Source organism: Biomphalaria glabrata, chromosome 11 (assembly GCF_947242115.1).
Source record: "Biomphalaria glabrata chromosome 11, xgBioGlab47.1, whole genome shotgun sequence".
Classification (NCBI taxonomy): domain Eukaryota; kingdom Metazoa; phylum Mollusca; class Gastropoda; family Planorbidae; genus Biomphalaria; species Biomphalaria glabrata.
In genome coordinates, this window is record NC_074721.1 from 40493552 (window position 1) to 40637730 (window position 144179).

At 36.1% G+C, this 144179-nt stretch overlaps 2 protein-coding genes and 3 long non-coding RNA genes across 14 annotated transcripts in view; 3 read left to right on the top strand and 2 right to left on the bottom strand.

Moving 5' to 3' along the window:
• LOC106065252 (uncharacterized) overlaps window positions 1-432 on the top strand; it is a 5394-nt gene extending 4962 nt beyond the window's left edge. For all 3 annotated transcript variants that reach the window (XR_008780426.1, XR_008780424.1, XR_008780425.1), the window contains exon 4: window positions 199-432. This is a non-coding gene — a long non-coding RNA (uncharacterized LOC106065252). The remainder of the gene's footprint in view (window positions 1-198) is intronic.
• Window positions 433-3884: 3452 nt separating this feature from the next.
• On the top strand, window positions 3885-20664 carry LOC106065253 (uncharacterized). 4 transcript variants are annotated; one of them, XM_056004899.1, is made up of 8 exons: window positions 3885-4107; window positions 6709-6942; window positions 9779-10598; window positions 11541-11729; window positions 15075-15189; window positions 16583-16695; window positions 18080-18184; window positions 20075-20664. In XM_056004899.1, the coding sequence occupies exons 3-8, from the start codon at window positions 10098-10100 to the stop codon at window positions 20120-20122; spliced, it is 1071 nt and encodes a 356-aa protein (XP_055860874.1). In that variant the 5' UTR covers window positions 3885-4107; window positions 6709-6942; window positions 9779-10097; the 3' UTR covers window positions 20123-20664. The 4 variants fall into 4 exon arrangements, with proteins under 4 accessions (XP_055860874.1, XP_055860876.1, XP_055860875.1 ...); XM_056004901.1 differs by having other exon boundaries at window positions 10048-10598; XM_056004900.1 differs by having other exon boundaries at window positions 10056-10598.
• A 7323-nt stretch (window positions 20665-27987) lies between these two features.
• On the top strand, window positions 27988-35031 carry LOC129921845 (uncharacterized). Its single transcript, XR_008773830.1, has 2 exons — window positions 27988-29155; window positions 32347-35031. It is a non-coding gene; the product is annotated as an uncharacterized LOC129921845 (long non-coding RNA).
• Window positions 35032-37229: 2198 nt separating this feature from the next.
• Window positions 37230-82936, bottom strand: LOC106075222 (uncharacterized). Of its 5 annotated transcripts, none has more exons than XR_008773746.1 (12): window positions 82833-82936; window positions 82395-82711; window positions 82155-82232; window positions 81810-81942; window positions 81606-81700; window positions 81296-81437; window positions 81116-81200; window positions 80696-80893; window positions 79710-79885; window positions 40757-41055; window positions 39221-39698; window positions 37230-39095 (listed from the first exon to the last, which is right to left on the bottom strand). It is a non-coding gene; the product is annotated as an uncharacterized LOC106075222 (long non-coding RNA). The 5 variants fall into 5 exon arrangements; XR_008773748.1 differs by having other exon boundaries at window positions 80717-80893; window positions 81047-81200; XR_008773747.1 differs by having other exon boundaries at window positions 40757-41022; window positions 81047-81200.
• A 28979-nt stretch (window positions 82937-111915) lies between these two features.
• The window catches only part of LOC106054924 (uncharacterized), a 49416-nt gene continuing 17152 nt past the window's right edge, over window positions 111916-144179 (bottom strand). Inside the window, exons 12-40 of the mRNA XM_056003558.1 lie at window positions 143617-143859; window positions 143284-143491; window positions 141227-141390; window positions 139340-139501; window positions 137927-138052; window positions 137422-137568; window positions 135976-136095; window positions 134457-134570; window positions 133282-133533; window positions 132933-133052; window positions 131233-131358; window positions 129577-129699; window positions 129234-129362; window positions 126934-127188; window positions 125795-125908; window positions 124796-124924; window positions 123468-123596; window positions 121710-121835; window positions 120308-120568; window positions 119434-119697; window positions 118330-118461; window positions 117730-117851; window positions 117217-117278; window positions 116419-116585; window positions 116176-116277; window positions 115796-115949; window positions 115165-115355; window positions 113944-114014; window positions 111916-113823 (exon numbers count right to left, since the gene is read on the bottom strand). Coding sequence (XP_055859533.1) covers window positions 113773-113823; window positions 113944-114014; window positions 115165-115355; window positions 115796-115949; window positions 116176-116277; window positions 116419-116585; window positions 117217-117278; window positions 117730-117851; window positions 118330-118461; window positions 119434-119697; window positions 120308-120568; window positions 121710-121835; window positions 123468-123596; window positions 124796-124924; window positions 125795-125908; window positions 126934-127188; window positions 129234-129362; window positions 129577-129699; window positions 131233-131358; window positions 132933-133052; window positions 133282-133533; window positions 134457-134570; window positions 135976-136095; window positions 137422-137568; window positions 137927-138052; window positions 139340-139501; window positions 141227-141390; window positions 143284-143491; window positions 143617-143859 — 4364 coding nt within the window. The 3' untranslated portion in view covers window positions 111916-113772. The remainder of the gene's footprint in view (window positions 113824-113943; window positions 114015-115164; window positions 115356-115795; window positions 115950-116175; window positions 116278-116418; window positions 116586-117216; window positions 117279-117729; window positions 117852-118329; window positions 118462-119433; window positions 119698-120307; window positions 120569-121709; window positions 121836-123467; window positions 123597-124795; window positions 124925-125794; window positions 125909-126933; window positions 127189-129233; window positions 129363-129576; window positions 129700-131232; window positions 131359-132932; window positions 133053-133281; window positions 133534-134456; window positions 134571-135975; window positions 136096-137421; window positions 137569-137926; window positions 138053-139339; window positions 139502-141226; window positions 141391-143283; window positions 143492-143616; window positions 143860-144179) is intronic.

The following is a 144179-nucleotide window of genomic DNA, read 5'->3' on the forward strand; positions in this document are numbered from 1 at the left end:
TCTTGTCACGAAACTCCTCGATTCAAGCATGGCGAGTTGGTCACGTGACTAAAAAAGTGTTTCTAAAATTCTGATACGAGAGAATTATTTTAATTAGACCAGTACACTTATGAGTATAAGTTACTATTAATGTTGATATTATTATTATTACTTTTATTATACTTTTAATATTGTAATATTTTTTAATTCTATTCTAAGACATATTGCTGTCAGAGCGGCTATAAAACCATAGTGACCAAGCTTCACTCTGTGGACGGATTTATCACTGTAGAGTGTACATGTCATGTATAGCACAGTTATAAAGAAGACAACTTATAAAATGGATTCTTATTGGAAAGCACTTGGATCAACGGGGTTTAAACGCTATAGCAATGTCACGCATGCGCAGTTATTGAAATAAATTTGAAACTTAAAAGCGTTGCCAGATTAGAATTAAGTATTTTTTTTATTTTTTTAAATATTGATCGTATACTCTCCCCCCCCCCCTTTTCTCTCTCTCTCTCTCTCTTTCTCTCTACACACCTCTCTCTCTCTCTCTCTTCACCGTCTTTCTCTCTCTTTCTCTCTCATTCTCTCTTTCTCGTGTGTTAGGCGCTCTTGCTATTAGTAACGATATATAATAACTAAGAAAAGACAACTTGAGCGTTACATGTTAACCATATATTATATGCTAGGACAAATTTGTACAAATACTCCTTCTTCTCCAGTGCTATTAGAGCATGGAATGGGTTGCCTGAGCCAGCCAGAAAAAAACAGTGACTTGGCAGAATTTAAGTCGTTTGTTAACATGCATGGCTAGATGCATGACGCTTACGACGTAATTATGTTCTTTTTTGAATTAACGTCTGTATTATATAAGATAAGATAAGATCAAGGGAGGCTATCTAGTTTTACTGAAAAGTAAACTTGAATTAAATGTTTTGTCTACCCTTAAAAATAAATGTTATCAAGACGCTATGCTTTATTTATATTTAAAAAAATGATAATAACAGTATTGCAGCTAAACTACTTTTATTATTTTACGTGACACTGCTATAGAATGCCTGCCTTGGTTAAGAAATGATTCAAAATCCAACAGAAATTCAAGGCGTTGCCCCAATACCGGAAGCACGTAGAGAAATGAGGAAAGTAAAGCACTGATTGCGCAAGCCGGAAGCACATATGTTTATCGTCACTTCCTTGTGTCGGTACACCGAATACACCGAAAATGTTGCTATTTATGGATTAGTCGCCATGTATGAAAGTCTGCTATTTAACAAGGAGACTAGAATATATGGAAAGGAAGAACATAACTCGTGAGGTATACGCTAGCCTCGAATTGTTGTCTCGTTTGTCCCGGGTTCAAATCCTGCCAGCCGCCATCATTATTATTATAGCTTTTATATAGCGCTACTTTTTATGCTTATAGCATGCTCAGAGCGCTTTGGTCCAATAACATTTGTGGACCAGTGGGGGGAGGGGTATCTAGGTGGGTATCAGTGGGGTGGTGGGGTATCTAGGAGTTGGTTTTCCGTGCTGCCTTTAGGCGCTCAGTAAACACTGACTCTGCCCTCTTCTAGGTAACCAAGTTCAAGCGCACTTAGCCTCTCGACCACGCTTCCCACCATCATTGCTATATAATCAAACTCTACTTCGAAACAAAACAAAAGCTTAATTTGATATATATTGTTTTTAGCTTTCAAAAACAAAACGATAAAAGGGGGGTGGGGGTGAACAGATTTTGGAGGAGGGTGCAAGATTGTAAAATGTAGGTTAAAATGTCAACCATTTTATTCTGTTCGGTCATGCGAGCAGTGTCATTGAGACGCAACGTTACACTTGTCCATGAGAACTTTTTGACTAACAAGTAAAAGAACTTTTCAACTGTATAGAGATACTCGGCCTAATAAATGAAGTACGGGTCTGGTCATAGCTGGTAGTGGCTTAAATATATTCATAGGTGTGGACGAGGCGATTTACACAGGGTAGGATTTTTTTTTAAGTTATTAAATAATTACTATCTTAATAGAAGTGATTGAGTCTCTGATTACCAGTGTGGCCGCTGTGAAAATGTAAAAAAAGAATACACATGTTAGCTGGTGGTTAAACATTGACAAGGCTTTTCCTACTTTATAATAATAATATCAATAATAATTATAATAATCATAAACAAAAATAGAAATACAAAGAAAATCTGGGAAAAATAGGCTTAGAGATTAAGCGTTTATGGAAATTATATAAAATAACTATATCCCATTAATATATCAACGGAGGGGATAATGACAACTGACCTAACAGATACCTTCAAGGGCCTTCACATTCTTCAAGATTCTCGTTGCCTGTCAGAGGGCGATACTGCTGCAGACCTACCACATCACCAGAAAATTCCTCAGTGGAAACTGATAAAGGAACTACGATGAATTTTTATTCGCTTTAACGAAACTTGACCCTGGCAGCGCCAGAGAATGACTACTCGTTCGTTTCCAACATAATAATAATAATAATAATAATAATAATCTTTATTGTCCATATGTAAATTTGTCCTACAATTTGTGCATTACACCAAACAAAAAACATTATAACTATAAGAAACCAAAGTGTACATTCACACCAGACTCACTCATAATTTACATGTGACAAAGTTTATATAATAATAATAATAATACATACATACAATCATTTGATTAATAAGATACTCCTCCGTATTTCACATACTCGCCACTTGAGGTTCTCGAGTCAACCGATCACCTATTATACTTGGATTGTGGGTTTGACCTATTTTGACTGACAAAGCGGTGGATTTTAATCGCCCTGATCTGCTGTTAATTAGCAAGAAAGAAAAAAAAAAAAAGCTACAATTATTGACTTCGCCGTACCACTATCTCATAATATATTTTTAAAAAAAGAAAATATGGGATCTAAGCTTGGAGATTAAGCAGTCATGGAAGTTGCCTAAAATAACAATATATCCTGTTGTTATATCGATTTAGGGGATAAAAACAACTGATCTCGCAAGTATCATCAAGCCCCTTAAACATCGCAAAGAATGTTGCAATGATAAAATGTTGCAATGATGAAATGTTGCAATGATGAAAAGTTGCAATGATGAAATGTTGCAATGATGAAATGTTGCAATGATGAAATGTTGCAATGATGAAATGTTGCAATGATGAAATGTTGCAATGATGAAATGTTGCAATGATGAAATGTTGCAATGATGAAATGTTGCAATGATGAAATGTTGCAATAATGAAATGTTGCAATGATGAAATGTTGCAATGATGAAATGTTGCAATAATGAAATGTTGCAACAATGAAATGTTGCAATGATGAAATGTTGCAATGATGAAATGTTGCAATGATGAAATGGTGCAACGATGAAATGTTGCAATGATGAAATGTTGCAATGATGAAATGTTGCAATGATGAAATGTTGCAATGATGAAATGTTGCAATGATGAAATGTTGCAATGATGAAATGTTGCAATGATGAAATGTTGCAATAATGAAATGTTGCAATAATGAAATGTTGCAATAATGAAATGTTGCAATAATGAAATGTTGCAATGATGAAATGTTGCAATGATGAAATGTTGCAATAATGGAATGTTGCAATAATGAAATGTTGCAATGATGAAATGTTGCAATGATGAAATGTTGCAATGATGAAATGTTGCAATGATGAAATGTCTCGTATGATGAAGTGTCTGGTCATTGTCTGGACTGTAGTCCCGCCTGCATTCCCTTAGACCCGGCCCTGTCGACAATGTTTGTGCAGCTCTCCGAGAACAAATGCTCTAGATGCGCCTATGTAATGTAGACCTTTATTAACCCCTGTCTATATAGCACACGCACTTTGATGTGACCTATCCGTTAATACTTTTTCCTTCAGGTGTAGCCCAAGCAGGCCATTAACTGTCACCGTGGTCTAGCTAATCTAGACCTACTTTTCCGTAATTGCGACCGTGACGTTGTCACCTGGCTTGATGACTGTATGCGCTATTTAGATGAAAGAAAGCTACAAAGTTAAATACATTGGTCCGACTTCTTCAGGATGCATTCTTTTCTAGTTGGCATCTAGGAAAATGTCGTCACCAAATTCTCCAGGGTCAGGATGGATGCTCACTGGTAAGTCTCTTTTTCATACTCTTACTGGAGAGTGTCACAGACCTTTATACACTTTTAACTTTTAAAACAAAGAGTTCGATCTAGCAAGAAAAAAAGCTATATTTTAAACCAAAAAAAAAGCAGACGGTGCGTAAAATTCTTATTTAATTTATTATTAAACTCTTGTATCAATAAAGACTTACATTCGAATATAATAGTTCTTTCAAGAACGCGATATCCCTTTCAAAACCTATGTTGAATCTAGATCTAGACCTACTTCTCTACCCAAATTTAAATCTTTCTCTCTTTTTTTTTTCCTTTGAAAAATTATCACGGTCAAACCAGAGTTTTCCCAATGTGGCCTACTAGCTAGTAATCAATTTCTCAGACTGCTTTATTGAACCTTATGGAAATGTGTTGTGATTACAGGGACTCTTTTCTCATATAAAGGCAACACAACAGAAACATACACATACATACAACAGACATAACATAGAAAGTTCATTCAGCGACTACACACAGGCATCTTGGTCCTGATCATGTTTCCTGATCAACGAGTGGTGTTGATATAGTCTGACAGAGTGAGGTAGGCCTACTGTCAATTTTCTAGGAGAATCGTTAGAGACGTTTTTTTTTTATATCTGTGTCTATGTTTCACTCAGGTTTCTCTATGAAGTTATGACGTGAATAGAGGTATTGTTTAAAAAATTCAATTTCTACTTTATAGTAAAAAAAAAACTTTGGTATGCTAAACTATTTTGTCATTTAAAAATTGCCCCACCCCAGGACCTCATTCACCAATCGTTAACAAACTGCATTTAGTCACGTGATAATATTGATAAAACAACGGGAAAAAAACTATCACGTCATAGACATTGTGTATTAAAATTAGATCGTAATCTGTATAGAAGAGATAGAGAATCACGTGGCTAAATGTTGTTTGTTTACGATTGGTGAATGGGGTCCATTTAGCTAACCAGCCATATAACAAAGCGGGCATTGGACTTTACAGTTATCTTCGAGTCCATAGGAAATGAGAAATGTGCTCATCTTCGTCAACGAAGGAGGATATATATATATACAGAGAGAGATAGAGAGAGAGAGAGAGAGAGGGTCAAATATATAAATCTAATATAGAAATATACAAATATAAATCTCTACATTTATAAATAAGATTGTTACGAAAGCATGACAATCTCAAACTCGTACTTCTATTAGAAGTGTAATCTTGATGCATAGACTATGTCTATGTCTTGATGTCATTAATACACAATGTCAACCACAGTTAATATTATTCCATTTTTTTGTCTTTTCTTACTTGTACAACACGCGTTTGCACCATTCGACTTTCGCACCATTAGACTTTCGCACCATTCGACTTTCGCACCATTCGACTTTCGCACCATTCGACTTTCGCACCATTCGACTTTCGCACCATTCGACTTTCGCACCACGCTGCGCACGTAAACAGCTAAATGAAACGAAAAGTTAAATGGCCGCCATTTTAATGTTTCCACCCACCACATAACGTAAGACAAAGCAGTTTTAATTCATTTAAAACGTTAGCGAAATCAGAAAGAGACAGCTGGAGAGCTCTCACAAAGGCAAAAATCTCCTTGTGAATAATAATAATAATAATCTTTATTACCCATACGGAAATTTGTCTTACAATTTGTGAATTACATCAAACAAAACATTATAATTATAGAAAGCCAAAATATACATTCACACCAGACTCACTCATAATTTGCATGTGAAAACTTTATATAAGAATGCTACTATTTAATGATTCAATCGCCAGAGGTACAACAGAGTTTCTTGTCTGTTTATCTTTGCTATCGATGTCTTTTATCTCTTGTGATGATAAAATCACAAAATCCTGACACAAAGGGTGATTTTTTATTTCTAGAATCTGTTTAGCTTTTTTTATGGATGTTTGTCTCAAACAGCTGCCCAAATGGGGTTTGTTTTTTTTTGCCAATGATTTTTACCAGCAGTATTTAGGATTCTATGAAGTTTATTTTTAAAGTTCCGATTGCCATACCAGGCAGAGGTATTAAAAATTAAAATTTTGCAGATGTGAACGTCAAGGCCTTTTCGCTAACATTAAACGAGGACAGTTTTCTTAGTAGTCCTAATCTTTGCTGACCTTTTGTGCTGATATAATCAGTATTTTTCAGTAAAATTTGGTTTCTTGTCTAAGATAGTACCAAGGTATTTAAAAGTTTGCACTATTTCAATAGTCTCTCCTGCGACAGAAACAATAACATTTTCCTTCTTTTCCCTACGAAAATCGATAATAATAAGGATTGTCTTCGAGTCCGAGGATCAATGAGGAATGGCTACGCAGCCCCAACTGTGACCTACATATTTTTCCACAACTAGCGCAGATATAGCCATTGTCCGCCGGTGGTCGATTTAGATTTTCTCCCCGCTGTCTACGTCTGTCTTCGGCCTTTGTGAGTGACCTCCAGCTGTCTCGTTCTGAAGCCGGAAACAACCAGGTGCTCTCTTCTGTGTCATACGAATTGATTTACCGCCCTTGTAAATATTGCTACAGCATACAATTTGTTATTGCTGTTTTTTTTTTTAAGTTTTAAATTGGTATCTTGATATTCACAGATGGCATCTAATGGACTTCACTTCACGTCTTCGCCTCGTAGCTGCTGAGCGGGTTCACCAGTATGTTACGTCATCTTGCATTAAATAGTTGCCTGCGTCAATGAACTTAAAACAAACAAGCAAAAAAATTGAAAAAAAAAAGTATTTGAAATTATCAGAGTGCGACGTCGTCAACTTTTAATCGAGCTTAAATGGATTAAAACTTCAAAGTCATGACTGTTCTACTGTGGTAAGGTAAGTAGGCTACTGTATACGTCTGCCCCGCTTGAATAAAAATGTACTATATACAATGCTCTGTTTGACTTCTGCTAACGTGTGGTATGTGTGACCCAGAAGCTTTAACCCCGAATCTCGCCTCGATCTGAGTTGTGTTTGCTGAGAGCCGAAAGGCGATACTAGTTTTTTAAAGAATCAACTTGATCGGAGAATGCGTGAGGGAGAAATAGCGTATGCAATTATTTAAGGGGAATAAACCCAACACATTTAGCCATATTTGCGAATACTGAAGGAATAGTTTCACTTGTTGGTATCAAACAAAATAATTAATTACCAGTAATAAATTAATTTATTGGCCACTCTTTTTTTATTGATTCATGTCTTGTCTATGTCAATGAATAATTGTGTGAAGTTTCAACTTGATACGAAAATGGGTGTGGAAGAAATAACGTGTACGCACTTTTTACCAGACAGACAGACACACAGCCAGACAAGTGATCTGATATAAGCTTTGTAAAAAAAATCGCACTTAGCATGCTTTAAGCATGAAAGATGCGCTATATAAGAGAAATATAACAATAAAATAATAAGAGTAAATTTTCATTGCGAGGTGCCCGAACAAATCTCACACAAAATTAAAACTACGATTAGGGAAAATCACTTTGACCCGTAGGTCTCTTAAGTACATGCACCACATTTTTAGACCTCGCTTCGAATCGAGCTCGCATTCACTTCTTTAAAGAATATTTTTTAAACTTACCTGTTCCAGTCTGATTTGGATCAGTGTGACTTTTTACTTTGTGTAGTGTACCATATGTATCTGAGTGGCCAAGTGGTAAAGCCATTGTCTTCTGAACCAAGAGGTCTCGTGTTGGATTCCTTGTGAAGACTGGGATTTGTTTAATTTCGGGATCTTTAGGGCGCCTCTGAGTCTAATAGGTACCTAACATTAGTTGCGGAAAAGTAAAGGCGATTGGTCGTTGTGCTGGTTACAAGACACCCTCGTTAACCGTGGTCCACAGAATCAGATATATTAATATATATATATATATATATATATATATATATATATATATTATATATAATAAGGCTTGTCTTCGAGTCCGAAGGTACTGCCCTGCCCAGCGTAGCTGTCGGACCATAAGAAGTTCCTTTATACTGTCCATACCTGCGTTCGCAAGGACATCGCTGTTTGTAGTGCGGTCCTGCCACCATATGTCCATGATATATATATATTAGAAGTACAACAGACCTCTATCGGGTATTTTTAGAAGCATTAGAAGTACAGCGGACTTCTGTTTATTGAAATATACTTCTACCTTTTACTCTGCTTATTAGAAACATATCGAAAAATGCTTCCACCAGAATGTGGTAAATAATTACGGAGAGAAAGAGTTAAGCTTTATTCACTTTCATTCTTTTGTGACACTAAATTTTCTTTACTACATCAGCCTCGTTTTGAAGTCTCACATTTCACGGACATTGTTTATTTTTCTTGCATTAGATGTTAAAGTACGGTTGTTTTTGGAGATCTAAAACAGAGTGCACATAACACATCTGCAGATTCCGGTTTTAAATTTACCTTGTAACCCAGGACGCACACCCCACCCTCCTTTCAACCAGATTCCCCTTCTTATAGGTCTTAAATCTAAAATGGTGTTTCCCAATGAAGCTTAAGTGGCATTTTACGTCTCGAGAGACGATCTTTTCCTTTTACAACTTCTTGTGTGACTAAAGAGGCCAATCCTTGATACACAACTGCGATTGCAGGTTGGGCATATATTCTTCTTATTATGTTGTTATTATGTTATTGTTGTTATTATGTTGTTTTGTTATGTTATTATTGTAGTAACTCCAGTGGCGGACTGAAAGGGTTAATGTGTGTGCGGCCTACTGATTCACACGACTCATGCCAATCACACAGGTCAAGGGCTGTTGAATTAGGGGACAGTACTGCTAGTGCACGCACGTATGACCTGTGCTGAGGTCATGTGACAGATAGCCTTTACGGTAGAGAGACACAGTGTGAAAAGAAAGGAGTCAGAAGAGTCCAGGACAGCAAGCAGTAAGGACTGTGTGCTGCAAAGCGAGTCCTCGCGAATGTAGCTGTACGAGCTACAGAGACTTGTAGTGATTAGTTAGGCAGTTCTGTTTTGTAGCAAAGCATTTGAAATTACTGTAGCCAATGGACCTCATTCACCAATCGTAAACAAACAACATTTTGCCACTTGGTTCTCTATCTCTTCTATACAAATTACGATCTAATTTTAATACACAGTGGCTGTCACGTGACCGTTTATTTCGTTGTTTTATCAATATGATCACGTGACTAAATATTGTTTGTTGTTTACGATTGGTGAATGAGGTCCATTGTGTTTATTGGCTGTTGTTGATGTAATTTGTCTTAAAACCGCCACATTGTTTATTGAAGCTCTTGTTGTCGAGTTAATGTATTTGATGTGCTGCTTTGTGTTTAGCAGAGTTTACAGAAGGCCTGGTTGAGAAGATCGTAACATTATTACATTGTTGCTATGTTGTTGTTGTGTAGTTATTGTTATATTAGTGTTGGTCAGGGCATGATTAGATACACTAAGTTTATAGTTGATAAACAGTAGGTCCTAATATAAACATTCTCTCACTCCCCATTGATCTCAGACAGACAACATGCTACACCACTTTTAAGAAGAACATTAAGACCTATCTGTTTAAAACTTTTTTAGATTAACTGTCATTTTAGCTGAAGTGTTTGTGTTTGTTATGTTGTTACAGCGCCTTGAGCCTACATTTTGTTTGTTAACAGCGCTTTATAAATAAAATTATTATTATTATTATTATTATTATTATTATTTGGCAGATACTTGGCCTGACTTCCAGCTGCATTTCCCCTGATAGCAATTTATCGTCTTATCGATTAAAAAATAATAACTAAATTGCTATGCAGGTTTCTAGATACCAATCTCCAAACAAACAAACAAATTGTAAAAACAGCACTAATAATGACGCAAATGATGCACATAACAAATACCTATACATTGCTACAAAGTAAAGTTCCATCTATTTATAAGCTATGAAGCATAGTTTATATATATATTAGCCACTTAGCAGAGTTCACCAATTTATAAGCTTTGCAGCTACCAAAAGATTTCAACACTCCAAACTCTTGTAATGAAAAGATGACAGACTCCTGTGCTCCTACTCTACTAGATAGGCTGCTCAACTTTACATTGGCGTATCTCTGGGTGGGGCCACTGGTGACAGTGTACTGGTACAACTCCTGGAGCCTACCTGATAATTATCTCTTCCCCTCCCACCCTGTGACATCATCTTGGATCTCTGGGGCCATTGGCTACACCATTTTCTTCCTGGGATACCTTCTGCAGGACCCGATGTCGGCGTTCACAGTCCGACAGAACAAACTGGTCCAGGGCGTCATCCTCGAGGTGTACACCTATGTCATGTGTTGGGGCAACGTCAACCAGTGGCGTTGTGTCTGGGTGCTGTTGGACGAGTACACGGGAGTGTTCTTGCTCAACGCCGCCCTAACGACCGTCTTCGCCTCACTTCTGCTGCTGCTCTTGCGTGCTCACCGCACCATTGCGTCAACGCCATCGACAGTCCGAATGGACATTCCAGTCAAAGACCATTTTAAAATGAATACTCTGTTTGACATTTCGGTAAGTGTGCAGACCGTTTTGACATGAGAATATCTTTTGACATTTCGTCAATACAATGACCAAATTGACATGAATATATCTTTTGACATTTCGTGAGGTACAATGACCACTTTGACATGAATATATCTTTTGACATTTCGTCAATACAATGACCAAATTGACATGAATATATCTTTTGACATTTCGTCAATACAATGACCAAATTGACATGAATATATCTTTTGACATTTCGTCAATACAATGACCAAATTGACATGAATATATCTTTTGACATTTCGTCAATACAATGACCACTTTTATATGAATATTTTTTTTACATTTTTAATAAGTAGACTGATCTTTAAAAAAAATATTATGCACATTTTGATAAATACACTGACCTTTTAAAAATAATTACAGTTTGACGTTTCGGTAAATAGACTTCTTAATTTGGTATATCAGATATGCAAGTGCTTATTTAAGCAATTCTGTTAACCTGTAAACTACTTTAAGAAAGAGATCCATAATGGACTCGAGGAGCGTGCTAGTCTGTCCCACGAAACTTCTGCACAGAGTGAATAGGGTTAGAGTCCATTGAACCAAGACAAATTGTCATTGAAGGCCTGAACACTGACCTGCAACGTCACAACCTGTGGGCAGTGGAGACTAATAGCTCACTAATTTATAAATATTATATGTCCAGTTACTTTCTGAGAGTAACGCCATACTCCCCAGTGCTGTTGATTCCCTGGGAGTTACACCGCACCGGATAGGCCTACTCGTATGTGTAATTACATTAACATTAATTCATTTCTCTTTCATTAAATTCTCAAAAAGATAGTAAGGATCTCCACTAAATTTCTACTTAAGCCTTCCGTTTGCTTAAATCCGGCCCTGTGAGAGTATGTATAAGGTGTCTTCTTACTACCTCATATAAATATCTAGATGTTTCTATATCTCCAGGGAGGTTACTGGTTTAAAGCGGCAGACGCCATCTTTACCGCCATTTTCGTGGATTCCGTGGGTATAGCTGTATGGCGAGGAGTCTGGGAAGTGATGGACCTGGCTTTGACGCCTGACGACAAAACTATGAGCGGCGTTTGGAGCCTGGTGATCAGTTATAGCCTCGCCATTTTATTATGTTTAACACAGGTAGGAATAATGAAAAGAATTCTTGTTAGATGTAAATACATCTGTCCAAAGCTTATATCAACTCACTCTGTCTGTCTGTCTCCCTGTCTGTCTGATAAAAAGTTTGCCCACGCTATTTCTCCTATACCCATTCTCGAATCAAGTTAATGTCATGTAATTACTGGTAATTGATTAGTTTGTTTGATACCAACAAAGGGAATTAATCTTTGAGTATTTACAGACACAGACTAAATATGTAGGGTTTGGTCAGCTGAGATAATTGAACACGTAATTCTCCTAACACCCATTGTCCGATCAAATAAACTATGTATTATTAATCCTAACAAAACATGAATCAACTAAAAAATTAACCAAATAGTAATTGGTAATTAATTATTCTGTTTGATATCAAATTGGGGAAACAACTTCTACATTATTAATATATATATAGTTGTAGGTGCGGAGTTCTTTCTCTTACATAAGCTTTGTTGATTGTTTATTTTTTTTTTTTTTTTTTTGCCTGTTACTATTTACATGTTGTATTAGTTCATTAACCCTTTCTCTCCTAACTGACGATACCAGCGTTGATTCCACCAGAATGTGGTCAATAATTACGGAGAGAAAGAGTTAAATGACTACCATAGATGTTGAAAAACAGCAGAAGTGAATGCTAGGAAATTAATATGATTTGAGGAATAACTGCATCAAAATTGGACAGAGGACATTAAATCATAGAGTTAATTAACTCTTTCTCTCCTAATTGACGATACCATCGTTGATTTGACCTTATTAAATTAATGTTTAATTTAATAAACTTGACTTTGTGTTCTATAAAAAGAGCATGCATTCCCCTTTAACTCTAGACCAACTAAAACACTTTCTGATAACAAACGGAAAAGTTATTGAAGCTTAATCATGAAAGGGGAGTTAAATAGTAAAGAGCAAAATGAAAAAATTTCATCGAAACGTGAAAAAATAATTACGGAGAGAAAGAGTTAATAAACATTGCGGTGACTATGACATTGGGAAATGGTTGGCAAGGGAAAAACAGGTGTATTAATTGCTAATGACATTATAAGTGCTGGGGAGCGTGACGACCAGACGATAAGACCTAATGTGTCATGACATTGTACCAGGACAGTGCGTACAATGCGCCCGGAAGAGAGTCACAAACAAACAGCCAAAAATAAACATGTTGTCGCTTTCAGGTTAGGGTTTCTTTTCTTTTTCTTTTAACTCTCTCTCTCTCCGTAATTATTTACCACATTCTGGTGGAATCAACGCTGGTATCGTCAGTTAGGAGAGAAAGAGTTAAAGCTGCGCCGCCACAGTCCTAGGCGTATTAAAAGACCAAAAGAAATGTATTTTCTTCAACCTGTAGGCAGAGTTTAATGAAGGAGACAAGGGGGGCCCCCCGGGCGCCACCCTTAGTGGGGGGGGGCGCCATACCCAGACTATATTTCTATGTGATGTTCATGGAAAATGTGTGTGTGGGGCGCCAATATATTGCCTTGCCCCGGGCGCACGTTTTGCCTCTGCCTGTAGCGTTAAGATGGGATTTAGAGCTTTGCTTTCTATTATTGTTAAACTGCATGAGGCTCAAGGTTTCCATTAGCTGAAGTTCATTAACAATGCGAATATAAATAGGAAATACACAAATTAGTTTCAAATAAAAAATGAGCAATTTTAGTGACTAATCATTGAACAGGGAAGTTATTGAAAGTTTTAAAAATAATATATTATTTAATAACAATGAGAAAAAATAATTGTTATGCTTAATCTTTAAAGTTGTTTTTTTACATAGTTTTTTTAAATAATACTTTTAAAATTTACGACGTGTTAGTAGGCAGGTAGCATGGCCCTGCGTGAAGGAAAAACCATCATAGAAAGAAAGTTCATTTGGACCTCTTAGCCTGTATTCAATGTCGTGAGACTTCATGACTGAGTGATGTACATTTTTTTTTGCGTTGATTAGCCAACTTTGTGTTACATAAAAAGAGTTACAATAGGAATTAAAGTTTGTGGGTAAAGGCGCCACCAATAACATGTAATATTTAATACGTAATATTGTTTATTGTTAAAAAACTAATTGTCGCCCCTACTGCCTTACATTACATCAATGTTTTCTAATTTTAACCTCTCTCATTCCTCTTTGTCGATAACATTGTCAATGGACCCATTAAATGACGGGGAGGGAAAGGAGCAAAAACAAATGGGAATGCCATCAAACGTCCATGCTAACCGGTAGAATGATTAAAGAGGTATTGAAGTCTATACCATTGGTACGTAGTATGAAATAAAAAATTAGTTCTAGTGTTTTGCAGATGGTATTTAGTACAGTGTATAGTGTAAAGTTTTGATATTCTTGTTGAATCTAAAAAAAAAAAAAAAGTAATTTAAAAAAAAAAGAGGTATTCGGGCATCTGTATCAAGCTTTTGTCACTTTATTTTTTAACGTTGTCTGTATTTTTTTTAAAATTCTTATGTCGCGGCCCGGCCGTCCATTTGGTACCGGCCCACTGGGAATTTGCCCAGTTGTCCGTATAGCCAGTCCGCCCCAGGTGGAAGTCAATCAATAAATGCTCTATTGACTTAACTCGTCCATCGCACGTTTCTCCACTACTAGCGATGTCCGGGAAGAGAGGCGCTGGGGAAATATTCAGAAAATAGACTCCCGTAGGGGTGCCTAAGGGGTTGCGAGAGCATCCTCATTGCACTGCGCGGAGTTGTAAAAAAGCTCCCACAACCTTGTCGCTATCCAGGCGCTGTTCCTCAAGTGGCCGTTACATAAATGGCGTGTCCCGCACGATTAGCCTGGTAATGAAATCTAAATCATAGAATTATAGAAAAGGAAAGTGGCGGGGGTCTTAGTGTATGCGGTCTCTTGCCGCGAGTCTGACCCACCCGTCAGACAGAACAGTGCACACTGTTCTCATTCAAGCCGGTGAGAGGGAGCTCTTGTTCACTTTTGCTGGTCTAGAGTTCCAAGAGCCGAGGGCTCAACTCTACCTGATAGTTGAAGAAGAAGAAGAAAGAAGAAAGTCTGACTACAATAAAGATCTACAGTCTAAAGCTGCATTTTATTATTTGCTGTGTCTCACAGCACGCTTGCTAAATGTAAAACTTCCAAAAAAAAAAGGCTTATTTGGCAGTATCAATTAATCATTTTATGTGCATGAAAAAAACAAAGGAAGGTAATTACTCCTTAGCTCAGATCGAGGCCAAAGATGACGCAGGTGTTCAGGGAAAAAGTTCAGTTTGTTAAGACGGTGTTCATTTTCAACGATGACTTTTTTCCTCTTTCTCTTTTTTCCTCTTTCTCTTTCTCTTTTTTCCTCTTTCTCTTTCTCTTTTTTCCTATTTCAGGACTTAGTGAAGAAGATCTCAATTCGCCTAGAAACTAGACACTGGCTTGTTGCTTTGGCTTTTGAAGATTGTGTAACACTGCTTCACTCCACTGTGACAGTCTGTCACTGGCGAGGTATGATTGACAGATTGCTAGTGTGAGAGGTTATCCCCCCTCCTCCCCGTTAACCTAATTATAGACCCCAGGTGATTTAGATTTCCTAACACAAACACTGTGGTCTAGGTCATGCAAACCCAATTAATGTTATCACTAGTATGATAAAAAGATATAGCTTCATTCTCAAAGTGTATGTTGTAATGTAGTTCTAGAGCAGGTGTTCTCAACCTGTGGGTCGCGACCCCTTTTGGGGTCGATTGACGATTTGCCAGGGGTCGTCTATACCATCGTCTATACCATCGAAAATAGGGATTGTTATTGTCTACTCTTCTATTGCTGTGTGTGTGTGTAAGGGGGGGGGGTCGCGGCAAAGTGAGGAATTGTAAAAAGGGGTCGCCGAGCTTAAAAGGCTGAGAACCGCAGTTCTAGAGGCTAACAGCAGAACTGCAGAATAGGATCCTAGCCTATAAAAGGATTATACATATCACTCACAAATACCTCACCACATATGAGGAGATTCGGAACTGGATCACAATGGCAGGTGGGCCCAGTGATGGCCAAATGTCCTCAAGACTTGCAAAGACCTTCCTTCAGGGAACAGTACCAGGACAAAAAAAGGAAAAGGCCGACAAAGAAAGTGATGAGAAGACGTCAAAAAGTGGACAGGCCTGTCACTGGAAGGCTAAAACAGAGAGGAATGGAGGAAGACGGTCGACGGATCATGTGTGATGCCCCAAAGGTTCAACAAACTAAGGAAAGCGTAAAGATAATGGTTAATTAATATAAAAATGTTAATTGCCAAGCTTATAAATCAAGGAACTGTGAAAGAAAAAAAGAGAAACATAAGCTCTGTGTTTAGACCAAGACAAGTGTTAATCTAACAACGATAAAATCTGAGAGCTAAAAAACCCAAAGAAGAAAAAAAAACCAGACCATTCTGAACAGTAAATCCACCACGAGTAGCTCAGCATTAGGCTGGGGGGGGGGAGGTTTGAGGATGTTAATACTAACTGTGTTGGTCAGAACCTTTGTCTCCATTGATAGTTAGCAGATGAGCAGATTTGTTAGGTTCATGTGTCTTGGTGACCAACTGTTCCATAATGTCATGTGACCAACACGGACGTCATGTAAGTCATGTGACTGACACAACAATGTCGTGTGACGTTAGGCAAAGTCACTAGAAACCTTCATAGATCAGGAATAAAAAACATATCTCGGCCTAAGTGTGGACTCAAACTCTAAACCTCAACTAGGCGAAAATATAACTTTGTCTAGTAGTCTACACACCACGGCCCATCATGGCGTTTAATAATTAGTTTAATTAAGAACATGAAGCTAGATTACCGTACCTCTCTCACATGGTTATGGCCCATGATATACTTTATCTCCCTTGCATTATTTTCTCCAACAGGATTCTGGACCTTGATGAGCATTTATCTCCCTTTTAAGCCACTTAGCCACTGGGTGTGTCATATAGGAAGTTTTACACTGCTTGCTGTAGGCATGGCGGCTACTTCAATACCAGTAAGTTTAATTCGCTACAAGAGAAATAACATAGCAACAATGAAAAACTTAGAAAACAAAAATAGTAAAAATAGCCCGTTGTTCTTTAAATGAAACACTGAGGGGCTCTTGACACATTTTACGGCCTCTACAAGTAACATTAAGAGTCGCGGTGGCTGATGGGTAAAGCGCTTGGCTTCCAAAACCGGGAGTCCCAGGTTCGAATTCTGGTGAATCCTGGTTTTCATTTTTGGATCTTTGGGCGCCTCTGAGTCCACCCAGCTCGAATTAGGTACCTAACATTCGTTGGTGAAATGTAAAGGCGGTTGGGTGCTGTGCCACATGACACCCTCGTTAACTGTGGGTCACAGAAACAGATGACATTTACATCATCTGCCCCATAGATCGCAAGGTCTGAAAGGGGAACTAACAAGTAACAATAGAAGTTGTTTTTGAAATAAAAGGATCTTGACATATCTTAAGGACTCTACTGTCTCTAATTTTGAAGATCGAAAATTGAACTAGAAACCATTTGCATAATTGAATTTTCAACGTTAAATGTCATAGGTCATAGGTCATTACCACGTCATGAATTTGTAGCTCCATACAGCTAGTACAACTAAGCCGATTTAGGCGTAACGAACGTATAATAAAATTACACGCCTTTAACTCTTTCTCTCCGTAATTATTTACCAGATTCTGGTGGAATCAACGCTGGTATCGTCAGTTAGGAGAGAAAACCTTAAGTCCAACGTCTCTTGCTAGTCTCTCCCCTCCCTCTTAAGTCTAACGTCTCTTGATAGTCTCCCCCCTCCTCTTTCAGTCTAACGTCTCTTGCTAGTCTCCCCCCCCCCTCTTCCAAGTCTCCCATCAGGGTTTACTCACTGCAATGGCGACATACCATCTCGTAGCTTCATCAGAAACTCTTTAGCCTACACGACCAAAACATCTGACCCACTCTCCATATGGTTGGACAGAAATACCAACGGCGTAGCAAGAAATTTGGGGGTGGCACGAAGGGTGGGAGCCTCTTTAGGGGTACCCCCTGCATTTTGACCTTTGACATCATGACAAGAGATAATGTACTTAATACATATATATGTCTATTGTGTGGTGGAATACATGCAACATGGTCAGTAATTTACATAACATATGAATATCAAGATAACATGACATTGGTTTAATATATAAAGTTAACCAAAAAAATTTTGACACTCGTTTCGGTTCCCCCACAAAAGTGGGCACGGGGGGGGGGGATTTTCAAATTTGGACACCCCCCCCCCCACACACACACACACTCTCATCCTATCTACGCCACTGAGAAATACACATACAATCCAAAACAATAAAACTTCTTTGAGTGTTTACGAATGATTTTAAAATTTTGGCTTTTTCCGATTTCTAGGTGCTTGGATTAATGAGAGACGGGAGGTTGCAAAAGGGTGAAGGCGTCGTCTTTGACAATTTCTATTTTACACACATGAAAAAGTTGCTGGCCATGATCAAATCAGTAAGTTCCTCAAAACAATAAGTTACGATTTTAATGATTGTCTTTCTCTGCATGTTGACTTTTCAGGCTTGCCTTTCAAAAAATGAAGACAATGAAGAACCATCTTCGTTTTCAAACTCTGGATCACATTCAAGGTAGATTTGTGTCTGTTGAAGCTTGGTCTGCTTTTGTTTTTAAAGCCAAAGTAAAGTTCCCCCTTTTCAGACCAAGCGGTCTACAGGGCAAGTGATGTTAAGGTCATCTGTTTCTTTGACCAATGGCTAACGAGGAGGGTGTCACCTGGCAAGCACAACGACCAACCGCCTTTACTTTCCGAAACTAAAGTTACCCATTAGAGTTGGATGGACTCAAAAGCGCCCTAGAAAAACCCGAAATTCAAAATCCCAGTCTTTAGCTAGATTCGAACCCGGGACCTCCAGGTTCGGAAGCCGAGCGCTTAACCACTTAGCCATCGGCCCCCGCTTTTGCTTTTAGTTTTTAGAATTTCAAATACTTACAGTTCTTCGCTAATGCTTTCAGTTGATTGCTTCGTAGTTTGCGTTGGTTGGCTGATAATCTAGTGATGAAGATGTGGAACAAAGCTGTTGACTTGAGATGTTATCAACGAGATCTTTCAAGCAACTCATCCATAGAATAAACTCTATAGAACAGTGATGCCCAAAATACGGCCCGCGGGCCAGATCCGGCCTGCGACGTGGTTTCATCCGGCCCGCCAAAGCGTCGGTCCAAAAAATTAAGTGGTTGAAAAGTGTATCTTTACGTACGCTAGGACTCTATTTTTTTTCTCTAATGGAATGGTACCATGGCTTTTAACTTTGTGCGTTTATGAGATGGGGCTCTGAATGTAGAATCTACAAGGAAAAGTGAACGGATCTTTACTTGTTTGCGAACATTATCAAAAGCCAACAAGTTTGTTCTATAAAGAAAAAGTTTGGCTGTTTAAAAAAAAAGAACAAAATGTACAAGGCATTCTTGGTATGAGCCGCGAATAAAAGATTGTTTAACTAGGGGTACTAGATCCACAGGTTTTTACTTTCTAAAAGTTTCTGGTTAATTTCATGTCGTGTTTCTGTCTTTTTGTTGATGTGGCCCGCGACACGAGGGTTGGAAATTAAAATGGCCCGCAGGATGAGCGAGAATGGGCATCACTGGTATAGAATAAGATAGCCCAGCCTTTTTAAAATACACAATTACTTTATGACAGAAATAAGGGCACGTACAGATTCACTACAAGAAGTCTCTTCGTCTCTTGTCCGTTCTTCTTTCCCAACCTTTTTCCGTTCTAACTTTTCAATGTGCTGGCGCATCACGATGGGAATACCTAGTGACGCCACTGCTAAAATAGTTACTACTTTGGAAGATCTAGACTGAAGCCCTGTAGATTACAGATCTAGATCTAGGTATCTTAATCTAGCATCAAGACATTCAACTTGAAATAGTGATACTTCAAGTTCAATCAAGATAGATTCTAGTCACTGGTCCAATGTCATAGAAACAAATGATTTGACACCATTTATCTTATGCACAAAAGTTGTGTATCTTATCTTATCTTATATAGGCTAATACAGACATTACTTCAAAAAAAGAAGATGATTACGTCCTAAGCGTCATGCATTTAGTCATGCATATTAACCAATGACTTAAATTCTGCCAAGTCACTGGTTTTCCTGGCTAGCTCAGGCAACCCATTCCATGCTCTAATGTGTAATAGTAAATATGACTTGTCTTTAATTTTTTTATTTAAATAAAATGTGTCATATTGTTTGACTATTCTACAAAGCATTAAAAAGGTATATGTGTAGAGCATGCATAGAAGTGTAATTCATTAATATATAATTTTAGCCAAAAATATTGATCTATGATGTGCACTTTTTATTCTGACTAGCCCAGATTGATGTCTCTTCAGAAATCCACAAAGACATGATAAAAGCATTGTAAAAGCTAGTGACAATCCACAGATGTATTCTTACGTGGCTTGAATGTTATTAATGTCAAGAAAGCGAATTAAATAAAAACTATACATTTTATTTACAAGCTTATGTTAGACCTAGAAAATATTTTTTGTTTAATTGCCTATTCTTTAGTATGGAAGAATACTTTAATATAGGGACTCAAACGTTATGAGTAGCTGATAGTTTTTAATTATGCTTATAAAAGGAATGGGAATGACAGAGAGAGAGAGTATGTGAGCTATTAAAAATGGTGTTCAGGTGTATTGTTTTGTAATAAATAATCGTTTTATAGCTTTTCAGGTACTGCTAGTTAGAATGCTATGTAATATTATAATGCAGTTTGTAATAATTATAATTCATTGTGTTATATATTTGTATTTATATTTATTTGTAAAAAATTCAGTTACTCTGTAATATAAGTCATCATTTTAGGTCTTTCTGTGTAGCAAATATATTGCACTATTATTTCATTCCTAGCAGTAGATTACGTAATTTATTGAATGATATTAAAGAGCTTCCATATTAATGTTTCTGGACTAATTGTTATTTCATAATAATAAGAAGAATCTTTATTATCCAGGAAGAAAAGCATTTACATTTACTATGTGAGAAAAGTATAAATTTTTAGTAGCATGATAAAGGAGCTCTTAACATTATATTCTAAACAAGGTTACAAAGACTCAAAATCGGACCCCGAAGTGGTCCACCCAGGCAGGCTTCAATATTTTCAGAAAGAACATCCGAATGAAATTATATCAAAGACAAATGAGAGATAAGAATGGAGAAAGAAGGTTGACAGATCTTGTGTAGTGCCCCAACGGTCCAGCAGATCAAAGGATAGGTGCAAGTGAATGCAAAGTTAGATGTAAACCTGGCCTAACTAGTTCCCCTTTCAGACCTTGTGGTCTATAGGGCAGATGATGTAAAGGTCATCTGTTTTTGTGGCCTGTGGTTAACGAGGGTGTCATGTAGCTAGCACAACGACCAAACGCATTTACTTTTCCCCACCTAATGTCAGGTACCCATTAGAGCTGGGTAGACTCAGATGCGCCCTAAGATGCCAGGACTCGAACCCGGGACCCCCGGTACGGAAGCCAAGCGCTTTACCTCTCAGCTACCGCGCCTACCCTGGCCTAACTGCTAGCTGTGGTTTCACTATAAAAATTGGCTTATGATGATGCAGTGTACAAGATTACTTATTCGTTCTAAATTAGGTCTAACTTATAATGGATACTAAATAGCTTTGTCTCTTTAAAAAACTGCTTGCATAACTGATTTTAAAAAATTAGATTTTTCGCTTTCAGAAAAAAAAAAAGTAGTCGTTGCATCAGAACTTTGAATGGTCTAAAATATTGTGATGTCAGATTTTCACTATCTTTTCTAGTTTACGAGATCTAAACGGGACAGACGGACAGACATTTCACACAGAACTAATAGCGTCTTTTCCCTTTGCGGGGGCCGCTAAAAATGTATTACCTTGTTTATAGCTATAAAAATATTTGATAAGATCTTTTGCACAGAATAATTTTATAAGATAAAACTTGAAATTCTGTAAATCACTAAGGGCAAACTATTACACAATTCTATTAAAGAGGTTGTAATGTAGGCTTATAAACTCGAATAGGACTGTTGCCTTTCAGGATGTCTGCTGCTAATAGTGTCTGGTCAGCAGATGTGAAGGATTTTAAAAATAAAAATAAAAAATCTCTGATGACAGTATGATTTTTTCTTCTTCACTCTCATTTTACATGTAGGAGGGTTCATGTCAGTAATCCTATATCTGAGATGAACTGCGCAGTGGTTTCCAGATCAGCAGTTCTCCATATAGTTGCTTTGAAGGACATGGTCAGCATTCTCTGGTGATGCTCCTCAAGGGCAGGTTTCGCTCTTCCCAACTTTCAGCTTGTTTGTTTGTAAAATGTTTTACATGTTTCGGATGTTCCTTCAGAGTTGACTTCCTAGTCCAAACCTCCCGCAGGACGACGGGGGATGGGAGCGGTCAGGGTTTGAACCCTCGACCGTCGATAAATCCGAACGACAGTCCAGCGCGCAAACCGAACGACCAGGCAGCCAGAACATATGTTGTCTCATTCTGTTGTGTCCGGTTCTGATTCGAAAACAGTATAAGTTGTCAGGTAGATCTCAATGCCATATTATCATCTAGAACTTGTTGAGTAGAAAAAAAAGACTTTTTTTCTGACAAAGAAATCTCTGGAAATGGATGGCTGCCTGGTCGTGCGGTTTGCGCGCTGGACTGTCGTTCAGGTTTATCGATGGTCCCGGGTTCAAACCCTGCCCGCTCCCATCCCCCGTCGCCCTGCGGGAGGTTTGGACTAGGAAGTAAGTATCTTCAACTCTTAAGGAACATCCGAAACATGTAAAACATTTTAGAAACAAACATATGGAGTAGACTCTTGCTTAGTTTATCATTGCTTTGACGCAGTTTTTCATTTATGATACTTATTATGTTGGTTATCGGACTCCACTGTCTCTAAGAACCAGTCATTCAATAATTGTGTGCCAGTAATTTTGTTATGATAATCTTATTTAGTAGCCTACTAGCCCGATTTTGCATTAAAAAAAAAAAAAAAAAACAAGTGCGATGTCATAGGCAAAGTTCAAGTTAAATCTGTACATTTATTAAGGGTTTTTTTTTTTCAGCATAATACCCAATAAAGCTAAAATGAAATCATTTTATAACAAAAGATGATCATTATGCCCGCCTGACATAGATTTGGTAGGCACGATTAGAGATATAATAATAATACAGAAAGGGTTCTATCAATTACATAGGTTATGGCTGAAAAAAAAAAACCAACTATAAATACTTTATTTACATTGTACTGCTCATAACTGCTGATCAAGATCTATAAAATTATAATTATAGTCCACATATTTCTAGAGATCTAAACAATCGATCTAGATAGATATCGATCTCTGATATAGGCATCATAATTTTACATGGCACTGTGACTGTTGTGGCTTTGATTGTTCTTTTTTCTGTTGATCATAAGTTGATGTGCATATTTTGCAAAGCTGACAGTCACAGTGCCAGTGATTTGAGTGATATTGAAAATTATCATATTATGATAATTATATTATTATGTCATTGTAATTGTATGACTACAGAACGTAAGCTTAGGGTCACATTAACTATTAAAACTATGACCTATGATTAACTAGATCTAGTACTAGTAATAGTATTCTAATATTTATTATTATAATAATTCTAGACTAAGAGATTGACTCAAGGCGTCAAAGACATGTCACAAGGGTGTCTAAAAACTATTGATGATTGATGGAACATTATTATAAAATATAAATAGATTTTTGTTTATAATAAAACTGTTACTAGTGTTACTATTGATAAAATATTTATTTAATTTTTAAGAACAAACCAAAAAATAAATATTTAAAAATAATGAACAGCCTATAAAAGTATTATAATAATACTTTATTTAAAGGTAATATTAATGATAAGAAAGTGCAAAAAACTTTTAAAACAAATATTGACATTTGACTAGAGTAGGCTAACACCTTTAGTAAAATCACTAAATTTAGAAAGCCTTCAGGATAGAAGACTCAAAAGTAAAGTAGCAATTATACATAAAGCACTGAACCATAATCTTCAAATACAAAAACAAAATTTAATAAAATACTCAGAAAGACACAAAGGTAAAGGCACGTTCCTTGTTCCATATGCTACGACAAATTTGTACAAATACTCCTTCTTCCCTAGTGCTATTAGAGCATGGAATGGGTTGCCTGAGCTTACCAGGAAAACCAGGGACTTGGTAGAATTTAAATCATTGGTTAATATGCATGATGCGTACGATGTAATCATCTTTTTTGAAGTAACATCTATATTATAAAAGATAAGATAAGATTGCTGTTACCTTCAGACAGTTTTACAGGCTCACTATTATCATTTTGCAACATTGTAGACTAGTTAGAGAAACTAAACAAAATTGTAATTACTAATACTAAATGTGTATTACTTGTTTATAATATGACTTCTTTTCTAAAGTATTCCAACGACTGTAACTGGCATATGATGAAAAGAATTAGATCTAAATCTATATTAAAATTTGAAAATTGACTTACTTTGCACTTAATATCAAGACAAATGGCACTACAAGTGTTTTTTTTTTCTTAAGAAGTCCTCTTTTTTTTGCCTCATTTATTTATAGATATTTTATTTATTAAATCTAAATAAGAAATTTTCTCATTCGCTTGACTTACAGCTAGTCATTCTTTAGAATGCCTGAAAATTCTATAGATTTCATGAGCAAAGTAGAAAATAGAGAATAATTTCCTTTGCTAGATAATGCTTAGCTAAGCATTCTATAGAATGCCTGCATCTCACAATAAGATATAGGCCCCTAAGAATATCTACAAGTGATAACAAATTGCTAGTAAAAGCACTTTGTGGAAGCTCCAATTTAATTTGTGAGAGATAAGATAAGATAATTGTTATTGATCCAATCAAATGGAAATTCAGTTTGACTAGAATTGACAACCTCAGCAGATCTATTACTTATATCTTCTACTTCTTTTCTCTCAATTTCTTTAATCAAAAGTATAATAAGGTCATGATCATTCTATCAAGTTCATGTAAATGTTAAGCTCTTCTGCGGTGTCGAGTACTTGAAAATGTAACTAAGTCCAACTGGAGGTAACACTAAACTCAATACTGAAACAGATCATCATCATCATCATCACTCCTTTGAGTTCCTCATAGAACATAGGGCCTCGACAAAAACACGCCACTCTCCACGGTCTCTTGCTAGCTTTTTGATAACAAATTGCTAGTAAAAGCACTTTGTGGAAGCTCCTATTTAATTTGGCACTGGGAACGATTTGGTGCATGATATAATTTAACCATAATTTAAAAAGCATGTAGCGTTTATAACATATTTATAGCGTATTTATTTCACTCTACCATAATATTTATTAATTCTAACACCTTCCAGCGAATTGTTTTTTTTTTATAAATATAAAGGCTTTGCTTATTTCATGAATATAGGCCTATAAAAAGTCAGATTCCTGAATGGTAATGACATGCTATCCCATCCCCTTTATTTATATGTGAGTTCTGCTAATCGCACTGGATGACATTTTTCGATTTCTTTCCAAAAGACAATTTTTTTATTTGACATTAGTGTAATACTTTCATATAATAAAAACCATGTTAACATCTAAAGTTCTATTATGCTGAATGACGACAATAACTCCACACATAGTAAAGATTAAGACACGGAATGTGGTCAGTACAAACTCTAACGTGAATCCACCAATGTAAACAAACACTAGGGGCGAAAATAGGTAGAAACAAATTCACGACACTAAGATACTTTGAAAAGATATATTTTGAGAAATTGGGTAGGGGTGATTTTGGTGACACATCTCGCATTGACGCAGGTATAGTTAAACAAATGAAGACAAGACCATCACTGAACACTGTTCGTTGGAGTCATGCGTCTGGCAATCATCTCCTTGGAACTAGTCATTACCTGTGACACCTATCTCGCCCCCTCTCTTGTGGGCACATTTCACTTCTTGTATATACTCATTCCTTAAATACCAAAAACAAAAAATGCGGACAAAAATATTTCTTCTTCTGTACGTAAAAAATATTTCTTAACACAAACCCTCCTGCAAAACATAAATATGCATAATTCTTTTTAAAGAAATAATACAATGAACGTGCATTATGTATTTCATGCCAAAACATCCCTTGCGCCAAAACGTCCTTCTTCGATATATTTATGTCTATAATATTAGCCAATGTTTGATAGCTACCTCTGCCTTATTGTTTTCTGTAATTAACTTTTTTAGATTAGTTTGTCCTCTTAGCTCTCATGTTTATGCTTGTAATGTAATCACAGCGCCTTGAATCTACATCATGATTGTTAACAGCACTCTTATAAATTATAATTATTATTATTGTAGCCCTTGGATACCTTTGATCAGCAGAATTAGTTTATCTCAAATGAATTGAAATGTGGAAGTGATTCTTGTTGACCTCCCTTAAAAGTCTTTGTTGGCCTCCTTCAGTCATGGAATAACTATGGTTCATCTCAAGATGAAAACCTGGACATTACATAAGATTGAAACAATGTCACCCACACAACAGTTCCCTGCTATCCACATGTCCAAATGAATGGCAGGTACTTCATACAGTTTGGAATCAGCAGTATCTCAGGTTGTGCCACTGTGTGCTGCAATCTGCCTAGGAGTCACCACCTCCTGATTTTTTCCTTCCGAAGATTTTCTCATGTATAGCCGTCAGGCAGCAGAGGTTTGGATTAAGAGTTTCATTTACCTTAAGAGTTTCTCGTCTTAGATGGGTAGCTAGTCAAAGTTTACAAACCCTTCCTTTGCAAAGCTTACTGTTTTAGGCGCCACTTGTTGGCCTTTGCCCCTTCTCCTGTCAATAATAACAGTTCTGCTGGACCCAATCTCTGAGCCACATTTTATCAGAAGCTAATTGAGACTCATGCCATTCGTAGCATTTTATAGGTTGTGGATTGCTTATATCCATTATCACTTCTAGCAATAACAACCTTATGGGAGTGCTTATATCCATTACCACTTCTGGCAATAACAACCTTATTGGAGTGCTTATATCCATTACCACTTCTGGCAATAACAACCTTATGGGAGTGCTTATATCCATTACCACTTCTGGCAATAACAACCTTATTGGAGTGCGTATATCCATTACCACTTCTGGCAATAACAACCTTATTGGAGTGCTTATATCCATTACCACTTCTGGCAATAACAACCTGATGGAAGTGCTTATATCCATTACCACTTCTGGCAATAACAACCTTATAGAAGTGCTTATATCCATTACCACTTCTGGCAATAACAACCTTATGGAAGTGCTTATATCCATTACCACTTCCGGCAATAACAACCTTATTGGAGTGCTTATATCCATTACCACTTCTGGCAATAACAACCTTATTGGAGTGCTTATATCCATTACCACTTCTGGCAATAACAACTTTATGGGAGTGCTTATATCCATAAGTGCTTATATCTATTACCACTTCTTGCAATAACAACCTTATGGAAGTGCTTATATCCATTACCACTTCTGGCAATAACAACCTTATTGGAGTGCTTATATCTATTACCACTTCTGGCAATAACAACCTTATGGGAGTGCTTATATCCATTACCACTTCTGGCAATAACAACCTTATTGGAGTGCTTATATCCATTACCACTTCTGGCAATAACAACCTGATGGAAGTGCTTATATCCATTACCACTTCTGGCAATAACAACCTTATAGAAGTGCTTATATCCATTACCACTTCTGGCAATAACAACCTTATGGAAGTGCTTATATCCATTACCACTTCCGGCAATAACAACCTTATTGGAGTGCTTATATCCATTACCACTTCTGGCAATAACAACCTTATTGGAGTGCTTATATCCATTACCACTTCTGGCAATAACAACTTTATGGGAGTGCTTATATCCATAAGTGCTTATATCTATTACCACTTCTTGCAATAACAACCTTATGGAAGTGCTTATATCCATTACCACTTCTGGCAATAACAACCTTATGGGAGTGCTTATATCCATTACCACTTCTTGCAATAACAACTTTATGGAAGTGCTTATATCCATTACCACTTCTGGCAATAACAACCTTATGGAAGTGCTTATATCCATTACCACTTCTGGCAATAACAACCTTATGGAAGTGCTTATATCCATTACCACTTCTGGCAATAACAACCTTATGGGAGTGCTTATATCCATTACCACTTCTGACAATAACAACCGTATGGGAGTGCTTATATCCATTACCACTTCTGGCAATAACAACCTTATGGGAGTGCTTATATCCATTACCACTTCTGGCAATAACAACCTTATGGAAGTGCTTATATCCATTACCACTTCTGGCAATAACAACCTTATGGAATCCTAGTCTTGTAAAAGTTTATTTAAGCTCAATTGTTACAGGAGCTTGATTTCCTTTCCTATCATTAGTTTCCCTGACTTTATGTTCTACATTATATATAACTTGAATTTCCATCACTACCATGGAATGGCCGCTTGTGGATAAGGAATGAAGGTTATGAAGCCACTGAGAGTTACATTTTGATTCCCTGTTTGTCTTTTAATGTTCTTTTTAGAAATGGCTCTATGATGGAGTCAAGGAAAAGACTGAGAAATATGCCTTGAAATTTAAATTCATTTACATGTTTGGAGAATATATGGGAAACAACAACAATAATAAACCTTAACTGGTATATATGTGTCCATGTTAGCCAAGTGAACATTGTTTTAGATTTGGTGACCTCTGTTTTAACTAATATTGAAAATTTGATTATCTTAATAAGAATGACATAAAACTCAGTACATGATCTAAAAAAAAGCATTCTTATTCTAAAAAGAATGGTTCTATCTTTAACATTTCCAATGTTTTATCTTCATTATCAGTATCCTAGTCATAAAACTATTTCAATGCACTAAATATAACTAGTAAAGTAAAATTCCCCTTTCAGACCTTGCGATCTATAGGGCAGATGATGTAAGGGTCTGTTTCTATGGATAATGGTTAACAAGGGTGTCATGTGGCCAGAACAATGACCAACCACCTTTACTTTCCCTAACGAATTTGAGGTACCCATGAGGTGGGTGGACTCATGAGCATTCTAAGAATCCTGAAATTGTAAAAAAAAATCCCAGTCTTCACCAAGATTAAATCTAAGACCCTCAGTTTGGAAGCCAAGTGTTGTCCCTATCAGCCACAGCACCGCCAAAATAAAACTAAATTATTCATTTTCTCTTACTACAGATTAAATATAATTGTACTAAATTTCTACCATTGTTCTACAGGTCATGGCAACATTGTGAATATCGTAAACCATGCAGAGATAACGGCACTTGACTTGTTCACCAATTACTACCTCCAATCATGTTCGAACATTCAAGTGTGAGTGTGCTGCACCGGGTTACTATGGTGACAGGTGTGAAAATAGTAAGTCTTAGACTGAATACATTTATCTAATAAATAGTTTGTAATCAACCTCTAGGCTTATGGGACAAAGTTACCTTAGTCTTAGAGGTAGGGCTTATGTTTACATCAAGTATTGAAGTAAAGTCCTGGGTGTTGCTACATTGTTCATTTTATAATCACTGGGCAGTGTTTTATACCATGTGAACCAATAGATCAGCATTTTGATTAGCTGGTTTAGACAGAATGAATATCTTTATTGAGACACTACAGTTTAATGGAGTATTTCATTTTTGAGTATAACTGTATCACTGACCAATGTTAATGGGAGTGCCCTGTACAGTCACAAAGATCAACGGTCTTCTAGCTGTAAGATTCATAACAAACAGATATTCACATTTGATTATAGTAACACCTTTAGTAAAATTGTTGAATTTAGAAACACTTAGGATAAAAGAGTTGACTAAAGGAGCAATAATACATACAACACTGAACCATTATCTTCAAATACAAAACCTAATAAAATACTCAGAAAGACACAAAGATAAAACGCACATTCCTTGTTCTATATGGTAAGACAAATTTGTACTCCTTCTTCCCTAGTGCTATTAGAGCATGGCATGGGTTGCCTGAGTCAGCCAGTAAAACCAGTGGCAGAATTAAAGTCATTAATTAACATGCGTGACTACATTGACCTAGGGACACGGGTAGGACATAATCATCTGTATTTTATAAGATAAGAAGATGAGATAATGCAAAAAGATGGCACTAGAGTGGGGGGGGCTTATGAATGCTCTTAGTTTATTTCATCTGCAGATGAACATGCAGAGAAAAATTTAAAGATTTAAAACAGTCTAGGAAAGAGTGCCCAAAAGAAGGAAGGAGGTTTTTAAATAAGTGGCAAGTCAGAATTAAAAACATGGGTTTAGTTGTTGAGTTAGATTGGTTTATATTTGTATCAAACTGGTTTATATTTGTATCAAACTGCTTGCTATTATTTTGCTTTTGTTCAAATTTCTGTTTTGACTGATGATTTCTCACCTTGATATGGTCTGTAACATTCACCTTCTCCTATCCCTTAGTTTGTTGGGGCACCTCACAAGATCTGTTGAATGTCTTTCTCCATTCCTCTCTGTCTTTTGTCTTGGATAGAATTTCTTTCAATAAAAGGCCTGTCCATTCTTTAATGTTGTCTTCCCATCCCTTTCTCTGTCTGCCTCTTTTTCCTGGAACTGTTCCTTGAAGGAAGGTCTTTGTGGGCCCTGAGGACAATGTGATATTGCCATAGAGTTTAATTTTGAGTTTTTTTTTATTCAATTGCTGTATTAATCCTGTTTCTAATCACTTTGCTTGTGATGAGGTCATTGTATGTAATTCCTAGGATCTTTCAGTAGCATCTCAATTCCATTGCTAGGATCCTCCTCTCTAGTTCTGCAGTCATCATCTCAGATTTACAAGCATATAAAAATGTTGCCATGACCAGTCTGATTTCATGATAATTATGAATATAAATACTAAAGTTGACTATCATGTGTCTTTAATTTCAAAACATGCCAATTTTTCACTTGGAATTTGACTGTTATATAAATACTAATACTATTGTCAAATGCCATTCTGCATCCGTGTAAAATGATTTTCTTTTTCACTTTTGTTATTATCCTGATACACAAATTATGTGATTTGAAGCTAGTGTTCTATATATCTGTATAATTCTGTCCAGATGGGTTTGTCTCTAGTCACCTGAAACACTCCACTCATCCTTCATCTTCAGAAGAAAAGACATTTGTCATTATTACAATTGTCTATTTATTAGTTTCTTCTTGTGTGATCCAGAATTTTGACCTTGTAAACATTTGAAATACCTTGAAAATCATTATTGATATTAGTTCGCATGTTGAATTTATTTTTTATTTGAAAAAAAAAGTGTCAGGAATTGCTGCTTGTGGTATACACTCTGGACTGTCATCTCAACAGTTCTGGTTTCTAAGCCTGCCTTCCAAGTTTGACTTGCATCTGCTTGTGGGAGCTACCACCTTCTACCAAGAGCGTCCCCAGGTGGCAAAGGAAAAGGACCCTTAGATATAAGGGTTTGCTGCGAATACCAAATAAACAGCCGCGGACCAACTGGTTTGCAGTCATGGAGGATGAGGTGAAGTATTCCATTGGTTAGAATATTTACTAAAAACATCTCAGAAATATAGGGAAATGATTGCAATAAGGAAGTATAGAGTGCTTTAACTCTTAATCGGGGTAGATGTAGCAGTTCATCTAGGAGAGACAACTCCGAAAATAAACACCTGCTGCCTTGCAGATGATCTTGGATGATCAAAGGCTATGGGAGCACACCCAAAAAGAAAAGCAGGCTGAAGTCGGAGTCAATGGGCCTCCTGGCGCATAACACATTGACACGCAACCTCATCTATGAAATGAGAACGAGGAAGACGAAGACTTGCATCTGGTCACTGCTATGCGTTGGGGATGGTTCTGAGGTCCGAAGTTCGAGTCCTCCTTGTGGCTTATCTATGTATTACTACAGTTTCTTCATCTTCTTCTCAAGAAGCTGCTTTTATGTTTGATGTCAGGTTTCATTATTATCTTATCTTGCTTGAGATCTCTATTGTTTGAGATCTATCTTGCTTGAGATCTCTATTGTTTGAGATTTATCTTGCTTGATATCTCTATTGTTTGAGGTCTATCTTGCTTGAGATCTCTATTGTTTGAGATATATATTGTTTGAGATCTCTATTGTTTGAGATCTCTTTGATCATGTTTGAGATTTTTTTTTTATTATTTAAGATCTATCTGATTTAACTTTTGATCTATCTTATATTTTTGAGATCTTTTTTATCTTGTGAAGATCTTTCTGATCTAATTTGTGATCTATTTTATCTTGTTTGAGATCTATACTATCTTGTTTTAGATCTATCTTATCTTGTTTGAGCTCTATACTTTCTTGCTTGAGATCTCTTTTATCTTGTTTGAGATCTATTTTATCTTGTTTGAGATCTATACTATCTTGCTTGAGATCTCTTTTATCTTGTTTGAGATCTATTTTATCTTGTTTAAGATCTATGTGATATAATTTGTGATCTATATTATCTTTTTATGAGATCATCATATCTTACTTGAGATGTCTCTTTCTTAGCTTCTGCAAAAAAAATTCAAGAGGTGATAATATTTTATATTAAACCCTGATTGCATTTATTTTCTTCTAGAATGTCCAAAAGATTTGTCAGCTAAGGAGCCTAAAATGTTGGCCTGTTTACAAATATGAGATCTTCCTTAACTACACAAGTACCTTACAGAAGAAGGCTACTCACTTGTGTTTGGATATGCCTGCTGTACCAAGGCTCACATAGACTGGATATTTATATAGCCTAATATTATGTTACTGACAATTATCTAAGTATTGCATGTCCTGTCCAAGCCTCAATGACTAAGATAATTAAAGATATTCATGATTATAAGATAAGTAGAATGCAATGAAAATCAAAGATGCCGGTATTAAAACAAGAAAAAGTAGGCAACTGTATAGCTTACTTTTCTACTATCTATAATGTTTGTAGATTCTAAAGTTAGAAAGTGTCTTTTTTTAATGACACATTGCCTGTCAATTCTGTTTAGCTTAATCTTTTTTTTTAATATAGTGCCTATCACCTTAAGTGATGGTCAAGCTCAACTGATATTATTCTAAGCGGCTTTTTTCTCTGGGAATTATTCAACCACAGAAGCTGTGAGGGACAGGGCCGGTCTTAGGCCACTGCAGCCTATGTGGTCGCAGTGGGCCCCGCGCTTTTATAGGCCCCGCGCTATTTAATTAAACCATTATAACTTATATATAATAACAAGGTTTCCACGGCCTCCTGAGTTTCAGGAAATTTCCCGAAATTATTAAAGTCTCATGAAAAACGGACAATATTGTCATATTTGGGCTGCCAAAAAATAAAAACAGCATTGTGAGCTTTCATTTAATTAAAATTTTTTGCAAAGAATATTTTCTAACTAAAATAATCTTAATTTTGACATTATGCTTATCCCTACCCAGACAAGGCCCCTCGCAATCCGTTTCGCATAGGGCCCCGCAATAGCTAGGACCGGCCCTGGTGAGGGATATCTGAAATCCATTGCTGACTTGTCTAGAAAGACTTCCATCCATTCAGTGATAAAAGATTAAGTGTACACAACTTTTAGTAGTCACCACATAACACTTACATTTTGATGCTCAAGACAATACTGTTCATGAATGGTTTAGTTTTCTTTATGCTGAGAGTGTCCAAGAAAGATAAGGTCAAAGGTTAATTGGAGTTGTTTTTTTTTATGCTGTGACAGTGTTAAATTTCCCTTGTGTTTTTGTATGAGTTTAAAGACATTAACCATATTTTTTGTTTTACAAATGTAGGACGAACATGTTCATAAACTTTGTCTTTGAATCTGAAATTGTAAAACACTTAGAGAAAAAACTTACAATGTTTTGTTTTTTAATTTAAATTTACCAGGTACCTGCTATTCATTTACTTTGACTGTTGACTTAAAGTTAGAAATTAAACAAAGATTTCTTTGAAATATATTTGTTAATGACTATAGGCATTAAAGAGAGTTGACACAGCTAACTGTACTTTTCAACAAGATAATGTCTTAAAGAAATTAAGAGCTTTTGATGGAATTCTGTGGTTGAATAACACAAGTAAAGTTAATCAATCACAGGAGTCCATCAAAAATTTAAAAGGCTAAAAAAATATAGAACATTAAATTTAATTTTTGAGATTACATATTCTTTATGTAGAATCTTTTTTGAACAAAGTTTTCCAGTATAGGTAGACTTAGGAACTAATGATAACTGGATATATTTTTTATTTGAAACCACTGGCATGTATTTAACTTGTTACTAATACTTTTTGATATCTGCAATATCAACTGTAGTTTTCTTTGAAGAGTTCTATATGAAAATGTTACTTCTGAACACTGCTGAATTACTAGATTTTATTCAATTACCGGGTATGTTTTGTAAATGAAATATTGTACAATGGCATATTTGTTTGTATTATAGAATTAAGGTTTTTACAGCTATATATTAAAAACATCTTAAATTTAATGTAGTTTCTGCACTGAATAATTTTTAATTTTTTTTTATAATTTATACTAATTTTGTTATGTTTGTATATTAGTAGAATATGAATATCATATTAAAGGCATTTATTTATTTACATTATAGTTTTTATATTCATTGACAGACTTCAGTGGAGATTCTTTGTACATTAGACCTTGTTGGTAGTGTCAATGTTATTAAGTTTACATAAAGTATTTAAGTATAGTCCTGGGTGTTCACTACATTGTTCATTAAACAATGACCTGGCAGAGTTTTATACCATGTGGATACATCTGCAAGCTGATTAGCTTTTAAAATTTGGTTTTGACAGAACAAATATCTGTTTAAGAGGGTATACAACTCTAGCAATAATATCGTTGACAATAAAATGTTCTGATCAAGTTTATATTTTTTGAACAGAATATGCAAATGTGTTAAATATACATTTTTTTTTATTTTAAGAATAACAACTGATATTTAGTTTTATCCCTTTGTATCTTTCTACAGTAGATATATTGCCATTATATTTTTTTTTAAATTCTAGGTAGTATAACTTCTAATTGAATTGTCTCCCTTTCAAAATCAAATGTCTAAATGAAGTTTTTTTTTTTTATTCTACACAATCTTTTACTACTAAAAGTAATATCAGGACCACCAATAAACATTTATATAAGCAGCAGTTTCAGTATTATTGTGATATTCCAAAAAGTTGGTTGTTAACTTTAAATAAGCTGTGCCTCTTATACATTGATTTTATTGACTCATTTTTATATTTATGTATACTTTGCAATAAAGTGGCCTTCATTTTACAATATTAGAACCATTTTGCTTTTTTTTTTTTTAAATTGTAAGTAGTCTGTGCTAAATATTTTTTTGTTCAAATTACTTTTGTATTGCCTATATGGGGAAATGATATTTCTGACATTTCTTTGCTCAGCTAAAACAAATCAGAATTTGAACTCAAGCCCCCTTGACACTGGTTTATGCCAGATATCCTGCATTTCATGCAGTTTGTAGGCCAAATTTGAAACTCACAGTGCCCCAGTGCAGGTAGAAAGAGGAAACCATGTCACATTATTATTTGCTGTTCAGCAGAGCTAGGAAGCACTTCAGCTGGGTGTCAGTCCAATTCTTTAGCTAGAGGATCTGAATCACTCAGGCTGACACTCAAATGAAGTCTGATATAATTTTATTTTTTTTTAAAGTTGTACGGATGTCTTTAAGCTATGTAACTTACCCTAGTCCAATGTGTTGACATATTTACCAGGTACTGGTACTAAACAAAATGGCTGCTTTTACCCCCCAGTAACCCTTAGATTTAGTTATTCTAAAATTGTACAAATTTCAATCATTATTTTCCTTATGTCACTAAAAACGTTTTACAAACAGGTTTGTTTAGCTCATTGCTTTGTAACAATATTTGTCTTTGAGCAAAATTCTGTCTAAACTATCAGCAAATCTCAAACTTTGATCTGATTCTATGGCGAAGGATCATCTCATTTCCCAGGCATCAGCTATGGTTGGAATGATGTCCCCCACTCAGCAGTTCCCCCCTCTCCATGCAGCTATTGGAAGGAATGGCAAATGCCAATACAGTTGAGATTACAGACTGTAAGGGAGTAGCACTGTATGCTTCAAACTGTCTTAAGAGTTGCTAGCAGGGTGCTTATATCCATATCACTACTAACAATTCCAACCTTATGGAACCAGGTCAATTAGCTTAACACGTTAAATAATTTTTTAAAAAAAAAAGCTTGTTCTAGAATTGATATAATCAACTATATTGTAAGGCTCTGCGACTGCAGCTTCACAAAGAAAAACATAAATCTTAACTTTGTCCTAATACAATAATAAGCTGCTTCTAAAATAAATATATCAATGAAAAACTGCAACATGAAGAATCTTGATCTTTGAATCCCTTTGGGTATCAGGTCTTTTAAATTTGTAGTATGTCTAGCACAATATTTGGCTAAACAAATTGGTATCATAACTGTTTCAAAAGGACATAACTCCAATTTAAAAGCAACTAAACAACCTCTTGGATAAATAATATGTATACAAGTCTTTTTACATTTATATATGTATCATCGAGGTTTGGTCCGCATAAATCATGTTACTGAATTCATATTTTGAGATAACTATTAATGTATTTGAAACTTAATAGTAAAGGGAAGTAACTGCAGCAGGTCATTGTGATGGCCTCAATACACCTTGAAATGTGCAGTAATTACTTCAATGAACATGAAATGGAAAATTACTAAAAAGATATGACAGGCAGCGCTATTAAGATTTAGTCAGTGATTATCCTCTACAATACAAACTCTTAGTCAACTAATCTAATGTGACCTCAATATTCAATCATTTCAAAGATGAAGTGAATGACTAACAAAAATTGGAAGCTTTTGATGTAGAGCGAATTTTTAAAAAATATATTGAAGTGTAACTTCCCTCTCCAGACTTTGCAATCTGTAGGGCAGATGATATAAAGCTCATCTGTTTCTGTGTTCCGTGGTCAATGGGTATGTCAGATAGCCAGCACATTGACCAACTCCCTTTACAAATGTCAGGAACCCATTAGAGCTGGGTGAACAGGTGCCTAATAGCCCTAAAATTCAAAATCCTAGTCTTCAAACCCTGGACCCATGTTTGGAATCCAAGTACCTTCCCGCTCAGCCACCACACCTCCAAGTGACTTCTAGAGAAGCTTTAAACTGTTGGCTCCACTTTCCTTCAACTAAAGCAAAAGATAATTCTGTCTTGTTAGGGACACGGGTGGTCTCAATGCTGTCTACAATGATTTAAGAGAATATTAGTATTATGTTAGCGTGGCGGGGGCCCAAGTCATGTCTAGCCTGGACTAACAAGAAGTTACATTTGCCAGAAGGTAACGCTACTGAGTGCGTTGTATATGTGCACCTCAGTCTGTGGCCAAGGGGCTCGAGTCACCTAAGCAACCAGACAATTCAACTAAACAAATCTAGCGAATTAAAAGAAATCAAGAAACATTGAGAAGAAATTTAAAAAATGAGACTTTAATTTCAATGACTAAAGCAGCAGTTACAAAACACAGCAGCTAAAAAAAAAACATAAGGACAAAATATAGTACATAAACATTAGAAGTGGCCATTAAGACAGCACTGGGCGTGGCTTGGCCATATTTTTTAAAACATGTTGTCAATTATTTTGACAGTTGTTCCAATTAGAAAAATAATGTAACATATATTGCTAAAAAATTAGATAATAGATTTACACATAATAAAATTAAAAAAAGAAAAATAATTCTGAAACTTACAGGCAGTCCCAGGTACAGAATAATTAAAACTGACATACAGACCACTGGTCAACAGTACAGGAAACAGAATTGCACTAACCCATATAATAATAGGGAAAAGTACAAGCATACAGCTTAGCACTAGCCTACAAAAGTAGTAAAAAATAAAAATTCATAAAAATAGCTCTGAGAGAGCCAGGTAAGAAGAAATGTTTGCATGACCTGTTAATAAAGTCTAGGTCTACTGTTGGTTTTACATGTGTTCCATCAGAAATAGAGATTACATCCTAGCCCTAACCAGGACAGTGAGTGTTCATACCCCATGATCACCAATAGATAAGACAAAGTGAATTAGTATTTGAAAGTTTTAAATAGACTAAGGGGATGAGCTCAATGCTTTAGTGAAGTCTGTCAATACCAAATAGTAAATATGAATAGACTATTTATGGAACATTTTAGTTTGAACTGTTAAGGGGAGTATAACTACATTTCTCATCTCTGATGTCCTTAGACTCAACCTCAACACCGCATTTATAGCAACACAGCAAAGCTTTTATATTAATAACAGCATAGTAAATGTTAACTGTTCTATCTTAAATATAATACTATAACAATATTTTAGTAGAGCTAAATAATGTCAAGTCACTATTTACACTATAAAAATCATAGAACAAATTGTGCAGGGATGTGACACTAATGAACATTAATATGATAGCACACAAAAGCAGGGGAGATAATAAATTGAATTAAGCAATATGTAGCAAGGCTTTGTGTGTTGTGACTCTATAGAATATCTAAAGTTAACTGAAGACATATGTGTATAGTGTTTACAACATTTTCGGTAGATGACCCAGAAGTGATATTCTTCATTAGTATTCATGAATAAACATACATATACAAGTTTGCTTAATACAATAATAATAATGGTACCAGTACTATACCATAGAACTTCCCTCCTCCAAAAACAAAAAATATAAAAACATTTCGAACTGAAACAAGAAGATTGAGGTGGAAAAAAAGGAATATTTTTTTTTTAATTGAACAAATGACTTGACTAATTGTCAAGATATACCTAAATATAGAACAAGATACAAGTCAATTATGGTAATTCCAACTAATTAGTTCTTACAAAGTACATCACTTGACTAGTTGTACCTGGTATAAGAAATGATTGTTCTATTCATTGTATCTGTTAGTTTTCCTAACTTCAGGACAACTTCTAGTAATGTAACCATGTTGTGAGGTTGGGTTACAGGGTTCAGAATGTATAACTGTGTGTGTAGAAGTCTGTGTCGCCACTCTAGTAGGTGAGCATGGGTACTCAACCTGAGGTTGGAAGGATTCTTGTTTCCTACTGCAGCTTGGTCACTAAGATTGTCTTGAGAAGGTCTGGTTTTGAAGTAGCATTAAGGAAATGCTCATTTCTTTCAGATGCACTAGGTATGTAAAAACATCTTCACCGACAATGAGCTATCAAAAGATAATGGCAGGTTCCCTTAGAGCACAAGGAAGTCTCTAAATGATGGTAGAAAAGGAAACAATCGTTAATGTATCCGGTGTGTCTGTGTCTTGGCCTCTAGGAATTGTTTTCCTTCTCAAGATGTTCACTGTTAAGAAAACAAAAATTGATTAAAACATTTTCATAGTCAGTGAAACACAAAACTTGTCAAAGCTTTTCTTATGGGTTTAGTTTAAAGAAAATACATTAAGAGATATACACAGCATTGCTTACCATTTTATTCCCTATTCTTGATCAATAGTTTGGTTTACATTTCATCTTCATGTCTGTCTATCTTCATCATGCTGGACTACAACATCATGTTGGTCTACACCTTTATCATGCTGGACTACATCTTCATGTTGGTCTACATCTTCATCATGCTGGACTACAACATCATGTTGGTCTACATCTTCATGCTGGTCTACATCTTCATGTTGGTCTACATCTTCATGTTGGTCTACATCTTCATCATGCTGGACTACAACATCATGTTGGTCTACACCTTTATCATGCTGGACTACATCTTCATGTTGGTCTACATCTTCATCATGCTGGACTACAACATCATGTTGGTCTACATCTTCATGCTGGTCTACATCTTCATGTTGGTCTACATCTTCATGTTGGTCTACATCTTCATGTTGATGTTGGTCTACATCTTCATGTTGGTCTACATCTTCATGTTAATCTACCTTTTCATCATGTTGGTCTAAATAAGAATAAGAAAATAAATAAGAAAAACTTTTGCCTTGAAAAGGAAAAAAAAAATTCTATTGCTTTTCTTATCATGTTAAATAAAACTATTATGATGATGCAGCTTTGACTTTATGTTTTAATTTAGTATTTTATGAATAAACTTTAAAGAAAAAAAAAATACACCCAAGACAGCAAAGAACCCAAATTAATTAAGTGAAAAAAAATTGTAAGGTTTATTAAGCCTTTAAAGTCTAAGGAATTTATTGGAGATTTTCAATTATGCCAGAAAACAATAAATAACTAGCTATGTAGTGTATCTGGTGTACAGAATACAGAAAGTTTTAATAGTTAGAGTGAAAATTCTGCTATAAAGTTTGTGCATTTCTAGATAAATAAAATCACAACTTTCTAAGTTCTTTTGCTTGTAGTCCAAACTAATTTGTTTTGTTTAGTTGGCAATATCAATCTTTCCAAATAGCTACAGAGACTTTTTAGATTGTTTCCAAATAGCTGCAGAGACTGTCTTAGATTGTTTCAAAATCTGTAGGTTTAATCTTTTTATAAATTCTTTTATTTGATCTCACTTTCTTTATATTGCCTCAGCCAATCTCTATATTGTTTGCTCTTCTTTTTCTATCCTTATGTATTGCATTTCTTTTAGAATGTACTTAAACATCAAAAAGTAAGCAAAGAGCAGATTGTCAAGTTTAAAATTTCCACGAGATAAGATCCAAAAAAATGAAAATTCAGTTTGATTACAATTATCCTTAGGATTACCACTATAGCAATGACAATATAGATACAAACAGGAACAACATTCACACACAAAACATACAAACACACAGTCTTATACAGCCAGTGCTTAATGAACTAAGTTTCATAGTGATGTGACAATTGACCATGAAACACGCAGACAGAGAGTGGAGTAAAAGAGTTATAAAATCTTTCTGTTCTAGCCTTAATGAAGAGGAAGCGAAAACTTTATCCAGATCTGATGTAACTGGTTTAGTGGCTGCAGATTGTCCTCAAGAATGCATAAATGAGATCAGATAATGTTTCAACATTACTTACATGTACACTGCACTTGATATTCTTGTCAAATGTTTGACATGTTTTGAATGTTTCTTGAGAGCTGAAGAGAATCTACTTTCTTGACCAAATGTCCAGCAGAATAAATAGCATCAGGCAAGATATGAGCATCAAGATGACCCCACAACAGTCCAGGGCACATACCACATGACCAGGCAGCTATCCATTCTTTTGAGAAAACAATCCATTCTTATGAGAAGACAAAGTCTTAGTGTAGTGACCTCTCTTGCTTGACGTTTTTCTGGTAACTTGTTGCACAAAATAATTTACAACTGAAATGACTTTAGGAAAAAATGATGAAAATCTAGGAGGAAAAAATTGCAAAGTGGAGGGAAAGTTACAAAAATAATACACATTTTGTTAATGTTTTATTTCATGTCAGTTCTCTACAATTATATGGAATTTGAAGAGTTGAGTATGAATTAGATAATAATTTACTTCTCCCATTTCAAGTTAGTTGTTAGTAACACCAGGCTAGAAGTTAGTAGCAACAAAATGATGTAGAAATAGACATAGCTTTATTTAATTTAGTCTTCTTGGTGTTGACAGTCATTGACTTGTAGCATCAAACTTCTGGTAGACAACTAAACTGTGGTAGACGTAGTATATCTTAACTAATGAAACTTCAAATAACTTGAATAACTTCCTTGTGAACAAAACTAAATATAAAATTTATAACATAGACAAAATAGCTTGTGATCAAATGAAATCACCGTAGAAGACTTCAGTAATATAACATAGCATATAACATTTCAAAACAAAATCTAACTCACTAAAATAACATAACCTTTTGGTCTCACGTTCTGAAGTCTTCTGTCTTAACTAAGACAAAATGACAACAATGCCACATATTTAGCATCATTCACAACCAATCTCTAACCTCTTCCCACTGTCACCATAGAAACACACACACACACACACTCCATAACACTTCTGCTAGTCCAACATTCTTTCACTGAATCAAGCCCCAAGAGACCAATCTTTAGCATTCTTTTTGTTCATATGTAAGACTTTGCAATCACCATTTTCCTAATCTTTACTATTGACAAGAACCCTAAAAAATTGGAATCTAATTTTGTAGCTTAATATCTGTAAACAAAACAAAACTAACATTCAATAAAAAGAAGTGAGATTAAACATTTCAAGTATATTGTTAATGAAACTAGAAAAAAAAAAAAAAAAAGTGGTTCTGGGAGCAATAAACAGGATCACATTTTTTAAAAATTCTATGGATTATATAAGAACAATGGTAATTAAAACTAATAAATAAATAAATATACATAGAGATAGAGTTACAACATTTGATGTATCCTAAAAGTGATATGAAGCCTAATAGTTGCAGCCCCAAAAATTGATAGGACACCTGAGGTGTTCACACAAGTGACTGGATATGATGTGCCCCAACAGTTGGTAGGAGAGAAAAAGGTGCCTTACTAAATGATATGACGCTTGAGGTGCCCCAACAGTTGGTTGGAGAGAAAAGGTGCCTTACTAAATGATAGGACGCTTGAGGTGCCCCAACAGTTTGTAGGAGAGAAAAGGTGCCTTACTAAATGATAGGACACTTGAGGTGCCCCAACAGTTGGTAAGAGAGAAAAGGTGCCTTACTAAATGATAGGACACTTGAGGTGCCCCAACAGTTGGTTGGAGAGAAAAAGTGCCTTACTAAATGATAGGACACTTGAGGTGCCCCAACAGTTAAAAGGACATTTAAGGAACCTAAACAGTTATTAGGACACTTGTGGTGCTCCAACAGCTGATAGAACAGACATGAGGTGAACAACACTTGGGGTTGAGTTTGAGTTTTTGAGTTTGGCACATCGGCACAATTTAGGCTGTGTCGTGCCCGTAATCCTTCAAAGATTACTCTCCCTTTATATCACAAGAGTTAAATGGCATGTAGTGAAATCGTTAAAAGTAAGGTCTATTCACAGTTCAACTAGTAGACAGGGAGTAAACAATTCATCATTTAGTAAACATCTTTTGTAAATATTATATGTTCACAATTTCACAATTCAAATCTTCGTAGACAACCCCACGTCCTGGAACAACACTTAGTATGATAGGGGTATACTCAAACTAATAATGTAACTGAACTGTGATGCTGGGCAGTGCAGCCTAAGTTAAATAAACTGACACATGATGTAAACAATCCCCATGTAGATCAATGGTGATATGGTGTTTTTCAACACCAATGGGTCAAACCAGGCTGATACAGTAGAGGACCAGTCGAGTTAAGGCGAGAAAAGTAAAAATTGTATAAAACTGTGATATTCAGACATTCACTGCTGCCAATTGTTAAGTTTTTAATTGCTTATTTATTTATTATTGATTACACTCATTAAAGTGTCTTGAAGCCATAGTTATCAGGTTTTTGATATAGCCATATTATTCTGTCCAGAGGTTAGAGAATTGTAACTATAAAAACAGTAATTGTACATTTTCAGACAAGATAATATTAAATTTGTGTCAATATATATTATATCTCTCATAAAGTAAAGTCAATAATTTTGTGCAGTACAAGTATATATATATTAAATTGAAGTTGGACAGTAATTGTGATTATGACATTGATTATTAGATTATTGACAATTGAGTGTATTATGTTAATCACAATAGTAGTCCAGTCTTCGCTTTTAAAAGTCCTCCATTAATCATTCCTATAAACACGAAGATGGCTAAAGAGTCCAGTCTTCGCTTTTGAAAAGTCCTAAGCTAAACATAGTAATGTAATCAATTATATGTGTTTTCTCCGCAACTATTTAGTTGGTCTGCAAGTGCAAATGTTGATTAATGTGCGCTGCATCACGAGCGGCGATATTTCCTTTGATGGACAAGTTCATATGTTCCTTGAGTGTGACTTAATTATTGATTTTTACAAACGTTCAATCGGAATAGAAATGAAGACGTCTAACACAGTTATACATCCATATGAATTTCCTTTTCTAAGCACTCAAAGAATGATTTCACTGGGAATTGCAAATACATTTTGATCACCACATTAAGTGCAGAGGTCAAAGACCTGCTAATTATCACACATTTGTACACAAATGTTTGTAGATATCCTCATTACAATTCAATAAAGTTGTTACAAAACCTCACTGGTTACATCACTTCACAGTGTCTCAATGGATAAGAGATGAGCGTGATACAAACGACAATCCCAACTGTTCCTGCACAATCATCATATATCTGATGGCTTATATTTTCATCCTTTTTTTAAACTCTTGTTTTGCAAACGTGCATCAGTTGAATAGTTGGAGCCCAATAAAAAGTTTCAGGCTTGCTTTTTTCACTGACTCCTGTTTTGAGCTTGTTGACCTACAGCTTCATTTTGATGAACTGACTGTAACAATATTTGTGATGACGTCGTGTTCAAGCTATTGAAGGTGGTCTACAAGCATCCGGTTTGAGGGCTGAATCAGCCTCACAAACTTCGCACTCAACTAATGTCGAGTGAGTTGAATCAGCGTCAAAGCTTGCACTCAACTAATTATGTCCCAACTATTATTCAACTGAGCCGAAATAACCGGTTATTTTACAAACTCATTTTTCTTTGTTGTTTTTTTGAATGCCTTTTAACATTCCAAGTTATGATGATGCTTTGTCCAAGGCATTGTAGCACGTGAAAAAATGCAAAACAAGAAAAAGAATGTGCACTGTTGGGTTGTCTACAAATGCACAGACATAACCAACAATTTCGTCTTGGATCAACAATTCAATTGATGACTATATTACTACATCTAGTCCTCAGCTAAAAATCCTCAATTTTTCAAAAATGAATACAATATCCTTTCCTATAAGTACGAAGATGGTCATGGAGACCGATCTTCTTTGAAAAAAAATCCTCAACTACATCCTTTAAACATGAAGATGGCTAAAGAGCCCAGTCTTCACTTTTAAAATTCCTCCATTAATCATTCCTATGAACACGAAGATGGCTAAGGAGTCCAGTCTTCGCTTTTAAAATTCCTCCATTAATCATTCTTATGAACACGAAGATGGCTAAGGAGTCCAGTCTTCGCTTATAAAAGTCCTCCGTTAATCATTCCTATGAACACGAAGATGGCTAAGGAGTCCAGTCTTCGCTTTTAAAAGTCCTCCATTAATCATTCCTATAAACACGAAGATGGCTAAAGAGTCCAGTCTTCGCTTTTGAAAAGTCCTAAGCTAAACATAGTAATGTCATCAATTAAATGTGTTTTCTCCGCAACTATTTAGTTGGTCTGCAAGTGCAAATGTTGATTAGTGTGCGCTGCATCACGAGCGGCGATATTTCCTTTGATGGACACGTTCATATGTTCCTTGAGTGTGACTTAATTATTGATTTTTACAAACGTTCAATCGGAATAGAAATGTCTAACACAGTTATACATCCGTATGAATTTCCTTTTCTAAGCACTCAAAGAATGATTTCACTGGGAATTGCAAATACATTTTGATCACCACATTAAGTGCAGAGGTCAAAGACCTGTTAATTATCACACACTTGTACACAAATGTTTGTAGATATCCTAAATACAATTCAATAAAGTTGTTACAAAACCTCACTGGTTACATCACTTCACAGTGTCTCAATGGATAAGAGATGAGCATGATACAAACGACAATCCCAACTGTTCCTGCACAATCATCATATATCTGATGGCTTATATTTTCATCCTTTTTTTTAACTCTTGTTTTGCAAACGTGCATCAGTTGAATAGTTGGAGCCCAATAAAAAGTTTCAGGCTTGCTTTTTTCACTGACTCCTGTTTTGAGCTTGTTGACCTACAGCTTCATTTTGATGAACTGACTGTAACAATATTTGTGATGACGTCGTGTTCAAGCTATTGAAGGTGGTCTACAAGCATCCGGTTTGAGGGCTGAATCAGCCTCACAAACTTCGCACTCAACTAATGTCGAGTGAGTTGAATCAGCGTCAAAGCTTGCACTCAACTAATTATGTCCCAACTATTATTCAACTGAGCCGAAATAACCGGTTATTTTACAAACTCATTTTTCTTTGTTGTTTTTTTGAATGCCTTTTAACATTCCAAGTTATGATGATGCTTTGTCCAAGGCATTGTAGCACGTGAAAAAATGCAAAACAAGAAAAAGAATGTGCACTGTTGGGTTGTCTACAAATGCACAGACATAACCAACAATTTCGTCTTGGATCAACAATTCAATTGATGACTATATTACTACATCTAGTCCTCAGCTAAAAATCCTCAATTTTTCAAAAATGAATACAATATCCTTTCCTATAAGTACGAAGATGGTCATGGAGACCGATCTTCTTTGAAAAAAAATCCTCAACTACATCCTTTAAACATGAAGATGGCTAAAGAGCCCAGTCTTCACTTTTAAAATTCCTCCATTAATCATTCCTATGAACACGAAGATGGCTAAGGAGTCCAGTCTTCGCTTTTAAAATTCCTCCATTAATCATTCCTATGAACACGAAGATGGCTAAGGAGTCCAGTCTTCGCTTATAAAAGTCCTCCGTTAATCATTCCTATGAACACGAAGATGGCTAAGGAGTCCAGTCTTCGCTTTTAAAAGTCCTCCATTAATCATTCCTATAAACACGAAGATGGCTAAAGAGTCCAGTCTTCGCTTTTGAAAAGTCCTAAGCTAAACATAGTAATGTCATCAATTAAATGTGTTTTCTCCGCAACTATTTAGTTGGTCTGCAAGTGCAAATGTTGATTAGTGTGCGCTGCATCACGAGCGGCGATATTTCCTTTGATGGACACGTTCATATGTTCCTTGAGTGTGACTTAATTATTGATTTTTACAAACGTTCAATCGGAATAGAAATGTCTAACACAGTTATACATCCGTATGAATTTCCTTTTCTAAGCACTCAAAGAATGATTTCACTGGGAATTGCAAATACATTTTGATCACCACATTAAGTGCAGAGGTCAAAGACCTGTTAATTATCACACATTTGTACACAAATGTTTGTAGATATCCTAAATACAATTCAATAAAGTTGTTACAAAACCTCACTGGTTACATCACTTCACAGTGTCTCAATGGATAAGAGATGAGCGTGATACAAACGACAATCCCAACTGTTCCTGCACAATCATAATATATATGATGGCTTATATTTTCATCCTTTTTTTTAACTCTTGTTTTGCAAACGTGCATCAGTTGAATAGTTGGAGCCCAATAAAAAGTTTCAGGCTTGCTTTTTTCACTGACTCCTGTTTTGAGCTTGTTGACCTACAGCTTCATTTTGATGAACTGACTGTAACAATATTTGTGATGACGTCGTGTTCAAGCTATTGAAGGTGGTCTACAAGCATCCGGTTTGAGGGCTGAATCAGCCTCACAAACTTCGCACTCAACTAATGTCGAGTGAGTTGAATCAGCGTCAAAGCTTGCACTCAACTAATTATGTCCCAACTATTATTCAACTGAGCCGAAATAACCGGTTATTTTACAAACTCATTCTTCTTTGTTGTTTTTTTGAATGCCTTTTAACATTCCAAGTTATGATGATGCTTTGTCCAAGGCATTGTAGCACGTGAAAAAATGCAAAACAAGAAAAAGAATGTGCACTGTTGGGTTGTCTACAAATGCACAGACATAACCAACAATTTCGTCTTGGATCAACAATTCAATTGATGACTATATTACTACATCTAGTCCTCAGCTAAAAATCCTCAATTTTTCAAAAATGAATACAATATCCTTTCCTATAAGTACGAAGATGGTCATGGAGACCGATCTTCTTTGAAAAAAAATCCTCAACTACATCCTTTAAACATGAAGATGGCTAAAGAGCCCAGTCTTCACTTTTAAAATTCCTCCATTAATCATTCCTATGAACACGAAGATGGCTAAGGAGTCCAGTCTTCGCTTATAAAATTCCTCCATTAATCATTCCTATGAACACGAAGATGGCTAAGGAGTCCAGTCTTCGCTTATAAAAGTCCTCCGTTAATCATTCCTATGAACACGAAGATGGCTAAGGAGTCCAGTCTTCGCTTTTAAAAGTCCTCCATTAATCATTCCTATAAACACGAAGATGGCTAAAGAGTCCAGTCTTCGCTTTTGAAAAGTCCTAAGCTAAACATAGTAATGTCATCAATTAAATGTGTTTTCTCCGCAACTATTTAGTTGGTCTGCAAGTGCAAATGTTGATTAGTGTGCGCTGCATCACGAGCGGCGATATTTCCTTTGATGGACACGTTCATATGTTCCTTGAGTGTGACTTAATTATTGATTTTTACAAACGTTCAATCGGAATAGAAATGTCTAACACAGTTATACATCCGTATGAATTTCCTTTTCTAAGCACTCAAAGAATGATTTCACTGGGAATTGCAAATACATTTTGATCACCACATTAAGTGCAGAGGTCAAAGACCTGTTAATTATCACACACTTGTACACAAATGTTTGTAGATATCCTAAATACAATTCAATAAAGTTGTTACAAAACCTCACTGGTTACATCACTTCACAGTGTCTCAATGGATAAGAGATGAGCATGATACAAACGACAATCCCAACTGTTCCTGCACAATCATCATATATCTGATGGCTTATATTTTCATCCTTTTTTTTAACTCTTGTTTTGCAAACGTGCATCAGTTGAATAGTTGGAGCCCAATAAAAAGTTTCAGGCTTGCTTTTTTCACTGACTCCTGTTTTGAGCTTGTTGACCTACAGCTTCATTTTGATGAACTGACTGTAACAATATTTGTGATGACGTCGTGTTCAAGCTATTGAAGGTGGTCTACAAGCATCCGGTTTGAGGGCTGAATCAGCCTCACAAACTTCGCACTCAACTAATGTCGAGTGAGTTGAATCAGCGTCAAAGCTTGCACTCAACTAATTATGTCCCAACTATTATTCAACTGAGCCGAAATAACCGGTTATTTTACAAACTCATTTTTCTTTGTTGTTTTTTTGAATGCCTTTTAACATTCCAAGTTATGATGATGCTTTGTCCAAGGCATTGTAGCACGTGAAAAAATGCAAAACAAGAAAAAGAATGTGCACTGTTGGGTTGTCTACAAATGCACAGACATAACCAACAATTTCGTCTTGGATCAACAATTCAATTGATGACTATATTACTACATCTAGTCCTCAGCTAAAAATCCTCAATTTTTCAAAAATGAATACAATATCCTTTCCTATAAGTACGAAGATGGTCATGGAGACCGATCTTCTTTGAAAAAAAATCCTCAACTACATCCTTTAAACATGAAGATGGCTAAAGAGCCCAGTCTTCACTTTTAAAATTCCTCCATTAATCATTCCTATGAACACGAAGATGGCTAAGGAGTCCAGTCTTCGCTTTTAAAATTCCTCCATTAATCATTCCTATGAACACGAAGATGGCTAAGGAGTCCAGTCTTCGCTTATAAAAGTCCTCCGTTAATCATTCCTATGAACACGAAGATGGCTAAGGAGTCCAGTCTTCGCTTTTAAAAGTCCTCCATTAATCATTCCTATAAACACGAAGATGGCTAAAGAGTCCAGTCTTCGCTTTTGAAAAGTCCTAAGCTAAACATAGTAATGTCATCAATTAAATGTGTTTTCTCCGCAACTATTTAGTTGGTCTGCAAGTGCAAATGTTGATTAGTGTGCGCTGCATCACGAGCGGCGATATTTCCTTTGATGGACACGTTCATATGTTCCTTGAGTGTGACTTAATTATTGATTTTTACAAACGTTCAATCGGAATAGAAATGTCTAACACAGTTATACATCCGTATGAATTTCCTTTTCTAAGCACTCAAAGAATGATTTCACTGGGAATTGCAAATACATTTTGATCACCACATTAAGTGCAGAGGTCAAAGACCTGTTAATTATCACACATTTGTACACAAATGTTTGTAGATATCCTAAATACAATTCAATAAAGTTGTTACAAAACCTCACTGGTTACATCACTTCACAGTGTCTCAATGGATAAGAGATGAGCGTGATACAAACGACAATCCCAACTGTTCCTGCACAATCATCATATATCTGATGGCTTATATTTTCATCCTTTTTTTTAACTCTTGTTTTGCAAACGTGCATCAGTTGAATAGTTGGAGCCCAATAAAAAGTTTCAGGCTTGCTTTTTTCACTGACTCCTGTTTTGAGCTTGTTGACCTACAGCTTCATTTTGATGAACTGACTGTAACAATATTTGTGATGACGTCGTGTTCAAGCTATTGAAGGTGGTCTACAAGCATCCGGTTTGAGGGCTGAATCAGCCTCACAAACTTCGCACTCAACTAATGTCGAGTGAGTTGAATCAGCGTCAAAGCTTGCACTCAACTAATTATGTCCCAACTATTATTCAACTGAGCCGAAATAACCGGTTATTTTACAAACTCATTCTTCTTTGTTGTTTTTTTTGAATGCCTTTTAACATTCCAAGTTATGATGATGCTTTGTCCAAGGCATTGTAGCACGTGAAAAAATGCAAAACAAGAAAAAGAATGTGCACTGTTGGGTTGTCTACAAATGCACAGACATAACCAACAATTTCGTCTTGGATCAACAATTCAATTGATGACTATATTACTACATCTAGTCCTCAGCTAAAAATCCTCAATTTTTCAAAAATGAATACAATATCCTTTCCTATAAGTACGAAGATGGTCATGGAGACCGATCTTCTTTGAAAAAAAATCCTCAACTACATCCTTTAAACATGAAGATGGCTAAAGAGCCCAGTCTTCACTTTTAAAATTCCTCCATTAATCATTCCTATGAACACGAAGATGGCTAAGGAGTCCAGTCTTCGCTTATAAAATTCCTCCATTAATCATTCCTATGAACACGAAGATGGCTAAGGAGTCCAGTCTTCGCTTATAAAAGTCCTCCGTTAATCATTCCTATGAACACGAAGATGGCTAAGGAGTCCAGTCTTCGCTTTTAAAAGTCCTCCATTAATCAATCCTATAAACACGAAGATGGCTAAAGAGTCCAGTCTTCGCTTTTGAAAAGTCCTAAGCTAAACATAGTAATGTCATCAATTAAATGTGTTTTCTCCGCAACTATTTAGTTGGTCTGCAAGTGCAAATGTTGATTAGTGTGCGCTGCATCACGAGCGGCGATATTTCCTTTGATGGACACGTTCATATGTTCCTTGAGTGTGACTTAATTATTGATTTTTACAAACGTTCAATCGGAATAGAAATGTCTAACACAGTTATACATCCGTATGAATTTCCTTTTCTAAGCACTCAAAGAATGATTTCACTGGGAATTGCAAATACATTTTGATCACCACATTAAGTGCAGAGGTCAAAGACCTGTTAATTATCACACATTTGTACACAAATGTTTGTAGATATCCTAAATACAATTCAATAAAGTTGTTACAAAACCTCACTGGTTACATCACTTCACAGTGTCTCAATGGATAAGAGATGAGCGTGATACAAACGACAATCCCAACTGTTCCTGCACAATCATCATATATCTGATGGCTTATATTTTCATCCTTTTTTTTAACTCTTGTTTTGCAAACGTGCATCAGTTGAATAGTTGGAGCCCAATAAAAAGTTTCAGGCTTGCTTTTTTCACTGACTCCTGTTTTGAGCTTGTTGACCTACAGCTTCATTTTGATGAACTGACTGTAACAATATTTGTGATGACGTCGTGTTCAAGCTATTGAAGGTGGTCTACAAGCATCCGGTTTGAGGGCTGAATCAGCCTCACAAACTTCGCACTCAACTAATGTCGAGTGAGTTGAATCAGCGTCAAAGCTTGCACTCAACTAATTATGTCCCAACTATTATTCAACTGAGCCGAAATAACCGGTTATTTTACAAACTCATTTTTCTTTGTTGTTTTTTTGAATGCCTTTTAACATTCCAAGTTATGATGATGCTTTGTCCAAGGCATTGTAGCACGTGAAAAAATGCAAAACAAGAAAAAGAATGTGCACTGTTGGGTTGTCTACAAATGCACAGACATAACCAACAATTTCGTCTTGGATCAACAATTCAATTGATGACTATATTACTACATCTAGTCCTCAGCTAAAAATCCTCAATTTTTCAAAAATGAATACAATATCCTTTCCTATAAGTACGAAGATGGTCATGGAGACCGATCTTCTTTGAAAAAAAATCCTCAACTACATCCTTTAAACATGAAGATGGCTAAAGAGCCCAGTCTTCACTTTTAAAATTCCTCCATTAATCATTCCTATGAACACGAAGATGGCTAAGGAGTCCAGTCTTCACTTATAAAATTCCTCCATTAATCATTCCTATGAACACGAAGATGGCTAAGGAGTCCAGTCTTCGCTTATAAAAGTCCTCCGTTAATCATTCCTATGAACACGAAGATGGCTAAGGAGTCCAGTCTTCGCTTTTAAAAGTCCTCCATTAATCATTCCTATAAACACGAAGATGGCTAAAGAGTCCAGTCTTCGCTTTTGAAAAGTCCTAAGCTAAACATAGTAATGTCATCAATTAAATGTGTTTTCTCCGCAACTATTTAGTTGGTCTGCAAGTGCAAATGTTGATTAGTGTGCGCTGCATCACGAGCGGCGATATTTCCTTTGATGGACACGTTCATATGTTCCTTGAGTGTGACTTAATTATTGATTTTTACAAACGTTCAATCGGAATAGAAATGTCTAACACAGTTATACATCCGTATGAATTTCCTTTTCTAAGCACTCAAAGAATGATTTCACTGGGAATTGCAAATACATTTTGATCACCACATTAAGTGCAGAGGTCAAAGACCTGTTAATTATCACACATTTGTACACAAATGTTTGTAGATATCCTAAATACAATTCAATAAAGTTGTTACAAATACTCACTGGTTACATCACTTCACAGTGTCTCAATGGATAAGAGATGAGCGTGATACAAACGACAATCCCAACTGTTCCTGCACAATCATCATATATCTGATGGCTTATATTTTCATCCTTTTTTTTAACTCTTGTTTTGCAAACGTGCATCAGTTGAATAGTTGGAGCCCAATAAAAAGTTTCAGGCTTGCTTTTTTCACTGACTCCTGTTTTGAGCTTGTTGACCTACAGCTTCATTTTGATGAACTGACTGTAACAATATTTGTGATGACGTCGTGTTCAAGCTATTGAAGGTGGTCTACAAGCATCCGGTTTGAGGGCTGAATCAGCCTCACAAACTTCGCACTCAACTAATGTCGAGTGAGTTGAATCAGCGTCAAAGCTTGCACTCAACTAATTATGTCCCAACTATTATTCAACTGAGCCGAAATAACCGGTTATTTTACAAACTCATTTTTCTTTGTTGTTTTTTTGAATGCCTTTTAACATTCCAAGTTATGATGATGCTTTGTCCAAGGCATTGTAGCACGTGAAAAAATGCAAAACAAGAAAAAGAATGTGCACTGTTGGGTTGTCTACAAATGCACAGACATAACCAACAATTTCGTCTTGGATCAACAATTCAATTGATGACTATATTACTACATCTAGTCCTCAGCTAAAAATCCTCAATTTTTCAAAAATGAATACAATATCCTTTCCTATAAGTACGAAGATGGTCATGGAGACCGATCTTCTTTGAAAAAAAATCCTCAACTACATCCTTTAAACATGAAGATGGCTAAAGAGCCCAGTCTTCACTTTTAAAATTCCTCCATTAATCATTCCTATGAACACGAAGATGGCTAAGGAGTCCAGTCTTCGCTTTTAAAATTCCTCCATTAATCATTCCTATGAACACGAAGATGGCTAAGGAGTCCAGTCTTCGCTTATAAAAGTCCTCCGTTAATCATTCCTATGAACACGAAGATGGCTAAGGAGTCCAGTCTTCGCTTTTAAAAGTCCTCCATTAATCATTCCTATAAACACGAAGATGGCTAAAGAGTCCAGTCTTCGCTTTTGAAAAGTCCTAAGCTAAACATAGTAATGTCATCAATTAAATGTGTTTTCTCCGCAACTATTTAGTTGGTCTGCAAGTGCAAATGTTGATTAGTGTGCGCTGCATCACGAGCGGCGATATTTCCTTTGATGGACACGTTCATATGTTCCTTGAGTGTGACTTAATTATTGATTTTTACAAACGTTCAATCGGAATAGAAATGTCTAACACAGTTATACATCCGTATGAATTTCCTTTTCTAAGCACTCAAAGAATGATTTCACTGGGAATTGCAAATACATTTTGATCACCACATTAAGTGCAGAGGTCAAAGACCTGTTAATTATCACACATTTGTACACAAATGTTTGTAGATATCCTAAATACAATTCAATAAAGTTGTTACAAAACCTCACTGCTTACATCACTTCACAGTGTCTCAATGGATAAGAGATGAGCGTGATACAAACGACAATCCCAACTGTTCCTGCACAATCATCATATATCTGATGGCTTATATTTTCATCCTTTTTTTTAACTCTTGTTTTGCAAACGTGCATCAGTTGAATAGTTGGAGCCCAATAAAAAGTTTCAGGCTTGCTTTTTTCACTGACTCCTGTTTTGAGCTTGTTGACCTACAGCTTCATTTTGATGAACTGACTGTAACAATATTTGTGATGACGTCGTGTTCAAGCTATTGAAGGTGGTCTACAAGCATCCGGTTTGAGGGCTGAATCAGCCTCACAAACTTCGCACTCAACTAATGTCGAGTGAGTTGAATCAGCGTCAAAGCTTGCACTCAACTAATTATGTCCCAACTATTATTCAACTGAGCCGAAATAACCGGTTATTTTACAAACTCATTCTTCTTTGTTGTTTTTTTGAATGCCTTTTAACATTCCAAGTTATGATGATGCTTTGTCCAAGGCATTGTAGCACGTGAAAAAATGCAAAACAAGAAAAAGAATGTGCACTGTTGGGTTGTCTACAAATGCACAGACATAACCAACAATTTCGTCTTGGATCAACAATTCAATTGATGACTATATTACTACATCTAGTCCTCAGCTAAAAATCCTCAATTTTTCAAAAATGAATACAATATCCTTTCCTATAAGTACGAAGATGGTCATGGAGACCGATCTTCTTTGAAAAAAAATCCTCAACTACATCCTTTAAACATGAAGATGGCTAAAGAGCCCAGTCTTCACTTTTAAAATTCCTCCATTAATCATTCCTATGAACACGAAGATGGCTAAGGAGTCCAGTCTTCGCTTTTAAAATTCCTCCATTAATCATTCCTATGAACACGAAGATGGCTAAGGAGTCCAGTCTTCGCTTATAAAAGTCCTCCGTTAATCATTCCTATGAACACGAAGATGGCTAAGGAGTCCAGTCTTCGCTTTTAAAAGTCCTCCATTAATCATTCCTATAAACACGAAGATGGCTAAAGAGTCCAGTCTTCGCTTTTGAAAAGTCCTAAGCTAAACATAGTAATGTCATCAATTAAATGTGTTTTCTCCGCAACTATTTAGTTGGTCTGCAAGTGCAAATGTTGATTAGTGTGCGCTGCATCACGAGCGGCGATATTTCCTTTGATGGACACGTTCATATGTTCCTTGAGTGTGACTTAATTATTGATTTTTACAAACGTTCAATCGGAATAGAAATGTCTAACACAGTTATACATCCGTATGAATTTCCTTTTCTAAGCACTCAAAGAATGATTTCACTGGGAATTGCAAATACATTTTGATCACCACATTAAGTGCAGAGGTCAAAGACCTGTTAATTATCACACACTTGTACACAAATGTTTGTAGATATCCTAAATACAATTCAATAAAGTTGTTACAAAACCTCACTGGTTACATCACTTCACAGTGTCTCAATGGATAAGAGATGAGCGTGATACAAACGACAATCCCAACTGTTCCTGCACAATCATCATATATCTGATGGCTTATATTTTCATCCTTTTTTTTAACTCTTGTTTTGCAAACGTGCATCAGTTGAATAGTTGGAGCCCAATAAAAAGTTTCAGGCTTGCTTTTTTCACTGACTCCTGTTTTGAGCTTGTTGACCTACAGCTTCATTTTGATGAACTGACTGTAACAATATTTGTGATGACGTCGTGTTCAAGCTATTGAAGGTGGTCTACAAGCATCCGGTTTGAGGGCTGAATCAGCCTCACAAACTTCGCACTCAACTAATGTCGAGTGAGTTGAATCAGCGTCAAAGCTTGCACTCAACTAATTATGTCCCAACTATTATTCAACTGAGCCGAAATAACCGGTTATTTTACAAACTCATTCTTCTTTGTTGTTTTTTTGAATGCCTTTTAACATTCCAAGTTATGATGATGCTTTGTCCAAGGCATTGTAGCACGTGAAAAAATGCAAAACAAGAAAAAGAATGTGCACTGTTGGGTTGTCTACAAATGCACAGACATAACCAACAATTTCGTCTTGGATCAACAATTCAATTGATGACTATATTACTACATCTAGTCCTCAGCTAAAAATCCTCAATTTTTCAAAAATGAATACAATATCCTTTCCTATAAGTACGAAGATGGTCATGGAGACCGATCTTCTTTGAAAAAAAATCCTCAACTACATCCTTTAAACATGAAGATGGCTAAAGAGCCCAGTCTTCACTTTTAAAATTCCTCCATTAATCATTCCTATGAACACGAAGATGGCTAAGGAGTCCAGTCTTCGCTTTTAAAATTCCTCCATTAATCATTCCTATGAACACGAAGATGGCTAAGGAGTCCAGTCTTCGCTTATAAAAGTCCTCCGTTAATCATTCCTATGAACACGAAGATGGCTAAGGAGTCCAGTCTTCGCTTTTAAAAGTCCTCCATTAATCATTCCTATAAACACGAAGATGGCTAAAGAGTCCAGTCTTCGCTTTTGAAAAGTCCTAAGCTAAACATAGTAATGTCATCAATTAAATGTGTTTTCTCCGCAACTATTTAGTTGGTCTGCAAGTGCAAATGTTGATTAGTGTGCGCTGCATCACGAGCGGCGATATTTCCTTTGATGGACACGTTCATATGTTCCTTGAGTGTGACTTAATTATTGATTTTTACAAACGTTCAATCGGAATAGAAATGTCTAACACAGTTATACATCCGTATGAATTTCCTTTTCTAAGCACTCAAAGAATGATTTCACTGGGAATTGCAAATACATTTTGATCACCACATTAAGTGCAGAGGTCAAAGACCTGTTAATTATCACACACTTGTACACAAATGTTTGTAGATATCCTAAATACAATTCAATAAAGTTGTTACAAAACCTCACTGGTTACATCACTTCACAGTGTCTCAATGGATAAGAGATGAGCGTGATACAAACGACAATCCCAACTGTTCCTGCACAATCATCATATATCTGATGGCTTATATTTTCATCCTTTTTTTTAACTCTTGTTTTGCAAACGTGCATCAGTTGAATAGTTGGAGCCCAATAAAAAGTTTCAGGCTTGCTTTTTTCACTGACTCCTGTTTTGAGCTTGTTGACCTACAGCTTCATTTTGATGAACTGACTGTAACAATATTTGTGATGACGTCGTGTTCAAGCTATTGAAGGTGGTCTACAAGCATCCGGTTTGAGGGCTGAATCAGCCTCACAAACTTCGCACTCAACTAATGTCGAGTGAGTTGAATCAGCGTCAAAGCTTGCACTCAACTAATTATGTCCCAACTATTATTCAACTGAGCCGAAATAACCGGTTATTTTACAAACTCATTCTTCTTTGTTGTTTTTTTGAATGCCTTTTAACATTCCAAGTTATGATGATGCTTTGTCCAAGGCATTGTAGCACGTGAAAAAATGCAAAACAAGAAAAAGAATGTGCACTGTTGGGTTGTCTACAAATGCACAGACATAACCAACAATTTCGTCTTGGATCAACAATTCAATTGATGACTATATTACTACATCTAGTCCTCAGCTAAAAATCCTCAATTTTTCAAAAATGAATACAATATCCTTTCCTATAAGTACGAAGATGGTCATGGAGACCGATCTTCTTTGAAAAAAAATCCTCAACTACATCCTTTAAACATGAAGATGGCTAAAGAGCCCAGTCTTCACTTTTAAAATTCCTCCATTAATCATTCCTATGAACACGAAGATGGCTAAGGAGTCCAGTCTTCGCTTATAAAATTCCTCCATTAATCATTCCTATGAACACGAAGATGGCTAAGGAGTCCAGTCTTCGCTTATAAAAGTCCTCCGTTAATCATTCCTATGAACACGAAGATGGCTAAGGAGTCCAGTCTTCGCTTTTAAAAGTCCTCCATTAATCATTCCTATAAACACGAAGATGGCTAAAGAGTCCAGTCTTCGCTTTTGAAAAGTCCTAAGCTAAACATAGTAATTTCATCAATTAAATGTGTTTTCTCCGCAACTATTTAGTTGGTCTGCAAGTGCAAATGTTGATTAGTGTGCGCTGCATCACGAGCGGCGATATTTCCTTTGATGGACACGTTCATATGTTCCTTGAGTGTGACTTAATTATTGATTTTTACAAACGTTCAATCGGAATAGAAATGTCTAACACAGTTATACATCCGTATGAATTTCCTTTTCTAAGCACTCAAAGAATGATTTCACTGGGAATTGCAAATACATTTTGATCACCACATTAAGTGCAGAGGTCAAAGACCTGTTAATTATCACACACTTGTACACAAATGTTTGTAGATATCCTAAATACAATTCAATAAAGTTGTTACAAAACCTCACTGGTTACATCACTTCACAGTGTCTCAATGGATAAGAGATGAGCGTGATACAAACGACAATCCCAACTGTTCCTGCACAATCATCATATATCTGATGGCTTATATTTTCATCCTTTTTTTTAACTCTTGTTTTGCAAACGTGCATCAGTTGAATAGTTGGAGCCCAATAAAAAGTTTCAGGCTTGCTTTTTTCACTGACTCCTGTTTTGAGCTTGTTGACCTACAGCTTCATTTTGATGAACTGACTGTAACAATATTTGTGATGACGTCGTGTTCAAGCTATTGAAGGTGGTCTACAAGCATCCGGTTTGAGGGCTGAATCAGCCTCACAAACTTCGCACTCAACTAATGTCGAGTGAGTTGAATCAGCGTCAAAGCTTGCACTCAACTAATTATGTCCCAACTATTATTCAACTGAGCCGAAATAACCGGTTATTTTACAAACTCATTCTTCTTTGTTGTTTTTTTGAATGCCTTTTAACATTCCAAGTTATGATGATGCTTTGTCCAAGGCATTGTAGCACGTGAAAAAATGCAAAACAAGAAAAAGAATGTGCACTGTTGGGTTGTCTACAAATGCACAGACATAACCAACAATTTCGTCTTGGATCAACAATTCAATTGATGACTATATTACTACATCTAGTCCTCAGCTAAAAATCCTCAATTTTTCAAAAATGAATACAATATCCTTTCCTATAAGTACGAAGATGGTCATGGAGACCGATCTTCTTTGAAAAAAAATCCTCAACTACATCCTTTAAACATGAAGATGGCTAAAGAGCCCAGTCTTCACTTTTAAAATTCCTCCATTAATCATTCCTATGAACACGAAGATGGCTAAGGAGTCCAGTCTTCGCTTATAAAATTCCTCCATTAATCATTCCTATGAACACGAAGATGGCTAAGGAGTCCAGTCTTCGCTTATAAAAGTCCTCCGTTAATCATTCCTATGAACACGAAGATGGCTAAGGAGTCCAGTCTTCGCTTTTAAAAGTCCTCCATTAATCATTCCTATAAACACGAAGATGGCTAAAGAGTCCAGTCTTCGCTTTTGAAAAGTCCTAAGCTAAACATAGTAATGTCATCAATTAAATGTGTTTTCTCCGCAACTATTTAGTTGGTCTGCAAGTGCAAATGTTGATTAGTGTGCGCTGCATCACGAGCGGCGATATTTCCTTTGATGGACACGTTCATATGTTCCTTGAGTGTGACTTAATTATTGATTTTTACAAACGTTCAATCGGAATAGAAATGTCTAACACAGTTATACATCCGTATGAATTTCCTTTTCTAAGCACTCAAAGAATGATTTCACTGGGAATTGCAAATACATTTTGATCACCACATTAAGTGCAGAGGTCAAAGACCTGTTAATTATCACACACTTGTACACAAATGTTTGTAGATATCCTAAATACAATTCAATAAAGTTGTTACAAAACCTCACTGGTTACATCACTTCACAGTGTCTCAATGGATAAGAGATGAGCGTGATACAAACGACAATCCCAACTGTTCCTGCACAATCATCATATATCTGATGGCTTATATTTTCATCCTTTTTTTTAACTCTTGTTTTGCAAACGTGCATCAGTTGAATAGTTGGAGCCCAATAAAAAGTTTCAGGCTTGCTTTTTTCACTGACTCCTGTTTTGAGCTTGTTGACCTACAGCTTCATTTTGATGAACTGACTGTAACAATATTTGTGATGACGTCGTGTTCAAGCTATTGAAGGTGGTCTACAAGCATCCGGTTTGAGGGCTGAATCAGCCTCACAAACTTCGCACTCAACTAATGTCGAGTGAGTTGAATCAGCGTCAAAGCTTGCACTCAACTAATTATGTCCCAACTATTATTCAACTGAGCCGAAATAACCGGTTATTTTACAAACTCATTCTTCTTTGTTGTTTTTTTGAATGCCTTTTAACATTCCAAGTTATGATGATGCTTTGTCCAAGGCATTGTAGCACGTGAAAAAATGCAAAACAAGAAAAAGAATGTGCACTGTTGGGTTGTCTACAAATGCACAGACATAACCAACAATTTCGTCTTGGATCAACAATTCAATTGATGACTATATTACTACATCTAGTCCTCAGCTAAAAATCCTCAATTTTTCAAAAATGAATACAATATCCTTTCCTATAAGTACGAAGATGGTCATGGAGACCGATCTTCTTTGAAAAAAAATCCTCAACTACATCCTTTAAACATGAAGATGGCTAAAGAGCCCAGTCTTCACTTTTAAAATTCCTCCATTAATCATTCCTATGAACACGAAGATGGCTAAGGAGTCCAGTCTTCGCTTATAAAATTCCTCCATTAATCATTCCTATGAACACGAAGATGGCTAAGGAGTCCAGTCTTCGCTTATAAAAGTCCTCCGTTAATCATTCCTATGAACACGAAGATGGCTAAGGAGTCCAGTCTTCGCTTTTAAAAGTCCTCCATTAATCATTCCTATAAACACGAAGATGGCTAAAGAGTCCAGTCTTCGCTTTTGAAAAGTCCTAAGCTAAACATAGTAATTTCATCAATTAAATGTGTTTTCTCCGCAACTATTTAGTTGGTCTGCAAGTGCAAATGTTGATTAGTGTGCGCTGCATCACGAGCGGCGATATTTCCTTTGATGGACACGTTCATATGTTCCTTGAGTGTGACTTAATTATTGATTTTTACAAACGTTCAATCGGAATAGAAATGTCTAACACAGTTATACATCCGTATGAATTTCCTTTTCTAAGCACTCAAAGAATGATTTCACTGGGAATTGCAAATACATTTTGATCACCACATTAAGTGCAGAGGTCAAAGACCTGTTAATTATCACACACTTGTACACAAATGTTTGTAGATATCCTAAATACAATTCAATAAAGTTGTTACAAAACCTCACTGGTTACATCACTTCACAGTGTCTCAATGGATAAGAGATGAGCGTGATACAAACGACAATCCCAACTGTTCCTGCACAATCATCATATATCTGATGGCTTATATTTTCATCCTTTTTTTTAACTCTTGTTTTGCAAACGTGCATCAGTTGAATAGTTGGAGCCCAATAAAAAGTTTCAGGCTTGCTTTTTTCACTGACTCCTGTTTTGAGCTTGTTGACCTACAGCTTCATTTTGATGAACTGACTGTAACAATATTTGTGATGACGTCGTGTTCAAGCTATTGAAGGTGGTCTACAAGCATCCGGTTTGAGGGCTGAATCAGCCTCACAAACTTCGCACTCAACTAATGTCGAGTGAGTTGAATCAGCGTCAAAGCTTGCACTCAACTAATTATGTCCCAACTATTATTCAACTGAGCCGAAATAACCGGTTATTTTACAAACTCATTCTTCTTTGTTGTTTTTTTTGAATGCCTTTTAACATTCCAAGTTATGATGATGCTTTGTCCAAGGCATTGTAGCACGTGAAAAAATGCAAAACAAGAAAAAGAATGTGCACTGTTGGGTTGTCTACAAATGCACAGACATAACCAACAATTTCGTCTTGGATCAACAATTCAATTGATGACTATATTACTACATCTAGTCCTCAGCTAAAAATCCTCAATTTTTCAAAAATGAATACAATATCCTTTCCTATAAGTACGAAGATGGTCATGGAGACCGATCTTCTTTGAAAAAAAATCCTCAACTACATCCTTTAAACATGAAGATGGCTAAAGAGCCCAGTCTTCACTTTTAAAATTCCTCCATTAATCATTCCTATGAACACGAAGATGGCTAAGGAGTCCAGTCTTCGCTTTTAAAAGTCCTCCATTAATCATTCCTATAAACACGAAGATGGCTAAAGAGTCCAGTCTTCGCTTTTGAAAAGTCCTAAGCTAAACATAGTAATGTCATCAATTAAATGTGTTTTCTCCGCAACTATTTAGTTGGTCTGCAAGTGCAAATGTTGATTAGTGTGCGCTGCATCACGAGCGGCGATATTTCCTTTGATGGACACGTTCATATGTTCCTTGAGTGTGACTTAATTATTGATTTTTACAAACGTTCAATCGGAATAGAAATGTCTAACACAGTTATACATCCGTATGAATTTCCTTTTCTAAGCACTCAAAGAATGATTTCACTGGGAATTGCAAATACATTTTGATCACCACATTAAGTGCAGAGGTCAAAGACCTGTTAATTATCACACACTTGTACACAAATGTTTGTAGATATCCTAAATACAATTCAATAAAGTTGTTACAAAACCTCACTGGTTACATCACTTCACAGTGTCTCAATGGATAAGAGATGAGCGTGATACAAACGACAATCCCAACTGTTCCTGCACAATCATCATATATCTGATGGCTTATATTTTCATCCTTTTTTTTAACTCTTGTTTTGCAAACGTGCATCAGTTGAATAGTTGGAGCCCAATAAAAAGTTTCAGGCTTGCTTTTTTCACTGACTCCTGTTTTGAGCTTGTTGACCTACAGCTTCATTTTGATGAACTGACTGTAACAATATTTGTGATGACGTCGTGTTCAAGCTATTGAAGGTGGTCTACAAGCATCCGGTTTGAGGGCTGAATCAGCCTCACAAACTTCGCACTCAACTAATGTCGAGTGAGTTGAATCAGCGTCAAAGCTTGCACTCAACTAATTATGTCCCAACTATTATTCAACTGAGCCGAAATAACCGGTTATTTTACAAACTCATTCTTCTTTGTTGTTTTTTTGAATGCCTTTTAACATTCCAAGTTATGATGATGCTTTGTCCAAGGCATTGTAGCACGTGAAAAAATGCAAAACAAGAAAAAGAATGTGCACTGTTGGGTTGTCTACAAATGCACAGACATAACCAACAATTTCGTCTTGGATCAACAATTCAATTGATGACTATATTACTACATCTAGTCCTCAGCTAAAAATCCTCAATTTTTCAAAAATGAATACAATATCCTTTCCTATAAGTACGAAGATGGTCATGGAGACCGATCTTCTTTGAAAAAAAATCCTCAACTACATCCTTTAAACATGAAGATGGCTAAAGAGCCCAGTCTTCACTTTTAAAATTCCTCCATTAATCATTCCTATGAACACGAAGATGGCTAAGGAGTCCAGTCTTCGCTTTTAAAATTCCTCCATTAATCATTCCTATGAACACGAAGATGGCTAAGGAGTCCAGTCTTCGCTTATAAAAGTCCTCCGTTAATCATTCCTATGAACACGAAGATGGCTAAGGAGTCCAGTCTTCGCTTTTAAAAGTCCTCCATTAATCATTCCTATAAACACGAAGATGGCTAAAGAGTCCAGTCTTCGCTTTTGAAAAGTCCTAAGCTAAACATAGTAATGTCATCAATTAAATGTGTTTTCTCCGCAACTATTTAGTTGGTCTGCAAGTGCAAATGTTGATTAGTGTGCGCTGCATCACGAGCGGCGATATTTCCTTTGATGGACACGTTCATATGTTCCTTGAGTGTGACTTAATTATTGATTTTTACAAACGTTCAATCGGAATAGAAATGTCTAACACAGTTATACATCCGTATGAATTTCCTTTTCTAAGCACTCAAAGAATGATTTCACTGGGAATTGCAAATACATTTTGATCACCACATTAAGTGCAGAGGTCAAAGACCTGTTAATTATCACACACTTGTACACAAATGTTTGTAGATATCCTAAATACAATTCAATAAAGTTGTTACAAAACCTCACTGGTTACATCACTTCACAGTGTCTCAATGGATAAGAGATGAGCGTGATACAAACGACAATCCCAACTGTTCCTGCACAATCATCATATATCTGATGGCTTATATTTTCATCCTTTTTTTTAACTCTTGTTTTGCAAACGTGCATCAGTTGAATAGTTGGAGCCCAATAAAAAGTTTCAGGCTTGCTTTTTTCACTGACTCCTGTTTTGAGCTTGTTGACCTACAGCTTCATTTTGATGAACTGACTGTAACAATATTTGTGATGACGTCGTGTTCAAGCTATTGAAGGTGGTCTACAAGCATCCGGTTTGAGGGCTGAATCAGCCTCACAAACTTCGCACTCAACTAATGTCGAGTGAGTTGAATCAGCGTCAAAGCTTGCACTCAACTAATTATGTCCCAACTATTATTCAACTGAGCCGAAATAACCGGTTATTTTACAAACTCATTCTTCTTTGTTGTTTTTTTGAATGCCTTTTAACATTCCAAGTTATGATGATGCTTTGTCCAAGGCATTGTAGCACGTGAAAAAATGCAAAACAAGAAAAAGAATGTGCACTGTTGGGTTGTCTACAAATGCACAGACATAACCAACAATTTCGTCTTGGATCAACAATTCAATTGATGACTATATTACTACATCTAGTCCTCAGCTAAAAATCCTCAATTTTTCAAAAATGAATACAATATCCTTTCCTATAAGTACGAAGATGGTCATGGAGACCGATCTTCTTTGAAAAAAAATCCTCAACTACATCCTTTAAACATGAAGATGGCTAAAGAGCCCAGTCTTCACTTTTAAAATTCCTCCATTAATCATTCCTATGAACACGAAGATGGCTAAGGAGTCCAGTCTTCGCTTTTAAAATTCCTCCATTAATCATTCCTATAAACACGAAGATGGCTAAGGAGTCCAGTCTTCGCTTTTAAAAGTCCTCCATTAATCATTCCTATAAACACGAAGATGGCTAAAGAGTCCAGTCTTCGCTTTTGAAAAGTCCTAAGCTAAACATAGTAATGTCATCAATTAAATGTGTTTTCTCCGCAACTATTTAGTTGGTCTGCAAGTGCAAATGTTGATTAGTGTGCGCTGCATCACGAGCGGCGATATTTCCTTTGATGGACACGTTCATATGTTCCTTGAGTGTGACTTAATTATTGATTTTTACAAACGTTCAATCGGAATAGAAATGTCTAACACAGTTATACATCCGTATGAATTTCCTTTTCTAAGCACTCAAAGAATGATTTCACTGGGAATTGCAAATACATTTTGATCACCACATTAAGTGCAGAGGTCAAAGACCTGTTAATTATCACACACTTGTACACAAATGTTTGTAGATATCCTAAATACAATTCAATAAAGTTGTTACAAAACCTCACTGGTTACATCACTTCACAGTGTCTCAATGGATAAGAGATGAGCGTGATACAAACGACAATCCCAACTGTTCCTGCACAATCATCATATATCTGATGGCTTATATTTTCATCCTTTTTTTTAACTCTTGTTTTGCAAACGTGCATCAGTTGAATAGTTGGAGCCCAATAAAAAGTTTCAGGCTTGCTTTTTTCACTGACTCCTGTTTTGAGCTTGTTGACCTACAGCTTCATTTTGATGAACTGACTGTAACAATATTTGTGATGACGTCGTGTTCAAGCTATTGAAGGTGGTCTACAAGCATCCGGTTTGAGGGCTGAATCAGCCTCACAAACTTCGCACTCAACTAATGTCGAGTGAGTTGAATCAGCGTCAAAGCTTGCACTCAACTAATTATGTCCCAACTATTATTCAACTGAGCCGAAATAACCGGTTATTTTACAAACTCATTCTTCTTTGTTGTTTTTTTGAATGCCTTTTAACATTCCAAGTTATGATGATGCTTTGTCCAAGGCATTGTAGCACGTGAAAAAATGCAAAACAAGAAAAAGAATGTGCACTGTTGGGTTATCTACAAATGCACAGACATAACCAACAATTTCGTCTTGGATCAACAATTCAATTGATGACTATATTACTACATCTAGTCCTCAGCTAAAAATCCTCAATTTTTCAAAAATGAATACAATATCCTTTCCTATAAGTACGAAGATGGTCATGGAGACCGATCTTCTTTGAAAAAAAATCCTCAACTACATCCTTTAAACATGAAGATGGCTAAAGAGCCCAGTCTTCACTTTTAAAATTCCTCCATTAATCATTCCTATGAACACGAAGATGGCTAAGGAGTCCAGTCTTCGCTTTTAAAATTCCTCCATTAATCATTCCTATGAACACGAAGATGGCTAAGGAGTCCAGTCTTCGCTTATAAAAGTCCTCCGTTAATCATTCCTATGAACACGAAGATGGCTAAGGAGTTTAGTCTTCGCTTTTAAAAGTCCTCCATTAATCATTCCTATAAACACGAAGATGGCTAAAGAGTCCAGTCTTCGCTTTTGAAAAGTCCTAAGCTAAACATAGTAATGTCATCAATTAAATGTGTTTTCTCCGCAACTATTTAGTTGGTCTGCAAGTGCAAATGTTGATTAGTGTGCGCTGCATCACGAGCGGTGATATTTCCTTTGATGGACACGTTCATATGTTCCTTGAGTGTGACTTAATTATTGATTTTTACAAACGTTCAATCGGAATAGAAATGTCTAACACAGTTATACATCCGTATGAATTTCCTTTTCTAAGCACTCAAAGAATGATTTCACTGGGAATTGCAAATACATTTTGATCACCACATTAAGTGCAGAGGTCAAAGACCTGTTAATTATCACACACTTGTACACAAATGTTTGTAGATATCCTAAATACAATTCAATAAAGTTGTTACAAAACCTCACTGGTTACATCACTTCACAGTGTCTCAATGGATAAGAGATGAGCGTGATACAAACGACAATCCCAACTGTTCCTGCACAATCATCATATATCTGATGGCTTATATTTTCATCCTTTTTTTTAACTCTTGTTTTGCAAACGTGCATCAGTTGAATAGTTGGAGCCCAATAAAAAGTTTCAGGCTTGCTTTTTTCACTGACTCCTGTTTTGAGCTTGTTGACCTACAGCTTCATTTTGATGAACTGACTGTAACAATATTTGTGATGACGTCGTGTTCAAGCTATTGAAGGTGGTCTACAAGCATCCGGTTTGAGGGCTGAATCAGCCTCACAAACTTCGCACTCAACTAATGTCGAGTGAGTTGAATCAGCGTCAAAGCTTGCACTCAACTAATTATGTCCCAACTATTATTCAACTGAGCCGAAATAACCGGTTATTTTACAAACTCATTCTTCTTTGTTGTTTTTTTGAATGCCTTTTAACATTCCAAGTTATGATGATGCTTTGTCCAAGGCATTGTAGCACGTGAAAAAATGCAAAACAAGAAAAAGAATGTGCACTGTTGGGTTGTCTACAAATGCACAGACATAACCAACAATTTCGTCTTGGATCAACAATTCAATTGATGACTATATTACTACATCTAGTCCTCAGCTAAAAATCCTCAATTTTTCAAAAATGAATACAATATCCTTTCCTATAAGTACGAAGATGGTCATGGAGACCGATCTTCTTTGAAAAAAAATCCTCAACTACATCCTTTAAACATGAAGATGGCTAAAGAGCCCAGTCTTCACTTTTAAAATTCCTCCATTAATCATTCCTATGAACACGAAGATGGCTAAGGAGTCCAGTCTTCGCTTATAAAATTCCTCCATTAATCATTCCTATGAACACGAAGATGGCTAAGGAGTCCAGTCTTCGCTTATAAAAGTCCTCCGTTAATCATTCCTATGAACACGAAGATGGCTAAGGAGTCCAGTCTTCGCTTTTAAAAGTCCTCCATTAATCATTCCTATAAACACGAAGATGGCTAAAGAGTCCAGTCTTCGCTTTTGAAAAGTCCTAAGCTAAACATAGTAATTTCATCAATTAAATGTGTTTTCTCCGCAACTATTTAGTTGGTCTGCAAGTGCAAATGTTGATTAGTGTGCGCTGCATCACGAGCGGCGATATTTCCTTTGATGGACACGTTCATATGTTCCTTGAGTGTGACTTAATTATTGATTTTTACAAACGTTCAATCGGAATAGAAATGTCTAACACAGTTATACATCCGTATGAATTTCCTTTTCTAAGCACTCAAAGAATGATTTCACTGGGAATTGCAAATACATTTTGATCACCACATTAAGTGCAGAGGTCAAAGACCTGTTAATTATCACACACTTGTACACAAATGTTTGTAGATATCCTAAATACAATTCAATAAAGTTGTTACAAAACCTCACTGGTTACATCACTTCACAGTGTCTCAATGGATAAGAGATGAGCGTGATACAAACGACAATCCCAACTGTTCCTGCACAATCATCATATATCTGATGGCTTATATTTTCATCCTTTTTTTTAACTCTTGTTTTGCAAACGTGCATCAGTTGAATAGTTGGAGCCCAATAAAAAGTTTCAGGCTTGCTTTTTTCACTGACTCCTGTTTTGAGCTTGTTGACCTACAGCTTCATTTTGATGAACTGACTGTAACAATATTTGTGATGACGTCGTGTTCAAGCTATTGAAGGTGGTCTACAAGCATCCGGTTTGAGGGCTGAATCAGCCTCACAAACTTCGCACTCAACTAATGTCGAGTGAGTTGAATCAGCGTCAAAGCTTGCACTCAACTAATTATGTCCCAACTATTATTCAACTGAGCCGAAATAACCGGTTATTTTACAAACTCATTCTTCTTTGTTGTTTTTTTTGAATGCCTTTTAACATTCCAAGTTATGATGATGCTTTGTCCAAGGCATTGTAGCACGTGAAAAAATGCAAAACAAGAAAAAGAATGTGCACTGTTGGGTTGTCTACAAATGCACAGACATAACCAACAATTTCGTCTTGGATCAACAATTCAATTGATGACTATATTACTACATCTAGTCCTCAGCTAAAAATCCTCAATTTTTCAAAAATGAATACAATATCCTTTCCTATAAGTACGAAGATGGTCATGGAGACCGATCTTCTTTGAAAAAAAATCCTCAACTACATCCTTTAAACATGAAGATGGCTAAAGAGCCCAGTCTTCACTTTTAAAATTCCTCCATTAATCATTCCTATGAACACGAAGATGGCTAAGGAGTCCAGTCTTCGCTTTTAAAAGTCCTCCATTAATCATTCCTATAAACACGAAGATGGCTAAAGAGTCCAGTCTTCGCTTTTGAAAAGTCCTAAGCTAAACATAGTAATGTCATCAATTAAATGTGTTTTCTCCGCAACTATTTAGTTGGTCTGCAAGTGCAAATGTTGATTAGTGTGCGCTGCATCACGAGCGGCGATATTTCCTTTGATGGACACGTTCATATGTTCCTTGAGTGTGACTTAATTATTGATTTTTACAAACGTTCAATCGGAATAGAAATGTCTAACACAGTTATACATCCGTATGAATTTCCTTTTCTAAGCACTCAAAGAATGATTTCACTGGGAATTGCAAATACATTTTGATCACCACATTAAGTGCAGAGGTCAAAGACCTGTTAATTATCACACACTTGTACACAAATGTTTGTAGATATCCTAAATACAATTCAATAAAGTTGTTACAAAACCTCACTGGTTACATCACTTCACAGTGTCTCAATGGATAAGAGATGAGCGTGATACAAACGACAATCCCAACTGTTCCTGCACAATCATCATATATCTGATGGCTTATATTTTCATCCTTTTTTTTAACTCTTGTTTTGCAAACGTGCATCAGTTGAATAGTTGGAGCCCAATAAAAAGTTTCAGGCTTGCTTTTTTCACTGACTCCTGTTTTGAGCTTGTTGACCTACAGCTTCATTTTGATGAACTGACTGTAACAATATTTGTGATGACGTCGTGTTCAAGCTATTGAAGGTGGTCTACAAGCATCCGGTTTGAGGGCTGAATCAGCCTCACAAACTTCGCACTCAACTAATGTCGAGTGAGTTGAATCAGCGTCAAAGCTTGCACTCAACTAATTATGTCCCAACTATTATTCAACTGAGCCGAAATAACCGGTTATTTTACAAACTCATTCTTCTTTGTTGTTTTTTTGAATGCCTTTTAACATTCCAAGTTATGATGATGCTTTGTCCAAGGCATTGTAGCACGTGAAAAAATGCAAAACAAGAAAAAGAATGTGCACTGTTGGGTTGTCTACAAATGCACAGACATAACCAACAATTTCGTCTTGGATCAACAATTCAATTGATGACTATATTACTACATCTAGTCCTCAGCTAAAAATCCTCAATTTTTCAAAAATGAATACAATATCCTTTCCTATAAGTACGAAGATGGTCATGGAGACCGATCTTCTTTGAAAAAAAATCCTCAACTACATCCTTTAAACATGAAGATGGCTAAAGAGCCCAGTCTTCACTTTTAAAATTCCTCCATTAATCATTCCTATGAACACGAAGATGGCTAAGGAGTCCAGTCTTCGCTTTTAAAATTCCTCCATTAATCATTCCTATGAACACGAAGATGGCTAAGGAGTCCAGTCTTCGCTTATAAAAGTCCTCCGTTAATCATTCCTATGAACACGAAGATGGCTAAGGAGTCCAGTCTTCGCTTTTAAAAGTCCTCCATTAATCATTCCTATAAACACGAAGATGGCTAAAGAGTCCAGTCTTCGCTTTTGAAAAGTCCTAAGCTAAACATAGTAATGTCATCAATTAAATGTGTTTTCTCCGCAACTATTTAGTTGGTCTGCAAGTGCAAATGTTGATTAGTGTGCGCTGCATCACGAGCGGCGATATTTCCTTTGATGGACACGTTCATATGTTCCTTGAGTGTGACTTAATTATTGATTTTTACAAACGTTCAATCGGAATAGAAATGTCTAACACAGTTATACATCCGTATGAATTTCCTTTTCTAAGCACTCAAAGAATGATTTCACTGGGAATTGCAAATACATTTTGATCACCACATTAAGTGCAGAGGTCAAAGACCTGTTAATTATCACACACTTGTACACAAATGTTTGTAGATATCCTAAATACAATTCAATAAAGTTGTTACAAAACCTCACTGGTTACATCACTTCACAGTGTCTCAATGGATAAGAGATGAGCGTGATACAAACGACAATCCCAACTGTTCCTGCACAATCATCATATATCTGATGGCTTATATTTTCATCCTTTTTTTTAACTCTTGTTTTGCAAACGTGCATCAGTTGAATAGTTGGAGCCCAATAAAAAGTTTCAGGCTTGCTTTTTTCACTGACTCCTGTTTTGAGCTTGTTGACCTACAGCTTCATTTTGATGAACTGACTGTAACAATATTTGTGATGACGTCGTGTTCAAGCTATTGAAGGTGGTCTACAAGCATCCGGTTTGAGGGCTGAATCAGCCTCACAAACTTCGCACTCAACTAATGTCGAGTGAGTTGAATCAGCGTCAAAGCTTGCACTCAACTAATTATGTCCCAACTATTATTCAACTGAGCCGAAATAACCGGTTATTTTACAAACTCATTCTTCTTTGTTGTTTTTTTGAATGCCTTTTAACATTCCAAGTTATGATGATGCTTTGTCCAAGGCATTGTAGCACGTGAAAAAATGCAAAACAAGAAAAAGAATGTGCACTGTTGGGTTGTCTACAAATGCACAGACATAACCAACAATTTCGTCTTGGATCAACAATTCAATTGATGACTATATTACTACATCTAGTCCTCAGCTAAAAATCCTCAATTTTTCAAAAATGAATACAATATCCTTTCCTATAAGTACGAAGATGGTCATGGAGACCGATCTTCTTTGAAAAAAAATCCTCAACTACATCCTTTAAACATGAAGATGGCTAAAGAGCCCAGTCTTCACTTTTAAAATTCCTCCATTAATCATTCCTATGAACACGAAGATGGCTAAGGAGTCCAGTCTTCGCTTTTAAAATTCCTCCATTAATCATTCCTATAAACACGAAGATGGCTAAGGAGTCCAGTCTTCGCTTTTAAAAGTCCTCCATTAATCATTCCTATAAACACGAAGATGGCTAAAGAGTCCAGTCTTCGCTTTTGAAAAGTCCTAAGCTAAACATAGTAATGTCATCAATTAAATGTGTTTTCTCCGCAACTATTTAGTTGGTCTGCAAGTGCAAATGTTGATTAGTGTGCGCTGCATCACGAGCGGCGATATTTCCTTTGATGGACACGTTCATATGTTCCTTGAGTGTGACTTAATTATTGATTTTTACAAACGTTCAATCGGAATAGAAATGTCTAACACAGTTATACATCCGTATGAATTTCCTTTTCTAAGCACTCAAAGAATGATTTCACTGGGAATTGCAAATACATTTTGATCACCACATTAAGTGCAGAGGTCAAAGACCTGTTAATTATCACACACTTGTACACAAATGTTTGTAGATATCCTGAATACAATTCAATAAAGTTGTTACAAAACCTCACTGGTTACATCACTTCACAGTGTCTCAATGGATAAGAGATGAGCGTGATACAAACGACAATCCCAACTGTTCCTGCACAATCATCATATATCTGATGGCTTATATTTTCATCCTTTTTTTTAACTCTTGTTTTGCAAACGTGCATCAGTTGAATAGTTGGAGCCCAATAAAAAGTTTCAGGCTTGCTTTTTTCACTGACTCCTGTTTTGAGCTTGTTGACCTACAGCTTCATTTTGATGAACTGACTGTAACAATATTTGTGATGACGTCGTGTTCAAGCTATTGAAGGTGGTCTACAAGCATCCGGTTTGAGGGCTGAATCAGCCTCACAAACTTCGCACTCAACTAATGTCGAGTGAGTTGAATCAGCGTCAAAGCTTGCACTCAACTAATTATGTCCCAACTATTATTCAACTGAGCCGAAATAACCGGTTATTTTACAAACTCATTCTTCTTTGTTGTTTTTTTGAATGCCTTTTAACATTCCAAGTTATGATGATGCTTTGTCCAAGGCATTGTAGCACGTGAAAAAATGCAAAACAAGAAAAAGAATGTGCACTGTTGGGTTGTCTACAAATGCACAGACATAACCAACAATTTCGTCTTGGATCAACAATTCAATTGATGACTATATTACTACATCTAGTCCTCAGCTAAAAATCCTCAATTTTTCAAAAATGAATACAATATCCTTTCCTATAAGTACGAAGATGGTCATGGAGACCGATCTTCTTTGAAAAAAAATCCTCAACTACATCCTTTAAACATGAAGATGGCTAAAGAGCCCAGTCTTCACTTTTAAAATTCCTCCATTAATCATTCCTATGAACACGAAGATGGCTAAGGAGTCCAGTCTTCGCTTTTAAAATTCCTCCATTAATCATTCCTATGAACACGAAGATGGCTAAGGAGTCCAGTCTTCGCTTATAAAAGTCCTCCGTTAATCATTCCTATGAACACGAAGATGGCTAAGGAGTCCAGTCTTCGCTTTTAAAAGTCCTCCATTAATCATTCCTATAAACACGAAGATGGCTAAAGAGTCCAGTCTTCGCTTTTGAAAAGTCCTAAGCTAAACATAGTAATGTCATCAATTAAATGTGTTTTCTCCGCAACTATTTAGTTGGTCTGCAAGTGCAAATGTTGATTAGTGTGCGCTGCATCACGAGCGGCGATATTTCCTTTGATGGACACGTTCATATGTTCCTTGAGTGTGACTTAATTATTGATTTTTACAAACGTTCAATCGGAATAGAAATGTCTAACACAGTTATACATCCGTATGAATTTCCTTTTCTAAGCACTCAAAGAATGATTTCACTGGGAATTGCAAATACATTTTGATCACCACATTAAGTGCAGAGGTCAAAGACCTGTTAATTATCACACACTTGTACACAAATGTTTGTAGATATCCTAAATACAATTCAATAAAGTTGTTACAAAACCTCACTGGTTACATCACTTCACAGTGTCTCAATGGATAAGAGATGAGCGTGATACAAACGACAATCCCAACTGTTCCTGCACAATCATCATATATCTGATGGCTTATATTTTCATCCTTTTTTTTAACTCTTGTTTTGCAAACGTGCATCAGTTGAATAGTTGGAGCCCAATAAAAAGTTTCAGGCTTGCTTTTTTCACTGACTCCTGTTTTGAGCTTGTTGACCTACAGCTTCATTTTGATGAACTGACTGTAACAATATTTGTGATGACGTCGTGTTCAAGCTATTGAAGGTGGTCTACAAGCATCCGGTTTGAGGGCTGAATCAGCCTCACAAACTTCGCACTCAACTAATGTCGAGTGAGTTGAATCAGCGTCAAAGCTTGCACTCAACTAATTATGTCCCAACTATTATTCAACTGAGCCGAAATAACCGGTTATTTTACAAACTCATTCTTCTTTGTTGTTTTTTTGAATGCCTTTTAACATTCCAAGTTATGATGATGCTTTGTCCAAGGCATTGTAGCACGTGAAAAAATGCAAAACAAGAAAAAGAATGTGCACTGTTGGGTTGTCTACAAATGCACAGACATAACCAACAATTTCGTCTTGGATCAACAATTCAATTGATGACTATATTACTACATCTAGTCCTCAGCTAAAAATCCTCAATTTTTCAAAAATGAATACAATATCCTTTCCTATAAGTACGAAGATGGTCATGGAGACCGATCTTCTTTGAAAAAAAATCCTCAACTACATCCTTTAAACATGAAGATGGCTAAAGAGCCCAGTCTTCACTTTTAAAATTCCTCCATTAATCATTCCTATGAACACGAAGATGGCTAAGGAGTCCAGTCTTCGCTTTTAAAATTCCTCCATTAATCATTCCTATGAACACGAAGATGGCTAAGGAGTCCAGTCTTCGCTTATAAAAGTCCTCCGTTAATCATTCCTATAAACACGAAGATGGCTAAGGAGTCCAGTCTTCGCTTTTAAAAGTCCTCCATTAATCATTCCTATAAACACGAAGATGGCTAAAGAGTCCAGTCTTCGCTTTTGAAAAGTCCTAAGCTAAACATAGTAATGTCATCAATTAAATGTGTTTTCTCCGCAACTATATAGTTGGTCTGCAAGTGCAAATGTTGATTAGTGTGCGCTGCATCACGAGCGGCGATATTTCCTTTGATGGACACGTTCATATGTTCCTTGAGTGTGACTTAATTATTGATTTTTACAAACGTTCAATCGGAATAGAAATGTCTAACACAGTTATACATCCGTATGAATTTCCTTTTCTAAGCACTCAAAGAATGATTTCACTGGGAATTGCAAATACATTTTGATCACCACATTAAGTGCAGAGGTCAAAGACCTGTTAATTATCACACACTTGTACACAAATGTTTGTAGATATCCTGAATACAATTCAATAAAGTTGTTACAAAACCTCACTGGTTACATCACTTCACAGTGTCTCAATGGATAAGAGATGAGCGTGATACAAACGACAATCCCAACTGTTCCTGCACAATCATCATATATCTGATGGCTTATATTTTCATCCTTTTTTTTAACTCTTGTTTTGCAAACGTGCATCAGTTGAATAGTTGGAGCCCAATAAAAAGTTTCAGGCTTGCTTTTTTCACTGACTCCTGTTTTGAGCTTGTTGACCTACAGCTTCATTTTGATGAACTGACTGTAACAATATTTGTGATGACGTCGTGTTCAAGCTATTGAAGGTGGTCTACAAGCATCCGGTTTGAGGGCTGAATCAGCCTCACAAACTTCGCACTCAACTAATGTCGAGTGAGTTGAATCAGCGTCAAAGCTTGCACTCAACTAATTATGTCCCAACTATTATTCAACTGAGCCGAAATAACCGGTTATTTTACAAACTCATTCTTCTTTGTTGTTTTTTTGAATGCCTTTTAACATTCCAAGTTATGATGATGCTTTGTCCAAGGCATTGTAGCACGTGAAAAAATGCAAAACAAGAAAAAGAATGTGCACTGTTGGGTTGTCTACAAATGCACAGACATAACCAACAATTTCGTCTTGGATCAACAATTCAATTGATGACTATATTACTACATCTAGTCCTCAGCTAAAAATCCTCAATTTTTCAAAAATGAATACAATATCCTTTCCTATAAGTACGAAGATGGTCATGGAGACCGATCTTCTTTGAAAAAAAATCCTCAACTACATCCTTTAAACATGAAGATGGCTAAAGAGCCCAGTCTTCACTTTTAAAATTCCTCCATTAATCATTCCTATGAACACGAAGATGGCTAAGGAGTCCAGTCTTCGCTTTTAAAATTCCTCCATTAATCATTCCTATGAACACGAAGATGGCTAAGGAGTCCAGTCTTCGCTTATAAAAGTCCTCCGTTAATCATTCCTATGAACACGAAGATGGCTAAGGAGTCCAGTCTTCGCTTTTAAAAGTCCTCCATTAATCATTCCTATAAACACGAAGATGGCTAAAGAGTCCAGTCTTCGCTTTTGAAAAGTCCTAAGCTAAACATAGTAATGTCATCAATTAAATGTGTTTTCTCCGCAACTATTTAGTTGGTCTGCAAGTGCAAATGTTGATTAGTGTGCGCTGCATCACGAGCGGCGATATTTCCTTTGATGGACACGTTCATATGTTCCTTGAGTGTGACTTAATTATTGATTTTTACAAACGTTCAATCGGAATAGAAATGTCTAACACAGTTATACATCCGTATGAATTTCCTTTTCTAAGCACTCAAAGAATGATTTCACTGGGAATTGCAAATACATTTTGATCACCACATTAAGTGCAGAGGTCAAAGACCTGTTAATTATCACACACTTGTACACAAATGTTTGTAGATATCCTAAATACAATTCAATAAAGTTGTTACAAAACCTCACTGGTTACATCACTTCACAGTGTCTCAATGGATAAGAGATGAGCGTGATACAAACGACAATCCCAACTGTTCCTGCACAATCATCATATATCTGATGGCTTATATTTTCATCCTTTTTTTTAACTCTTGTTTTGCAAACGTGCATCAGTTGAATAGTTGGAGCCCAATAAAAAGTTTCAGGCTTGCTTTTTTCACTGACTCCTGTTTTGAGCTTGTTGACCTACAGCTTCATTTTGATGAACTGACTGTAACAATATTTGTGATGACGTCGTGTTCAAGCTATTGAAGGTGGTCTACAAGCATCCGGTTTGAGGGCTGAATCAGCCTCACAAACTTCGCACTCAACTAATGTCGAGTGAGTTGAATCAGCGTCAAAGCTTGCACTCAACTAATTATGTCCCAACTATTATTCAACTGAGCCGAAATAACCGGTTATTTTACAAACTCATTCTTCTTTGTTGTTTTTTTGAATGCCTTTTAACATTCCAAGTTATGATGATGCTTTGTCCAAGGCATTGTAGCACGTGAAAAAATGCAAAACAAGAAAAAGAATGTGCACTGTTGGGTTGTCTACAAATGCACAGACATAACCAACAATTTCGTCTTGGATCAACAATTCAATTGATGACTATATTACTACATCTAGTCCTCAGCTAAAAATCCTCAATTTTTCAAAAATGAATACAATATCCTTTCCTATAAGTACGAAGATGGTCATGGAGACCGATCTTCTTTGAAAAAAAATCCTCAACTACATCCTTTAAACATGAAGATGGCTAAAGAGCCCAGTCTTCACTTTTAAAATTCCTCCATTAATCATTCCTATGAACACGAAGATGGCTAAGGAGTCCAGTCTTCGCTTTTAAAATTCCTCCATTAATCATTCCTATGAACACGAAGATGGCTAAGGAGTCCAGTCTTCACTTTTAAAATTCCTCCGTTAATCATTCCTATGAACACGAAGATGGCTAAGGAGTCCAGTCTTCGCTTTTAAAATTCCTCCATTAATCATTCCTATGAACACGAAGATGGCTAAGGAGTCCAGTCTTCGCTTATAAAATTCCTCCGTTAATCATTCCTATGAACACAAAGATGGCTAAGGAGTCCAGTCTTCGCTTATAAAAGTCCTCCGTTAATCATTCCTATGAACACGAAGATGGCTAAGGAGTCCAGTCTTCGCTTTTGAAAAGTCCTAAGCTAAACATAGTAATGTCATCAATTAAATGTGTTTTCTCCGCAACTATTTAGTTGGTCTGCAAGTGCAAATGTTGATTAGTGTGCGCTGCATCACGAGCGGCGATATTTCCTTTGATGGACACGTTCATATGTTCCTTGAGTGTGACTTAATTATTGATTTTTACAAACGTTCAATCGGAATATAAATGAAGACGTCTAACACAGTTATACATCCGTATGAATTTCCTTTTCTAAGCACTCAAAGAATGATTTCACTGGGAATTGCAAATACATTTTGATCACCACATTAAGTGCAGAGGTCAAAGACCTGCTAATTAGCACACATTTGTTGTTATATTTATTGTTACAAACGTTCAATCGGAATATAAATGAAGACGTCTTACACAGTTATACATCCGTATGAATTTCTTTTTTAAGCACTCAAAGAATGATTTCACTGTGAATTGCAAATACATTTAGATCACTAGATTAAGTGTAAAGTCTCAATGAATGAGAGATGAGTGTGATACAAATGACAATCCCAAATGTTCCTGCACAATTATATACATGTAATGGATTAAATTTTTTTTTTTTTACATTTGTTTTGCGAATGTGCATCAGTTGAATATCTGGAGCCAAATAAATAGATACATCATGAGCAGCAACATTTCATTTGGTGGAAACGTTCATACTGATTGTTCATTGAATGTGTTAGGGTTAGGATTTTTCGCATGCAATTGTATATCATATCACATGGAATAGTAGATTTTTTTTTTTCACATTAACTCCCAACATGAAACTATAATGCACATTTTTCCACACCTTAGAAATGAAACAGTTTAAGAGTATTCAAGTCAACTTAATATGTCATTATATTGCACATAATCACAAGAAACCATGAATGTTTTTGTCACACTATCACACACTGAAGAATTGAAACAGTTTATTTAGTTAAAGATCTACATGAAGTCAAGTCAACTTGTTTATGCAATAGTTCATCATATCACTGTGAATTGTAGATCCTTTTTTTTTTGTCCAATTAAGTACTGGGGTGTAAAGACCATGCACATTAACACATAGTTGCTACAATAGTAACTTGAATCATCCCAATCTCCAGTAACTTGAATCATCCCAATCTCCAAGTGGCAAAGTGAAAGTTGATGGTGATTCACAACTTTTCATTTTTGTGTTTGAATTCCATATTTAGAATACATTACTATTGAATCAATCCAAATGACAAAGAATCCAATTCCATTATTTGTTGAAATATATTTACATTTATACAGTTGGAATTATTTCAGAGCAATTCAGTTTTTCTGAAAAATTTAATAGGAACATCCACATATTTTAACTGAAATTAAAATGGTATATCACTAAGTTTAACAAATGAAAATTCAGTTTACTTTCATAACTAGACACTACTAAAACAAATACAATACAAATTTCTTTAACTAGACATGTGAACTTACAAGTTGTGTGTGAAGTTGTGTGTTTGTGAAGTAATTACTGACATCATAATATACAAAACAAATACAGGAACCATGCATACATATACAACATACAACTAATGCAGGATATTTAAATTATCATGCACATACAACATACAACTAATGCAGGATATTTAAAGTAACATGCACAAACAACATACAACTAATGCAGGATCATCACTTTACAAAAAAATAAATGCTGTGAAGTATAAGAATATTTCTTACCTTATTCTGACTATGGCTGCATTTGAAGAAATGGCAGATGAACTTTAGATAAAACATCTTGACCATTTGTAGATCGGTAGAATCTTTTCACAGTGAGAGAGATGTTTAATGTTCCTCCTGTAGCCTTGAAATGTTCATCCTTTTTCCTTGACCTCATGTTTAATTGACCATTTAGTCTATAAGTGAGTTAAGAAAAATGCACTGTTTAACAAATATATCACATTTAAATGCATTACCATATAATGCAGTATTGATAAAATTAGTGCATTTTAATGTGTGGCATTTTCAAAACTTTTCATTCAAGAAGAGCTTTTCCTGTCTCAGACTTAATGTTTAAAGAGAATGTGTTTTTTAGTGATGGTCATTTTGTTTAATAATAGTCACACTATCTCACTGTGTGATGGAAAAATAGAAAGGTATATGAGACTTCGTGGTATTTTAAAGTCAATTTTTAATATATCTCTTTTTGATAGGAGGTATAGTGGATGAGGGGTAAAGCACTTAGCTTCCGAAGTTGAAGTCCCAGGTTTGAATCCTTATATTTTAAATTTTGGGACCTTTGGGTGCCTCTGAGTCTACACAGCTCTAATGGGTACCTGACATTAGTTGGGGAAAGTAAAGGCGGTTGGTTGTTGTGCTGGCCACATGACATCCTCGTTAACTGTGAGCCACAAAAAACAGATAACCTTTACATCATCTGCCCTATAGATTGCAAGGTCTGAAAGGGGAACTCTCTTTGCTAGGGATTGAAGGGCATTTTTTAAATAAGAAAATCACTTTCAACTTTTCATTTGGCTATATATATAAATGTGCCATAAAGAATGAAACATATTGCTTGCTTACTTAAAATTTTTAGGACGTAATGCAGCCTAATGTGAGTTCAATAATTTGTGTTTTTATAATAGATTTATTATGCTTTTAAAATTAACAGGGTTTTTTTCACTTTGCTATAAGTTATTTGACTGGTACACTAGAATTCAACTCACCTATTGTTCTTAGAGAATTACCTAAGTAACCTTGGACACAAACTTGATCTTCTTGGGCTGACATATCCAGACTCCTGACAATGAAGTACAGTAAAGTCTGTCACTACCATTGCAAGGAAGGTGTACACACCGTTTGGCAGAGTGACTTGGCAATGAAGACTTGTATATCATAGGGGTGCACTGCTGATAGCTGATACCCTGAAAACAGTTTGTGATCATATAACCTTATTTCACTGACCTAAATTTTAAATTAATAAATGCCTTTTAACATTATATTAGTTATGATAATGCATTGTCCAAGGCTAAGTAATGCATCAAATAACCAGGAAAGTTATCTAACAAACTAAATACCTATGGCTTTTAATATTTTCTTCTTTTGTAAAATTTGAGTGGTGAATGAAAATAAAACTTTGTCCTCACTGTGTAGCCCATCTTCATAGAGTTCAGACAGACCATCAGACATTTGTTGATGTGCAGTTCAGGGTTATGGCAACCAAATCTAAGGCTTGACCAAAACACAAACAAATGGTTGAGAATAATGTTTTAAAAATTTTTAATAAATTGTTTCAGAATTAACTGTTGAAGAAAAAAATTTCTTACTTAGGCTTTGAAAGCTTTAATTCATAAAAATGCCAAAGAGAAAACTGTAATCATCTGATTGCAGATTACCGAGAATTATTAGTTGCTTGGATAGGATGACAAATGGGTACTGTTGGCAACAGAATGTTTGCTTGTTAAGCTTCTGAAATATGGAAACATAAAATACTGAATAAGAAATCTCTAAAAATACACGATCTCATGATATTAAAATAACGTTACATAATAATAGTAAAATAATATATTTAATGTGCCTTCCATAATTTTTTTTTTAAAATGTGTGTTTTGAATTAAATTAAAACTTTGTACTCACAGTGTTGTTATCTTCATAGTGTTAAGAGATGAACCAGACAGACCATCAAACATTTTTTGATATGTAGTACAGGAATATGCTAAACAAATCTGAAGCTTGACCAAAACACAGAAAAATGTATAAAAAGTTATTTATTATTTTTAACATGCAATGATAAATTATTTTAGAATTAGCAATTAAAGAAAAGAAAAAAATAAGTCTTACTTTGGCCTTGAAAGCTTTAATTCATAAAAATGCCAAAGAGATAACTGTCATCTGATAGCAGATTACCAAGGAATATTTGTTGCTTGGATGACAAATTGGTACTGTTGGCAGCAGAGAATGTGCGCTTGTTAAGCTGATGAAATATGGAAACTTGAATTAGAATATCTCTTAAATACACTATCTCATGATATTTAAAATAATGTTTCTATGGAAACAATAGTTAAGCCTATAAGTATTGCATGGTTTGACTATGTTCAATAAGATATAAAGGAAAAATACTTGCCCTATAATTAGACTTCCCATGATGTTTACTTCTAGTTTCAATTTCTTCATTCATATATTTACCTGGCCTGTCTGTTTACAGCTTTGGCTTTTATCTTCCAGGCTAGTAGTTGATTAGTTATCAATACTCAACATCTTGAGCTGATAAAAAAAAAAACAACTACAAGCTAAATAAATAATTTTATAATTACACATTAAGAGGCAATTAATATCATTTAAATTCAACCAGATATTAAGTAGCTGAGCATTTAAAAAAATAAATGGCATCTAATAAAAAAAATTGCTTAAAAGTATCCACTATACTTGTAAGGCAATATCTGTTGTTTCATAGTTTGGAAATATTTGTGCTTCAAGTAGGATGTTCTATTGAGAATAAACTTGGCCTTGACCTCAGAAAAAAAAAGGGGAAAAAGTACAAAAATATATATAATTATACATATTGAAAAAAATTAAATAAAATATACAAGATAATAGAATCAGAAAAAAAGGAAGGATTCTACTAATATGTGTTGCCTTGTTTTAAGTCTACTAGTTCTGCTGTTCATATTTACTACTCAGAGATGGTTTACAAATCTGTATGGCACTGCATTTCTTGAATAAGATCTATTCAACATCTTAATCTGAAAAATGTGAAAATATAATTCTATTTAACTTGTTACAATAATCATGACTATATGTACCTAACTCTAAATGCTAAATGACAGAAATGATTTTTTATTTAAAAAATTTCAAAGCAATTACCAAAAGCCAAGAGGACAAAGAATATTCAAAATTTTATCTAATATTGAGCCCAAGAATATCCATGATGAAAAAGCTTAGTGAAAAGCACAAATGCTGAGGTTCCTAAAAAAAAAATAAAAAATTATGTTAACATTGATATTCACCAATGCAAGCACTAACACAAAAGATAGAATTCAAATAAACATTTAAAAATTAGAATTAGAATATTCATAATTTGCCTGCTTTAGTATACATTAAAAAATAAACAATGACATTATATTAAAAGAAAAATGTAAAACATTGAGATGAACTACTTGCCTTATAAGCTCAATAAACAGATGAATGGGAAAAGTATGTTGAAACAGGTCCAGAATTCTCGATGGCTAGAGAACCACAGGAATGGAATAGGCTTGACTTAAAAACTTTTGGATATGCTTGCTTGCTGTTCCCCATAACTTGTAATTTTTTCAGCACCTACATCTCAGGAGAACTAAGCTACAATCAGCATCTTAACCTGAAAGTTGTAATATAAAATGTGTACAGGCCGATAAATCAAATACAAGTCTTAGTGAAGATTCTGGGATTTTTGTCTAAACTTAATGGGATAATCCCCAATTGATCTAGCTCTCTAAATGTTAAAGTGAAGAAAAGTTTTATCATACAATTGAAGTAAGTACCATAAGGCTAAGAGATAACAGAAAACATGTATTCTTAAATTGTTAGGAAAATATTTAAAACATTTTCAATTAGGATGCAATAAAAAAAAGCCCAAAAAAAAAATGCAATTAAAATATACAAATACAAAGAAAAAAATATACTTGCTTTGATGAATCTGTAGTAAGAAACTGGTTCTTATTTAACATACATGAAAAGAAATGAATTAAATTAAAGTAGTTAAATGTAAGATTGGAAAGGACCACTTGCCTTACGAAAACTTTGGTAAAAGCTTGCTACAATTCTGATTACATGTGCTTTTTTTTTTCTCAGATGTCACTTATTCATAGTTCTCACAATCAGAATTCGTGTTCTATTTCTGGATCACTCGGCTGTAAACTGCATTTGGAACTGAAAATGTTAAAAAAAAAAAAGGTTAGAATGTGGAGAGAATGTTATGGCTGAAAAGAGAAAGAGTTTATTTTGAAGATACTGACTTTATTATCAAATTAGTAAGGCTAAACCTAAGTTTACCTATCTCAATGAATGATAGATGAATCATAATGAGGCTTTACTAATATGCATATATTTAAAACTAGTTACCAAAAACTATGATAACAAAAGTATCTAGTGTTATGTTAATATTGAAAACGGGTTTAAGTAGCATGCAGTAATAATACTAATACAAAGTAAAAAAAACTATACAATTGAAAGCTTACTTACTGTGCTGCTCTTTATCTATATATACCAATTGCCTGCCTAGTTTTTACTAAGCAAGCATCAAAAGAAATAAATTATAAAAATAGTAGCATTTGAAGAAATACCTGTCTTAGAAAAAAGAAATGATCATTTAATCTTGACTACTTTCCATCACAACACCCTCACCTGTTCCTTAGTCTGTTGGACTGTTGGGGCAACACACATGATCTATTGACTGTCCTCCTTCACTTAACTCACAAGTCTGTACACAATCTTGTTCTGAACATTTTTAATGTGATATGAAGCTTGTGTTGAAGCTTTGGCCGCTAACAACAACAAAAAAAGTGTTATTTCATTATTTTGAGATACTGTTATATTTCATTATTTTGAGATACTGTTAAACTTTATACTATAATACTCCTAAATCTATCTAGCACATTAAGCATAATGAAGTCAACCATTGTTATGCATAGGAACATAGGAACAAAATGTTCTATGAAATCAGAAAAGTATTCTTTTATTGTTATATAAACATTGAAAATATATTTTCAAATTGCATGCAAAAACAAAAAAAAACACAAAAAGAACAAAACATTAAAAAACAAAAAAACATGACTTGCTAGATCAGAAGTTCCACAGCTTATTTCCTGTTCTTAATTAGCATACATCAAAAGAAACAATGAAATTAAATTTAAGTGCCTAAATTATACTGAATAGATTACTTGCCTTAAATAAAACTGTCGCATAGCACTTAACACATTTAAACTGCTTACCAGTTCCTCACAAGTGATGATTCTAATCATCTGATAACTTGACATTGATCTGAAATGTTCCAAAATATAATTATGATAATGAATACATAAAAAAATGTGTCTATGAAATCAGAGTTGTTGCGTTTAAGTCTTTTTGAAAATAAAATTTCAACTTAACTATTAAAATTTATTTTTTTAAACTAGATCTATATAAACTATATGAAGCAAAAGGAGTAATTATCTAACATAATTATTCTTAAAATAATTTTAATTAAAAACATGCTCAATTTGCATGCAATAACACAAAAGATAAAGCACCAAACAAACAAAAAGAATGAAACTTATAAAGATACTTGCTTTGCTGGATCAGTGGTTTCAATGCTTGCCCTTGCTTATTAAAAATTTTTTATGACACAATGACATTAAATTTAAAATAGTTAAATTCTAGCTTTGTGAATGACTACTTGCCTTAAAGAATGCTGACATCCTTGATACACCAATTGTTATTTCTGGTCTGTTTCTCAAAGGTAATAATTTCTAGCAATCTGTATGATGTTCCCTTTTTATATTACAAAGAAGAGATCTGTGTTTTGATCTGAAAAAAAAAATTGCAAGGTTAAAAACTATTTATTACAACACTCCTGTTTAAAATATAATTGGTTGTTATATTTTTCTTAAGCACTAGATGTAAGTTATATTTCTAGAATAACAAGGCACCATCTTTAATATGAAGTTTATGGATGAGTGACATCATCTTTAATATAAAGTTTATGGATGAGTGACATCATCTTTAATACAAAGGCTGTGGTTGAGTGACACCATCTTTCATACAAAGGCTATGGTTGAGTGACACCATCTTTAATACAAAGGCTATGGTTGAGTGACATCATATTTAATACAAAGGCTATGGATGATTCACATCATCTTTAATATGACGTTTATGGATGAGTGACACCATCTTTAATATGAAGGTTATGGTTGAGTGACATCATCTTTAATACAAAGGCTATGGATGAGTGACACCATCTTTAATACAAAGGCTATGGTTGAGTCCTGTTGAGTGACATCTTTAATACAAAGGCTATGGTTGAGTGATACCATCTTTAATATGAAGGTTATGGATGAGTGACATCATCTTTAATACAAAGGCTATGGTTGAGTGACACCATCTTTAAAACAAAGGCTATGGTTGAGTGACACCATCTTTAATACAAAGGCTATGGATGAGTGACACCATCTTTATAATACAAAGGCTATGGTTGAGTGACACCATCTTTAATACAAAGGCTATGTTTGAGTGACATCATGTTTAATACAAGGCTATGGTTGAGTGACATCTTTAATACAAAGGCTATGATTGAGTGACACCATCTTTAATACAAAGGCTATGGTTGAGTCCGGTTGAGTGACATCTTTAATACAAAGGCTATGGTTGAGTGATACCATCTTTAATACAAAGGTTATGGTTGAGTGACACCATCTTTAATATGAAGGTTATGGATGGGTGACATCATCTTTAATACAAAGGCTATGGATTAGTGGCACCATCTTTAATATAAAGCTATGGATGAGTGACATCATCTTTAATACAAAGGCTATGGATTAGTGGCACCATCTTTAATATAAAGCTATGGATGAGTGACATCATCTTTAATACAAAGGCTATGGATTAGTGGCACCATCTTTAATATAAAGCTATGGATGAGTGACACCATCTTTAATACGTAGGTTATGGATGAGTGACACCATCTTTAATACATAGGTTATGGATGAGTGACACCATCTTAAATACGTAGGTTATGGAAGAGTGACACCATCTTTAATACATAGTGTCGTAGGTTATAGATGAGTGACACCATCTTTAATACGTAGGTTATGGATGAGTGACACCATCTTTAATACGTAGGTTATAGATGAGTGACACCATCTTTAATACGTAGGTTATGGATGAGTGACACCATCTTTAATACATAGGTTATGGATGAGTGACACCATCTTTAATACGTAGGTTATAGATGAGTGACACCATCTTTAATACGTAGGTTATGGATGAGTGACACCATCTTTAATACATAGGTTATGGATGAATGACACCATCTTTAATACATAGGTTATGGATGAGTGACGCCATCTTTAATACAAATGATATGGATGTGCAGTATATCACATGACTATGTAGACCAAGTTGTGCAATGCATACTTCGCCACAAATGAACAACTTAAGATTTAAAATCTAAACTAAGTAACTAATAAGGCTTGTCTTCAAGTCAGAGAATTAATGAGCAATGCAGTATTTCCCATGGCAACGCAGCCCCAGCTTTGACCTATTTTGCCACATCCAGAGCAAGCATAGCCATCGTAAACTAGTAACTAGTTAAGGCAGCATTTTATTTTCTTAATAGTAAGGATTTACATCTTCTTTTTTTTTTAAACACATTTATCAATTAGACCTAGAATGTTGTAAGATCTAATCTACATCTACAAGCCAATGAGCCTTTATTTTACAAGGCTTACAAACAAAAAAAATATTTTCCTAGCATAATCTCTGATCTGGTTTAAGCACAAAAGCTGATTATTTAGACAGTAACAAAGCCTTCAAAGTAAAGGATTACATTTTTGATGTTTTTCATAAACTTCTAGAATCTATAATTCTATATAGATCTAGGATCTATATATCTACTATTATCTAGGTCTAGAGATAGTCTTGATTTGGATGATTGATAATCATAATGGTTATGATACTGATAGATCTAGGACTAGTCTAGATCTATAAATATAGATTATTCTACAATTTTTGTATCTATAATATATTTTATATAAGCTAGAACACTAGATCTAGATGAGACCATTTGCTGGCTTTACTACTAGATCTAGATCTAAGACTTAGTCTTAGTTCATAATAAAATGTTTATTATAAACTGATAAAGTAACCAGCTTCACTCACTCAGTCACTATTAGTAAGTATTAGATCTACCAGCAGCACCAGCACAATTTAATAAAATACTCTGAAAGACACAAAGATAAAGGCACATTCCTCGTCCCATATGCTAGGACAAATTTGTACAAATGCTCCTTCTTCCCTAGGGCTATTAGAGCATGGAATGGGTTGCCTGAACTAGCCAGGAAAACCAGTGACTTGGCAGAATTTAAGTCATTGGTTAATATGCATGACTAAATGCATGACGCGTAGGACATAATCATCTTCTTTTTTGAAGTAACGTCTGTATTATATAAGATAAGATAAGTGTAGCTCTGGATCTACATAGATCTAGAAAATAATCTAGATCTTCATTCGATAGATATGTGTAAACGTAGATCTATCTCTCTCTGATCAATTCTAATCTACTGTAACTATCTAGATCTAGATTCTGGACTAGATCTAGATCTATCATGTTATAAATTAGATCTAATTAATTAGAGTCTATCACTACTAGTATTGGTACTAGACCCTATCAATCAGTCTATACGATTTTATAATGAAACTTAGATCTATTATCTTTGACACAAAAAATTAACATCTACTCTAGTCTCTAGAAGGATGCCAAAGCAAATAAATATTGACTAGACAAGATATATCAAATATATTGTAATTAGATCTAGAAATAGATCTTAGAAGACACAACAAACTGACCGAAGATAGATCTAGCACGGGACGACGCTGCAAGGGACATAGCGAGATAGATAGGAGCGTCGCATTTGAATTCTTGCTACACACTGGTGCTGAGTTCTGTTCACAGTTTTGTCTGCTTGACCAATAGGCTGGTGTGTGTTAAAACGTGTCTAAAGGACTGACGTGATTGGTCAGTTAATCCGAAGAGACATGTGACATTGCATATGCCTATGCTGTAACATTCAAAACTAGAGTAGACCTATGCCTAGTGGCCTAGTAATAAATTAAATTTAAAAATCTTTATTTAAAGTTTATCTAAAGTATTTAGAATTTTTTTCACACAAAACAAAAATTCTAAACTCTACAAAAAGGGGTGGGGATGTAGCCTACACACTTTGACGTTTACTTGCTATGAAACAATAGATCGTTTAACCTTAAATTACGCTGACCCGTGACCCCTCAAGACACACACACATACACACAATCTACAAAACTAGTGGTCTGCATACTCGCCATCCAAAAGAGAAATACAAGTTAAAAGTTAAATCAAAGTTTTAGTAGCCCTAGAGCAGGGCCGGTCCTACAGATTGCGGGGCCCTATGCGAAACGGATTGCGCGGGGCCTATTTTGGGTTGTGATAAGGATAATAAGTGAAAATTAAGATTTTGTAATAGAAAATAAATTCGTCTTTGCATTTTATTCATACTTTACTAAATACAAAATCACTGGCAAATTAACTTTACGAGCCATCTACAGCGACACAGAAACAGAACAAACATTCCGATCTGCCTTTAAGATTTAGATCTACTATCAACAAGCAAAATATAGCTCTTTTTTTTTAAGAGGTCGAGATAGATTTAGATCTATATTTGTATGCCAGTGACTATTAAAGTAAATTAAGAATTTAAACTTCTTGTTTTGGTAAAAAGTCGCCTTATTATTACATTTTTTTTTAATGAAAGCTGCCAGTGCCTTTTTTTTTAATTACTAGACTCTAGTTGGATTGGCGTTTTCCATATTGTATGACACCCAGAAATTCTGTCTGTTTTTAATGAGATTTTCATCAGTTTTCTGAAGATTTTAATAATTTCAGGAGATTTTCATGACTTTTTCGTATAGCCTATTTTACAATTTCAGGAGAATTCCAGAAACCCTTTATTATTAAGTTAAAATGGTTTATTTTAATAATTTACACCTAGAATTCGCGTGGGGCCTATGAAAGTGCTGGGCCCACTGCGGCCGCTTAGGTTGCAATGGCCTTAGACCCGCCCTGCCCTAGAGACATTTTTATTTGAAATAATTAGGATTAAAAAGCTCGCGCCTACCGGTAGCTTTGCTTAGGTTGGGGGCCTACGTCAAATTAAACTTAGTATCATATATACCAGGGCAGGATCCACCTATTGGCAACACAAAAAATAACTTAAGAGCCCCAAAACATTTTTAGCACTGACATATATTAGGACTTGTAAATGGACGATATCTGAAATATAGCTTGGCCGGCTAGGGTCTAATTTGTATTGTTTTAATCTCTGCGCACTACGCGGCACATCCGAGCAACAGAAAGTCTTAATGCATGTGTGCTGTTGTCAAAGACAGTGTTTACGTCATCTCTTAATAGCGTCCTTGGCTACCGATAGACGATTGTTCAGCATGGCACAGAGACTGTGTGTGGTTTCTTGCTATTTGTGGTATTGTACCTTTGTTGCCTCTTTCAACTAGGAACGAGATCTACCTTTAAGGTGTGAGCTAGAGATTCAACCAAGGATAGGTCCAATATTTTACTGAGTGATTCGCTAGATTGAAGCCGCTAGATCTTGCCAGGGAGTGTTGAATCCCCACTTTCCCCCATAAATTTATTTTTGCACAAGAAAGTCAACAGCAAGCAATAAGCAATTAAAAAAACTTATAATGATAATGTAAATGAAATTAACAATAGGTCCCCGGTCGCGTGGTATGTGTTTTGAACTGTAGTCTCGGTAGTCCCTGGTTCGAACCTTGCATGCTGCCATCCCGCGCTGCCATGGAAGGTTTGGTTTTGCATGTTGTAATGAAATGTAGTGTTTCAATACCCAATTTGGTGCCCTCTACGAACGGTCGTCTGCTCCATACACCCTCCCCTCGGCACGCCACTGTTTGCAATGGGCTACTAATCTGTTCTATTTGCATAATAATTGCTTGTGTACTTATTACTTGTTTGAGTATTGGAAGAATGACCACATGCCGAAGGCGATCTTAATGGAGAATGACGTAACAGAAATCGCCCCCCTCCCCGAGGCGCTCAAAAGATCAAATGAAACAAATGAAGGAATACATTTGATAAGAGTAGCGCTATGAGCACAATCACTAAATTTAGGGTCCCTCAGGACAGAAGGCTAAAAAGTAAAGTAGCAATAATTAGACCTACATAACACTAGCTGTACCATAATTTACAAACACGAAAGGTCATCTGACGTCATCGAGACGTCCATATAGATTATTTATAGAAGTTTAACTGGTAAAGCGCTGATTGTAAGTGTGTATGTGTTTCGTGTGTGAATGTTGTTTGTAGTTGCATCTATATTGTTATTATTACAGTCGTTACGCTGAGATGGTCCATGCTAGTGAAACAATTTCCATTTTATTGGATCAATGCAAATTATCTCATCTGAAAACAAAACAAAATAAAAGACCCAAGAACAAGCACATTCCTCGTTCTAAAAAGTAGTAAAGTAAAGTTTCTCCTTTCAGGTCTATAGGGCAGATTATGTAAAGGTCATCTGTTTCTGTGGCCTACTGTTAACGAGGGTGTTATGTGGTCAGCACAACGATCAACCGCCTTTATTTTCCCCCAAATAAAGTCAGGTAACCATTAGAGCTGGGTGGACTCAGAGGCGCCCGAAGATCCCGAAATTAAAAATCTCAGTCTTCACCAGGATTCGAACCCCGGACCCCGGTTCGGAAGCCAAGCGCTTTACCGCTCAGCCACCGCGTATCCACATTCCTCGTTCTAACTAGGACCAACTTGTACAAAGGCCCCTTCTTCAGTAGTGCTATTAGAGCATAAATCAGCCAGGAAAATAAATGACTTGTCAGATACTAAATGACTGATTAATAGCAACTAGATTCCCACAGGCCAAAATTATATTGTCTTTTGAAGTAACATCTGTAGTTCGTTAGTAGCCTGCTTGGCCACGTTAAATGCGGCGTTCATCTTTAGTCACATAATCTTCGGAATCAAAGGCAAACGGATGGATGTGTATAAAGTTACTATGAAGCAAGCAGCTCGTGATCTCGTATGACGTAACCTTTTCTTACTGCTTGCTGCCACAACACATCTGACCAGAGATTGATGTGCTGTTAATGAACAGAAGCCCACTGATTCAATAGGGCTACTTATCCATACTCTCCCCATCTCTTCATTTGTGTGTGGGGGAAAAAAAAGAGGATGCGGGTCTGCACCTACGAAATAGAGACGGAAGTCGGTCTGCACGACTGGTCCCCGAGATTGCGGGCGTGGATCTCAGAGAGTTCAAGGTCAGGTCAAAACCTCGTTAATCAATAACATGTTATAATGGGAAAATAATATAATGGAAGATTATGTCAAAGTATGGCTGTCAACGAAAATGCATAACCATGGTGAGACTATTTCATGATGGCATGAAGGCTCGTGTCCAAGAAAGTGGAGAACCATCAGAGCCCTTCAAAGTATCAAAAAGGGTAAAACAAGACTGTGTCCTAGCACCTACACTGTTCAGTATCATGTTCTCCGCTATGCTGACAGATGCATTCACAGATAGAGAATACATAAGGATAAATACAACATACAGATTTGATGGTGGCCTATTCAACCCGAGGCGGCTCAAAGCAAAATCAAAAGCAGTAATCAGGACAGGGCCGGTCTTAGGCCACTGCAACCTATGCGGTCGCAGTGGACCCTGCCCTTTCATAGGCATAATTCAATTAAATTGCAAAAAAATATACGAAAAACTCATTGAAATCTACTGAATTTATTAAAATCTCCTGAAAACTCTTTAAAATCTCCAGAAAAATAGACAAAATTGTAATTTGTGGGTGTCATTCATTGCGGAAAACGCCAATCCTATGCGCGATAAAAGAAAAAAAAGCATTGTCAGCTTTCATGTAATAAAATGTAATAATCGTGCAAATTTTACCTTAATCGGAAGTTCCAATACTTTATTTACTTTTATAGTCACTGGCATATAAATATGCCATTGGTTATAAGGTTCGTAAAGTACAGATCGCAATTTTTAACTTAGTAAAGAATGAATAAAATTCAAAGTCGAATTTTTTTCTTATACAAAATCTTAATTTTCGCTTATTATCCTTATTCCCACACAAACTAGGCCCCGCGCAATCAGTTTCGCATAGGGCCCCGTAATCGCTAGGGCCGGTCCTGAATCAAGGGCTTGCTATTTACTTATGACTGTGCCCTAAATGCCTGCTCTGAAAATGATCTGCAGAGCTTCGTCAGTGACTTCTCAAGAGCATGCTCAGACTTAGCCCTTACCATTAACACAAATAAGACTGAAGTCTTATATTTATTTACTTGCTCCTGGGAAAGCCTACTGGGAGCCATGCATCAAGATAAATGGACATGATATAAACGCAGTGGAGAGATTCACGTATCTTGGCAGCGGTATCTGGAAATTTAGGCACCGGAAATTTAGGCACCGGATAATTAGGCACTTATTGACAAGGCGGAAAATTAAGCACCGGAAAATTAGTCACTCTTTAATTAGCGACCTTCATTTTGAAAGTAGTTTTAAAATGTTAACGTATTATATATTTTTTCCTTAGGCTATGGGCTATCGGTGACGTTATAAAAAAATAGCAACTATTACGATTCTTACTGAATGTTCATGATATAAAAGAAAAGCTGACAAAACGAGGAAAAAAAAAGACAATCCTGAGAATGTGTGGAAAAAATGACTCCGGATTAATAGTCATTATAAAATATAGACCTCACAGGATTCAGGGAAGGGGAGGTAGAGTTGATTCTTTTCTCATTGCTTCATCTCCTTAGCCCTTCCCCCTCTACGCACTCCCACTAAAAGGAGAGGATTTGTCGCGGGTAGATGTTGAACTAGGTCGTGAAAATGACGCAATGAGTCTCAAGGCTACACACTGGAGTACAAGGCAGGGTACAGCATTGTACATAACTGCTATAATGGAAGTCTGGAGAAAATTGTCTTCTTATAGTGGGAATGGGAATGAGCAGGAGGGATTTGCGCGCGTAACTTATATATGTTGATAAACTAAAGTAGTATTCATATTTTATAATAGTATCAATATCTATTATCAACACTCCTTCTTTTATATTGTTAATGGGTAACCCCTTTAGGAAGATCTATTGTGGGAGTGTATAGGTGTGTTACGTCCTTCAAATGTGGTCATTAACTTTTAATGAATATATATGTACATTTATGTAATATAATATTTATATAAATTGCAATGGAAATCGCAAAACGGCTAGAAATTACGATAAAATATAATGTTTTGAAAATTTAAAAAACGTTTATGGAAAAGACAGATGAGTTAAAAATTTAAATATCATTTTTTTTTTGGAATATTGGTCTCTTGTAGATACTTATTCTGCTTATAGAAGATTGTTGATGTTCCAATTTAACACCACCTTCTCTATTATAAACCAAATATACTTTCTACAACTTTCGAGAAGGTATGATTCCCCCATTCCTTTTGTGTTCAGTACCTTATACAATTTTTGTTTCTTCAGAATGAAAAAAAAAACACCGACAAAAAAGTTTTCATACACACATTATTAAACACACACACACATATATGATTAAAAAAACAAAAAAAAAAACACTCGTTTCCCCAACTTTCAACACTGCCCAATGAAATTTAACTATCTTCATTTCCCTTAAATATATATATATATATATATATATATATTATTTTTATTAGTGTAATTATTATTATGATGGTTTTAACAGAAATGTGTCTACCCAAGTTTTTGGAAGGCCTCTAAAATATAATCCCCAGACTTCCATTTTAACACCTTTGTGTTTCCATACATTAGTCCAGTGTGTAGCCTTCAGATTCACTACGTAACTTTTACGACCAAGTTTACATCTACCTGCGAGAAATCCTCTCATTTAAGTGAGAGTGTGTGCGGCCCCCCCCCCTGTCCATCCTATTTTAAAAGTACGACCCCTCCCTTTCCCTCAAGCAGAGAGCGATTGCGATTATATTTATCACCAACACTCCCCCGACATAATAAAAATATTTTATAAACTTTTTAATCCTAAGTATTTACATTAGTAACTAAATATTTACACAAATTGCACAATCATCAATTTAAAAAAAAAAACTAACCAGTCAACCTTAAGGGGTTGGGGATGGAGGGAAGCAATGAGCGGAGAATCATCTCTACCTCCCCTCCCCTGAATGCTGTGATGTCTATATTCTGTAATGACTCATGAGTCATTTTTTCCACACATTTTCATGATTGTCATTTTTTTCCATTTTGTCAGCTTATCTTTAGTTAGAATCGTTATAGTGGCTATTTATTATAACGTCACCGATAGCCCATAGCCTAAGGATAAAATATACGTTAATATGTCTGGAACACTACAAATACAAAGCTAGGGATCTATCCTCCCTACATTGCTCTATGCCTCAGAAACGTGGACAGTGTACAGAAAACATGCAAAGAAACTGAATCACTTCCACATGACATGTCTAAGAAAAATACTGAATGTCAAATGGCAAGACAAAATACCAGATACTGAAGTCCTTCGAAGAGCGGGTCTGCAAAGCATCCATACAACCCTGATGCAGTCTGAGCTGCGAGGGACAGGACACGTCTGCAGAATGGAAGACCGAGCATCCCTAAACGACTTTTGTATGGCCAAATAAGCGAAGGAAAGCGCTCGCAAGGTGGTCAAAGAAAGCGCTTCAGGGACACCCTCAAAGCTTCTCTGAAAGCGTTCAGCATAGACCCAGCACCTGGGAGACAGAGTCATATGACAGAGCATCATGGCGTCGCGCATGTGAAAACTGGCGCACAGGTTGCTGAGGAGAAGAGAACCACGCTGGCAGAAGAAAAACGCCAGAGAAGAAAAGCAAGGTCCACGACACTAGCTCCTGCTTTTTGAAAAAAAGTGTACGGGCCTCAACATATTTTAATCCGGCCATCTTGAATAGCCGACAATTAACGACCAACCGCCTTTACCCTATCACATTAATGCCAGGTACTCATTAGAATTGGGCAGACACAGTGCCCTCATAAAGATCACACAATTAAAAATACCAGTGTTCAGAGATTCTAACCTGAGAACCCTTGGTTCGGAAGCGAAGTGCTTTACTACACAGGTACTAATTCCCCTTGGAGCTGGGGGGGGGGTAGCTCATAGCGCACCCACCCACCTTCCCCTGTGTCGACTTCAGTGAAGTCCAGTAGGGAATCGGCGCCTACGTTAGAAAGGCTTTTATCCAACAACCAGCCCTGGACACGGGATTCCCCATCCAGTGTCCTGTCTGAGAACTCCCATGGGTAGACAGCCATGTTGGTTGAATGGGCTAAAACCGGGCCGTGCCGCGTACACAGCGCACCGTCACCCGTGTCGAGCAACAGACATTTATACTGTTACGTAGTGTCCAGTTCGGTTCGAACAGTTCCGTCTTAGTCTTACATTTCTTCCCGCGCCACAGACGTCTGCCGGTCTACCATTTCGACTGTCTATGACGTAATCTCATCGTCTGCTTTAGATTTTTTTTTTTTTTTTGGTAGCGCTGACATGGGGCATGGTGGGGAGAGGAAGGGTAAGTCATGGAGAGTTCCTAAAGCTTGTCTTTCCCGAGCGGGTCCTTCGCGATCAAAGCAGTAGTCGGCTCAGTGCAAAACTTCACCGTGATGTAATGTAGTCCACAACGACTCGCAATCAGAGGGGTCTCTAAGACTGGTCTTCCGTGCAATAAGTTAATGGTCTAAGACTATCACCCCCTTTCCCAAAATAAACTATTCCAGATCAAATCTTGGCCTTTTTTTTTATCAAACAAAAGTAATAGTTTATTGCCTGCTATAACTGATTGACAACACTACCTACAATCATGGATCGGTACATTACCTAATAGTCCAATTACTTACAATCATTGATTGGTACACATATATAAATTGTGTGCTGATTATTATTATTTTTTTAAAAACCATTTTAGGACATTTATTATAAACTTGCTATCTTCCCCCTGGGTTGGATATTCTACCTCCTCCATCGTGACCTCCGCCCCCCCCCCCCCCCCAGCGACGTCACCAAAACGTGACACTCAGACTTGACAGGCAACAAGAGTTGTCTCCTTGGATGTGCAGACGTCTGATGACCTAATTCTTTTCTCTACTAGCACAAGGTCAAGGTTATTAATGACTTGAGATCTCTTCCGACCCAATAATATTACGATACCGGTACTAGAACATTGTAAAAATTTAAATAGATCTAGATCTAGATCTATATTCCCCGGTGATAAAAAAAATAAAAGTAAATCTATTTTTATCATGTAGCCTATTTTCATAACAATAAGATCTAGATCTGTAATGCCCCCCCCCCCCCCAAGTCTAGATTCTAGATCTAAATCTAGGTCTATAGCTTAGCACACTCTTCGCTAGCTATTTTTGTAAGATTTTGGATACCCATATCTTCCTATCTTATATATTACAGACGTTACTTCAAACAAAAAAAAAAGATATATCCTTTGCATGTCATGTTTCCATCTAGTACCGATCGTCTGCAGTCAACCCCGCAACGTATTATACAGCCCAGAGGTGCTTCTACACAGCCATCGCGTGTGTCCATTAGCGCACGAGTTTCTCGTCAAAATAATGTCACCATTGGCAAGACTGCACTGGGTCGGAAATAACGAAAGTAATTCAAGGCTATTATTGTCCTTCTGACCACTGTAAAAACAAAAAATTTTAAAAAATATGACAATACCAAAATGTCCTCAGTGCTTGCAAAGTCCTTCCTTCAAGGAACAGTACCAAGAAAAAAGAGGCAGAGAAAGAGATTAGAAAACAACATTTAAAAATGGACGGGCCTGTTTTTCATTCGAAGCGAAGGACAGAGAGGGATGGAGGAAGACGGTTGATCGATCATGAGTGGTGACCCACCGGGCTAACAGACCAAGAAAGGTTAATTTAGGCGCCACGACAAATGGTGCACAGACAGCTGGTTCAATGACATCGAGTTAATTCCAGACCCCCCTCTCCTTAAGGTGGCGCCTCGGTAGAAATGTCAGTGGAAGCAGATAGGAGAACATCGGGTAGTGAGCCTCGCTTCTGTCCTTTTATCTTAGTTGTTTGTTTTTTTTTTGTTTTAAAATTATTTTTTTTTTACATTTTTGTTTTACTCTCCAGGTTGAGAATGAGCTACACCTGACACTCCCCCAGTCCCAGGCCAAAAAGTCCGACATGCCGTTCCACAAAGGGGGCCGTCATCAGAGACCCGTGGCTGGAGTGGCGGTCCTTTGGGACTGTCACAGAACTAGAATAGGAAGATGTTCCCCGTGGTCTGCGCTGCCGCTTGTAGCTAGTGGCAGGGGCGGGCATTACCATATAAACCGGCCCACAAATAGTATGTCATATATTTTCGGTGTGGGGATTTTTTACCCCACTCCGCAATTTATATATATATATATATTAGTGTGTGTGTATATATATAATTAATCTTCATTACATTATGATATTTCATTCTTTCAAACGTTTTTTCTACCCTAGAATACTCTCTTTCTATAATTAGTGGAAAGACAGTACACACCGCCAAGGGAGAGCTAGGGAGCGCTCCCCCAGTGCCGGAACCAAGCATTATTTCCGTTATTTTAAGCTTTAAAAAATGCATATTCTGAGGTATATAATATACAGTGCAATTGGCCGGCTACTCTTCCGCTAAAAAAAAATCAAAAACTATATTTGCTATTCACTGGAGTTCAGCGACTGGTAGAAAATGGTAAATTGCTTTAGTTTTTGTATTGGAGAGGGGAGGGTAACCACAAAACCCCTTTTGGCTACGCTCATGAAATTTGGTTACTGCAGTTTGCTTAATTAAGTTGGCTGCACTGGGGCAGTAAGTAAAGTTTCCCTTTCAGACAATTAGGTCTGAGGCAAGTGATGGTTTGAACCCCTCCCATCCGACTACGCCCATGTGTTATATTATAGGTGTAAGCCTAATTCTCTACAAAATATATAAAGTTTGATAACGCATCGAAAACTGGATGTATGCATTCGTAGGATTACATAATGTATTCTATTTATACATGTAGACCTATGTAGTCTGGAAACTATAAACAATACAATAGCAGACTAGTGAGTTTGAAGTTTTTTGGTATTACTTATAGATCAAAAATGTCATTCTTTACCTTAATATAAGTAGTCTTGAGTGTGTCTATGGCCATCGAATAGGACGATACACCACTGATGAGCATATAAACCGCAGCAGATACGTGATTTTTCAACAACTTTAGTTTAAAGTCTTCGTTAATATCCTTGATGGACGAAAGACAATTCTGAAATGTGTCATACCAGTGAGTCCATTTTTCTGAGGCCAGAGGAGCATTAGGATCAATGTCCAACTCTTTCGGTCTGAGTAATTTATCCATTGTAGATTAAGGAATCCAACACTAATCCAGATACATAATTTTGTCGAATTAATTGTAATGAAACAACAAATACTAGTATATCAATACCATGAGACTACAGTAAACAGTGAATAAAACCAGCACGTCTCGCATCACACTGATGCAGTACTACACACACACACACACACTGGACATGAAACACGCACACTGGGTATGACCTTCTGACACACTGGACGCAGGCAGAAAATCAACTCAGTTACACTACATAGACGTTTCTTAAAAAAAATAAGATAGTTACGTCCTACGCATTTCATGTGTCAATCTAGTCATGCATGTTGATCTGTGACTTAAAATATATTAAATCATTTGTTTCCTGGCTGACTCAGGCTACCCATTACATTAAAAGATAAGAGAAAGCAGAACAGGCACTTACTTATTGTGAAAAGCTCTTGCTTCGTCCCAGTACATTCTCAAAAACGCGATTTGTATATATATGAATTTACCAAACCCATTATTTAAAATATAAATTAAATCTCCTTTCATTAAAAATCGGGTGTGACAGCGCTATTAGCATTATTGTAATTATTGTAATAATTTTCATCATTAATGACTTCATACTAAGCATAAATTTGCCATTAATTATAATAGTATAAAATTTATTTAGATCTAGATTTATTTTTTAATTAAATATTTTTTTTTTGTGAGCCTTAAGTGTACTATTTTGAGATCTATGTTTTAAAAAAAAAACAAAAAACTTAACATTTTTTTTTCAAATCGCAGAAAGTAGAACTTTATACCCATATTGAGCTGTGAATAAGTTGGGCGGTTTGCAATTTCGCGGCTGTGTGTATGTGTTCAGGTTAATTTCTATTAAGTATTGTTAAAGAGCTAATTGTAGCGCCTATTGTTTTTTTTTAATTTATTTTTTGCTGCGTTATCTTATCTTATCTTATCTTATATAATACAGACGTCACTTCAAAAAAGAAGATGATTACGTCCTACGCGTCATGCATTTAGTCATGCATATTAACCAATGACTTAAATTCTGCCAAGTCACTGGTTTTCCTGGCTAGCTCAGGCAACCCATTCCATGCTCTAATAGCACTAGGGAAGAAGGAGTATTTGTACAAATGTTTTCTAACTTAACCTCTCTCATCCCTCTTTTTTTCGTTAACTGACAATGGAACCATCAGAAGACGGGGGAGGGAAGGAGGGAAAAAAATGGGAGCGCCATCATGGAGGTCCATGCCAACCAGCCAAATGATTAGGCCAAACACAGCCTCGAAGACATCAAAGCAGTCTATGCCGCTTGTGCATAGCAAGAAGTACAGTCTAACGTTTTGCAAATGAATATACGTACAGTGTATAGTGTATTTTTCTTGATATTCTTGTTGAATTTCAAACAAAATTAATTGCAATAATAATTTTAAAAATAAAAAACAACAAGAAAACGTGTTCGGGCCTCTGTGTCTTGCTGCTATCACTTTTTTTAAAAAGTTGTCTGCATTGAAAATTTTTTTTTTCTTTGCTCGCGACCAGACCGGCCCATTTAGTACCGGCCCACCGGGCATTTGCCCGTTTGCCCATATAGCCAGTCCGCCCCTGGCTAGTGGGGGTCTGTGCAACTTATCTGGAGCTCCAAGGTCACACCTGCCCGTCAACTAATTGACTAATGTTAACTTGTGAAGAAGATTCAATGACACAACCATAATTAGTTCACTGGACAAGGAGTTTATCGACAAACGGCTCACGTGGCAAGTGTCGCGAAAAGTATACCAGGTCATAACAACGACGAGAGTGGGAAAGAGAGAAAGAGATAGAGAGAGAGTGGGAAAGAGAGAGATGGAGAAAGAGAGAGAGAGTGGGAAAGAGAGAAAGAGAGAGTGGGAAAGAGAGAGTGAGAAAGAGAGTGGGAAAGAGAGAGATGGGAAAGAGAGAGATGGAGAAAGAGAGAGAGAGTGGCAAAGAGAGAGAGAAAGAGAGAGTGGGAAAGAGAGAGATGGAGAAAGAGAGAGAGAGTGGGAAAGAGAGAGAAAGAGAGAGAGTGGGAAAGAGAGAGATGGAGGAAGAGAGAAAGAGAGAGAATGGGAAAGAGAGAGAGAGATGGAGAAAGAGAGAGAGTGGGAAAGAGAGAGAGAAAGAGTGAGAGAGTGGGAAAAAGAGAGATGGAGAAAGAGAGAGAGTGGGAAAGAGAGAGAGAAAGAGTGAGAGAGTGGGAAAAAGAGTGATGGAGAAAGAGAGAGAGTGGGAAAGAGAGAGAGTGGGAAAGAGAGAGAGTGGGAAAGAGAGATAGATGGAGAAAGAGAGAGTGGGAAAGAGAGAGAAAGAGTGAGAGAGTGGGAAAGAGAGAGATGGAGAAAGAGAGAGAGTGGGAAAGAGAGAGAGTGGGAAAGAGTGAGAGAGTGGGAAAGAGAGAGATGGAGAAAGAGAGAGAGAGTGGGAAAGAGAGAGAGTGGGAAAGAGAGAGAGTGGGAAAGAGAGAGAGTGGGAAAGAGAGAGAGATGGAGAAAGAGAGAGAGTGGGAAAGAGAGAGAAAGAGTGAGAGAGTGGGAAAGAGAGAGATGGAGAAAGAGAGAGAGAGTGGGAAAGAGAGAGAGTGGGAAAGAGAGAGAGATGGAGAAAGGAGAGAGTGGGAAAGAGAGAGACAAAGAGTGAGAGAGTGGGAAAGAGAGAGATGGAGAAAGAGAGAGAGAGAGTGGGAAAGAGAGAGAGCGGGAAAGAAAGAGAGTGGGAAAGAGAGAGAGAGGGAAAGAGAGAGAGAGGGAAAGAGAGAGAGATGGAGAAAGAGAGAGAGTGGGAAAGAGAGAGAAAGAGTGAGAGAGTGGGAAAGAGAGAGATGGAGAAAGAGAGAGAGAGTGGGAAAGAGAGAGATGGAGAAAGAGAGAGAGAGTGGGAAAGAGAGAGAGTGGGAAAGAGAGAGAGTGGGAAAGAGAGAGAGTGGGAAAGAGAGAGAGATGGAGAAAGAGAGAGAGTGGGAAAGAGAGAGAAAGAGTGAGAGAGTGGGAAAGAGAGAGATGGAGAAAGAGAGAGAGAGTGGGAAAGAGAGAGAGTGGGAAAGAGAGAGAGTGGGAAAGAGAGAGAGATGGAGAAAGAGAGAGAGTGGGAAAGAGAGAGAGAAAGAGTGAGAGAGTGGGAAAGAGAGAAAGAGTGAGAGAGTGGGAAAGAGAGAAAGAGTGAGAGAGTGGGAAAGAGAGAGATGGAGAAAGAGAGAGAGAGTGGGAAAGAGAGAGAGAGAAAGAGAGAGTGGGAAAGAGAGAAAGAGTGAGAGAGTGGGAAAGAGAGAGATGGAGAAAGAGAGAGAGAGTGGGAAAGAGAGAGAGAGTGGGAAAGAGAGAGAGTGGGAAAGAGAGAGAGAGAAAGAGAGAGTGGGAAAGAGAGAGAGTGGGAAAGAGAGAGATGGAGAAAGAGAGAGAGTGGGAAAGAGAGAGAGAGAAAGAGAGAGTGGGAAAGAGAGAGGAAAGAGAAAATGGCTCAAATGACAAATGGACCTAAAAAGCTGACCAGGTGATGACAACGACGAGAGAAGGTAGGAAAGATAGATGGAGAAAGAGAGAGTGGGAAAAGAGAAAAAGAGATAGAGAGAATTATAGAGATTAAGACTTGGAAAAAGAGAAATTGAGAAAAAGAAAAAATAGAGAGGGAAAGGCCACCTGGAAAACTTCTTTAATTGCAAAATATACGAATAAGTCCTAGAAATCTAAAATCATTGAAATCTCCTGAAAACTCAAAAAAATCTCCTGAAAAAATAAAAAAAATCATCTGAAAACTCATTAAAAAAATCTGCTGTAAAATTGACAAAATTGTAATTTCGAAGTGCCAATCATATGCGCGATATTAAAATTATTGCAAAGACGAATGTATTTTCGGTAATTCTGAATGAGTTCAAAAGATGGCTCACCCGTGAATTCCTTCAGAATTACCCTATTTTCTAATACAAAATCTTAATTCTGACATTAGGCCCTTTCTTGTCCCTACCCAGACTGGGCCTCGCGCAATCCGTTTCGCATAGGGCCCACCATTGTAAGGGACGGCCCTGGGAGGATGCTAGCATCAAAGCATACCAGACGACGAGAGAGATAGCGAGGAAAAAGAGAGAGAGATGTTGACATTTTGTTTCTGTGTATTTGTCTGTATGTAGAGTTATTTACCTTGGTTAACTGCTATTGTTGTGTGTAAAGCCTGTGTTATGTGAGAGAGTGTGTTATTAAAGATGATCGTGACCTCCGAAGGCGCCGGTCTGATGTACCGTGACCTCCGTGACCCCTATGACGAAGGCGCCGGATGTACCCAGCGTCTAGTGTTAGCATCGCTTATTGAGTTCAGTGTTCTTTAGTGTATTAAGAGAGAGAGAGAGAGAGAGAAAAGACAGAAGGAAATAAAGAAATTGGAGCCCCCACCACAAAAAGAATCTTTCGTCACCTTCAGCCCATCGTACAAATATTCGAGTCCCTTATGACATCGCCTCTGATTATTTGGTAGTGTTGCAATGCAATCTTTCAATTATGTTTTGAAATAAACTTTTGTAGAAACAAAGGGAGGATACTCGAATCAGAGCCTACCAAACGACGAGAGAGAGAGAGAGAGATGACATTGTATTTATGTGTATGTGTTTGCATTTAGAGTTATTCCCCTTAGTAAGAAAGTTCATGCCATAGACATCCTCTGGTTCCTACTGTATTGTGTGTAACCTGTGTTACAGAGAGTGTGTTACGAAAGAGTCTGGTGTATCCAGCGTATAGTGTTCTTTAGTGTTATATTAAGCGTATAAGTAGATCATTATTTTAAGCTAACACGAAAGGGAAAGAAAGACGGAGAGAGAGAGAGAGAGATAGGAGCCCCGTCATTTCAGCCCTTCAAACAAGTATTCGTGCCCCCTAAAGACACTCGATCAGGGCCTCATCCAATGCTAAGGTCGTTTCTGAAGATTTGCCCACCCTTTTAAAATAAACTACAATTTAATGGTGCTTAACTTATTTTAAAAATTAGAAGTAGTAGGCCAACATTCACTTTCCTTCGTATAGGACGAATTAATGAAGATATGCTTTCATTGTCTGCTGGTGTGTGAGCATTTTAAATTACACAAGACTAAGATTAGTAAAAAAAAAAATTATTCCAGGCCCAATGTTGTAAAATTAGCTTATCATTGGCCCCAAAACACCCCAATAGAAAGAAAACTATATGGAGAGCTCCCTGATTTGGAAACCACTGCGCAGTTCATCTCATGTATTGGTCTAGTCATATGAACACTCCAACATAACAATGAGAACGATGAAGAAGAAGAAGCTTATCACATTCACCTATCAACAATTCTTTTGAACCGGTGGGGCACCACATGTGATCTGTTGATCGTCTTTATCCATTCCTTCCTATCTTTTACCTCGGATGAAATCTCTTGCCGTGACAGAGCCGTCCGCTCCCATGACTACCTATTACAGTGTTTATCTCTTGTGTTTATCATTGCGATCTATTTCATCGAGTTTTATTTTCTTTGGACTGAATTTGAAACGATTACATTTTAATCCACTTAGAATTGTGTATTAGCGTATCATCAAATACACAAAGTTGTAAAAAAAATCTTCCATTTTTTTTAAAACATTTATCATTCATTAACTATTAAAATAACAAGTAACATAAACGAAAATAACTGAAGTAACAACTGAAGTAAAATCTTCTTTTTTTGAAGTAACGTCTGTATCATATAAGAAATAACGACAACTGAAGTAACATCTGAAGTAACATCTGAAGTAACAACTGAAGTAACATCTGAAGTAACATCTGAAGTAACAACTGAAGTAACATCTGAAGTAACATCTGAAGTAACAACTGAAGTAACAACTGAAGTAACATCTGAAGTAACATCTGAAGTAACAACTGAAATAACAACTGAAGTAACATCTGAAGTAACAACTGAAGTAACAAGTAGAACATCTAAAATGTAAATGGGAAAATATTAAATAAATTAAATTAAAATATTAAATATCAAACTGTTTCAGAAAGAAAAACGCCATTTGAACCATGTTTCCATATGTCGATGATTGCGACCTATTAGCTCACACTGACATGATTTCCAGCGTGCGGTCAACGACTTGCGTACGCTGCTGCCTCTTTTGATTTGACTGTAAACCTAGGAAAAACATGTTTCAGAGGCAGGGGCGGACTGGGTGTCAAAATCGGCCCGGGCATTTCTATAAAATTCGTCCCACAAATTCTCTATCATGTGATGGGCATCCATGTCTAGGTGTATCGGCCATTAAAAATCATTGTTTAGTTTGATAATGTATCGATATGCATGCATACAGTGAACTCTATATCTTAATAAGCAATATAGCGTCTTTTTAAATCAGCAATTATGTAAGCCCTAAAAAGTTGAAGCCTACTAGTAGCACTGTCTACATTCTACATTTAATTTTCGGAAAATGTGTTTGATTAAAAGAGTATTACTCTGTAATGTATGTGAAAGACTTTTTGTTTAAACACGACGCTCAGAGGGCCTTTTATAAAAACAATAATAATAACATAATAAGGATATTATAAAACCTTTAACAACTTGATATGTGCCATAGTGGCTTCGATCAGGCCATTTCGGTGACCCTACCAGCCCATTTTGGGTACCGGCCCACCGGGCATTTGCCCAACTGCCCATATAGCGTCCGCCCCTGCTCAGAGGTCACTCAATAAAATCTAGTCAGTCCCAAAGGTCACACTTTTCTGGGAAGTATGGTATCAAATGATGCATCACTTTTATACGCCTCGCGGCGAGAGTGTGGCGGAATAAATCGCTCCGCCTGCCTACAAATACCAGGTTCTACCAAGCGGTGGTTCTCTCAACTCTTCTCTATGGATCTGAAACATGGGCATTATACAGAAAACAAGCAACACTACTTGCACTGCTATTAGAGCAAGGAATGGGTTGCCTGAACTAGCCAGGAAAACCAGTGACTTGGCAGAGTTTAAGTCATTGGTTAATATGCATGACTAAATGCATGACGCGTAGGACGTAATCATCTTCTTTTTTGAAGTAACGTCTGTATTATATAAGATAAGAAGATAAAGATGCTTGAGCTCCATCATGAACATACGGTAGCCAGACAGCACTACAAACAGCGATGTGCTTGCGAACGGCGGTATGGACTAGAAAAGACTATAGAGGGATTTCTTATGGTCCGACAGTTACGCTGGGCAGGGCACGTATCCCGTATGGGGGGACAACCGTATGCCAAAGCCAGTCCTATTTGTTGAGCTGAAAGTGGTCGGCGTAACAGCGCCTAATTGCTTTAACTGATGCCAATGAGAGCACCTGGTCGCAGGACAGATGGAGATCACTTACAAAGGCCGCGGGCTGCACATTTGAGACCAAAAGAAAATCCGCCACCGAGGACAGACGTAGACGCCGAAAAGAAAATCTTAATCAGCCAACAGCGGACAATGGTTATGCCTGCGCTGGAAGTGGAAAAATATGTAGGTCACAGCTGGGACTGCGTAGCCACGGGAAATACTGCACTCCTCATTAATCTTCAGACTAGAAGACAAGTTTTCTATTTAATGTTAATTAAATGTTATATAAAGAAGACGAGAAATAAACCCAACATTTTGCAAATGCATTTTTCATTTTCTTTACTAGATTTTATAAACTCCTAATTGTTATCAATACTTTTAAAAATCTACTTTTTTTTTCATTTGCAATGTGAATATATTGTTTATTAAAATTCTTTTTAGTCTTTTTATTCAACATGGACCTTTTTTTTTTTTGCTTTAGGCCCTAAACGGGAGTCATATCAGAGACACTATTACTCGTACGAGGGCTGACGGCGACAAAACATTCTCCCTTAAGGCGCGGGGCCGTTAGAACGGTGCCATTATTTCTTTTAGTGCCGATAAAAATTTATCCCACAGAGACATGGATTAAAACATTATTTACTTTGTATTTCCTGTCTTTTCCGTTGAAAGTCTTACACGTTTGTTGTGTGTGTGGCGTCATGTCACGAGTCGAGTCTGTGACCTATTTCGACCAGTTTCTAGAAGCGAGTTCAAACCAGTGCAAGTGTCCAGCGTAAACAAGTTAATTTTAGGTATCCAATCAAAGAAAGAGGTTAAGGGGAAAAAATAGCACACGTCAGCTTCTAGAAGGTCAAAGTTACTAAAATAATTATCTGAGAAGGTTCCATGATTCTGGAACGTACGATCAAAGAAAGTATAAATTGGGGGAAAGTCAGACGGGGTCTGCGCATAGTAGTAGTTCTTGTAGAGCGATGGTCCTCGTTTAGTTATCGCTTAAGTTGTCTCTTAGTAAAGGTTTATTTAAGTTTTGTGATATTAGCGGGTCCATTAATTAAAGTTTTATTAGTTGAAGTTATACTAAGTGAAGTTTCATGTATCTTTAAGTTTTATTTATGAAGTATCAAGTAAAGTTGTTATTGAATTGAGTAGTCATTTTATGTGAAAGTTGAAGAAGTATTATTAAAGAAGTTTTAAGAAAATACAGAGATAGTTCTTTCTTCACTTCATTGAATTGTCAAGTTTGATAAAACAATCCCCGGCAAATGTGCTCAGTATGCTCCACCCCTCTTCCCCCCTACTCACCCTTTCTTATCTTAGAACATGAATAGATTCTATTTCTTCTTATTTGCATAGTTTTCTGTTTTAAATGGCCTACCATAGCTTAGCTAAATCTGCACCCGTCACAGAATTACACGGGGCTACCACCTTCGCTCTTCCCCTCCCATATACACCTGATTTACAATTATTCGATATTCACGATAGGTTTACATTGTTTGAATAATTCGTTTCTTTTCCTCCTCTACTAGTAATGAGACTTCCCCCCCTCCCCTCCCAATGACCTCTATAGAAGTTTTTTTTTTAGCGGCGGCGCACAAAGGTGACAAGGTTTGGTGGGCAAAATAGGGTAATATTAGTGCTGGATTTTAATAAGTGGAGGTCTCTAGCTGGAGTTTTGTGAAGCTCCTAATGTCAATCTTTAATGTAAATGCACTTAGTAATTTGCTAAGACTCTATAAAAACACTTATTTTATAAAATACATAAGTTACTTCAAAAAAAAAAAAAAGATGATTATGTCCTACGCGTCATGCATGCTAACCAATGACTTAAATTCTGCCAACACATTTCATGCTCTAATAGCACTTGGGAAGAAAGAACACTTACAAATTTGTCCCAGCATATGGAACAAGGAATGTGCCTTTATCTTAGTGTCTTTCTAAGTATTTTATTAGATTTAGTTTTTTTTTTATTTGAAGATTATGGTTCAGTGTTTTATGTATAATTGCTACTTTACTTTTGAGTCTTCTGTCCTGAAGGCTTTCTAAATTTAGTGATTTTACTAAAGGTGTTACTCTAGTCAAATGTGAAATTCGTTTGTTATGAATCTCACTGCTCTATTTTGTGTCTGTTCCAGTTTCTTAATGTTTTCTTGAGTTGAGGGGTCCCAAACAGAGGATGCATATATTGGCCTAACCAAGGTTAAATAAAATTTAGTTTTATGTACTTATTTACTAAAAGGATGTGAGTGACTCAAGAACCTGTCAACTCGGGCTCAATATAACGAGATATAAGACTAAGACTAAGACTGCTTTATTGATCCTGACGGAAATTTGTTGTGATTACAAGGACTCTTTTCTCATATAAAGACAACACAACAGAACAATATACATTAATACAACAGACACAGCATAAAGAGTTCATTCAGCGACTGTAACACAGGCATCTTGGTGCTTTTCATGTTCCCTGACATTTTATATAATTGAACAATACATAAAACAATGAATCTTTACAGTTGGCTGTACGAAATGTCTGGAATCGCTGTACTGAACTTGTACTCGAATATCTGTCTTGTGTTAACTCTGCTGCCCTCAACTGACCCGAACTGACCTGACCCTGACACAGTCTTTCTATCCAGTTCACTAAGCCGTCTCCAACAGTCAGTCCGCTTGAAGTCCACAGGCCTGTGTAACCTGTGTCACACTTGGATATCCTGACCCGCGTCACTAGTTCAATTACAACTATGTTTAAAAAAAAAATTCAAACCATGTCATAATTCTGAACAAAGGGTCTCATGTTTCTTATTTTTCTTCTTATATTTAATAGGCATATTTAAGAGAAAAAAAACAAAAACAAATAAACAAAAAAACATTTTAAAAAGACATTACCTCCCTTATGCAACTGTTTTTCTCTTAATAACTAATGTATGTTAGATTAAAAAACAATGGGACAATTTTTACCACGGTACTTCCTCCCCCCCCCCCCCTTTTTCCGAGAAAGAGTCCCGGTTAAGCGAATGTATACATCTACTACACTTTATTATAATCCAATGATAGGCTTTTAGATCTAGACTTAGAAGACAATGCGCCAAATGTTTCCTGAACATAGAATTTGTCAACTCTTAAAACAATAATGCCTTTCATTTGGGAAGTCCCGAAAGTGACAGTATACTTTCAAGAACGAGATAGTCCTTTCAACACCGATGTTGGATCTAGGGCTAGATCTAATTCTCTAGCAAAAATTAAATTTATTTTTTACTTGAAAAAGGATTGCGGTCAAACTAGAGTTTTCCACGTATGGCCAACGAACTAGTAATTCTTAACGGTAGTCTATACATCAACTGTTAAATTTATAGAAAAATAATTAGAGCCGTTTTTCCACCTTCCGATCAATAAAGTTCTGACTTGAAAGAGGTATTGTAAAAAAGGATAAGCCTTGTGTGGCTTCACAGGTTTGTACTATCGTAAATCCAGTCCTCTGGGTAGTATATGGCACATAGGCCTACTTTGTTTATGTCTAGAATACAATCAGCATAGTTATATATTGAAAGAAAAGGCGCTTAGCAGTCAAAATCGAATCCTCGAGGATGAGTTTTCCATTCTAGAATTTCAGTCAGTGCCGGATTTAACAATGTGGAGTCCCGACGGGCTGTAGCCCCGCTTTCCCTGCCTTAAATCCGGCCCTTGAACTCAACGATAGCACATTTTGTAGATCTCTAGCATGTGCTGTCCGAAACTATGGCTCGCGGTATCATCCGACCCCTTGAAACTTCTATCCACAATACATAAAGAAGTCTCAGTTTCTTTTTCTTCTTCTTCATCGTTCTCATTGTTATGTTGGAGTGTTCAGATGACTAGACCAATATATGAGATGAACTGCGCAGTGGTTTACAAATCAGGGAGCTCTCCATATAGTTTTCTTTCTATTGGGGTGTTTTGGGGCCAATGTTTTATACGGGCCTCTTGGTAAAGAGAGCAGTTTTGGAGGACGTGGTCGGCATTTTCTGGTGATACTACTCCACATGGGCAGATTTCACTGGTTCCAATTTTGAGCTTCCGGAACATGTGTTGTCGCATTCTGTTGTGTCCGGTCCTGAGTCGAAAGATTAGACGTTGGTCTTGTCGGGATAGCTTATAGTAAGCGTCATCTTTCTTGTGATTTGGATGAGAGCTCGTCCATTTCTCATTTATTTTATCTACAATTAATTTCATTTCTTCTGGATAGAGTGCAGAGTTTACTTGTGAGTTTGTTCTCCCACTCTTGGCGAGTGTGTCAGCCTTCTCATTTACTGCTAGTTGTATGTGAGCTGGGATCCAGTTTCTTTTAAGAGTCGACATTTTCTTTCTTCAGTGACGCTGAACATAACACGCGTGTCCGGATATTTAAATAGCCCCCTCCTCCCTCCCGGTGGAAAGATGTGACATGATGAAAGGACATCGCGAAATGTAGACAACTATTGTCCGAGTACTCCCCCCCCCCCTCTCCATTTTGTGCCGAAACTTAAATTTATAGAAATTGGGCGTACATGTATATGTAAGTGAAATGGTCCAAAAAATCCTAAACCGCTACTCCCTTACAAAACAAGTAGCTTACGCCTCTGCTAGGTCTACCACATGCGCCCGGAGGATATATCCTCTTTTTTTGGGGGGTCGTGTCCTCCGACTCGAAATTTAGTCGAAAATCTGAAAAGTGCGGTTTTTTTTTAAATTTTGTTGTTGGTATTTGCAGCAATCGAATTATTATTCATCAATTTGAATTCATTCCTTCATAACATCTGGATTAAACAAACACATAGACACCAGAAAGATGACACCTACCACCTCCTTGAGCAGGTGTTTGTATTTTGAAAGCTGCACAAAAAAAAAAAAAAAAAAAAAAAAAAAAACAGTTACTCAAAACACTTTCAGGTCTTTGGTTATTTTAGGTATTCTTTTTTTTTTTTTTTTTTTTTAAGCTTATGTCAACTCTGTCTGTCTTTCTGTCTGTCTGGTAAAAAGTTTGAACAAGTTTTTCTCCCACGTCCAATTCCCGAATCAAGTTGAAACTTTGTACAACAATTTTTTTTTTACCTGACAAAGCATGAACCAATCAAAAAATTTACTTCTTAGTTAATTATTGGTAATTAATTATTTTGTTTGATATCAAAATAAGGGGAATACATGGTACTTGATGAGAGATGGTGATGTACATATGGATTTATTCCCCTTTTATGGTTTGCTCACGTTTTTTCTCTCCCACTTCTAATCGATTACAATACTCGAATCAATGTTGTTTTTTTAACCAATTGAATCACCCTAGACAATGTTATGATTGATTGAATAATGCCAAATTAATTTTTATAGATATTAAGTTTCTAAAGAACAAGGTTACTGAAGCAGAATTGAGCCTACCTACAGAAACTGGGGGTGAAAACAAAAGCCAGGGAACAACAGAATCATCTAATCACAACTGCTCACAACACATTTAAGTGTACAGTAGGTGTAGGATAACTATTACATTTCAATCCAGTTTTAACAAAGAAAAAAGATGTACTTTTTAAAATTTCTTTATTTACTTAAAAACAAATATCGAGGAGATTGAATATAACCCAAGTAGCAAATTGAAACAATAAATTTCAACAACAGACATTGTGCTGAAATATACATGAAAGTAGATATATGTTAAGTTTATATTATATAACAAACAAAATAGGTCAGTACATAGATGCATAAATTAACAAGGAATCACTTGTTGAAAAGGGGGGGGGGGAGGTGAGGTGTAGTGGTCATGTTCTGAAAGTCTCTTTAATTATTTGTTTCCAAACCAAAATCACATTTTTTTATGGAATAATACATTTAAATAATTAAACTTAGATTACAATTGTGAAATCTTTTTAAATTAAAGACTCTTGCACTCAAACTCCTCCACACACCTAGATAGACTCACTTACTGCTACAGGTCACAGCAGGAACAAAGTAGATGAACTAGCTCCATCTTAAGGAGAAAATATAATTATATGAAAAATTTTTTTTTAAATCCATTCTTCCTTCATCTTCAAATGCATAGTAATAAAAACATTCCTTTTGTTTCATAATGTTGTAACAATGCTAATAAATATAGTTATAGCATATACAATAAATATAGATAAATATAGATATAACATGTACAATAATTATCACAACACATAATGGGAAAAATAGTAACAGGATTCTTTGCCTTGAATTGTCTTATTTGCCTTGTCAGGTGATGTCTGCATGTATCACACTTATTATCATTTTTATTTTCATTACACACTTATTTTCTGTTCTAATTTATGAAGCAAGTGCTGGTCTATGATTTCTCATTCCATTTTTGTTTCAAAACATGAGTTGGTTTATTGTTTGAGTTTCATTTGTAGTACAAGCATGTAAGGGAGTAGAATTATGTTGCCTTGGGCAAAGTTTTAAAATCTAGTTGCATTTTAGTTGTATCCTTTTGAAACATCTTATCTTATATAATAGAGACGTTACATCAAAAAAGAAGTTGATTACATCCTACGCCTCATGCATTTAGTCATGCATGTTAACCAATGACTTAAATTCTGACACATATATTGTTAATGACTGATATAGATAGAAATACTGATAGACAGTAAAAAAAAAAAATACATTAATACTTATAGACATACAATAAATAATATCAAAAGTTAGATTAAAAGTAATTGTTTTTTCTCTGACATTACATTTTTTTTTCTCACTTAAATAGTGACATTAGAAATGGATATATATAGTTATATCCTAACTGGACAGTGGGACCACATTGATCATTAGGCCCTGATTACCATTGGGTCGACCTATTTGGATTCAACTGTTTTATATTATTTGTTTTGGTGCTTAAGGATTAATAATAATAATAATAATAATAATACTAATCTTTATTGTCCGTATGGAAATATGTCTTACAATTTGTGCATTACACTGAACAAAAAACATTATAATTATAAGAAACCAAAGTGTACATTCACACCAGACTCACTCATAATTTACATGTGACAAAGTTTATACCAGATTGTTCTTATTTAATGATTTGATTGCCAGGGGAACAAAAGAGTGTTTGTGTCTGTTAGGTCTCAATAAAGGGGCAGTCAGAATAAGCAGCTTGTTTGATTAACCAGATTCAATAATACTTTTGCTTTATTCAAAATATCCAGTTTAGTTCAAATTTCAAGATCAATGAAATGGAAAGACATCAACAAAAGAAACACTGATGTGTATGTACAAATGTCAATGCGATTCAGTTTTAAGAAGACAAAACATAATGCAAACAAGTGTCATACAATGAACTGATGACTGCGAGACATGGTCAGTTCTGTAGTGTGAACAAATTATAAGCAAACTTTGTCAGTTGGATAAATGTTGATGACATTTGCTAACTTACACCCTGTTTTGGTCCACAAAATACTGGCCTTTGTATATGAAACTGAAAAGAAAAAAAAAATCACATTTTTGAATATATTATAAACCAACATAAATATATAATCCCTATATATATGATATAATGTCACTAGTATGAAGGTTACAAGGTCATTATAATACTTACATCTTTGGTGTCCTCTAGCTGGGGTTGAATATTTTCCCAAGAAAAGTCTGGCTCTAAAACATCAGAGTATTCTGAAAGAATAAGAAAATATCAAGTGAACAGAAAACTGGTCATTTTAATTATTTTTTTTAAGGTTTCAAATCTTACAAATATTTCTCAAGACATACACCTATAAGTTGGTATTATGGTGTATAAAAGTTTTTACTATTGTATTTTCAGCTTCTAGGTTTAAAAGATGATTTCCTGGAGATAAATTGAACTAAGCATTCTGAATGATAAATCCTAAGGACTGCAATGAACAGAGAGGGCAAATGGGATCTGCTTCCCAACATTGTTATGGCACAGCTTCAGACTACAAAACAGATGAAACCACATGGCAGAAGTCTGTCTCCATTGGCACATCATTTCTTAAGACAGAAGTCTGTCTCCATTGGCACATCAATTCTTAAGGCAGAAGTCTGTCTCCATTGGCACATCATTTCTTAAGGCAGAAGTCTGTCTCCATTGGCACATCATTTCTTAAGGCAGAAGTCTGTCTCCATTGGCACATCATTTCTTATGGCAGAAGTCTGTCTCCATTGGCACATCATTTCATAAGGCAGAAGTCTGTCTCCATTGGCACATCATTTCTTAAGGCAGAAGTCTGTCTCCATTGGCACATCATTTCTTATGGCAGAAGTCTGTCTCCATTGGCACATCATTTTTTAAGGCAGAAGTCTGTCTCCATTGTTCACAGTATCCCTATCAGATGTCTGCCTTCATTGTCAACTATAGCACAAGTCGAAGCTCTTGTGAGTATGAAGTGAAGATTTCAATTCATTTTGACTTGTAAGTTTTGGACATGTCAGTAAAGTTCCCCTTTTCAGACCTTGTGGTCTATACAGCAGATGACGTAAAGGTCATCTGTTTCTGTGGCCTATGGTTATCGAGGGTGTCATGTGGCCAGCACAACGACCAACCGCCTTTACTTTTCCCCAACTAATATAGGGTTCCCATTACAGCTGCATGGACTCACAGGCACCCAAAGATCCCGAAATTAAAAATCCCAGTCTTCACGGAGATTCGAACCCAGGACCCCCGGTTCAGAAGCCAAGTGCTTTACCACTCACCCACCACACCTCCTTTACTGGCTGTGAATTTTATTTATTCCTTTTTTTATCTGATAATTTGTAAACAATGAAATGAGAATTTGATATGCAGCTTAACATATTAGCAAATCACCTTCAGATCCAACATGAGCTGCTGATGAGCTCTCAGTCTCTACCCAAGAGAGACGCTGCATTTCTTGTTTGTTGCCTGGAATCTCAAGGTAGTCCTTATCAATATCAAATTGAGATTCAGACTTGTAGACAGGTGAGTACAGGGGTGGTGCAGGGCCAGTTCTTCTAGGAACCATGTTGACACTAAAACCACTGGCAGAGATGAAACAAAATGAAAGATTTAGTGAGTTGGGAACTTAATGCAAAATAGTGATAGGATACAAGATTTAGTTAGCTAGGAACATGATGCAATACTTAGTGAGATAGGAACATGATGCAAGATTTAGTTAGCTAGGAACATGATGCAAGATTTAGTTATCAAGGAACATGATGCAAGATTTAGTTATCAAGGAACATGATACAATACTTAGATAGGAACATGATGCAAGATTTAGTTATCAAGGAACATGATGCAAGATTTAGTTATCAAGGAACATGATACAATACTTAGATAGGAACATGATGCAAGATTTGGTTAGCTAGCGACAAAAGATGCATCATTTAAGTGAGAGAAAAAAAGACTTTCTTTTCATTTGGTAGCTAGACAAAGGGAGATTATCATGGAATATATTCTGTTCAAAAAAAAAAATTACCTCCCATTAGAACTGGTGCTAGCTTGATCAGCAGGCAAATGTTTTCTTCTTCTGACATAAACACAACTGATGATTATAATACTGACAAGGAGAGCAACAGCCAATGGGATACCAACAGAAAGGCCAATGATCAAGTCTTTGTTGACCCCATCCTCTGAAAGTCAAGTAGTACAAACAAACATCACATTTGTACGACTCTCAAGATGTTTTAGCAAAGAATAATATGCTTTGAGGAGCCTTTACTTCAAATATGACTATATTAGGAAAATAAAATTGCAATAAACTCTGATTAATTCATACTCAATTTAAATGTCAAGGTAGCTGAGAAATAAAAAGTAGCTTATACTAACACCTGCTGACCTCTGGGGAACTGGACTCACCTTCACATGGAGAAGCAGCCCTGACCTCTGGGCAGGATTCCTTGTCTGGACAACTTTTTTTCAGTACTTCATACAGATCACAATAATTATTGGAGTCAGGAACTGTGGATTACAAAGATTGATTTCAATAGGGATTAAGATGATGTCTATGATAAGTCCATCCAGAATTAATAATCATTCTGCCTCACACAGACTATCTTCTGCATACACATTGAATCAAGTCATATTGTCATCCTAATATACCTGGTTGATTATTAACAGCGATGTCCAAGATCGCCACTGTTACATTTCCTACAGTAAACTGTTTAGCTGATTGAATAATGTGAACATACATTGCTACATCATTGGTTGGGTTGGTGGAATAGTTCAAATCAAACCGCAGCAACACGTCAGCGATGAGAGAACCATTGCTGTAAGTCAAAAAGTTATCATACAATGTTTGAATCAAGCCAATCTTACATTTATTAAGCTAATACACTGAGCTACAAAATATTCTGTACAGTATTTGATTAAGTTTATCTAGGGATCATAAATCTTCTCTGAATCTGAAAGTTTAGTCTAACAAAACTGGCATTACTAATTAATCATGAAGATATAGAATTTCAACTCCATTATGTTTCTTGAGAACAAACTAAAGAATGTTGACTATCTAAGGACATCAACATTTTAAATTCTCACAGCTGCATGAAATCAAAAGGAGACAATTTTAATTTAGACAAACAAACAAAAATTAATTAAACAAATTAGCTGCTAATTCTTGGCATGAAATTCATCACCACTATTTTAAGTCAACATTTTTCAAGGAAAAAAAAAAGTCATATTAAATGTTAAATAAATAAAAAAAATGTAAAAAATTGAAAGTGAATAACTTTGAACACAAACAAATCTTTTTTTTTTTTATGGTTAGCTTATGCACTTAAGGATGACATTATGGGGGGTTTCAAACTTAAGACATCTCTCAGTCCATCAAACTGTAATTAGAAGCTGAAATCCGGTGGGAAATGCTATGGTGGTTGGCCAGTGTGCCATTGCCCTACTTACATAAATTGTAGAACTCTTGGTGGAAGGAAAGCAGACTTGGTGCCATTGTACATGCTCACTAGCTGGTGGACAACAAAATAAACAAGATTTGAGTTTTTTTTAGTCAAGAAAAATGTAACTATTTGATTGCATCAGGTGTTGTTTAGGCTCTACAATACATTTTCAAAGAATCAGTCCAAAAATACTGTTTCTGATACAAAATTTAATAAGCTATGAGGATATCTAGGAAAAATAACCCACAGATAAACACATTACTTTTGGCATTTCTTTTCATAACATTTTTATTCAACTATTTTACAAATTGCTTTTTTTTGTATCTATTCCAAATAAGGAAAAAAATAATAACTAAAAAATTGACACTGAAGAATAGAGGCTAAATAAAAGATCTTAGGCTTTAAATAAGTATTAAAGGAATAGACACATTTTTAATAAACACAATAAACTACTGCTATTAGGACGAAAAAAAATAAATTTATATTTTATATATATGCATTAGATGAAGTCAAATAATACCGTTTTCTCCACTTCTTTAGCCAAGACAAAAAAGTCTTTTTTGTTGGTATCTAACACATCATTGGTGATCAAGTCATTTGGATAGTCCAGTCTTAAAGTCAGAGAATAGTCTTTGTAGTTGGCTGGAAAAATAAAATAAATGCACATTTCAACATATATCAAAACTTAAAAATTGGTTTCATCCTGTACAATTCAGCCTCATTTTTTCAAGACTTTGGTTTCATTCCAGGGGTTTTAATCCCCTATTACCAAACAAGAAATGTTCAAAGTAACTTTTCTTAAATAATAATAATATTAATAATCTTTATTGTCCTTAAGGAAATTTGTCTTACAATTTGTGCATCACACCAAACGAAACATTATAACTATAAAAACCAAAATGCACATTCACACCAGACTCACTCATAATCAGATATATTATATCAGATAGTTTCTATTTAATGATTTGATTGCCAGGGGATTAAAGACGTATTATAAGAGAGACCCTCTGTCACCTATCTATTAAATTTTTCCCCATGTTCTCATCAACTTCCTTCCTGCATGTAGAAAGTGTGAGCTGTTAGAAGGAACTGAAAAAAAAAAAGGGAAAATTATCCTCACCAACACAATTTCTGATGTCCTCCAGCTTGTAACCAGCCTTACAGACACAAAAAAATGAGCCATCAGTATTCTTGCAGTCTTCTGTTCTGTTGTTACACGAGTTCAAGACTGGATTATAGCATTCATCTACATCTGTTTGGAATAAAGCATAGATAGTGAACAAGGTTGTTGGTCGATAATGATATGACTACCAAACTCCCACTATGAAAACAAGAAACAATATGCGTGTGAAGCCAAACGATAAAATGAAAATAAAAATAAAAGTTTAAAATAAAACAAGTTAAAATAAAGTAAACAGATTTGATTGCTTTGCATGTTTTACCAGAGATCAAGAAAAGTTGTCAACCAAAATGTGGGTCATAAAGGGTTTTTCTTGTTTCTAAATCACATTTTTGCCTTGATAAATTTTGCTAAACACTTCAAACTAATCTTTAGGAAAATTAAAAAAGCCTCATCCTGATCTGAAATTCTTTGAAGTATTTCTGACACAGTGTATTCATTTTTGTTATTTCCTAAGCAATTTTCTTTTAGTAAGAAAAGGATCATCTAGTCGTTTGACTTGAAAGCAGGCGGCAGCAAATGTTGAGTCAGTGTACTAACAGTTTAGTAAGATTGTAAACAACTTTGGAGGCGTGGTGGCTGAGCGGTAAAGCGATTGGCTTCCGAACCGGGGTTCGAATCCTGGTGAAGACTGGGATTTTTAATTTCTGGATCTTCGGGGGGCCTCTGAGTCCACCCAGCTCTGATGGGTACCTGACATTAGTTAGGAAAAAGTAAAGGCGGTTGGTCGTTGTGCTGGCCACATGACACCCCCGTTAACCGTAGGCCACAGAAACAGATGACCTTTACATCATCTGCCCTATAGACAATACGGCCTGAAAGGGGAAACTTTACTTTACTTTTTTATAAACAACTTTGATGAAGAACTTGCAAAATCAAACTTCATCTTTCTTATTTTTGTTTTATAGTAGAAGCCACTAAGCAGGGTTAAGGTGTGAAAACATTACTTCTGATCACTAACAAATTATTTTTTACATAATGTTATTCAAAGAGAAGCACGAAGAATTAAAAATGTCTTTGTTATAATAACAAGTAATTATGTACCTGTACAGGCAGTCTCATTTAGCTTTCTCTCATAGCCAGGGGTACACCTGCATTCAGCCGAGCCGTTCAGATTGTGACACTGGAGATGATTCCCTAGACAATAACTAGCATTGAGACACTCGTTGATGTCCTTGTCACACTTTGTGTCATTCCAGCCAGGCTTGCAGTGGCATTGCCCAGTGACAGCATCACAGTCCATGGTGTTGTCTGATTCACAGACACACTGACTGTCACAGTTCTGTCCGTAGTACCAGTTATCACAGGCTAGAAAACAGTGAAATAGTTATACATAGTTTTAAAACAAAACACTAAAATTCTTTGACAATCTCAAATTGATAGAACCTAAAGTTTCCACCTTTATACTATTTTTCGCTGATCACCTTCACATACCCTTAGTTTTTAAGATCACTGGGGCACCACACATGATTTGTTTACCATCTCTATCCATCCCTCTGTCTAATGCCAGGAATTCCAATAGTTATTTTACTTTTGGCCTATTTTCTATTTATATTATTATATATTTCTGTGAATACTGAAGGATTTATACATATTCTTTGTTAGTATCAAACAAAATAATATTAATTACTATTAATTCATTGACTTATTGGTTAATGTTTTGTATGGATTCAAGTTTTGTCTACACCAATGAATAATTGTAAAGTTTCAATTAGATCTAAGACTGGGTGTGGAAGCAATAACGTGAACACACTTTATACCAGACAGACAGACAGACAGAGTGACTTGATATAAGCTTTGCAAATACTTATAGTCGAGTTTATTTAAAGTACCAATCATCCAGACTAGATAAGTTTGATTTCAATTGTACATCCCAGAACACAGTGTTTTACTAACATTGACAAGAAAAGTCACTTACATATACAAGAAAAGTCACTAGCGCTATAGAAGCCCAGGTTACATAAACACTTGTAGGAGCCTGGCGTATTCAAACACGTAGACATGTTGCTTAAACATTGGTTAGTTTCACTGCACTCATCCACATCCAGGGTACAGTTGTCTCCATTCCATCCGGGTATACAAGTGCACAATCCATTCAGTGGATCACAACGTAAGCTGTTGTCACGGTCACATGTACACACACCACTACAATTTTTACCGTAGGTCCAGGCGTCACAGGCTGGAGATGAACAAAAATGATAACAATAAGCACTGAGCTCGTTCTGTAATAAACAGTTATCTTTTCTAAGCAAACTATTAAAAGCAACTTATTAAAATAGTGAAAGTTATTTTGCATTTCCTGTTCCCTGAACAGCCTCGGACTACAAGCTGTTGGATTTTAAAAATGTTCCCAATAAAATTTTGGGTGTGGGGAAAGTAGAGCAATTCGAAATGCTGGGAACTTAACAGGAGAATGATTTGAACATTACAGGAGAATGATTTGAACATTATAGGAGAATGATTTGAACATTACAGGAGAATGATTTGAACATTATAGGAGAATGATTTGAACATTACAGGAGAATGATTTGAACATTATAGGAGAATGATTTGTACATTACAGGAGAATGATTTGAACATTACAGGAGAATGATTTGTACATTACAGGAGAATGATTTGAACATTATAGGAGAATGATTTGAACATTATAGGAGAATGATTTGAACATTACAGGAGAATGATTTGAACATTATAGGAGAATGATTTTATAGGAGAATGATTTGTACATTACAGGAGAATGATTTGAACATTATAGGAGAATGATTTTAACATTATAGGAGAATGATTTGTACATTACAGGAGAATGATTTGAACATTATAGGAGAATGATTTGAACATTACAGGAGAATGATTTGTACATTACAGGAGAATGATTTGTACATTACAGGAGAATGATTTGAACATTACTGGAGAATGATTGGAACATTACAGGAGAATGCTGGCAACTTTACAACAGAATGCTGACAATTCAATAAGATTCTCAATACAAAATTTTATCTTCTTCACTGCCATTGTTTTTATGTTTCAGTCTTCAGTTTCTTGGAAAACAAAAACATATTTAACACTTTTCTAAAAGGCAGACATAGTGGAAGAGTAATAAAATAATTGGCCTGCTATTAGAAATCCCAGGTATAAAATAATTCCTCAGAATAGCAACCTAATGTTTTCATTTCTCTATAAGACTAAGAGTTATTTTTGTTTAAACTAGATATAGACACCAATAGACTAGTGTTAAATATATGGTACAGTCTAGATATCAAAGCCATTTCACTAGTGCTACCTATTTGGTATATCAATACCATTAGACTAGCATGACTTACCCTGACATGTTTTCCCATCAATCAGAAGTCTAAAGCTGTCATTGCATGAGCAGGCAAAGGAGCCATTCATATTCTGACAAGTGCCATTGATGCAAACACTGTCAGAGCCAACACATTCATTGATATCTGGAACCAAAGTCATAATCTTTTTTTTAGTCAAGTATTTGGCAAATATAGGTTAAACATTCAAGTCAAATACAAGAGCTACTTGTACCATAGAAAAAAAATAAATCAAGAAATCATCTGAGGAATGATCAATTTCAATATACATGTGAATTCAGCTTTCTAACAAAACAGTATTGATGAGTTAAAATCAACTGCTTGAAAGCTTTTCCCTCATAAATGTTCAGATTTTTTCTTCTTTCGCCAATAAGAGAAATGGGAAGGAAGATGTCCAGCTTTAGGTCATGATAACATTATCCAAATCAAAGTGATCTCTACTCTAGAAAAATTTCATTTCAGAAGTGCAGAGGACAAAACTTGGGATGCAGAGTCTCACTATTTCAAGAAAACATTGTTTTCTTCTTTCCAAGCAATGCACTATTCTTCTTCTATGTTTGGAAATTCCACCCGTCTGTCCCATATCTGTGCTGCTGTTTCAATATTAGAAAGTTCTCCATTCAGTTTATCTTCTAATAAGTTAATTTTGAGCCTTTGTGACTGTCACATCATTGTTTGATAGTCAGTGACATTTATTGGTTGAGGATCACGAGATTCACTTGTTTATGGAGAATATTATCTTGCACAGGGAAATCAAGGAGCCATAGTTGCATCGTGGGAAAAATCTCTTCTTTGAGAACTGACCACATGGTCAAGAGGTAGTCGATGCCATAGTAGTAGAATAAGACAGACATGCATTGATTTTGTGTAAAATGTATTACTAGCTTGGTACCTGTGTTTTATGAATTTCATATGGATTATAAATTATACTATGAATTGATGTGAAATACTATATGTGATGTATCGATGGCTGAAGTTGCCAAGATATTGTGAAACATTTATTGTTCATAATTAAAATATCATTTGCTGCATAGTGTATAGTTTATTTGAGTCTATATGTTGTAAAATGTTTTGTAAAATGTTTTACATGTTTCGGATGTTCCTTCAGAGTTGAAGATAATTACTTCCTAGTCCAAACCTCCCGCAGGACGACGGGGGATGGGAGCGTGCAGGGTTTGAACCCTCGACCATCGATAAATGTGAACGACAGTCCAGCGCGCAAACCGCACGACCAGGCAGCTGATATTACTCAGTAACTATGGTAGACAACAAATTTGGGGTGAATAAAGATATCTAATTAATACACAAAGAACCAGGCTCATTCAAACAAAGTGACCTTACAGTGCTATTCAGGGTTCATGGTTAAAGTATGCAGCTTTGAAGGGCATGATCAGCATTTCACCAGTGACACTTCTCAAGTGGCTAGTTTTATGTCTCTCAAGTGTAAGAAAGTGTGAATAAACTAATGGCATTAGAAAAACTGGAGCAGGATACTTCAGAAAGCCCTTTGTATTTATTTGACTTATGTGTACTAGCCATTGCAAAAAAAAAGACTTGATACTAAGACCATAGAGGTTACTTATGAACAATTTCAAAAGAGAATTGAAATAAAATTAAATTATTTTTTTAAAATTATAAATTTCATTGAAATTGTAACATTTGTTAACACCGATATAAATCATGCACTGAATAAAAGTTCCAAACTATTCCAACAGTAAGTGACCCCAAAAAATGTAAATAATTGAAAATAAATCTTGCCTTCACAAGTAGAGTTATCTCCTGCAAGTCTATACCCAGGCTTACATTGACACATATCCCCAGAATCAGAAGGTACACAGTAATGTTCACACTGACTGCTGTTCTTACAGGCTTTTGTCACATTCTCCACTATAAATAGAGATTTAGGTCAACAGATTTGTATAATTTACCATAAAATGATTCTATTAATACTAATAATAACAATAATTTGAGACCATTATCATTAAATGTCCTTGCAACATATTTTAGTAATTCATTAATAGTAATACTTTTATCCAATTTTGAAATGGTACAAAAAAAATCTAAACTGAAATACAATGTGTGATCATTTCATAACTTTACATTCAACCATGTGACAAGCACTTGCCAGTAGTTTCTAGAAAAATAAAATGCTAAAATGTTTCTGTTGACGTATTCATAACAGAATATCAGCATAAAAACACATTCCACACATTGTTACAAACGTTAAATTTTGAGAATTCTTTAGTCCTGTTAATTAATAAATATCTTCATCTACAAATCAGCTTCTCCTGACCATTGTATTGTCACAAATATTTTTGTTATTAATAATAAGGAGACAATTGTAATCATAAAGAGTTACCAGTTCAATCAGTGGATGTCTTTAAAAGAAATCAAATCAAATTTTTAGCTGAAGAATAATTAATGACTAACAGTATATAGGTGTGACTGGCAACACAATTGCAGACTCTTTGGCCCACCAGGGAGGGCAAATTCAACCCACTGATCAGGCTGTAAGCTTTCATCAAGCCCTGGCTATAATACAAAAAACAGAAATGGAAAAGTGGTTTGAGTGCTGGGACAAGTCCCAAAAAGCCAGTGGAGTCTGGGAGCGCATGAGGCGCCCTGACCGCACTTCCCCGTGGTGGAGGCTGTCCAGGCCTGAGCAAGCTATTGTAGCACAGTGCAGGACAGGCCACTGTCCTGTTGGCTCATATTTCTCGCGGCTATGGCCAAATTTTTATTCATGGTGCCCCCGCTGCGGGGAAGAAGAGGAAACAGTGCCTCATATTCTGTTTGACTGCCCCAGACTTGCTGATCTCCGTCACGACAGGTCTGGGAAACCCAAAATTCTCGACCTGTATGGCGACATTTATGCACTACGCAAGACAGCAGGGTTTCTATCCAGGGCTTTTGCAAGAGAGGATTTGAGCCTCTCAAGCCCTCACTCTAATGGAGTTTGATGATGATGATGAATAGTATATTGGAAAGTGACTTTCACAAATAAATTGGTACATTAATAAGTTACACGAAGAATGAAAAAATTGTTTATTAAAAACATTTTCCTTGCAGAAGTAAAGTGTACTCACAGTAGCAGGTATTCCATGAAGTTGTGTTCAAAACATATCCATCAAAACATTCACAGGCGAAGCCTCCAAAAGTGTTTCTGCAGGTCTGGTCACAGTTATTAAGTTCTCTTACATTGCACTCATTGAAATCTAGTAAGTAACAGTTGTTCACAATTAGCCAAAAAATCAAGATCAACACCAAACTAGTGGATTAGATCATTTAGTTCTTGGGGTTCTATTGAGGTCAACAGACTTAAGTAAATTAAAATAATATAGAAAACCACAATAGACATAAATATTTGAAACCTGGCTGGAACCAAGTAAAAACAGAAGATGCTTAGGTCACAAGGTCTTCATCCTTTACAAACATAGAAGACAAATAACACAAAGTGGGCTCATTGTTAAAACCTTTATATCCAATGCTGTTAACTTTCAAGGCTGGAATGAGCATAAGTCCACAAATAGAAATAAGGACTAGCAAAGATGAATGGGGTTGAAAGAAAAAACAAAGGATGAGACATTTTGTTTTGTAGATATATTTCTTTGTTATTCCTCACATTCAAATAAGTATTTTCTGCAACTAAAAACAGGTTTTCTGGTCACTGCATTGCTGTATGGCAGTGAAGAGATCAGTATGTTGTATAGTCATCTTCAAGGAAGTCTTGATTTAATCACCCTGTGCTTTCCATCACAATCTAGTTGAGCACCATAAGCTTTTAATCTTTTGCTTACTGCAGAAGGATCCCCCAAATTTATCTTTAATTAGGAGCAATCTTCACTTTTTGATTTCCATCAGACCCAGGGTCATGACAATGTGCACAACAAAACATTGAAATTGAAACAGAATACATGTCAGGCCTTTCACTTCTAGATATGTGGGAGGGAGGGCCTCTCCAAAACAGGGCTCCACAGTCACATGAAAAAGTGTTTGAGTTGAAACACAGTTGCTCTACGACTGAAGGAGGAGGCCAACTGATTCAATTCCTGGAATACCATCAAAACTAAGGCTGATCTACTTACCTCTACACCTATCTCCATCAACAAAAAATCCTTTTGAACAGGAGCAGGTATAGCTTCCAGGAGTGTTGACGCATACCTGATCACAAGGGGGAAACTTCAAGCACTCATCAACATCTAGGAATGTACAGTTACATTAATCATTGGTTCTAGCTAAAAAAAATACTACAATAAACTCATTAAATATGAAGCGGCTAGTTTTCAGCTCAAACTACAAATTCAGCAGTCATAGATTTGAATTTCATTGCTGTCTAACAATTTTAACCTGTTGAAGTTTAGGGAATTGATCTATGTGATGTGTGTACATTCAGAGAGAGGTGGTGTGTGTACATCCAGAGAGAGGTGGTGTGTGTACATCCAGAGAGAGAGGTGGTGTGTGTACATCCAGAGAGAGAGAGAGGAGGTGTGTGTACATCCAGAGAGAGGTGGTGGCAAAAAACCCCAACTGGACAGCGATAAGCTCAGCTCTGAAAGAAAAAGCAACTGTCTTCATTACGAACTTTGTTTGGACTAATTCACACAAATCACAGAGCAGAGAGGCCTTACAGCAGAGAATATAATAGTGGCATTTGTCCAAGTTGCAAGTCACCTGATAGGATGCTTTATGGACTTTCTCCCTGTTGCACATAACCAAGCTCAAGCAACTAAGGATGTTATGACAGCCTACTTATTACTTTTTAGAAGACCATTTCTTTGATTTCACCTTATCCTGCCAGTATGACTTGTGAGAATTTCTGAAATTAGCTGTAGCCAAAGACTATCTTATCTTTTCTTAAAGATTACTGATGTTACTTCAAAAAAGAGACATCCTACGCATTTCATGTGTTAATCTAGTCATGGATGTTAATCTGTGACTTAAACTCTGATAAGTCATTGGTTTTCCTGATTCAAACAACTCATTCCTTTCTCTAATAGCACTTGGGAAGAAGTGGCACTTGTACATAAAGTGGCTAACGACTTGATCAAAACTTTCTAAAAAGTGTTTAACATTTGCAGCATCAGTAGGTCAGATTTAATTAACCTTTGATTTGAATCAGTTTTGAGTCACTTTGTCTTGCATTGAGCTATTAAAATTTTGATAAATAGACTTAACATAAGCTTATAATCTTACCAGATCAAAAAATGTAATCAAATCCAATTACCTGTGCATGCACTGTTAGAGTAAGTGTATCCCCTTCGACATTGACAATAAAATGAGCCTAAAGTGTTGATGCAATCTGAATTTTCTGGGCAGTAAGTTATATCGAATGAGCATTCATTTTTATCTGTATGACAGGTGGTTCCAGCCCAGCCTGGCCTACAGATACACCCTTGAATAGGATCACATGATTGGGTGCCTATAGGGAAACAGTTACACTCCTCCGCACAATCTGTTCCCCAGTGATAGGCATCACAAGCTGAAGGAATAACAACAAAATTAACATACTGTGTGCTAAGCTAAATAACAAAAAGTATTAACATGATGTGGGCTAAGTTAAATAAAAACATTATTAACATGCTGTGTACGAAGCTGAAAATAAAAACATTATTAACATGCTGTGTGCTAAGCTAAATACTTAGACTTAGGTCCTCCCGTGCCATTCGGCACATTGGACGGCAAGCTGTCTCCATAAAGATCTGTCATTGGCAATGTCTGAAGCCTCCTCCCACCTGGTGTCCACTGTTCTGAGGTCCTCCATGAAGGTGTGTCGCCAAGTAATACGAGGACGTCCCTGTTTGCGCTTTCGTTTTGGCTTCCATGTTTTCGCAACTCTTAATGTGCGTAATTCATTTTGAAGCAGAACATGTCCTGCAAACCTCATGCGACGCTCAGTCACAACCTCACTGTTTGACTCCCAGTTTGGTATAGGATTTCCTTGTTTAAGATCCGGTCTGTGTAACTGACTCCCAAAATCCGTCTCAGCCATCTCTGTTGAGCCACATTTAGTCTTTTCTCAATTTTGACAGATGACTTCCATGTCTCACATGCATATGTAGCAGTTGGAATGACGATTGTGTTGAGAAGGTGTATTTTTGCCTCGAGTCTAATTGCTTGGCTAGTTCAAATAGGCTGTAGCCTTTGGAAAATGCTCCCTGCCTTTCCTATTCGGCACGCTACATCATGGTAAGCATCTCCATCATTTGTTATGATGCTGCCAAGGTACGTGAACTTGCTAAATAACAACAGTATTAACATGCTGTGTGCTAAGCTAAATGTATTTTAACATGCTGTGTGTGAAGCTAAATAACAACAGTATTATCAACATGCTGTGTGATAAGCTAGGTAAAACAAAACGAACCTCATATCTTATATTTCAAAATCTTTCAGTGTGTATTTGCTTTGAATTATCAAGCAAGTGAAGTAAACATTGTTCTATTCCTATTGCTTACATTGTACAAAGAACACTGGTACATAGCTTTGGTACACACACTTATGCAAATGAGTATTTGAGGGATAGAAGTCTTGGGCTTGAATTAAGAGCAAGCTATAATTTTAATGACAGAAACTTAGCTTTGAACTAGTTCGGAAATGTAAACCTGAGACACTCCTAAGAATGTTATGACAAAAGTGTCAAAATACAATCATTCACTTTTTTTAAATTTAAAGACAATCTTACAAAAATATTGTAGTTTAATAGTTCCACCTAACCACCAGATGCAGAGGCTGAGCACTAAAACACTTAGCTTCCAAACCAGGGTCCTGGGTTTGAATCCTGGGATTTTTAATTTTAGAATCTTTGGGCGCCTCTAAGTCTACTCAGCACTAATGGGTACCTGACATTGGTTGGGGGAAAAGTAAAGGCGGTTGGTCGTAGTGCTGGTCATGTTTCTCTCCTGAACCATAGGCCACAGAAACCAATTAACCTAGATTGCAAGGTCTGAAATGAGAAATTTTTTTACTTCACTTTACCAAACTACCATCTTTTCTTTAGTTAGAAAACTAGGCGGCCAAAGGGATATTAGCATCCATGTCAAAAAAAAATACTGATTTAAAAATATCAAAATAAAGGTATTGATAGCAAGTACAATAGTGTCCTCAATGAAGATCATGGTTTCTAGAATCATTTACGATAAATATTGTTAATGTTAGTTGGCTGCCTGGTCATCCAGTATGCACGCTGGACTGTCTTTCGCAGTTCTAGATGGTCCTAGGTTCACACCCTGCTGCTCTTATCCTCCATATTTATGTCAAAGGTTAGAGCTAGGAAGTAGATTATGATCAATTCTGAACGAGCATCGGAAACAAGTCAAACATTTTACAATCTCAACAAAATGCTTTTATTGTTGACAGTAATTTTACTAGACTCACTTAAGAGTCATTAAAATAAAAAAAAAAAAAGAGTTAAAAAAAAAAGCACAGTCTAACCTTCCAGGTCTAAACATAGTTTTAACTTAATGATGGATAACAAAGTGTACTATAGGAATGGCATCAATGACATAAAAAAACATGACATCAACTTACGTTGACAAGTTCTCCTGTCATTCTGAAGTTTAAAACCATCAGGACAGGTACAGCTGTACGTCCCAGGGAGATTGGTGCAGGTGGCATTGTTGTAGCAGTTGATGACTTCTGTTTGACACTCATTGATATCTGCAGATATAAAACAAGTCTAATAGAATCAAACACAAAACATTTTTCTGGTTGATATTGATATCTGCAGATATATTGATATCTCATTGATATATCTGCAGATATAAAACAAAATCTAATAGAATCAAACACAAAACATTTTTCTGGTTGAAGCTCTTTAAAAAAGGTGAATGTTTAGTTTTAAAACAAAAAAGTAAAGCTTGCCATCACTTGCCTATACAATCCATCATGTTGCTAGCCAGCCTATAACCTTTATTACAGAAACACACGGCAGTTTTATTCTCTAGTGTACACCCATGACTACAGTTGATGTATGTATTGGTACACAGCAACAAGTCTAAGGAGAGACAATGGAATAATACTGAAAATGTAATAGCAATACCAATGATATAACAATCTCAACAAGCACTAATTCTAAGTAGATACATATTAATAATAATGAAAATAATAATAATACATATGATATAACAATCTCAACAAACATAATGTAGGCTTAATGCACTAGGAGAAATAACAGACAAAAAAAATGGTAGTAAAAATTTGTTTATATTGAAAAATGCCATTTAGATTCATTGAATAGTATAAGATGGAGACAATGTTAGGTTGTAAAGTAGTGCCCCATTCACTTTTCCAGAAGATTTGTAGGATAAGATAACATAAGATAAGATTAAATAAAACAACAGAAACCAATTAATGTTCTGTTGCATGAGAAATGTTATAATTTCAAAACATATTGTAACAAGTCAAGGTAGGATTAAAGAAAAATTACAATGTTTTAGCCAATCTATCAAGCTACCACAGGCTTAGTGTCCTCTGACCCAATCTTTTTTTGTGAACATGTGAGGGGGGAAGTATCTTGAAGATGATTTCTCTGCTGTCTTTGAGCTCTTAGCAAACACAGCTCAACACAACTCAGCCAAATCCAAATTTAAAAATCCTAGTCTACATTTTTGTTTAGACAGTGGATGCAGCCAAGACTTATGCTAGGGGATAGCTGCTTGTACATTATTTGTACCCAAAGTTAAGGTACAAATACTCATGGTATTTGCTGTAAATGTAATAATGCACTTACCTGACTTGACAGGATGTTAGGGGAAAAATTATTTTTTTAAATAAAATTTAAGAGAACTCTTTTTATTCATCCAAATATCAATTTTTGAAAAAAAACAAAAACTTATCTTTTTATCCTATATACTACAGATGTTACTTCAAAAAAGAAGATGATTACTTCCTACGCGTCATGCATATTAACCAATGACTTAAATTCTGCCAAGTCACAAGTTTCCTGGCTAGCTCAGGCAACCCATTCCATGCTCTAATAGCACTAGGGAAGAAGGAGTATTTGTACAAATTTGTCCTAGCATATGGAACGAGGGGTGTGCCTTTATCTTTGTGTCTTTCTGAGTATTTTATTAAATTTTTGTTTTTGTATTTGAAGATTATGGTTCAGTGTGTAATGTATACAAAAGCTAGGCCCCAAGCACTGAAAGAAAACAAGAAGACAAAGTCACACCAGGCAGGAACCACATTCATTTGTGACTAGTCAATGTCCTAACATTTACAGTTGCCCAGTCAGCAGTGCTTAAATTACCCTTTGAACAAATTTTTATTTTGAAATTCCCCATTCCAAAAACTTCTTTTTATTGATCAGAAATAACTTTTTAAAAATCTACCAAAACTAATAGACAAAAAGTAAAAAATGGATTATGACATGCGCTTTACTAGGAACTGACAAAAGATGATGTAAAAACTATGAATGCATAAGAAATAGTATAGTATAGAGTCTACTTAACACAGAGGTTTGTACTTTATGTTAAAGTAAATCAATTATTTTCCTGGTCAACATATACAAAACTACGAAGATAATTACCATCAAAACAACTTTTTCTGTCATCTTTAAGTGTGTATCCATCTTTACAAGCACAGCTGTAGCTGCCCACATTGTTGATACAGAGTTGCTCACAATCAGAGGTATGCAGGGCGCACTCGTCGATATCTATCATAATACAAAAATAATGAAACTTTTGTAAGACTGCGCATCATCCCTCAACATAAGCCAGCTCAGTGATCATGATCAAAGTCATTTTGATTGGCCACAAGAAACTTTCTTAATTTTGTGCACAGGTTTTACATCCCCAAGAATTCACATTTCAACAAATATGTCTCACAGTTTTAACTATTGTAAAATGGTTAACATGTTTGGGGTGTTCTTGATGATAATCTCCATCCTAGCCCAAACCTCCCACAGAGAAGATGGGGGATGGCAGCGGACAGGGTATTAGTCCAGGACCATCAAGATGACCAAGCAACAGTCCAGTGCATACCACATGACCAGGCAGCCATCAATTAAAAAACAAAAATAAAGACTTAAATTAATTTAACTTTGATCTCTTGTAACTTTTGAACAAGGAGCTTTCGAAGTTTTTACCAGTACAGAAGTGCATTAAAGGATTATTGATCTATTAGTTAAAGGAATGCTAGGCAACTGATTTATTTCTGTATTTAATCCTTTCTAAATTATATTACAAGTCCATGAAACAATACTGTCCCAATCATTAGATTGCTAAGAAACCAGTTTAATTAAGTCTCCAATTCTTATTGTTTTTCATAAGCTCAAGATTCTATGCCTTTGGTCACTTCTCCAGTTCAACTTATCAAAATGTTAATGTTTTCTTTATGGCCCATATACTAACAGAACAGAATCAGGAAATTAATAAATAAAAGTCATTTTGTTTGTTCCAATTATTCAACAGTAAAAACAAAATAAAATATTCTTAGTATCTAGTATGGTGGATAGTTGTAATATATGATATGCTTGTTGTATATCTCATTTTTGAGAACTTGTCTCCCTTTTTCTAAGTTTGCAAGAATATCTTCTATTCTTGGAAGAGAATATTGTTCGACTTTTAACACTGGGTTGATGGTTAAGTAAAGTCACCACATATTCCAACATTGCCTGAGGGTTTCATTATTGGTACTATTGGTGTTGCATAATTGCTGTATTCACTGTAATTCACTTTACAGTGTTCTGGCAGAGATTTTATTGCTGTTATAAATTCATTGATTGTTTCCTTGTCTTCTTGAATTCTGTTGTGGAATTTAAATCTTTCCATAATCTCCAATGGAGGAGGGCTGTAATAATTGTTAAGCAACTTGTAAAGCTCTTCATATGATTTCGTGATGGGCAACTCTAAAGACGCCAATGACCTTAATGTAGCATAAGGCTTGGCTAGTAACATAGCTGTCTTTTTCTCCAATGGAGTACTGTTTGCCATAAAGTAGGCATCTAGCCTTTCTTTGTAATTTATTAATGTTTCTGTACCTTTATTATATGTCTGGTTTTCCCATCCTCGTGGTGTCATGACTTATTAAGGTTCTATTATATATCGAAGGTTATGACACTTATTAAGGTTCTATTACATATTGAAGGTTATGAGAAGACATGTTTAGTGTTTACACCATTTTCCAATGAATGACCCAGAAGTGATGTTCTTTATTAGTAACATGAATAAACATACATATATAAATTCGCATAATACAATAATAATAATGATAATATACCACACTTACCAGCACAATTGTTGTTAACTTTAGTATATCCATTTTGACATTGACAAACATAAGATCCAAGAGTGTCGACACAGATTTGTTGGCACAAGTTTAATGTAGCATTCTTGCATTCATCTATATCTGAAATAGGAACACACAGTTTAAAATTACATTCTTATATTCATTTATATCTATAATATGATCGAGTAAAATGATGAAAACTATGTTAGGTTAGAATTTCAACATTAGTTAACTAAAAAATATTATTTGAAGTAAGATTGAAAATAGCTAGATTTAAAATGGAAAGTTTTTACTAATAGAAAAATAGAATTTTGCAGAGTTGGTCTATTTTCAATTTTCTAAATCTTACTTGTACAAGTTCCATTTATTTCCACAAAGCCTGGAGGACAGTTACAAGCAAATGATCCCATTGTGTTTTGACAGATTTGATCTGGACGACAGTTGGCAAGACCTTCCACACATTCATCTACATCAACTTCACAGCTAACTCCCCTCCAGTTGCTGCGGCATACACATCCTTTGACTTTATCACAGCCTGAAGCCCTGCCTCTACAGCTGCATGTCTTGCCACAGTTGATTCCATAAGTTGCGCCGGGACACTCTGATAGGTAAAATTTTTTTTTACAATTTTTAAAATGAGAGGAGGCATGATGGTTGAATAGTAAAGCACTAGGTTTCCAAACCAAAGGGCCCCGGGTGCTAATCTTGATGAAGACAGGGAATTAGAACTTTGTAATTTTTTAAAGTAAAGATGGTTGGTCGCTGTGCTTGTCCTATGACAGACTCATTAAATGTAAGCCATAGAAACAGATCTAACATCATCTAACCTATAGATCAGATGGTCTGAAAGGAGAGACCTTTTCTAATTTTCAAGATGTCACTCAGTTGTGCTGGCCACAAGACACCCTCGTTATCCATGGGCCACAGAAACAGATGACCTTTACATCATCTGTCCTATAGATTGCAAGGTTTGAAAGGGGTAATTTTTTCTTTTAACTTAAGAGTTTTTGTTCATTGCCCACATTTTAAGTTTAAAATAGAATGATTGTGTCAAGTTTGAGTTCAAGATTTTGTTTGTTCATGAAACAGATTGTGTGAACGTTAACACTTTATGTGGCCCATGGATAATGATTGTGCAATTCAATCAGCTCAAAGGTCAATGCACTTAATGAAGTCCTGGGTTCGAATCTCAGAGAAGACTGGGATTTTGAATTTCAGGATTTTTAGGGTGCCCCTGAGTACACCCAACTCTAATGGGTACCTGACTTTACTTGGGGAAAGTAAAGGCAGTTTGTCGTGGTGCTGGCCACATAACACCCTGCTTGTTAACCTTTGGCCAAAGAAGTAAATGTATGAAATCCTAAGAAACAGTCCTAGAATCTGCTGAGATCAAATCATCAGCCACACACCTTCCTACTTGGCATCAAACATACCATTTATGGTTGACATAAAACTATAACTTTTATATGGTGATTTACATTCAGTGTTAGAAGAGTAACTCATATGATGTATAAGGCAACTCACCTTCACAGGACTGACTAGCAGTTAGTTTATACCCAGCAAAACAAGAACAGGAATAGCTGCCCACTGTATTGTTGCAGCCTTGTGAGCATAAGCCTTCAACACATTCATTGATATCTGAAATAAACCAAAATATATTCTCACACCCAAGTCATTGATATCTGAAGTCAAAACAAAAAATACTTAACAAGTAAATTTTTAATTACTGGTAATTAATTAGTTTGTTTGATATCGAATAAAAGAAATAGCTTGGACATTACTGATATAGTTTTAAGGACGGAGTTTTTCCCCTTTATACTAGCTTTGTTTTTGTTTTTTTAAAGAATTTTTTTTTTACATAAGAAATGTTATTAGATTTTGCTTGTTTTTAATGATGTCCATAGCAATCAGGACATCAATTGCTTTAACATCTAAACAACTCTGCTTCTATGTGTGTGTATTTCAGTTAAAATGACAAGAATATCCTCTAGCATTCATTGTGGAGGTTTAATTGTTGACATTTTATTGATTATATGGGCTATGCTCGTTGTTATCCCTCCTGAAATCCTTACAAGGTTTCTTCTTCTTCTTCTAGCCAGCTTTATTGCTGCTGAGCTGTGAACTCTTTTGCTGACTGTGCCAAGGAAAAAAAAAAGTGTGCTGTTTTCTTCAGTTGTTCAGCACTGCGGTACAGGGTGTTGGCAATGTTGGGCTGTAGTGGAAGTAGGGTCTGCCTAAGGTGGATTAGGGAGGGGCATTCAAAGAGGATATGGTTTACGGTTTCAAAGGGGTGTCTGCAAAGGGGGAGTTGTGTGGAGTTTATTTTGTTCAGGTGGTAATTTAATAGTGGTGTGTGTCCTGTTCTTAGTTGGAAAATTGTAGATTGTTCTTTGTGGGGGAGGAAGTTAATACTGTCCAGTTTGTTAGGCGTAGTCATTTCTTTGTACATGGCTCTGCCTGTGTTTCCTGATGCCCATTGGTTGAGCCACTCCTCCTGAAATCCTTACAAGGTTTAAGCAAGGACGTAATAATTTTAATATCAGAAATTTAGAAAGTCAGAATCAAAATAAATGTTTCTAAACTTCTTGTATCTACTGTTCCAAATCTTCATCAGTATATTTCAGATTGGGGAAAATTGACATTAAAAAAATGTGATTGTTGTTTATTTTATGTATATTCATAGGTATGCACTCTCATCACACTCAATGATATTAGAAGTTAAAACACGCAAAACCAAAGTTTCTGTCCAATCTTAGATTTGAATATTAAAAGTGTTTAAAAAACAACAGCTCACTACTGCACAAAACAATATAGGCACCAGAGACTGTAATCATAAATTTAATTTAAATTGAGACTAAAAAGAAACTCAAAATATTCCAACGAAAAAAAACAACTCTTAATGTTGAGTTTATTCTCTAAGAACACATCTACAACTATTCAGTATGTCTAGGCAGTCAGTATGTAGTTAAGTGAGACCAGAAGGGAATAAATCCAGCCATTTGACCAATTCCTTTCCACGTCATGAATCAACAATATAGCATACCTTCACAACTCTTGCGATCACTTTTTAAACGAAATCCTGACCTACAGAAGCACACTGCTTGGTTTTGAACATTTTGACATTCCTGTTCACAAGTCGCATTTACACAAGGATTTTCAGGCGCTGCATCAAAAAGTAAAAGATTTCAATAAACATTACTTTATCCATTTATGTATGCCTCAAATAACAAAAAATATCTTCACTTTTCCAACTTATTCCACTAAACATGTTTTTCTAAGGATAAGGTTACTCTAGATTCTGGGTGTAAACTCAAAGTTAGAAAAAAAATTGATTAGGGCATGTACTGAAGCTATGAAGCTAAGAAATATTATTATTAATAACATTTATAAGAACAGTAGCACTAGAAGGCTACACTATATTCTGTTGTGTATCATTATTAATAACATTTCTAAGAACAGTAGCACTAGAAGGCTACACTATATTCTGTTGTGTATCATTATTAATAACATTTCTAAGAACAGTAGCACTAGAAGGCTACACTATATTCTGTTGTGAATAATAATTAATAACATTTAAAAGAACAGTAGCACTAGAAGGCTACACTATATTCTGTTGTGTATCATTATAAATAACATTTCTAAGAACAATAGCACTAGAAGGCTACACTATATTCTGTTGTGTATTATTATAAATAACATTTAAAAGAACAGTAGCACTAGAAGGCTACACTATATTCTGTTGTGTATCAAATGAAAGGCAAAGGCTCATATACAGGTAGTTACGTTTGTACCAAGAAATTCTCATGCAATTGTAATGCTTCTAATCTTTGTTTAACTTGCATCCCAAAGATAAAGCTTCGAGTCCATCATAGGCAAAGATGAGAACAAGTTCATTCTTAATGTGCCTCAAGAAGCTTTGTGGAGCACAATCTTTGCTTTGAAAATTCAAAATATTTGGGGCCTGAGTTGTTGGACCAAAGTTATTTTAATAGGTGGTAGCTTTGAGTTTGTTGGTCACCTAAAGCTCCTGTATTTATAAAAACTTGCAAGGGAGGATACCTCAAACTTTTGTTCTCATTATTATAATAGTATATTCCTTATTGTTGGTGTTACATTAATTAACTTTTAATTAACTCTTATGGAAAAAACATTACTTAAGTACTTTGAGATAACTAAAAGATAAAGGTACATTCCTTATTCCATATACTAGAACTAACTCGTTTAAGTATTCCGTTTTTCCGTAGACCCATATTACAGAATGGAATAGGTTGCCTGAATCAGCCATTCAAAGCTATGATGGTAAGCAAGATGGATGTGCATAATTATCTTTTTTTCTGAAGAACGTAAGGACATAAGAAATAATCTACAATTATTTTATAACAGACCATAATGCTCCAGTGTGCTAACAAAGAAAAACTTAGAAAAATTATTAAAAACATTTCTAAATTTTCTTATTTGTTTTGTTCAAGATGAAACAAGAATCACTGACCTTTAATTTGAGTACAGTTGAATGGACGTGGCAGTCCCTCTGGCTGTACAAGTTCATAGCCAGAAACACAATCGCATCTGTAAGATCCTTGGGTGTTGAGGCAGATCTGCACACAGTTGTTTATACTCTCAGTACATTCGTTGATATCTGAGGGAAAATATCTTCTTTTTTTTTCAAATTCCTGACCTATGTACACAAGTTGCACAAGGGAAATAACCTGTACATTATTGATAGATAAAGCTTTAAGGGCAGAGTTGTTCCCCTTTAGATAAGGTTTTTTTTTTTTTTTTTTTAAAAAAGGATTTTTAAAAAATATTTTGCTTGTATTTTCTCTTTGATTAAGACTTCATTTAAAAACATATTTTTAAAACCAGAACTAGAAGCAAATGGGTTAAATAAAATTATTGGGAGAAAGACGTTTCTACGACACTAAGGACAAGGGACTTATGTTGAGCGTGACACTATAAAGACATGAATAGAAAAAAACCAAGTGTTCAGTACTTACCAACACAAAGGTTTCTATTTTTCTCTGACCATCTAAATCCATCAAAACACTGACAAATATAGCTGCCCAAAGTATTCATACATTTGGAATTGGAGCCACAAGGATTCATGTCACATTCATTAATATCTGTTCAAATAGTAAAAATAAGAAAACTTTTAATAGGTCAGTGATAGACCAAAACATAATTAAAAATGTACATAGCATAATATGATGTAATATATTTCAACAGGAGAATGCATTTCTTTTTAATCAATGTATACTAGTTATAGTAAAAGTAAAGTAAAGTTCTCCTTTTAAACCTTGTGATCTATGGGGCAGATGATGTTAAGGTCATCTGTTTCTCTCTCCAACTGTCGCTGAGCAGGGTGTCATGTGGCCAGCACAACAATCAACTGCCTTTACTTTCCCCAACTAAAGTCAGGTACCCATTAGAACTGATTTCAAAATCCCAGTCTTCACAGAGATTTGAACCCAGGACCCCAGGTTTGGAACCCAAGCCCTTAAACCACTCAGCCCCTATGCCCCCCCCCTCCCCCCATACTTGTTATAAACAACTTTAAATAAGCTTTTACATAAGGAATAATTATATACATCTAAGGGTGTGGTGACCAAGTGATAAAGCCCTTTGCTTCCAAACCGAAAGGTCTCCAGTGTTAGAAGTAGTTTAGTGCACTAGAAAGGACCGACTGAATGTGAAAGTGATTCCATTTTAGAATAGGAACTAGATACTAAGTTACACATTGTTGTAACTGTATTGGCGGAGTGAGAGAATTAATTTTGTGACACAAGTAACACAAGCAATTTCATGTGTCAATGGACAAGGGACAGAACTAGTACACGCAAGTATGACCACAGTGTTATGGTGATGGTGATCGCAAGCCATGATGGACCAGAGACAGTGTGAAAGGCAGTTCAGTACAGTTACAGACAGCAAGGAGACCAGGACTGTTAGTCAGTCATGAAATCAGTCCATGAAGTCAGTCCATGAAATCAGTCCATGAAGTCAGTCCATGAAATCAGTCCATGAAATCAGTCCATGAAGTCAGTCCATGAAATCAGTCCATGAAATCAGTCCATGAAATCAGTCCATGAAGTCAGTCCAGGGTGGATTGAGCCCTGGAGTGAAGCAGTACAAGTCTAGGATGAGATAAAGAGACAGTAGAGTTTAGTACATAAGTACACTGATGTAAAGTGTAACATTTGTAGTCAGTTTTTTTTTATTGTTTTGCCAATCGTGTCATATTGGCTATTTTTATTTACTGACACATTTTGATGAACCAAAGGCAGTTGGTCATTGTGGGCGACATGTCACACTGTTTAACCATCAGCCAAAGAAACAGACAAGTTTTTCCATGAACTGCCCCATAAATTGCAAGGTCTGAAAGGGGGGACATTATACTTTTATCTTCTTGCCTTGACATTTTGTTTTGTTTTCGTTCAATGTGTATCCTCTCAGACAGTTTCCGCACTGATAAGCAATCCCTGTGTTAGACTCAGTGTCAGCTGAGATGTCTGTACAGTTGGTCTGACACGGACTGGAGGCACAACCGTCTTTGTCTAATTCACAGCTTAAACCTTTAAAGGAAAAAACAAACAAACAATCACATGAATAATTTGCATGAGGAAGACTATTAATACTTGACTTTGTCACTCTGTTGTAAAATGTTTGTTTGTTGTAAAATGTTTTACATGTTTCGGATGTTCCTTCAAAGTTGAAGATAATTACTTCCTAGTCCAAACCTCCCGCAGGACGACGGGGGATGGGAGCGGGCAGGGTTTGAACCCTGGACCATCGATAAATCTGAACGACAGTCCAGCGCGCAAACCGCACGACCAGGCAGCCATCCATATGTTCTCTTGATAATTAAAGATCAGATAATGGGATGTGTGGCTAGCTGGTATAAACCACTCAGCTTCTTATCAGAAGGGACTAAAGTTCAAATCCTGATGTAGTCTAGGAATTAGTAACTTGAGAGTAGACTTTGAGTTGAAAGTTCAAATCCTGATGTAGTCTAGGAATTAGTAACTTGAGAGTAGACTTTGAGTTGTTTATGGCCACCTAAAGCCAGATATTTAGGCCTATACTTCTTCTTCTTCTTCTTCTAGCCAGCTTTATTGCTGCTGAGCTGTGAGCTCTTTTGCAGACTGTGCCAAGGACAAATAGTGTGCTGTTCTCTTCAGTTGTTCAGCACTGCCGTACAGGGTGTTGGTTATAGGCCTATACTGGTCCAGATCATTTTGACTTAAAAAGTTATTTTTTTGAATAGTCAAGTAAGAAGTGAAGCAGTGAACATTGATACTGACCATTGGGAAGATATAGCCTTAGACTGCACTACGTGGAGAGAAATGGTGACCAAAAAAACAATGGAAAGCTAAAAAAAACATGGTCATCAGCATTGGAAGAAAAGAATGTCAAATAAAAAAAATGGTTGCTCCACTACCATCCAAGTAAATGCCACCTTAACTTGCAATATATGTGGACAGGAGTGTCTCGATAAATTAAGGCTACACAATCACATGTAAAAATGTTCGAGATGAACAATAGTCATTCTATGACTGAAGGAGGCCAATATGTAAGAAGTTAGTTTGGTACCTATGTCACTGCTAGCCAGTGGGGCTAGGTCAGAACTTATCTAGGTTTTAACCATATTTTCTAAATTAACTTTTATCAATAACTTTTGTACCCTAATCCTGATATTATATATTACATGTCATGTTTATTTATCATTTGGTTCAGCACTAAAGAAGGTCGAGAAACTAAGTGCGCTTGAACTTGGCTTGGCCACCTATGATGGGGGCTAGAGGTTCGACACCCGACTCGAGCAGAATTGTGTTTACTGAGAGCCTATAGGCAGCACGGAAAAAAATTCTCCCAGATACCCCCTCCACCCACTGGTCCACAATTGAGATTGGACCATAGCGCTCTGAGTATGCTATACGCATGAAAGTAGCGCTATATAAAAGCCATAATTTATTTATTTAAAGCTTCTAGCTCCACTTTAGTTTTAAAATTGTACAAACTCAAAGAGCTTTTTCTCCCAAGCATATAGTAGTTAAATCCCCGATACCTTTTACTGAATATTAAGCTACTCAATATATGTTGCTTTTTATGACATATAAGTGGAAGAATGAACTGGGTTTACTAATACTTGACTGTGGTAACAGCCCAGTTCCCTATAGGTGGGAAATCACTACTGTACATTTAGCCTAACATAGTTATTATACTTTCTAGATCTAGTATAACAAATTAAATTCCTTGATTAAAGAGGTGACTTAATTCCATGTATATCCGTCACTTACCTGCATAAGCTGCAGAACAGTTACAAGAAGCAAGAAGATAGACACCATTGCTAGTTTTTCTTGTGTTGTTGTAATCACAAATGCCTTTATTTTGACAGGTACACAGAGTCAGAGGAATCTGGACAACCATTGACTGTAGGCCAGTTTGGCTTACAGTTGAAATACTTAAATAAAAGTTCAAATTCATTGTGAATGTTAAATTAGTGAATTAGATATAAATTTCAAACTATTCATTATTTCCATTAGCAAACAAGTCCATCTTAAACTTAAAAATTCAAATACAATTTGAATAAAATGGATGGATATTCTTATCTTATCTTATATATTACAGGCATTATTTTAAAAAGAAGATAATTACATCCTAAGCATTTCATGTGTCAATCTAATCATGCATGTTAGTCAATGACTTTAATTCTGCTATGTCGTTGGTTTTCCTGGCTGATTCAGGCAGCCCTATTCATTCCCTAATGGCACTAGGGAGGAAGGAGAACTTGTACAAATTTGTTCTATCGTATGGAATAAGAAATGTGCCTCTATCTAACTGCAGGAATTTATTGTTGCAAATGAAATACACTCTTAATCAAAGTAAATAAACAACTGGAGATCAATATTTAACTTGAGTGACAATTTAACAACTAGGAAAGGAGTCCATAAACTTCATATTACCTAGGGGCCACTGGTCTCAAAAAGGACTTCAAAATCATTGAAAGCATTAGAGAGGAGAAGCTTTGGAAAAATATTAGATACCTCCACAAAGAGGAAAATGACAGGAAACAAAAGACTTAAGAAACTTAAGATTATCTAAGATGTCAGAAAATGAAGGAATTAAGAAACTTGTGGACAGATTATCTGTAATGTCAGGAAACCAAGAAATTAAGAAACTAATCAAAAGATTATCTTTGGTGACAGAAACATATACAATTAAAAAATATTCAACAGATTGTTTGTTCTGTCTTCTTTTTTAGTGTAGGCTGGGTATTTCCCCAGGCTTTTTTTTTTTAATATATAATCCCCGCATTTTAAGGAAGTTTTCGGTCTTGGCAATTTTCTCCAACACAGACATGAAACAAACATCTGGGTCTAAAGACTGTAACCGGAATATCCATGGGACAAGGTGGGGTTGGCCAATGGTCCATTCTCCGCCATCCACAGAGCTCTCCAAATGGAACTATTCTGCAGTAGAAAGCTTAAGGTGGACTGTGCCCTGGGTTTGCCCTGTGGAATCGTCACATCCTAGATCTAGGCCACTTGACGCTATCACATTCACCAGATCCAGAAAAAACTTCATGATGGGTTTATATCTAGTAGTAGAGTATAGTGAGATATAGACCTCCGTCTGGAGTAGTGCAATCCAGACCTCCGTCAAAAAGCACCTAGAGGGGGGGAAGGTCCACTATTATTTGCTTAGTGAAATGCAAGTGGAAAGGCAGTGGGGTTATTTATTACTCTTGGTCATTTCCAAGCCCTGATACCCACACGGGGGAGTATCGCTACAAAAATGGAGGTTTGGAGTCAAGAGTTTTCCTTCTCCTAGATGGGTTGCGTTATTTAGGCTGACATGCCCCATCAACACGAAGCTAAACTGGTTTTGAGGCTCCAGTGTTCCGCCTTTCATCCCTTCTCCTGTCAGTTTGTAAGAGCAGGTTCTGCCAGATTTTTGGGAAAATCACACGTGAAGGCCAGGAGCTGGATTTGACTGTCAGAGGCATTTAGAGATGCAAGCCATGGGAGCATTTCTTGGAAAGTGGGAGCTTATCCCCTTCACCCTGGCATCGACAGTCCTTTGGAACCCGTTTGTTGTGTCAAGAAACAAAGAAATTAAGAAACAGATCACTTCTAGTGTCTGACTTTGAGACATGTGAGGTTAAAGGAAATTAAAAGTCTATGTTAATGAAATGATTCCATTTCTAGTCTCTGAGAACAAACTTTAAAACATGAATCTTTTTGGATGGCAAACCTTGTAATAATAACATCGAGTACGAAGATTAATGAGGAATGCAGTATTTCCTGTATTATGTTCATGTTCATTGAATGTGAGAACTGAAAAGGTAACTTACGCAATGACCTCTAGTTGAGGACTGTAGATTGTTCCCTGGACACGACAAGATGACCCATTGACAGTGGACACTGTGTAGTTAGAGCCGCTAATTTTCTGGCAGGTGACATTCTGATCCCTGGAGCTTTGACCTGGCACTGAGATGGTGAATGTGCTGTTGTCTCTCACAAAAGTTTGATTGGGTGTTGACAATGATGGAGGCACATCCTCTGAAACAAAAGTCTTCAATGACTTACTTTTCAAAGAACTTTTTACCACACAGACATATATATAGACAGACAGATAGTGAGTTGATACAATCTTTGTAAAAAAAAAAAAAGAAGATATTTCTTACCTTTGACTTTAACAATAGTCTCTTGGTTAGTGCTGGCATTCAGAGAGCTTTGGGCCACTTGTATGTTCCGTGTTGCAATGTAATCAAATATACAGGGTAAGTTGCGTATTCCATTGCACACCTTAGCAGCGTCATCCACATATTGCGGATTCTCATCCAAAAAAAGAGGTTTGTGGAGAGGATCAGAATAAGTTGATGTGTTTTGACCATAGCTGTAGGTAAAAATGGAATCAACCACTCTCCCTAAAAAAATAAAAGAATGGAAAGACTTGAACAATATTGTTATGTTTAATGATTCAAAATAGCTGTCCACTATAAAAAAAAAAGTTTTTTGTTTAAACAAGATTCAATTTAAGTTAATATTAGACTGTATTGGGAAAACAACGGAGGTATTATACTTGTTCTTTTTCCTATTGTTTTAGTATAGCATATCTTTCTTTCTCTTTTTTTTTTGGTCATGTGGTTTAAAACCAAAGTTGGAGTAAGAAAGGATAATGGAAGATGCTCTCGAGGGCTATGAAGGTACTGTAAGCATTGGAAGAGGAAGAATTACTAGCTTGCGC

What these genes read in the sequence shown, in the direction of transcription:
- LOC106065253 (XM_056004899.1), top strand. Translation starts at nt 10,098, where the DNA reads ATGACAGACTCCTGTGCTCCTACTCTACTAGATAGGCTGCTCAACTTT. An exon ending in TTTTATTATGTTTAACACAG is followed by an intron (nt 11,730 to 15,074) that starts GTAGGAATAATG and finishes TTCCTATTTCAG; the next exon opens with GACTTAGTGAAGAAGATCTC. An exon ending in TGCTGGCCATGATCAAATCA is followed by an intron (nt 18,185 to 20,074) that starts GTAAGTTCCTCA and finishes TGACTAGCCCAG; the next exon opens with ATTGATGTCTCTTCAGAAAT.